Genomic DNA, 144,179 nt, shown 5'->3' with positions numbered 1-144,179 from the left:
ACATCTTCACCAAAATTTGTTATTTGTGTTCTTTTTGATTATAGCCTTTATGACAGGTGTGAAGTGATATCTCACTGTGGCTTTGAATTGTGCTTCCCTGATGATTAGTGATGTTGAGCATCTTTTAATGTGCCTGTTGGCCATCTGCATTTCCTCTTCGGAAAAATGTCTACTCAGTTCTTCTGCCTTTTTTTTAATCAGGTATTTGTTTTCTTTTTTTTTTTTTTTTGATGTTGAGTTCTATGAGCTGTTTATATATGTTGGATATTAACTCCTTATTGGTCATATCATTTGCAAACATATTTTCCCATTCAGTATGTTGTCTTTTTGTTTTGTTGATGGTTTTCTTTGCTGTGCAAAGATTTTAAGTTTAATTAGGCTCTGTTTGTTTATTTTTGTTTTTATTTCCTTTGCTTTAGGAGACAGATTCAAAAAGATCTGTTGCAATCTATGTCAAAGAGTGTTCTGCTTATGTTTTCCTCTAGGTATTTTATGGTTTCCAGTCTTACATTTAGGTCTTTAATCCATTTTGAGTTTATTTTTGTATATGATGTTAGAGAATGTTCTAATTTCATTGTTTTACATGTAGCTGTCCAGTTTTTCCAGCACCACTTATTGAAGGGACTTTCTTTTCTCCATTGAATATTCTTGTCTCCTTTGTTGTAAATTAATTGATTATAAGGGTTTATCTGTGGGCTCTGTATTCTTTCTATATATCTATGTGTCTGTTTTCAGGCCAGTATCATACTGTTTTTCTATTGAAATATATACACACACACACACACACACACACACACACACACACACATATATATAAATATATATATATTCTTTTCCAGTATAAGTTATTACAACATATTGAATACAGTTCCCTGTGCTATACAGCTATACAGTAGGTTCTTGTTGTTTATCTGTTTTATATATAGTAGGATGTATCTGTTAATCCCAAACTCCTAATTTATCCCTCCCTCCCATTTCCCTTTGGTAACCATAAGTTTGTTTTCTATGTCTGTCAGTCTATTTCTGTTTTTTAAATAAGTTCATTTGCACCATTGTTTTTTAGATTCCACATATAAGTCAAATTATATGATATTTGTCTTTTTCTATCTGACTTACTTCACTTAGTATGATAATCTCTAGGTCCATCCACATTGCTGCAAATGTTATTATTTCATTCATTTTTATGGCTGAGTGATATATATATATATATGTGTGTATATATATATATACACACATATATATACATATATATACATATATATATATATACATATACATATATATATATATACATATATATATATATATACCACATCTTCTTTATCCATTCATCTGTCATTTAGGTTGCTTCTATGTCTTGGCTATTGTAAATAGTGTTTCTATGAACATTGGAGTGCATGTACCTTTTTGAATTAGAGTTTTTGTCTTTTCCAGATATATGCCCAGAAACTAAAATAGAGTACCATACTGTTTTAATTATTGTAGCTTCATAGTGTAGTATGAAGTCAACGCATGTGATATTTCTTTCTCTGTCCTTTTTTAAGTTTGTGTTGGTTATCTGGGTTATTTGTATTTCCATACAAATTTTAAAATTATTTTTTCTAGTTCTGTGAAAAATGTCAGTGGTATTTTGACAGGGATTGCATTGAATCTGTAGATTGCTTTGGGTAGTATGGTCATTTTAACAATGTTAATTCTTCCAATTCAAGAACATGGTATATCTTTCCATCTGTTTGTGTGGTTTTCAATTTCTTTTATCAGTGTCTTATAGTTTTCTGAGTAGAGGTCTTTTATATATTTAGATAGGTTTATTCCAAGGTATTTTATTCTTTTTATGATATGGTAAATGGGGTTGTTTCCTTAATTTCTCTTTCTGATAGTTCATTGCTAGTGTTTAGAAATGCAACAGACTACTGCATTTTAAGTTCGTATCCTGCAACTTTACTGAATTCATAGAACTACCTATATGACCCAGCAATTCTGCTCCTGGGTATATTTCTGAAAAAAAAAAAAAAAACACTAATTCAAAAAGATACATGCACCCCAATATTCGTAGGAACATTATTTACAATTGCTAACATAAGGAAGCAACCTAAGTTTCCATCAACAAATGCATGGATAAAAATGATGTGGTATATATATATATATATATATATATATATATATATATATATATATATATATATATATATATATATATACACACACACACAATGGGATACTAGTCAGCCATAAAAAAATAATGAAATGTTTCCATTTGCAGCAACATGGATGTACATGGAGGGTATTATGCTAAGTGAAATAAGTCAGACAGAGAAAGACAAATACTGTATGATACCACCTATATGTAGACTCTTAAAAACACAACAAACTAGTGAATATAACCAAAAAAAAAAAAAAAACAAATTCACAGATATAGAGAACAAACTAGTGGTTAAAAGTGGGAAGAGGGAAGGATGGAGGGGCAAGATAGAGGTAGGGGATTAAGAAATACAAACTATTATGTATCAAATAAGCTACAAGGATATGTTCTACACCACAGGGAATATAGCCAATATTTTATAATAACTGTAAATGGAGTATAACCTTTTAAAAATCATGAATCACAACATTGTACACCTATAACTAATATAATGTTACACATCAACTATAACTCAATAAAAAATATAAAAAATAAACCCAGCACTGGGATAAATAATATAACTTAGTGCAAATGTGTTTGGAAACACCTGTTTGCCTCTCTCTTCCATCCCCACCTCATCTGTATCAAATAGAACAAGAAAGAGCTCAATTTAATATTCTTCAATTAATCATAATCCCACTTATGTCAACAAAGTTTCTTAATATGGAGATATATTGGAGTAATAAATATTCCTAAATATTTTTAATAATACTAAATATAATATCTGATAGTATCTCAGAAAACACACACAGTCAGGACATATTCTATTACCTCTCCTTGGAAATATAAATTTAGTACTGATATAAGCTTAACCCATGCTTTATAAGGAAAAATATTATTAGTGTACTGGATATTATATCTATTATGCTAATTCCTATAAACCATTAGAAAACATTGAAGTCAAGATGGACTGGGAATTTTACACTGATGAGAAAAAAGAGAATGAGGAGTAGGGAAACAGAAATTCTGATAAATTCAGCCACAGCCCTTTTTAGTGAAAACTGGGGTTAATTTTGTATGGCGAGCAAGTCTTCTCAATCTATAAAGAAAGAGTCAATTTTCCTAGTTGGATACTTTTAAATATTTTGTCAGACTTCTCACCCAATATTCTCCAATAAATAGACATTACACAATTTCCAGACTTTGCCTATCCAAGTATACGTGAATTTAATAAGGCTTACAATGGTAGGTAGAGCTCATTTCTGACACATATCTTTATAAGAGACACTGTTCTGCAGAAGAGAAATGTGGAAAACACAACCTGCAGCTTTGCCATTATGACAGCCAACCTTGAATAATTACAGCAATGGAATATTTTAGTTATACATTTATAGATTTGTCCAATAACCAGTTTAATAACTTTTACAAATTGCTTCTCTAATAAAACAGCCTTGTATACCCCAATATGTGCAAGGAACTAAATGAAATAATCATATTGTTTCTTATATTTAGTCTGAGAATAGATGATTGAAGTGATTTAAAAAAAATTAAACTAAACTATTACCCACTGAAGGTAACTTTTGAAAAAATATATTGCTTTGATGTCTTGGATTAAGTCAATGGAAAGGTATCATTACTTTGTGATTTTTTCTTTAGGTAAATTAACCTTCATATTTCTCCTTCCTATGAGCTGTCAAAAATTCTTAGTAATAAATTTTCTAAGAATTAAGATACTAGCTATTGTGCTGGTGACCCATGAATTCTGTTTATGAATTTTGAAAGTATATTTCATAGTTGATCTTAATGAAATAAAAGATATTTGCTATATGTTTTCTTCATTCCAAAATCAATACGTGATATTTATAGTATATATATACATATATATATATATAATATATATATGTATATATATACAATGATAATAGAAATTAAATATTTTTCAAGAAACAAGTGAGTTTAATAATCTTTCAATTAAATGTATTGATATTTGTATCCTATTACCTGAACCTGAACTCAACTGAAAAGAAAAACAAAAACCTCTTAATGTCATCCAGGGTTTCCCAACCTTAGCACTATTGATATTTTGCCCTAGGGGTTGTTGTTGGGGCCGTCCTGTGCATTGTAAGGTGTTTATCAGCATACCTGACCTCTATCTTGTAATTGCCAGAAGCAACTCTTCACTATTTGTGGCTACTAAATGTGTTTACACTGTCAAATGTCCCTTTGATGGAGGACAATACTTCAATTGAGCACCACTTATTAAAATAACCTTAATAAAGTAAGAAATTGGGTCAAGATGATTGATGATGTTATATTAGAATGGCATTAATATCTTTAATCACTCATTCAACAAATATTTATAGATTTTTTAATATCCACAAGGCATTTTGATGAATGTTAGGGACACAATGATGAACAGAATAAACAGGGTCCCTTTAAATTAAAGTGGAGGTCCATTAAGCAAATAATTATATATTTATGTAATAACAATTTATGCTAAGTGTTATGAAGGAAAAATCCCATGTGTAAGAAGACCAGAAAAGTGAGCCTCCCATTGTCTATTGTGCTATGGATTGCTTCCCTGAAGAAGTGACACTGAAGTAGAAAACCAGAAAATTGGTAGACTTTAGCCAGGAATAGATAGATAAAACTTATTTTTGCTTTTAAAAAATGCATTTGTATTGATGGGACACTTTTCCTCCATCATTTAACTTGTATTACAATGCAATATCTAAATTTGTAGTAAATTCAATCATTTTTCTTTACATATTTTGCATTATACATTGGGGAGAGGTTAACACCAAGGCAAATGCAAGCCAATGATGAATTATTTTTTCATTAAGAAAATATTTTATCTCCTGGACACATACTTGGTTAATGAAAAATTAGATATTTGATTAAGTATAAATAACCCTTTTCAGATATAGTCACATATCTCTTAGAAATTATACATTTAATAAATTTCTATTGTTTAATTAGTTCACTGTTATTGGCAATTAAGTATAGCTTTACCATAGAAGTACATTAAGAGTTGGTAAAAATGATATTACTGTGTTGATCTTTTATCTTACTCAGCATCAGTTTTTAATCCATTATTATCATTTTGACATGGATCCCATTTAGAAAATACTAACTATCTTTGCACGTATATGACCACTGATTTAAATTAATTGAAGGAATTGTCAGCTAGTCTGGATATGTTATCAGGTATATAATATTTTTATTATTAGTTATATATGCACATTATAAATTTTTCAAATAGCGAAAAAGTGTATAAAGTCATAATTAAATGTCCCTCCCCTCATATACAGAAATATATTATTTTATACTAAGTAATGAAATTTTGTGACCAAAGTAGCAACTAAACAAATGCTACAACTTCTTCTATGTATATCAGTAACAAAGTGTTTTAAAAGGATGAAAGAATCATATTAGACATAATGAAGATGAATAAAAATGAGCTTAATCAACTGGTGACTGACAGAGCCCAGAGTAGTTATAGATAATATAATTTTCCCAAGTAGTTTTTACGTTTATACACCTGAACTCAGTACAGATTGCTTATATTACTCAATTAATAAAATTTTTAAATTACTGGAAAGAGAAATATGACTTTAGAGAGTAAAGCTTAAGATAAAAAAATATATTTTAGAAACTTTAAAAGTCTTTATAAATCATTTAATTTTGTATAGTCAGCATCAAAGAAGAAATCAAGCTTATTAAATAAGTTTAATTTTATAGGCTCCTTGGTGATTCACTTAGAATTTTAGTGGTTTATTAACATGATCCTTAGGATTCAGTCTTCCCCAAATAATGTGCCACAGTTTTAGTTTCATGTCCTTTGGTTTTCTTGCTTATTCTCAAAAAGCCTATAAAACTTTTTTTATATTTTATACTGTAATACACAATTTGTGAATTGTGGAAACAACTATTTCTCTCTTCTTCTTATGTTTGTTCATCCAAATGAAATAATCTTACAAGCTTCAACTTTATAAAAATGATAGGAAATATGGCGAAACTAGATAATAAGTATGTTATTGGGATTAAAGAAAGTTGTGATGTTCTATTATCATTCTGTAAATATTCACAAGTGAGAGTAACTAATGGAACAAAACAGCCAGTTACCTAAAAGATACCCAATCTTTGTGGAGTTACACCTCCCCTTGATATTTAATTGACCTTGCTCTATCCCTCATTCAATATTTAGTGGGAAAAAAAGCCTGTTTCACCTTCTTCCCCAATATTATGGGCTGAATTGTGTCCTCCCCAATTTATATGTTGAAGTCCTAAACCTCTGTACCTCAGAATGTGACTGTGTTTAGAGATAAGGTCATTAAAGAGGTAATTAAATTAAAACGAGGCCATTAAGGTGGGTCCTAATCTAATCTGGCTGGTGTCTCTATAAGAAGAGAAAATTTGGACACAAGACACCAGGGATGCACACACCAAAGGCCATGAGAAGACACAACAAGAAGGTGTTCATCTGGAAGCCAAGAAGAGAGGATTCAGAAGTTAAACCTGCTGACAACTCGATCTTGGACTTCTTGCCTCTAGAGCTATGAGAAAATATAATTCTGTTGTTTAAGGCACCCAATCCGTGGTATTTTGTTATAGAACCCTTAGCAAAACAATATATCCTGTATTACTAGGGTCATCAATTTGCAGCACAGCAGAAAAATTTAGAGTGTTATACATCACTTCTTAAAATCCCTTGTCCATTGCCATCACTGGAAATTTCTAACTGCCCATTTCTTCCACTGTTGAGATGAATCCTATCTCTTTGTCTACCTCATCTCATTTTTCACATTTCTTCTTTCCACTTTTCTGACACCTCATTCTCACTCAGGGCATGCCAAAAATTCAGAACCTTCCTTATAAATTTATTATTCAAAGTGATTCACCTCTCCAACACTCTCCTGTCCTTATCTCTCTCTATGGGCTTCTGCTCCAGGATGAAAACTCATTTAAGTTGCTACAATAAACAAAGAACAGAAGGTTTCAGATATAAACTCTCTACTAAAAAATAAAGTTCCTGACCTCATAGAGTATCAAATAAGTATATAATTATAACTAACTCATGATAAACTGATATAGAAGAATATTAAACAGTATGACAAGAGAGTTATGTGACTCATTAAAGAGATTATAACAGACTGATCTGATCTGATTTAGTATGGTACATCTTAGACGCTTTCTTTTATGAAGTGACTTCTAAACTGAAACCTGAAAGATACTTAGGATTGCCAAGTGAAAATTGCCAATAGGGTTGTCCAAGAAGAAGAAACCAAATTTGTGAAAGCTCTGAGACAGGAAAGCATTTGGTTTATTTAAGGGGATGAAGCCATGTGGCTGAAATTCAGTGAGTTAGAGGTAGAGTCAATCAAGATGATGCTACAAAGTAACATACATCAGGCAGGGCAACTGAGGGTGCACATTACTTCTCTTTTCTGAGCATGATTAGAGTCAGTTTCAAAATTTCTGTCTTTAGTGATATGCCTATGAAAGATTATCTTGAATGGCCCTTCACTGGTTGAGTTGTTCCATGGATGCATTTCTAGGTTTGGCCTTGATAGGTATGAACCATATCAGGTAGGACTTTGTAGGCCATAGTCAATTTTTATATTTTTAAAATTTTATCCTGCATTCAATGGAGAGCCTTTGAAATATGATGATAAATATTCCCAGGTACCTCACTTAGCATAGTTTCTGTTTTTTTTACCATATAATCCATTCCCTCTGGACAAGCTCCAGTTCATCACGTTCTTAAGAGAAATGTGCTCAAGTGTGGTCTGACCATCACAGAGTAAATTTGGAGTATCATGCTCCTTTTCTGTACTTCAAACTCTTATTAATTCACCTAAAATGACATTGGTTATTTTTGCGGTGATATTCAACTACTGATGTGAAAAATCATAGAAATTTAGAATCTTATGGAAGCACCAAAATATCTTAATCTAATCACCTCAGTTTGCAGATAAAGAAACCAAAACTAGGTTAAGGAATTTATAATAAAATCCTGAAATAATTTTCATACTGCTACAAATATCTCACTGTATTTTGTACTTATTTGATTAGAAGTATATATTAAATTTCTTCTTGGTAGATCTGGCCATTTTTTTCCAGACTGTTAAGAGAGTTTTGCATGTTAAATATATCAAACAATGTATTTGACCATCCTCTGAGCTTCACTGCATATCTGAATAACCGTCTCTGCCCCCAGTCAAGTCTTTCACAATAACTATAAAGCAGAATAGGGCAGAAGGCAGCATTGCCACACCATAGAAGATATTCCTTTAGTAACACCTCGATAAATTAATTATTTTTCTAGTTATTCAACTAGTTTCAGATACTTACCTGTCTCATTAGCTTGCTTATGCATGCTGCTCCATCAAGCAGGCTAATCTCTTCACTGTATTCTACAAGACAGTACCTACAACTCAGTGTGATTGCACATTTTATTTTCTTAGCTTGGAATGACTTCACTCATCTATTAAGGTTTCTTTATCTTTTAATGCCCAGACATTCTCCATGTAGATTTCCTGGATGACTGCAATCCCCAGTGACTTCTTTTTTAAGTGAAGTCCCTCTCCATTTCTGCTTCTAATGCTCACTATACTATGTAATACATGTTTATATTTTATTTTGTATTTTCTAGTCATTTTGTGTGTGAATATTGTACAACTAACATTTTTCATGACACTGAGTTGACTAGCCTAGAATTCCAAATTATTATCTCACAACTAAAACCTACAGCTAACTTCATACTCAATGATGAAATGCTGAAAGCATTTACTCTAAGATCAGGAACAAGACAAGACAGTCCACTCTCACCACTTTTATTCAACACAGTATTGGAAGTCCTAGTGACAGCAATCAGACAAGAAAAATAAATAAAAGGAATACAAACTAGAAAGGAAAAAGTAAAACTGTCACTGTTTGTAAATGGCATGATACTATATATAGAAAATCCTAAAGACACCACCAAAAAACTACTGTAATTCATCAATGACTTTGGTAAAGTGGCAGGATATGAAATTAATGTACAAAATTCTGTTGTGTTTCTATATATTATCAAAAAACTATCATAAAGAGAAAGGAAGATAAAGAATCCCATATACAGTTGCATCAAAAAGAATAACATACCTAAGAATAAACTGAATCAAGGAGGTAAAAGAAAACTATAAGACACTGATGAAAGAAATTGAAAATGACACAAGCAAATGGAAAGTTACACCATGCTCATCTATTGGAAGAAGTAATATTGTTAAAATGAACATATCCCTCAAGTAAATCTACAGATTCAATGTAATCCCTATCAAAATAGTAATGGCATTTTTCACAGAACTAGAACAAATAATTCTAGTTTGTATGGAAACCCCAAATTATTTTACTAATCATTTAAATGTAACTCTTCTGACATAACCTCATGTCCTTGTCAATTCTTGGTATTTTAAGACTTAAATTTGTGCCAAATAGATGGACATGAAATATGATTTCACTTTTATTTTTCATTTGCACTTTTCTGATCACACATGATTCTGAGCTTTCCTTCACATTTTTGGGGGATATGAAGTTTTTTCCTTCACTTCTGAAGGAAGTTGGCTGTTCACATACATTGCCCTCTTTCTATATTTTTTGGCTAAATTTAACATATTTTTGCAAAATAGTTGTGGATAGTATGAATTTCCTACACAGGAAACAGTGTGTGTATGTGTGTGTGTTTTTGTGTGTGTATGTGTGTGTGTGTACAAACAGCAGTTTTATGAGAACAGAGTTTACATACTAAAACAAAATTCAGTAAAATGCTTTGGCAGAACATAGCTTTTTTGTAATGTAAGCTAACAGAGGTTTTAAAATCAAGACTAAAATGTTAGCTTTCATATATTTTGTACTGAAAGAGGCTAGCATTTTTTCTCTCTCTGTCTCTCTTGGACAGCACAAATAATGCACTTCTCCACATTTCCTTATTACTTTGCTTTGATCAATCAAAACTGACAGCCATGTTTATAAGCTTATTAGAAGAAATAAATGGTATCATTAAAGTGAACTGTTAACTCTAAGAAGAATACTTCATTTACCTTCTTTATGAGATAACAGTAACTCCTTTTACTTTTACAACTCTTAACCACACTTCCAATCATCCCAATATATTCTGCCCATCCCATTAGCTAGCAATTTATGCAGTATTGAGGGCTATGAATTTTCTTTATTTTTTATGAAATTCCATAAAACATAGGGATGTGCTCAAATAATTTTTTCCAACAGTAAAATCCTCTGAAATAATGGTTTTATAATGAGAAATTTTATTTTTACTTTGACTGTTATTAGATGACTATTAACACCTTATATATTAAATTGCTCTTCTTATCCTCATAATATCTCACAAGCTAGGGAAAGGGCATGTTGTTCTTTACTTTCTTTTACAAAAACGACCTGAGTCACAAGGCAGTTTTTATGATTTTGTTCACAGAACACGTAAGTAAGGGAACTGAAAATAGGATCAGTTCAAAGATTTCTCTGTAAAATTTTTAGTTATATCTCTCTAGTTATCTCTTGATGACTATGCTACATCCATTTTATGTCTCTATTTAATCCACAGATGTCTTTGAAGCCACATGCCCTGATAAACCTAGGCCATTCTTTTCAAATGGCATTTTGTTCAAAACATTTTAACTGTAAACTAAGTATAACCTTTTCATGGAACTCATCATTTCTGCATGACCAAGGAGACATTAATAAGATTTTAAAGAAATACAACTGTTAAATGGAGCCCTTAAATTATTATTAACTTCAATGTATAAATGCTAACTCAGGCTTGATATTAATTGAGATTTCCAATTACCTACGGAAAGCTTCAGATAAGATTTTACATTTGTGTACACAGTTTCATCTGTTCTCATAATTCATACCTCCAAGACAGCTAGAAATATGGTTTACATAATGTATATTATTTGAAATTCTTCAGCCTGCACTGCAGTATTCTAATAAGTAGTTAATATAAAATAATGACACATAAAAGTTGCTCTACAGTTACTGTTTAGGTGAAACATTGTAATATCTAAGCAGATACCAAGCACAGAGTCATCCTTAAAATTTCTGACCTTGTGAACATGAGCTCTCTTTTCTATTCTATATTATATAACAGTATAACTTAAAGTGCATTGAAATTACTTTGAGTCTTGTTTATTATGCCTAATTCACTTAGGTTTTGGTGTAACAATTTTAGTCTACTTTCTTTCTAATTCTGCATTTCTTTAGAATATTGAGAACCTTGGGTTCTCACTAAAAACATTTCCTAAATTGTTTCCTCTGTCTTTTCCTTTTTCATGCCCTCCACCCTCACAGACATCTCTGTGTGAACTGATCCACTCATAAGCTTTTAATAATCAACTCTTAGGTGGAAAATTCCTAAATCTTCATCTCCACCCTAGAGCTCTGTATTGAGCTCCAGATCTGAATTTCCAAATACAAACTGAACAGATGCATGCCAGTGGGATATCAAACTCAACCTACATCATTCTGCATCTTGTACTTTCACATTCCACCTGAGAAGCTGTTCCTATTTAGTTTTTTTTTTTTAGTTTCTGCTTTATAACAAAGTGAATCAGTCATACATATATATCTGTTCCCACATCCCTTCCCTCATGCATCTCCCTCCCTCCAACCCTCCCCATCCCACCCCTCCAGGCGGTCACAAAGCACCGGGCTGATCGCCCTGTGCTCTGCGGCTGCTTCCCACTATCTATCTACCTTACGTTTGGTAGTGTATATATGTCCATGCCGCTCTTTCGCTTTGTCACAGCTTACCCTTCCCCCTCCCCATATCCTCAAGTCCATTCTCAAGTAGGTCTGTGTCTTTATTCCCGTTTTACCCCTAGGTTCTTCATGACATTTTTTTTAAAATTCCGTATATATGTGTTAGCATACAGTATTTGCCTTTCTCTTTCTGACTTACTTCACTCTGTATGACAGACTCTAGGTCTATCCACCTCATTACAAATAGCTCAGTTTTTTTTCTTTTTATGGCTGAGTAATATTCCATTGTATATATGTGCCACATCTTCTTTATCCATTCATCCGATGATGGACACTTAGGTTGTTTCCAGCTCCGGGCTATTGTGAATAGAGCTGCAATGAACATTTTGGTACATGTCTCTTTTTGAATTATGGTTTTCTCAGGGTATATGCCTAGTAGTGGGATTGCTGGGTCATATGGTAGTTCTATTTTTAGTTTTTTTAAGGAACCTCCATACTGTTCTCCATAGTGGCTGTACCAATTCACATTCCCACCAGCAGTGCAAGAGGGTTCCCTTTTCTCCACACCCTCTCCAGCATTTATTGTTTCTAGATTTCTTGATGATGGCCATTCTGACTGGTGTGAGTTGATATCTCATTGTAGTTTTGATTTCCATTTCCCTAATGATTAATGATGTTGAGCATTCTTTCATGTGTTTGTTGGCAGTCTGTATATCTTCTTTGGAGAAATGCCTATTTAAGTCTTCTGCCCATTTTTGGATTGGGTTGTTTGTTTTTTTGCTATTGAGCTGCATGGGCTGTTTATAAATTTTGGAGATTAATCCTTTGTCAGTTGCTTCATTTGCAAATATTTTCTCCCATTCTGAGGGTTGCCTTTTGGTCTTGTTTATGGTTTCCTTTGCTGTGCAAAAGCTTTGAAGTTTCATTAGGTCCCATTTGTTTATTTTTGTTTTTATTTCCATTTCTCTAGGAGGTGGGTCCAAAAGGATCTTTCTGTGGTTTATGTTATAGAGTGTTCTACCTATGTTTTCCTCTAAGAGCTTGATAGTTTCTGGCCTTACATTTAAGTCTTTAATCCATTTTGAGCTTATTTTTGTGTATGGTGTTAGGGAATGATCTAATCTCAAACTTTTACATATCCCTGTCCAGTTTTCCCAGCACCACTTATTGAAGAGGCTGTCCTTTCTCCACTGTACATTCCTGCCTCCTTTATCAAAGATAAGTTGGCCATATGTGCGTGGGTTTATCTCTGGGCTTTCTATCCTGATCCACTGATCTATCTTTCTGTTTTTATGCCAGTACCACACTGTCTTAATTACTGTAGCTTTGTAGTATAATCTGAAGTCAGGGAGCCTGATTCCTCCAGCTCCGTTTTTCGTTCTCAAGATTGCTTTGGCTATTCGGGGTCTTTTGTTTTTCCAAACAAATTTTGGAATTTTTTGTTCTAGTTCTGTGAAAACTGCCAGTGGTAGCTTGATAGGGATTGCATTGAATCTGTAGATCAATGGGTAGTAGAGTCATTTTCACAATATTAATTCTTCCAATCCAGGAGCATGGTATATCTCTCCACCTATTTGTATCATCTTTAATTTCTTTCATCAGTGTCTTATAATTTTCTGCATACAGGTCTTTTGTCTCCTTAGGTAGGTTTATTCCTAGATATTTTATTCTTTTTGTTGCAATGGTAAATGGGAGTGTTTTCTTGATTTCATTTTCAGACATTTCATCATTAGTGTACAGGAATGCCAGAGATTTCTGTACATTAATTTTGTATCCTGCTACTTTACCAAATTCATTGATTAGCTCTAGTAGTTTTTCGGTAGCATCTTTAGGATTCTCTATGTATAGTATCATGTCATCTGCAAACAGTGACAACTTTACTTCTTCTTTTCCAATTTGGATTCCTTTTATTTCCTTTTCTTCTCTGATTGCTGTCGCTAAAACTTCCAAAACTATGTTGAATAAGAGTGGTGAGACTGGGCAGCCTTGTCTTGTTCCTGATCTTAGTGGAAGTGGTTTCAGTTTTTCACCATTGAGGACAATGTTGGCTGTGGGTTTGTCATATATGGCCTTTATTATGTTGAGGAAAGTTCCCTCTATGCCTACTTTCTGCAGGGTTTTTATCATAAATGGGTGTTGAATTTTGTCGAAAGCTTTCTCTGCATCTATTGAGATGATCATATGTTTTTTCTCCTTCAACTTGTTAATATGGTGTATCACATTGATTGATTTGCGTATATTGAAGAATCCTTGCATTCCTGGGATAAATCCCACTTGATCATGGTGTATGATCCTTTTAATGTGCTGTTGGATTCTGTTTGCTAGTATTTTGTTGAGGATTTTTGCATCTATGTTCATCAGTGATATTGGCCTGTAGTTTTCTTTCTTTGTAACATCCTTGCCTGGATTTGGCATCATGGTGATGGTGGCCTCGTAGAATGAGTTTGGGAGTGTTCCTTCCTCTGATATTGTTTGGAAGAGTTTGAGAAGGATGGGTGTTAGCTCTTCTCTGAATGTTTGATAGAATTCGCCTGTGAAGCCATCTGGTCCTGGGCTTTTGTTTGTTGGAAGATTTTTAATCAGTTTCAATTTCTGTGCTTGTGATTGGTCTATTCATATTTTCTATTTCTTCCTGAGTCAATCTTGGCAGGTTGTGCATTTCTAAGAATTTGTCCATTTCTTCCAGGTTGTCTATTTTATTGGCATAGGGTTGCTTATAGTAATCTCTCATGATCTTTTGTATTTCTGCAGTGTCAGTTGTTACTTCTCCTTTTTCATTTCTAATTCTATTGATTTGAGTCTTCTCCCTTCTTTTCTTGATGAGTCTGGTTAATGGTTTGTCAATTTTGTTTATCTTCTCAAAGGACCAGCTTTTAGTTTGGTTGATCTTTGCTATCATTTCCTTCATTGATTTTTCATTTATTTCTGATCTGATCTTTATTATTTCTTTCCTTCTGCTAATTTTGGGGGTATTTTGCTCTTCTTTCTCTAATTGCTTTAGGTGCAGGGTCAGGTTGTTTCCTCGAAATATTTCCTGTTTCTTAAGGTGGGATTGTATTGCTATAAACTTCCCCCTTAGAACTGCTTTTGCTGAGTCCCATAGGTTTTGGGGCCTCGTTTCTCCATTGTCATTTGTTTCTAGGTATTTTTTAATTTCCTCTTTGATTTCTTCAGTGATCACTTCGTTATTGAGTAGTGTATTGTTTAGCCTCCATGTGTTTTTATTTTTTGCAGATCTTTTCCTGTAATTGATGTCTAGTCTCATAGCATTGTGGTCCGAAAAGATACTTGATACAATTTCAATTTTCTTAAATTTACCAAGGCTTGATTTGTGACCCAAGATACGATCTATCCTGGAGAATGGTCCATGAGCACTTGAGAAAAATGTGTATTCTGTTGTTTTTGGATGGCATGTCCTATAAATATCAACTAAGTTCATCTTGTTTAATGTATCATTTAAAGCTTGTGTTTCCTTATTTATTTTCATTTTGGATGATCTGTCCATTGGTGAAAGTGGGGTGTTAAAGTCCCCTACTATGATTGTGTTACTGTCCATTTCCCCTTTTATGGCTGTTAGTATTTGCCTTTTGTATTGAGGTGCTCCTATGTTGGGTGCATAAATATTTACAATTGTTATATCTTCTTCTTGGATTGATCCCTTTATTGTTATGTAGTGTCCTTCTTTGTCTCTTCTAATAGTCTTTATTTTAAAGTCTATTTTGTCTGATATAAGAATTGCTACTCCAGCTTTCTTTTGACTTCCCTTTGCATGGAATAACTTTTTCCATCCTCTTACTTTCAGTCTGTATGTGTCTCTAGGTCTGAAGTGGGTCTCTTGTAGACAGCATATATATGGGTCTTGTTTTTGTATCCATTCAGCCACTCTGTGTCTTTTGGTGGGAGCATTTAGTCCATTTACATTTAAGGTAATTATTGATATGTATGTTCCTATTCCCATTTCCTTAATTGCTTTGGGTTCGTTATTGTAGGTATATTCCTTCTGCTGTGTTTCTTGCCTAGAGGAGTTCCTTTAGCATTTGTTGTAAAGCTGGTTTGGTGGTGCTGAACTCTCTCAGCTTTTGCTTGTCTGTAAAGTTTTTAATTTCTCCATCAAATCTGAATGAGATCCTTGCTGAGTAGAGTAATCTTGGTTGCAGGTTTCTCTCCTTCATCACTTTAATCATGTCCTGCCACTCCCTTCTGGCTTGTAGAGCTTCTGCTGAGAGATCAGCTGTTAACCTGATGGAGATTCCCTTGTGTGTTATTTGTTGTTTTTCCCTTGCTGCTTTTAATATGATTTCTTTGTGTTTAATTTTTGACAGTTTGATTAATATGTGTCTTGGCGTATTTCTCCTTGGATTTATTCTGTATGGGACTCTCTGTGCCTCCTGGACTTGATTAAGTATTTCCTTTCCCATATTAGGGAAGTTTTCAACTATAATCTCTTCAAATATTTTCTCAGTCCCTTTCTTTTTCTCTTCTTCTTCTGGAACCCCTACAATTCGAATGTTGGTGCATTTAATGTTGTCCCAGAGGTCTCTGAGACTGTCCTCTGTTCTTTTCATTCTTTTTTTTTCTTTATTTTGCTCTGCATCAGTTATTTCCACTATTTTGTCTTCCACCTCACTTATCCGTTCTTCTGCCTCAGTTATTCTGCTATTGATCCCATCTAGAGTATTTTTCATTTCATTTATTGTGTTTTTAATCAATGCTTGATTCATCTTTAGTTCTTCTAGGTCCTTGTTAACTGTTTCTTGAATTTTGTCTATTCTATTTCCAAGATTATGGATCTTGGAAATAGAATATTGGATCAACTTTACTATCATTATTCTGAATTCTTTTTCAGGTAGACTGCCTATTACCTCTTCATTTTTTATGTCTGGTAGGTTTTTATCTTGCTCCTTCACCTGCTGTGTGTTTTGCTGTCTTCTCATTTTGCTTATGTTACTGTGTTTGGTGTCTCCTTTTTGCAGGCTGCAGATTCGTAGTTCCCGTTGTTTTTGTTGTCTGTCCCCAGTGGCTAAGGTTGTTTCAGTAGGTTTTGTAGGCTTCCTGGTGGGGGGGACTAGTGCCTGTGTTCTGTTGGTTGAGGCTCGATCTTGTCTTTCTGGTGGACAGGTCCACGTCTGGTGGTGTGTTTTGGGGTGCCTATGTCCTTTTTATGTTTTTAGGTAGCCTCTCTGCTAATGGGTGGGGTTGTGTTCCTGCCTTGCTAGTTGCTTGGCATAGGGTGACCAGCACTGTAGCTTGCTGGTCGTTGACTGAAGCTGGGTGCTGGTGTTTAGATGGAGATCTCTGGGAGATTTTCGCTGCTTGATATTATGTGGAGCTGGGAGGTCTCTTGTGGACCCATGTCCTGAAGTTGGCTCCCCCACTTCAGAGGCCCAGCACTGACTCCTGGCTGCAGCACCAAGAGCCTTTCATCCACTTGGCTCAGAATAATAGGGAGAAAAAGTAGAAAGTAAGAATTAGTAGAAGAAAGAAAGAGAGAGGGAAAGAAAGAAAGAAGGGAAGAAAGGAAGGAAGGAAGGAAGAAAGAAAGAAAGGAGGGAGGGATGGAGGAAGGATGGAAAGAAAGAAGGAAAGAAAGGAGGGAGGGAGGGAGGAATGAAAGCAAAAGGAAGAGTGAATGGAAGAAGGGAGGGAGGGAGGGAGGAAGGAAAGAAAGACAGGAGGGAGGGAGGGAGGAAGGAAAGGAAAATAAAGTGGAAAGAAGAAGGGTGGGAGGGAGGGAGGGAGGAAAGAAAAAGAAAGAAGGAAAGGAGGAGCGGAGGGAGGGATGGAGGAAGGGATGGTAGGAAAAAAAGAGCAGGTAAAGTAAAATAGAATATAGTATGAAATATAGTAGCGTTATTAAAATTAAAAAGTAATTATTGAAAAAAAAAACGGACCGATAGAACCCTGGGACATATGGTGGAAGCAAAGCTATACAGAGAGAATCTTACACAGAAGATTACACATACATATTCACAAAAAGAGAGCAGAGGGAAAAATCAAAAATCTTGCTCTCCAAGTCCACCTCCTCAATTTGGGATAATTCGTTGTAAAAAAAGGAAAAGGGCGAGAAGTCTGAAATCTTGCTCTCTAAGTCCACCTCCTTAATTTGGGATAGTTCATTGTAAAAAGAGGAAAAGGGGGGAAAGTCTTAAATCTTGTCCTCAAAGTCCACTTCCTCAATTTGGGATGATTCACTGTCCATTCATGCACTCCACAGACGCAGGGCACATCAAATGGACCATGGAGCTTTAATCCGCTGCCTCCGAGGCTGCACAGAGAGATTTCCCTGTCTCTGCTCTCACAGCTCCCGGGTCTCAGCCTTGGACCTGGCCCCGCCTCTGCGCGTAGGTCGCCGGAGGGCGTCCGTTCTTTGCTCAGACAGGACGGGTTTAAAGGAGCTGCTGATTCGGGGGCTCTGGCTCACTCAGGCAGAGGGGAGGGAGGGGCGCGCAGTGTGGGGCGGGCCTGCGGCGGCGGCGGCGGTGGCGGCGGTGGCGGCAGCAGCCCCAGCGTCCCACGCCCGTCTCCGAGGTCCGCGCCTTACCCGCGGCTTGCGCCTGTCTCCGGCGCTTCCCCAAGCAGCCGTCTTAATGCCCTCTCCTCGCGCATCAGGAAACAAAAGGGAAAAAAGTCTCTTGCCTCTCCGGCAGCTCCAGACCCTTTCTCCGGACTCCCTCCAGGCTAGCCGTGGTGCACTAACCCCTTCAGGCTCTCTTCCTGCCACCAGCCCCAGTCCTCTCCCTGCGCTCCAACTGAAAGCCGATACCCAAGCCTCAGCTCCCAGCCCCGCCTGCCCCCGCGGCCGAGCAGACAAGCCTCTCGGGCTGGTGTGTGCCTGAGGGCACCGGTCCTCTGTGCCAGAATCTCTCCGCTTTGCCCTCCACACCCCTGTTGCTGTGCTTTCCTCTGCTACTCCGAAGCTTCCCCCCTCCGTCACCTGCAGTCTCCGCCCGCGAAGGGGCTTGTAGTGTGTGGAAACCTTTCCTCCTTCACGGCTCCCTCCCACTGGTGCAGGTCCCGTCCCTATCCTATTGTCTCTGTTTATTCTTTTTTTCTTTTGCCCTACCCAGGTATGTGGGGAGTTTCTTGCCTTTTCGGGGGTCTGAGGTCTTCTGTCAGCGTTCTGTAGGTGTTCTGTAGGAGTTGTTCCAAGTGTAGATGAATTTCTGATGTATCTGTGGGGAGGAAGGTGATCTCCGCGTCTTACTCTTCCGCCATCTTCCTCCGGGCCCCCTATTTACTTTTTATTTCCTGTTGCATCACCCACCTTTAAGTTACCAAAGGCAGAAGCTAAATAGTTATTTGTGATCCATGTCTTCATATCAACATCCATGTATAATCAGTCATCAGATGTTGTTCATGCTACTTCATGATATCATTCATGATTTTCCCCAACTTCCCATTTCAATCATTATGATCCAGGCTCTTTTAATCTGTTATCTATGCTGTGGCAGTAGCCTTCTGATTTTCAGTTTCCCTCTCTTTTTGCTGTAATCCATCCTTCACAATATTGCTGTATTTATCTTCCTAAAATTCTTATTTTTTACTGGACTGTAAATATCTCCCATTACCTAGCAATGCTTTGTTCATAATAAGTAGTTAGTAAATAGTGGCTGAATTGAATTATCAGTACAACCCTCGATATAGGAACTTACTTCTCATAATCCATTGAATGCAAATATCTATAGTGAATATATTTATACCACAAATATATACTCAATAATTTTCTGGAACTACAGTTAATTTTTATACTTCAACTGTCAAGTCTAAATGAGGTATTGATAATCAACATATAGAGGAATTATTTGTGAAAGACAGGCTACCAAGATGAAGTGACATTATATTAATATAAATTTCTTCTCTATGTAATGACTATGAGAATGTACATAATACATATGCATGTATGTGTATTATTTTGAAAGAATTTCTTAAAGTCAAAGTGTGTTGCTAACCAGATAACTGTGATTTTGTAGGCTTGACTTGTATGTTCATACAATTGAGTTTGAATTTAGTAGAGATTAAAGTTCTTTACTTTCTTAAATTTCTAACTACCTGAATTCAATGAATGTTTGCATATATGTGTGCTTATCAGCATATAACTATACCTGTGTGCCTTTGACAGGGGCTGTTTGCCTATCTGTGTACTTGTGTAGTGATTGAAGAAGAAAAATTGTATTATTGACCTTTTGACATAGAATGTACTGCTTGAAGTTTGGTTTTTTGTTTTTGTTTTTGTTTTTGTTTGTTTGTTTTATAATCTACAGGACATGATTTGGTTCATGTTAAGTCTATCTGTCTATCTATTTTTTCTGTGTTTTTACAAACACACATACACATCACATGAAGGCTGCATTGCAGGATTTGTATTTATGAAATATTATACTTCTGTACACAGAAATTTGGGGGAGGTTGTTATGTTGAAATTTCTAAATTCTCTTTCAAGTTTCTCCCAGAAGCTCTTTTCTCATTTTACAACATGTTTGGAAAACAAATATAATTAAAATCCTTGTGGAATTTAGATTTTGACTTCATCTATAACTGTAGACTTACTAATACAAGGTATTATAGGTAATTCAGATTCATCCTTTGCCTGTTTCAGTTGTATCATATGCTGTTTCTTCATTATATACGAGATATCTGGCATGAGACTTCTAAAAAGGCCAAAAACAGCCTCCAAAATAAAAGGCTCTATTAAATGCACACATACATGTACAGTTTCAAAAAAAAAACTCTGTTCTGCCATTGTATATTACTTTACTCTTTTCAAGTTTCCATTCTGAAATGAGGAAAAGGGCTTCAGTTTAAAATAGTAAAATTGGTCTTATTTTTATAACTCATGGTTAAATATAATGTATACAATTAGTCTTTTAATGGATTCCATCATAATGGTAAGCAATTTGGGGTAATTTACATATTCTTTCCTCCCTAGTATGTTTGGTAGTGTAATATTTCTGAATTATGTTCTCAATTTCCCACTTCTCATGGTCTTGGAAATGAATCTAAATAGTTGTAATGTGAAAATTTATGATTTTAATTTGTCTCAACAAATCATATTTTCATTTCATTTCTTCATGACTGAAGGTAAACAATGAATAAGAATAAATTTTCATCTATTTAATAAAATTAAAAATAAAGGATTGTATTTTACTAAATATTAAAATAGGTTATGACTACATCTGAACATATTTGTGATATTGAACGTGTATTTATTTATGGTAGGTAACATTAAATATATATCATAATTTCATATAATTAAAGACCAATGTCCATGTTTATATTTACAGTCAGGTTCACATTGCTTAGTGCCAAGATAATTAAAAAAAATATTTTAGAGTAAAATCTTGTTTCTAAAACCACTTCTGTTTAATCCAAAGTCAGTAAAATTTTAATCCAAGGAAATCACCCTATGGAATAACTGATATTCATTTTCTGTTATACACTGTTACCTCAGCATACAGATTCTTGAGGGTTCAATAGTCATGAAATAGAGGTAAACACATTTTTATATAGTAGGTTCTTTTAGGCAGCTAGAGAACTGGATCCAAAATATAGATCATAGTGCATCTTAAAAGAAAGATTTAGGAATCACTGACATAGAGATCATAGCTCAAATCTGAAGGTGAATACACTTTACAAAACCGTTAGTGTAAATTAGTAAAAGCAGTGATACAAACCTGAAATTTAGGACTTGCTCACTGATAGATGTTGGGGAAGAGGAAAGAATAATGAAAACCAGGGCACAGGGGGTAGGGAAAGACAGTATATTAAGAAAGATAAGATGTTCATTGCATCTCTATTTACAATAGCCAGGAGATGGAAGCAACTTAAGTGTCCATCAACAGATGAATGGATAAAGAAGATGTGGCACATATATACAATGGAATATTACTCAGCCATAAAAAGAAACGAAATTGAGTTATTTGTAGTGAGGTGGATGGACCTAGAGTCTGTCATACAGAGTGAAGTAAGTCAGAAAGAGAAAAACAAATACCATATGCTGACACATATATATGGAATCTAAGGAAAAAAAAAAAGCTCATGAAGAACCTAGGGGTAAGACGGGAATAAAGACACAGACCTACTAGAGAATGGACTTGAGGATATGGGGAGGGGGAAGGGTAAGCTGTGACAAAGTGAGAGAGAGTGGCATGGACATATATAAACTACCAAAGGTAAAATAGATAGCTAGTGGGAAGCAGCCGCATATCACAGGGAGATCAGCTCCGTGCATTGTGACCACCTAGAGGGGTGGGATAGGGAGGGTGGGAGGGAGCGAGACGAAAGAGGGAAGAGATATGGGAACATATGTATATGTATAACTGATTCACTTTGTTATTAAGCAGAAACTAACACACTATTATAAAGCAATTATACTCCAATAAAGATGTTAAAAAAATTAAAAAGTAATATAAGGAGGAGGAGGCTTCAAAAAATATGGGATGATCAGTAGTACAAAAGGTAAGTTCTTGTGAGCAAGAACAATGCAATCGTATTTGCATCCTCAAAGCCTGGCTTATAGTATGCACTCAGTAAGTTTCTGTTGGATGAATGAATGAATGAAGTCATAATTTTTTTTAAAAAAGCCATTAAGGAAATAAGCAATGAGAATAGCTGTATTCAACTAGGGACATATCATTGGTTACTTCTTTTTTGTTTTTTTGACCACCATTTTATGGGTAGCATAAAAAGGAGATAGGGACTGAGAGAGCAGGTGGCATAACTAGCAATCCAAGATGAAGATAATGCAAGTCTTCCCAGAACAGGGATGCCCTTCCACAGGGTTTAATGAGGCATTAATTCAATATTTGGTGGGGTTCTCAATGGCTATATCCTTATATAGTATCTCCCACTTGCTCTGGCTGCTCTCTTTTGATCTCAACCAGCTTTATCCCTAAACTTCTGCTGTCAACCTCCTCCAACTTGAATGTTCCTTCTCGACTTCTTGTTTCTCCATCACTTGTTTGTTGCATGAATGAATGAATGAATGAGAGTTAATCAGTTTGCTCATCATCACAGTACTACTAAATGATAGAACTCACTTGTTTCTCTGTTCAGCCCTCTGCTACCCACTGTAGGTAATAAAGAAGAAACACAAAACACCTCTCTTCCTTTTACGCTATTACCTATCTGGGGCCAAGTCAATTATAGTCATGAGGCTGGAAAATTGTCACGTTTATATTCCTATAGATGTGTATATATTGCTTTTTATAGGTGACTTAATTACTGTTGATTTGGTAACTCAGCAGTGAGTGATTTTAGCTTCCAATACAAAATATTAAAAATAAAATATTTGTACACAGCTTGAAGTTTATCTTCAGACATTAAACTGAGGCTCCAAATGAATAAAAACATGTTAAAGTGTATGAGTTGTTATGGTGAACAAAGGTGATACGTTGGTTGTGACCAAAGCACAAGTTTATTTTTAACTCCCACTGTTCTTTGAACATTATTTAATGAAGATAATCATCCCTGTCTTACAATTCCCATTGATTACTTTAAAACACTATTTCTTAAATTGTGATCTGTGGGCCATCTACAAAGGGAATCATCTAGAGTGATTGTTGAAAAGACAGATTGCTGTGCCCTACCTCAAAACTAATCAGAATCTGTAGTTTTAATAAATAACATATGTAAAGTCTTGACTCACTAAAGTCTGAGAACAGTTGCATTGGAATGAACAGTTTCAATATAGAAAAAGGAGCAGCAGTCAAATTTCAAGGGAACAAAGTAAGGGATAAATGGGGAGCATTTGTAGAAAGCTACTGTAGAACATCCCTAATTAACTTACCTATGAAATGGAACAAAAAGGTGATTAAAATCAAGTTATGATCTTCCGAATTTGGGTTAGCCTTGAGCAAATGTTAGCATTTAGTAAAATGTTGTCTTCAAACATTTTCGCTCCACATAACCCCTACAAAAAGTTTGAAAAACATTGTACAGCTTGATACATTACAAAGCTCACATTTAAAATATTGTATCATACATTTAAATAGCTGCAAGGAGTGTAATTTCCAGCATATTTGAAAATATTGGTATTTCAACATAAATCTTTTAAATCACTCTTTCAAATATATCGAATGGAATTTAATAAATACTGTGGTGATTTGATACCTCTATCATTAATTTAATAATACATGGAAAAACTTTCTTTAGAAGCAGAAATTTTAAATAGTTCACTTTCTCCTTGAACCTATATTTTCATTCCACTTCCCTAAAATAATCATTTCCTAACATAATATATTTTATCAAAAAGTATTTTATTGATTATCTTATAATTCCTGCAACAAAATATATACATAAATTGATTTTTTCCTTTTAATTTCCTTTGACTCTACGTATATACTTTTTTTCCTTTAAGGAGCATTATAACTATTAGTCTAATAATTAAACAAAACAACATAGGTACATTTTATATTTATAAAAGATATTAAACACATATTAAAATTTTACTGGGAATGTACTGTTAGTAAGGACAAATGACCTTGCTTTTGTGCTAAGTTCAAGTAACAACAGTGGATATTACTTTTTGCTGGAATGAGACAGGTGTGAGCAAAAGTTATTTTTGTTTATTTGTTTGGTTTTACAGATATGAGCACTGAAAAAAAGTTAATTCACCGAAATAAGTGGATACAAATTGAGGAAGTTTTGTTATAGTAGTATCATTCAGTTATTTGATCTCCTTTTGCAGGGTCAGGAAACTGACAGGGACTATGAGTCAATGTTAATGTTTTTTTAGCCTCCTTCAACATTTTGTAGTGATTTTGGGTGCAGTAACTTAAGACAGGATTGGTTAAGAGCCAAGTGTTTAGCATCCAAGCTTTCTTAATGTGATGTTGCTTTTCTTTTCACCATAGCACTACTTGTTGTGGTTTGTGCCAAGTGAATAGTTCTGCATCAGGACCGTGATAATTTGTTATGTACAGCCCTTTGTTACACAGAAATCTATAACCATGTTATTTTTCTTTAAGTTGTATAATCATATAATTATGGGAAAGAAATAAAACTAAGTATTCCTAAGTACATTTGAATAATGTTAACTTCTGAAGTGTCCTAGCAGCTGACTAATTTAATTTACTGGCCAGGATTTTACTCAGAATGCAACATCAAGAGAATGTATGGCTGCTAAGTTGCTGGGAGATTTCAATTGGTTTCAATTGGTTTGCAGGCTTGTCCCCTACTTGTATAATCATTATTTAGAAGGGTATTTTAGCCCATAACCATTTTGGCATTTTCATTTTAAAATTCCAGCACTTATTGAGACAGTAAGTTCTGTGATAATAAAATCATTTAGAATTTGTCATTCATTAATTCTACCTATATTAAATAGTTACTAGACACCAAGTAGATAGTAAGGCAATGGGTAGGAGATGATTAATAAAATATGGTTCCTATCCTCACGGACATCTTTATTTTTGTTTTAATATGCTTAAATCTTTCCTTTATAAAAACTCTTATGTTTCATAAAATATTATTCTCTTTATTTTCTAGACAATACTTTCTTAGTCATTCTACAATTCTGTGTCCAAGATCTAAGAAAATGGCCATAATCTGCATACTTTAATAAAGCACATTCTTGGTAGGATCATATAGAAGAGTACTGTACTATCAGTGTTTAGATTTTGACAGGTATTAGTTACTATTCATCTTATAAAAGGTACACAGGGAAAGACACAATTATATCTGAATCATTAACAAGCTCAGGGAACATATTAGGAAAATAATGCTGTAGATTCTTAGTATCAAAGAAGGTATTATTTAGAGCTACTTAGATGGCCAAATCAGTAATTCTTCTTGTGCCTACCACATATTATTTACACTTCTATTATAATGTTTTATTCATTCTGCCTGGTATTTACAGTTCGCTTACTCTAGGTCCAACACTGTGTTTTAGGCAGAGTGGGGAATACAAAGGCCTAAAATACAAATCTTGACTAGGCATTTACTTGGAATATTATCTACCCAGATAACAGAAACGTAATTCATGTTTAATTGTCAGGACTCACTGTGTCTGGGGCTCGTCAAAAGAACTATTTGAGATTATCTTCAATTATTTATATGCTAAGTTACAGCAGCAGACAACACATTCACCAAAGAGAAAGGATGATACATGCGAACACTGAGGCTTAAGGAGCCTATTGGAAAATAGTTTGGAAAATTGAAGATGGGAGTAACCTGCTTGTAATTGGTATAAAAATCAACTATATATCTATCAGTGTGTATTTATTAATTGCTTAGTATTAGAAAAATATTGATAGAGAGACAGAGATGTAGATAGGTAGATAGACAGAAATTGATTTATTATAAGGAATTGGCTTACATAATTATGGAGGCTGACAAGTCCCAAGATCTGTAGTCAGCAAGTTGGAGACCCAGGAGGGCTGATGGTATAGTTTTAATCCAAAGGCAAGCAGGCTTGAGATCCAAGAAAAGTCAATATTTCAGTTTGAGCCTGAAGTCAGGAAAACAAAAAAAAGAAAAAAAGAAAAATGAGGTCCCAGCTTGATGGCTGTCAGGCCGGAGAAATTTCCTCTTATTTGGGGAAGTATCAGTATTCTGCTTATTCAGGCTTTCAACTGATTAGAAGAGGCCCACCCACACTAAGGAAGACAATCTATTAGTCTGTTGATTTAAATGTTAAACTCATCCTAAAACACCTTCACAGAAACACCCAAAACAATGTTTGACCAAATATCTGGGTACCCTGTAGCCCTTTTATGTTGACACATAAATTTCCCGTTACACCTACAAAAACAAGAGGGGAAAGGAAAAGGTATAATTAGATTTATACATAATTGCAGGTAAAATATCTACTAAAACTTACAAAAAGATATTCATTTTATTCTCTATTTCCAAATTTTAAAAAATCCATTGCAAGTATAAACTTGGAAATTTGTTCAGCCTCCATATCAGTTCTTCATAACTGATATAAAGAAGTAAAATGACTTGTCCAAGATAATACAGCTCATTAACTGTAAAGCCAGAACTAAAATCAAAGCCTTACAATTTCAATATTCTTTCTAAGGATCCACTAGTACAATTCCCTCTTATCACATGTATGCATGACACGGAAGTTATAAAGTTCAAACTAAATTTCAAAATGGCATTGGTGAATACATTTCTGATACAATACTGTTATAGAAACATTTATCCCTGTACACAGTAGTGATTCTGATTCATACCTCAAAGTACTTTGTGCACAGTTATTACTGAGTTATGTGACAATTTCGAGTTATTTCAAAACATGCTTTTGCATCCTCTCATACGGACTTTTGAACAAAGAAAATAGACCTTTAACACTGCCTGTGAAAGTAAAGAGCATGATAAGGAAGTGTTTATACTGGCATGGAGCCAGGATGAACTATTCGTTTTCAAGTTTTTGTTCCTGAGAGAAGACATGTCTTCTAACCTAATGAGCTTAGAAAAACACTGCTCTCTTCCTTCAACTGTAGACTTAAAATACTGTTACTACATTCCCTAGTGGAGTGTGTGTTTTTAGTCATGGGTAAAAAACAGTTTCTTATGTTTCTGAAATTGTTCAGGTTTTCAAGCAAATATTTCTATAAAGACATCACATTTTCAGATATTTTGTAAAAATAACTACAAACGTGCATGAGGGGACTGATGACAAGATGTTTTCCCTTAATGAACCACCATTAAATTTTCCATAAGAACCCCAAAATGGATCATAATGAATTCCCTGTTACAAATTCTCCTAGGACAAAGTAGCACATTTTTAAAAGTGGGTTGCCAGGAAATGAAATCTGGCAGGGGATGGGGTAAGTGGGATCTAGAAGGAAGTGAGTTTAAACACTTTGCTTTTGCTCACTTGCTTGGATTTAAAGGCTGAAGCTACTGTACTTGAGTTAGGAAGGATCTGGGTTAGATATTTGCAAGCCCAGGCGGGAGGGCTGGGAGCGTGCAAATCTAGCAGCTGGAGTGTGTTGTGGTAGCTGCTTTCCTGTGCTAAGCTGATTTACTTGTTTAAGGTCTGACCTCATCATCCTGTCAGTATGGGTTCCCACCTACACTGTTAGCTGCAGCTTTCTGCTTCAGATGGAAAGCTAGAAGTATTCACAGTGTACCACAGACAGCGGGGGAGGGGAGAGCAAGAAAGACTGCTCTCGGCACTTGTGCTTTTGTTAGTCCTACAGAAGAGGCAGAGAAACAAGAGATAACAAAGGCTGTTTCCTTTCTGTGAGAGAAGGCTTTTGTCTTTCCTCCTGCAACGATGTCAGTGTCTGGCAAGAAAGAGTTTGATGTGAAACAGATCCTAAGGCTACGCTGGAGGTGGTTTAGTCATCCTTCTCAAGGTTCGCCCAACACTGGAAACTGCCTTCAGCAGGAAGGATATGAGCATAGAGGGACCCCGGTTCAGGGCAGGTTGAAGAACCACTCTCGGGACAGAAATGGACTGAAGAAAAGCAATAGTCCTGTCCACCACAACATACTGACACCATTGCCAGGATCGGCCCCTGCCCATCAAAGAGTCCTTCAGAATTGGCACTCACAAAACCTGATAGAACATCTTCGAGCAAATGAAGATACTCCTAAAGCAGTTCCAGAGGAGAATTTGTTCAAAGAAGCTTGTGAGAAACAATCACAAGATTTGGAGATGATGGCTGATGACAATACAGAAGATTCTACAGCAAGGTAGGAGTTTTCGAAAATGTAACAACAAAGTCATAGCTTAGGTTAACTTATCCTCTAAAACTCTCATTTAATGTTTAAATAAAAGTGTTATAATAATCTCTGAATTTGTATGCAGCCAATCAGGGTCTCCAAGTAACCCCCTCCTCTAAGTCTATAAAGGAAAATATTAATAATACATTCATTTTGATAATTAATGGGATATATGCTTTAGAGTTGTGAGTTTACTTTTCCTATTCCATTCCGATCCCATTAAGAATACTGTTTCAGTTCTAAGAGATGTTTATTATAATTGCTAATTTTCTGTATATATCCTCTATGGCTTGAATGTTCAAATAGTTATGATGTTTTGTACAAGTGTGATGAATTATGTAGAACTATTTCTGACTTTGTCAGGCCAACTCTGACAAAATAAAAGCTCTGACTGCTCAGCACATCCTGATCTATTCCTTAGTACGTGGTTGCTATACTGACACTTGATAAATGTTATCTTTATGTGAGAGTACAGAACAGTTTCCTTTGGCATTTGAGATTTCTTTCAGGTTGTGTTAGTTTCATAGCCAGTTTGCAATTATGAAAATATTTTGCATAACGCAAATAACGAAATGTTGCTTACAGCAGTGAGATCTTAAAGTAGGAAATGGAACATGTCGGGTGTTTCAGAATATAAAAATTGAATAAGAAGTGATAATAAAGTATAGTTTAAGTATAGCTCATAAAATATTTGACTTTATTTTTCTGTCCACCAGAATTATTTGAGTGGAAGTAAATTATATTCCCTCCTCTAATATTGTCTAACATAACTTAATCTAGTAGATCTTTACTTTTTTTTTTCTTTTTTCATTATCAGATTTTATTTCCCCAACATATTGTAGACACAATTAACGATTTTGGTAATTAATTAAAGTGTAAAAGAGCTACAGAAAAAGGTATTTTTGAAATGTCTTAAATTTTATATCAGTTCAACATGAAGGTATGCTAACTTATTTAGAAATCTGGATATTTGGTATAGTGTGTCTCTACATAAGTTTAGAGGAGAAGGACTGGCAAATTTGCTTCTAGATATGTTTTTGCAATATATCTACCTGACAGTTCCTTGCTTCCATAATTTCAAAACATAATCAATAGAAAAAACAGCATAACAACATTATGGTAAAAGACAAAGCAACTGTGCAAAATGATACCTTTATATAAACTCAGTCTTTCTGTATGAAATGTAAATAATGAAATTATTTTTTGAAATGAATTTAAGTATAATAATAGATGGTGATACAGATGTCTTAAGAAATAAAATGTGTATGTAAGAATTTTCCTAAATATTTTTGTGATTACTCCAGAAAATGCTATATAACTTTTGGGATTGCCGGTTGTATTTAGTACAAATACTTGGATTTCAGAGTAATATATAATCAATGTTTTAGATTCAGCAGGTTTTCAAATTATTTCCCCTCACCATGAACAACAATTTTAAAAACTGCTGAATTTAGAAGTTAATATTAAACACATTTGACTCTGTTGTAGAGTAATTTAAATTATCCACTGTGACTTTCTGACAAAATTCTTTGAGGATCCCTAAACTGATTTTCCAGCATGAGAATGTATTTACAATAAATTAGTTGCTGAATGAAAATTCCAGATAAAATGTCAAATATAAAGTGTCACCAAGAAATATTTTTAAAATATATTTCTCTTTTTATTTTATTCTTGGTAGTGTTCATGTTCTAAAACATTTTCTGTTAAATATCATATGGTTACAGTGGAAAGTTAATATTTTCTTAAAAGAAATACAGGAAGTGGTTTTATAGATGTGTCAAGGATATTTTAAGCAGGAGAGAAGGGGTAAATTGAGGACCTTATTAATTGAAATATGATGGTTTATTAATCTATCATTACCCATTCTGAATTGTTTCATCTTGGGTAAAGAGAGTTTGATAAGGAACTCTCTTATGCCCCGTTTTTCTAATGCCTCTCTTTTTCAACAAAATTGAGAAGCAGGAGGAAAAAATCCTGCGAAGTTGGCAGCAACCTGTTATTCCCCTCAATAAAACTCTTGTGGTTACAAAACAAACAAACAAACAAACAAACAAAAACGGCAGTCAGTGTGGAGAACACGAGAAGGGCTCTAACACTTGGGGCAAAATAAAGGTCTTTAAGCCATCCTGCTTCCTACAAATATTGCAGGGCATTAATAGAGAATGGACTAAATTACTAACATGTAATATAGTTGAATAAACTACCATTATTACTAAAACAGATAGTAAAGTCAAGGTATTAAAGTTATATTAATATGTTTTTATGAGATTTAGAAACCCCCATACATTCCTATGTAATTGAAGTATAGTATGTACTTCATTTATGAGCAACTCTGCATCATGATCCCACACTGTGAGTATGCACATATCAGTATGCCTGTCATCAGAGACCTGGGCTCAGTTATCATTTTCTTTTTGTCCTAGTTATCTACTAACTCTGCATCTTTGCTTCCCAATAATGACCTTGCTCAATGTCCTTTTTTTTTCTTTATTTCATCCCTAGAATTCCAAAAATCAGAATATTTTAAGTGTATTATGATTATGCCTTTATATTACATAATATTTAGTTATAAGATTATATATCTATATATATAGATAGATAGATATAGATATATATAGATATATATTAACTGCTTATAAAGAGATGATTGCCTAAGTACCCAGGTGTATAAAGTGGTAAACTGCATTTGCCAAGACAAATGCGGTTATCTCCTCATTGTGCTTGAGAACATTGAATAAAATGCTGATGATCTGTGTATGGGCCTAGAACAACATGCCCCAGTGCAAAGCTGAAGATTCACAGGGGTGTTTAGTTTTAAGGAATTAGCAGGAATGGGGATAATACCCTCATACTACCTATTGGGCCTTTTGGTTTTTGCATAAATTACTAATTGTATGATATATGATTTTGTATATCTTTGCCAGTATTGCACCATTAGACAAGACTCCAAATTCCCCCCATTTGAGACCTTTTCAATTTTCAAGTGAGCTTGCCTAGAAAAAAAAAAGAGCAGCTGGCACTATATACTTTGATATCCCGAAGAAGGGGGGAATGGATGAATAAGACTTAGAATTAATTAATAATTCATTCCACAAATATTGAGCACCATTGGGTGTCAGGCACACTTCTAGGTACTGGGGATGAAACAGGATCAAAACAGAGAACCTGTTTTCATAAAGTATACATTCTAATGGGGAGAGAGATATAATAAAAATAACCCAAAATATAGTACTTAAATGGTGATAAGTAGTATAAAGAAATAATAATTAGAGGGAATTGAGTGAAAAAGGGATACTCCTTCAGATAGGGAAGGCCTTTCTGATGAGGTAACATTTGAGCAGAGATCTAAATGAAGTGAAGCCATCTAAATGAAGAGGCAGCCATGAGGATGTCTGACTCAAAAATTCAAACAAATGAAAGGTTACTACTGCTGTGCTACAGGGGAACCCCTAACCTCCATCCATATTTCTTCTATTCACATCAATGTCACATGTCCCCACACAGTCCATTGATAAATGTTCTAAACACCCTTAACTAGTGAATTCAAAAGTATGTCCTGACTTGTTGTTTACTATAGTGACTTTAAGATCACATGCATATTCCATGGTCACAGAGGAGACTTTCCAGCCATTCTGTTAACCATGGTGCCATTTTGTCCTCTGAGGTTCTGGCTATTCAGCCAGCAGACCATATGCCTCATGTACAGTGGCCCCTGTGTCCTTTGTGAAAATGGACACATGATGGTGTATTTGCTTTCTTAACAAAACAATTCAGATAAGGCCAAATGTATTGTGCGTCTTCATCCTCAACACAGATCCATCTGTGATATGGAATATGCTTGGGAAATATTTATGCATGAGAAATCTTAAATAATGAAGCTTATTGTAATATATTTTCTCATAAAGTAGGAAGTAAGGTACCTGGGTATTTACAGGGAGCACTTTCCAGGAAGACAGAACAGAAATTTCAAGAGCCCTGAGATGATAGTGTGCTTGATATGTTTAAACACAAGGAGGCTAGTGCAGCTCGAGTAGGGTTTTCAAAGGGGAGAGTGGTAGCAGATGATTTTGGAAAGTGGTAGCAGATGATTTTGGAAAAGTAACAATAATAATACAACATTAAAAATAATAAGTACATTTTGTAGACCTTTACTATGTTCCAGGCACTAAATATTTTACATATATTTTCTCATGTTCCCAAGGAAAATTTTTGAATATAAATGTAACATTCACATCTTTCTCTGGGTATTATTTTGTTGGATATCTGTTGTTGTTGCTTATCTTCTTACAAGGCAAAAATAATGTGGTCTTCTAAAGTTCAGAACTAGGCCTGTGTTACTTAATTTTACACTGCATTATTCAGTAGAAACTGTTACTTCAAAGGAAAGAATAAGGAGCTAACTACAGTTTTATTGTTGTTTATAGAAAATTTAAGGTTAAATCCTTTTGTTAATGGGTTAAAATGTACCATATAAAACTACATAAGTTATTCAATTGCTTTACTAAATTTAGAATATTTTAACATATAATTTAAACTTAGTGCAATGATTCCTAACATTCCTAATTCCTAATGGAACTTATGTTGATTGATTTTAAATCCTTGCTACTCACAGCCTTTTTCCTGAGAGTGAGGTACCATGGTCCTCACAACTCACTCTTAACATTGCAGTATTGCATATATATTTAAGCTAACATTAATTAAAGTATATTTAATATTTGAGAAAATTTGGACTCCTTTCCATCTAGGCATCTGGCAATATATTAGGGCCATGTTTCTTTAAGTATTATGATTAAGCACCTATAGTTATTTCTGATATTTGAAAGACAAAAATCATTTTTCTTATGAATTTGGAAATATAAATAAAGAACTTAAAGTATGTGGTACTACTTAATATGTGACTTCAGAAGCAGCATATTAATTGCATTGACCTGTTACACATTGCTTAAACACTCAATCACTTAGTACTTTAAAGTTTATTTTTTAAACTTGTATATCTCCTTTCTGATTTTTGTAAGACATCTGCCCCTTAATACTAACCTTTTTGATTTCTTTCCTATGACCTTATAAGTAAAAACTAGTTTCAATGCTATATATATGCACATATACACACATGCCCATACATACACACATATGTATACATGTATATGTGTGTATGTATATATGTATATCAGTGTGGAATTCTTATATTTGAAGGAGATGAAGAACTAAAATTGAGGTGGAGGACTGGGGAACACTGGATCCTTAATAAAGAAACATAAGTCAATATTCTTCAAGATGAATCTGGAATATCTTGTGCCATAAAGTAGAAAGTCCTCAAAAAAGTAATCATGGGGGTATGTCAAAGGGACACAGGAGCCAACTGAAAAAGCTCCTAATGGCCAAAGCTGGAAAAATATTAGCAAACAAACAAAAAAAAGTATTATAAACCTAAGTAAAAAAAAAACATTTAATTCTGTATTGATATAAATCAATGATTAAATAAATAAGACAGAAAAAACAAATCTCTGGTGCAGAAGAATTCCAAATAATTTATGTACATACTCTGTCCTCAAAGAGGTGGAGCTGAACACTGTACCTTAAGTGTGGGCTGCACATAGTGACTTCTTTTCAAAGAGTGAGTATAGCATGGAAGCGTGGTGGGGGAAGAGTATATTTACAGAGGAGAAACCTGAAGAATACTCTCTCAGCCAGGTAATCAAGGCTAACATCAAAACTGCTCTGTAGTGTTGACAGTATATATACTTGGTATGGTGTGATGAGAATGGCACTTTATTTCTGTCTTCTACCTCCATAAAACCCATCGCCCCCATGCCAATCTAATCATGAGAAAACCATCAGACAAATCCAAATAGGAGGACATTTTTCAAAATGTCTGGTGTTTAATCTTCAAGCTGTAAATGTCATCAAAAACAATGAAAATCTGAGAAACTCTCACAACCAAGAAGTGCCTAAGAAGACATGATGAATAAATGCGATATGGAAAAGAAAAAGGACTTTAGGTAAAGACTGAGGACATCTGAATAAAGAATGGATTTAATTAATAATGATGTATCAAAATTGGTTAATTAATGGTAACAAATGTGCCAGACTAGTGTAAGATATTGATAATAGGGGAAATTGGATGTGGGGTTTAGAGGAAATCCCTATACTATCATTATACTATCACAATTTTTCTTTAAAAATATACAATATTTTAGCAAAGGCTATCTTAGTAAATAGATTTAGTAAATCAATACTAGAAGACCACCCAATTTTAAGAATTGAGTACATGTTGTTATTTGTTAGTTTTGCTTATTTTTGTTCTTTGGCAACTGAATAGAAGGATACCAAATCAAAATCAGTGGGCTGTTACCTCCTCCATGCAAACATTTTATACATTAGCAACAAGATTTTATCCTAAGGGCAATCTTAGGGAAAGCAGTTAAAGTTCTGTTAACAACTAAAAACTACATGCAATTTCAATTCCTATCCCCATGATATTGATTCTATCATTTGGTTTGGACCGACTTTTAAGGGCATAACAATTAATAATGTCATAGTTGGGTATAAATAAACTCATTTTTATTTAATCACTCCAGAACACTGTGGTTACTAATGAAGTGGTATATATTTATTGGAGCTTTCAAATGAAAATATGGCCTGCCACTTTTTTTCTATTTCTTCATATTACTGTCTGTGGTTTATCTCTTAGGACGCAAACAATGGCACATATAAAATGAGCTTCTTTATATAAAAATCTTTATTACTCCATGCTAAAATGAAAAATTCAGCCATTGAGTATATTTTATTCGTGGTGATTCCATTCCATTAAGATTAAAATTTCACTAAAGAGATTGGAAAATGTGTATCCCAGTGGTTGAGAAATAAGATTTTGTAAATAGACTTAAAAAGAACTATCTAAGAAAATGTAACTAAAAGTGAGAAAATCAAAACCAAATAGTTTTCATTATCTGATGTTTTAGGATAGAAAAAGTATTACTGAAATTTTATTCAACATAAGGTTTTACTCTGAAAACACTGTAAAATAATTATTTCCCAAATCAATATATAGATATAATGCTAACATATCACTAGCATTTGCACTGGAGGAGAGCAATACCAGCAATCATGTTTATTGAAACTATCAAAAGTTAATGCTTTTTTACTCCTGGTTAACTTTTCTTAGCCAGTTACTGTTAGTCAAAGTGCCTTATCCTTTTCATGCTTTAAAATGCTATTGTACAGAATGTAGACCTGTTGCCCTTCTTACACACTGTGTATTGCTATTGCTTCTTCAGGAGCCATACTATACACCTTGCAAGTGTTTTCGGCAGGTCTTTAACATGTGATTGGTTCTTGGTCATTCCACTTTCAACTCATTCAATAGAAGTGAACTGTTGAGTCTTTTGTCCACACTTTCCCTGTATAACTAGATTGCTTCAACACAGTGACATTTAGATGTCCTTTTTTGGCTAATGTTGATTACATTGTCTATAACAATACTAATAAACAATTGCATGTGTAACAGACTGTCACATAACACTTTAGGCAGCTCTTTAATTTAGTCTGAATTCTGTTGTAACATTCAACGAGCCAATTGCTTAAATAAGATGTTGATATTCGTTTCTGCCATTCAACAAGTGTTTATTGGATCCCAATTGTATGCATTATGTTTTCTTAGGCACTTTAAAGATGAAAGATAAATAATAGATGTTGATTCCCACTTGAGACTTAAAATACTGTTGGGGAGATAAAGTGCATCCACTTGCAATGTTTATGGCAATAAAAAAAGACTGCATTGGAAAAACAGTTTAAGTTGCTTAGTCATTGAAACTGCTAGGCATTCAAAGACAAGAAATAATTCTGACCAGAGCAATCTTAGAATGCTTCATGGAGGAGCATGATTTGAGATCAATCTTAAGGATGGATAGCGTTTTGATACAGATATGGGGAAGAATGAATTCTAGGTAGGAGGACAAATACAGTACCTTGAAAAAGGCACTGAAACATAGAAATTAAAGGTGTGCTTAAACGGAAGATTTCAGTTTGACTGAAGTGAATGATATACATTGGAGAATAGTACAAAGTTAAGCAAGAAAAGAAGGTCAGGCATAGATTATGGAAGATCTTAAAAGACAGATAAGGACTATCTGGACTTTATCTTAGAGGTCTGGGTTTTTTAACCTCCAAGAATTTATTAAAATATTTTGTGTCTATGGGCTTCCCTGGTGGCGCAGTGGTTGAGAGGCCACCTGCCGATGAAGGGGACACGGGTTCGTGCCCTGGTCCGGGAAGATCCCACATGCTGAAGAGCGGCTGGGCCCATGAGCCATGGCCACTGAGCCTGCGTGTCCGGAGCCTGGGCTCCACAATGGGAGAGGCCACAACAGTGAGAGGCCCGTGCACCAAAAACAAAAAAACAAAAAACCAAAAAAACAAAATTGTGTCTGTCAATAATTTTAGGGAGAAGTTCCACTTGCTTTCCTCAGATTCTCCAACATTCCATTACACAAGAAAAACAAAGTAATAAATGGTAGCAAAGAAAGCATGTTAATAGATATAATGCTTTAAGGGAAAAAATGTGGTGAGAAAAAATAGAAAATATAGGACTTGACATGTGGAATATCCATTTAGGATGTTTAGATTTTAAAAATTATGAGTGCTTTTTTTTTTAGGTCATGGTCTAGTTGAATGGGATTCCAGGACTCTGAAGAGTTCACTAAACATATGAATAAGTGATTTTTAATTTTCAAAAATATCTTTTTAGCTTTATTTTTATTGTGGCAAGAACACTTAAATTGAGTTCTATCCTCTCAACAAAATTTTAAGTACACAATAGAGTATAGACACAAAGTTGTAGAGCAGATCTCTAGAACCTATTCAAGTTGTATAATTGAAACTCCATCCATTCAACAACAACTCTCCATTTCCCACTCACCCCCAGTCCCCAGAAACCACAATTCTACTCTCTGTTTTTATGAGTTGGATTATTTTATGTACTTTATATAAATGAAATAATACAGCTTTTGTCCTTCTGTGACTGGATTATTTCACTTAGCATGATGTTCTCCAGGTTCACCGATGTTGTTGTATAAAGGCAGGATTTCTGTAAGGTGAATAATACTCTATTGTATGTATATACCACATTGTCTTTATGCATCCATCTGTTAATGGAAACTTAGGCTGTTTCCATGTCTTGGATATTGTGACTAATGATGCAATGAACATGGCAGTGAAAATATCTCCTCAAGAAACTGATTTCATTTTTTTTTTAAAGATATATACCCAGAAGTGTGATTGCTGAATCCTGTGGTAGTTCCATTTTTAATTTTTGGGGGATGTTCCAAACTGATTTCCTTCACAGCGGCACCATTTTACATTCCCATCAACATTGTACAAAGGTTCTGATTTCTCCACATCCTCGCCAACACTTGTTGTCATTTTTTTTTGTTGTAGTTGTTGTTGTGCTTATAATAGTGTTTTTAACAGATTTGAGATGATATCTCACTGTGGGTTTGATTTGTATTTCCCTGATGATTAGTGATGTTGAGCACCTTTTTATATACCTGTTGGCCATTTGTATGTCTTCTTTGAAGAAATGTCTATTTCTTTGCCCATTTTTAAATCAGTTTATTTGTTTCTTTACTATTGAATCGTGTGAGCCCCTTACATATTTTAGATATTAACCCTTATCTGATAGATGATTTATAAATATTTTCTTCCATTCCATATGTTGCCTTTTGAGTATTGATTGTTTCCTTTGCTATTTTATGTACTTTTAGTTTGATGTATTCCCATGAGTCTATTTTCATTTTTGTTGCTTGTGCTTTGGTATTATATCCAATAAATTATTGCCAAGACCAGTGTCTTGAAGCTTTTTCCCCGTGTTTTCTGCTAGGAATTTTATGGTTTCAGGTTTGCATTAAAATCTTTAATCCATTGTGAGTTGATTTTTGTATATGCCATAAGGTCCAATTTCATTATTCCTAAGTATTTTATTCTTCTTGACACTTCGGTAAATGGAATAGTTTTCTTAATTTCCTTTTTAGGTAGGTCGTTGTTGGTGTAGAAACAGAAAGGACCTTAAATGTTGATTTTGTATCCTGCAACTTTACTGAATTTGTTGATTAGTTCTACCAACTTTTTTGAGGAGTCTTTAGGGTTATCTACATAAAAGAGCATGTCGTCTGCAAACATAGATAATTTTTTTTCATCCCTTCTGAGTGGGATAACTTTTATTTCTTTTTCTTCATAAATGCTCTGGTTAGGACTTCCAGTATTATGTTGGTTGTAATAGTGTGTGGGAGGCAGATCATTTTCAGAGATGTTCGTTTAATGAGCTATACCTGGGGCAATTCTCTTTCTTGTTAGTGCAAATAGGATCTTGGACTTCACTGTGCCCAAGAATCATCTGGGGAGCTTGTTAAAAATGTAGTTACTCAGTATCCACTACCAGAGAATTTAAACTTATTAGTTTTGAGGTGAGATTTTGGAATCTGAATTTTCAACAAACTTCTGAACCAAACTTTAAAAAAAAAACACTTTGTCAGCTCTTGCAAGCCTAATTTGTCAGGATTCCTATAGGATCCCAATACTTGATATATTTGTAAACATGCAATAAATAAAGGCCTCATATAAAGTATAATAGGTTATAAAGCATAATAATTGATTCTACTTTATATACAGAATTGTAGATACACTTGAATCTATGATTTACATTAAGTTCTCAAATATTGACCAAGAAAATGGTTTAAAAATAGTCAGCAGCATTAATTTAGCCTTTCATTCTTCTGTGTGTAATGAACTTTATTAAGTTCTGTGAAAGGATGACAAAGGAATAAAAACATATATCCTACCCTTATGGACTTTCCAGTTGGAATGGAAAAGCACACCCTCGCAATAAAAGTTTTAAAAGCAGTTACAAGGTAGCAACTCAGTTCAGATCTCCTAGTGTTTAATATAGAAGCTACCCAGGATAATTAAGATGGAAGTAGGGTTAATGACTCAAGACGTGTTGAAATGCAAACATAGAAAGTTTAATCCAAGTATAGCAACAAATTTCAACCACATGGAAATTTTTTATTATTGTTAATTTTTCAACTCAGAAACAAAATAACCAATGACACTTTACCATCATTGTGGTCCCTCAACTCTCAGGTGAGGTATTTTGAAGGTTGGACAACGATTACTAATATAATGCTATATATACTATAGATACCTATTGAAAATACTGATTATATATTGGTAAACTGCCTGCAGACCTGTCTTCCCCCCTCAGTTCTCATAATTAATTTGCTGTTCTTCTCTTACTTTCTCCTTACTTTTCTTTAGTAATTGAGAGTTGCTCTCTTCACCTTCTATGTTTTCTTTGCTCTCCATATGAGGTAATACATTCAAAGTACATAAGTATAAAATTGTAACCCGCCCCCCCCAAAAAAAAGTAAAAAGGAAAAATTGTTTTTGTCATTCTAAGTGAGCTAGAAAATGAGATGAAAAATTAAGCCTTTCTCTACAAATTATGAATCTGATTAAGATAATTAATATGTTAAGTAATCACCTTCCAGAAGCATTTGGCTGATCTAAATATCTTGTCTTGCTTAAGGATAAAGCAAGTTTGATAGCAATTAGCGTACATCTTACTAATGTATCAAGATCGAGATGATTTTTATTTCTATATTAAAGAAATAAAAGTACATACATTTGAACTTGCCACATGTGATCAAAGCAAGTATATATGCTATAATTATTTTCATAACTACTATATATATGAAGAAAAAGTAAATTTATGCTCTGAATTTTTTATCCCTTTTCATTTGACTGAAGTTTATAAAAATTGCACATTTACAAATATCTTAGGATTTTGGTTAGAAAGGACTTTTAAAGAAATGGACAGGTGTGGGAAAAGCTTAAAACATAAAATGACTATAGCTAATTAGTGGCAACGCTGTAACTATAAGCCAAATTTCCTAACTCCTGGACTTTAACCATGCTCTTCTCTTAATAACATATTCAGCTACTTCCTTTTGATAAATTTATGAGTGTGCAATCATCATTATAACTGATGTCTAAAAGTGCCTATGTTAGCCTGTTTACAGAATTTCTTACAAGTAAATACATGAAATAATTTTTACACTTCACATCAGATAACTGTCACATAAAACACATAAACTAGGACATTTTACATACTTTTTTTACCATAAAATATAGTTAAATCATCTTGTTCATTCTACTGTTTGCAGAAAATATCTAAAATACTCAGTGATTTTTGAGAATAGATGTATGCTTTGTAAATTGTCTGTCACCACACAGGGGCTTCTCCATACATTCAGGAGTTCAAGAACAACACAAAGACTGTCTCTGGTCAAGGAATCATCTACTCTTTTGGGTTCTGCCCATTAGTAGTATGGGTAATCAAGAACTGAATGAGATCATATTTATGCTGTTATTCTTAAGTAGATCAATGTTACAAGTTATTCAAAGATGAGGAGGTAATTCAAATAACACTGACAGTTTCTCTGTAAGCTAACCAACAAATATACTAAAACAATTAGGCCCTATTCTCTAATTTTCTCTCAGCAATGTAAAACTGGTGATAAATATATCTATGTAAAACATTTAAGATAACTTTTAGTTATCCAGCAACTTTTTCTTCTTCAAGCCCCAAAAGTCTTAAAATCCCCTTTCTTCCATCTAGATAATTTAGTTAGTCTTCTGTTGACAGCTATATAACTAGTAAGGGTCTGACTATAACAGAATTTTTTTTTACTTTTGTGTTGAAAGAGACTTGTAAAAATAAATGGATAAAACTGCTGGTGGTACTCAAAGTTCTTTGCCATTAAAATGGGAAGAAAAGGGACTTCCCTGGTGGCGCAGTGGTTAAGAGTCTGTCTGCCGATGCAGGGGACACAGGTTCATGCCCTGGTCTGGGAAGGTCCCACATGCCACATAGCGGCTGGACCAGTGAGCCATGGCTGCTGAGCCTGCACGTCCGGAGCCTGTGCTCCACAACGGGAGAGGCCACAACAGTGAGAGGCCCATGTACCACAAAAAAAAAAAAGGAAGAAAATACTGGCAAAAACATGAAAATTCATGAAACATCTGTTATTGCTTCCAGTCAAGCTTAAATAATAGTTATTTCCCCTTGCATAAAATTATTTCTTTTTATCCTTCCAGCATAGCATAGATTTTTACAGTTGCATGAGAATTCTAGTCATTATTCAGCTAAAACAGCAATCTGCCAAAAAGTGTGGAAAAGGCTTATGTGGGGGATATACTTGGCAAAATTAATAAGTAGTGTTTCATTGTCTTTCATTTTGAATGAATAAACTGATAGTCTTTCTAAGGTTCTATTAAAGTAAAACAGTAGAGGATAGCTAATTAAGTCATTCATAAATAGCATGATCATCACATACTGTTAAAATATAATTTAAAGTTATTTGCATTTGTATTTTTTTAATTTTGCACTAAATCACATATATTAATTTACAGGTAAATAGAAACAGAATTTCTTTTGTTTGTTGAATGATGATTGCTTAATTCTGAAAAATGTATCTAAGAAGCACTTATAAGCTAATGGACTATTAAGCATTTTTAATGATTAAACCATTTGCATCTTTAGTATTTTTAAGGTTTTTCTTATTTTTTACTGATGTATGCAGTACCATTAGTGAAATACAATGAAGGCTTTAAATCACAGGATACATGAAATGGTTTATTCATAGTAGTGAGAATGGTATACACTGTGACATCAGAAAGCACTCTATTGAATTCAAGCCTGTTATTTAATTTTGTTGATTTGTAAATTATCTTTGTGTTGAGAAACATCTTAATCACTCATCTATGCTACCATTGTTACAGTGCTATTTCCCAGAAGGCTTGCTTTAACCTTTGTGTGTAATCAAAAGAAATAAAACTCATTATATCTAATACAATAATATCTCTTCTCCTCCGTACCTCCATCACCCTAGAAAGAAGAATGGCTCTTGAATTTATAATAAGTGTTCAGATCACTAAGACAGCCATTAAGGTCAAGGTCATACCTATACTGCTGAAAGATAATCAAGTGAATATGTGTGTAAAAGAGTAAACTAAAGATTTCTAGACATTTTCCCAGCTTTTTTGCTTTAGCTGATATGTTGAAACCAAGAGATCAATGACTTGGTGCAAGTTGTCCTTTAAAAACACATCTCTTTGACTACGTCAAGAAGATGTAAAAAAAGACAGATAATTTTTGTTTATAATATTAATTTGAATTCCAAATAATATGTTCTCCAATGATTTTATTTTTTATATTTTTATATTTTATTTTAGTTTTCTAGTTTTTCAACTTTAAATGGAAATTCTGGAATGACTCTGTGACTTTCATCTCAGAGGTCCCAAAATAGTATCCAAGCTACACACACACACACACACACACACACACACACACAATCTCTCTCTCTCTCTCTCTCTCACACACACACACACACACACACTTCCTAGAAAAGATCAAGTGTTCAAAAACCATGCCCTCTTCTCAAGGTACAATTAAATAAATATGATTAGTTTTACTCATGAAATGCTTAAATAAATCTTAACTAGCTTCAATATCATGCATGACCTTCAGATTTTACTCAAGTATTTTTTAAAAATTGTTCAATATCTATTTAATTATTTTTGTCAATAGCTATAAGTTCACTCTTCTCATTTAATGGAAACTAGGAGCACATGGTCAGAAAAGTGGGGACATGGGGAACTTTTATAATTATTTGGTTCTTATAATTAATTCAGGTATTCTAAGAAGGGACTACAGAGTGCTATTCAGGTATTCTAAGAAGGGACTACAGAGTGCAACAGAAGTCAACATGAATTAGGAGATTCTAATTTGAGCCTAAAACATGTTCTGGGGGATTATGTCAGGGTTGCATCAGGAACCAACCATCTCAAAAGATCATGCCTAAATAACTGGGTATGACCCATGAGTATTATTGATATTTATTTCTGGAAACTACTATATCCCACTAAAGGTTTCTTGGTATGGTAATTTAATTGGCAGAGCAAAAACATAAGTTAAAGTGACAGAATTGGCATTGAAAAAAAGTGACAATTAAACTTTTGGAGGACTATTACTATAGTTAGAACATTTAACTAAAAGAGAAAATGATTTTTAGAAAATTTTACTTAGTAAATTCTACTCATACTGATCACTTTGGTAATTAATAATCTGAACTCACTTAATTTTATTTCTTTAGATGTTTATTTTGTGGACACTTTCCAGAGTCTCAGGGTGAAATAGAAGGGAAAGCCTTAAATTCTGCCACAGTATATCACTCATGCGGTTTTGAGTATGAGCTTCACCTAGCTCTACATCCTTCATCTTCATTCGTTTGTCTTTCTCTTCTTAAATTACAAGGAGTTATGTGAGAAAACTTGGAAAGAAGAGAGGTAACACTACGGATCACAAAGTTGCACCTAATCTTGTATTTGAGTTGCTTCTCTTGCTGAACATTGTTTCCCAAACCTTTGACATTCTCAGGTTTCATTAAAGAGCAGAGACTCTTTAAGTACTAAGATAAAACAAATCACATGAGATGTTCATTTTACTTCCCTATTTTATAAATAATTATGGCTAAAATATGCATTAACATTTAAGAAGAGAGTACTGCACAGTAAATACAAGAATTTGTCATTTTTATGAGATTAGACAATTCAAAAAGGACCAAGAATTTGTAGGATATATTCTGCATATCATATATGCAGCATAATATACAGTATATATATATATATATATATATATATATATATATATGTGTGTGTGTGTGTGTGTATATATACATATACATATATATATGTATATTCAAAGATTCTTAGAAGTGTTAAAAGTTTGAGTCATTTTTGGTTTAGACTGTTTTCATGCTGGTTTCTCTGGAATCACCTATTGAGAACTTATCATTATTCAGTATCTGCTGCATTTAATAGAAGGTAATAAGGAGGACATAAAACTATTTTTTCTCAATTAAAACTTGTGTCATAATTTTTATTTAAAAATAAATTTCTCCCCAGTATTTCTAGTTCCCTTTATGTCTCCTGCCTATCTGAAAAGTAGCTTGCTCCCTTCTGCTAAAACATCATATTCATGGCAATTTATGTTTTGCTTGAAGTGTCTGTTTTTTACACTCAATGATTTTTTTTTACAACTTTATTGGAGTATAATTGCTTCACAATGGTGTACTAGTCTCTGCTTTATAACAAAGTGAATCAGTTATACATGAACATGTGTTCCTATATCCCTTCCCTCTTGCGTCTCCCTCCTTCCCACCCTCCCTATCCCACCCTTCCAGGCGGTCACAAAGCAGCGAGCTGATCTCCCTGTGCTATGTGGCTGCTTCCCACTAGCTATCTACCTTAAATTTGGTAGAGTATATATGTCCATGTCTCTCTCTCACTTTGTCACAGCTTACCCTTTCCCCTCCCCATATCTTCAAGTCCATTCTCAAGTAGGTCTGTGTCTTTATTCCTGTTTTACCACTAGGTTCTTCATGACATTTTTCCCCCTAAATTCCATATATATGTGTTAGCATATGGTATTTGTCTTTCTCTTTCTGACTTACTTCACTCTGTATGACAGACTCTAGGTCTATCCACCTCATTACAAATAGCTCAATTTTGGTTTTTTTATGGCTGAGTAATATTCCATTGTATATATGTGCCACGTCTTCTTTATCCATTCACCTGTCTATGGACACTTAGGTTGCTTCCACGTCCTGGCTATTGTAAATAGAGCTGCAATGAACATTTTGGTACATGACTCTTTTTGAATTATGGTTTTCTCAGGATATATGCCCAGTTGTGGGATTGCTGGGTCATATGGTAGTTCTCTTTGTAGTTTTTAAAGGAACCTCCATACTTTTCTCCATAGTGGCTGTACCAATACACATTCCCACCAGCAGTGCAAGAGTGTTCCTTTTTCTCCACACCCTCTACAGCATTTATTGTTTCTAGGTTTTTAGATGATGGCCATTCTGACTGGTGTGAGATATCTCACTGTATTTTTAGATTTGTATTTCTCTAATGATTAATTATGTTGAGCATTTTTTTCATGTGTTTGTTGGCAGTCTGTATATCTTCTTTGGAGAAATGTCTGTTTAGGTCTTCTGCCCATTTTTGGATTGGGTTGTTTGGTTTTTTTTGCTATTGAGCTGCATGAGCTGTTTATAAATTTTGCAGATTAATCCTTTGTCAGTTGCTTCAATTGCAAATATTTTCTCACATTCTGAGTGTTGTCTTTTTGTCTTCTTTATGGTTTCCTTTGCTTTGAAAAAGCTTTGAAGTTTCACTAGGTCACATTTTTTTTTGGTTTTATTTCCATTTCTCTAGGAGGTGGGTCAAAAAGGAACTTGCTGTGATTTATGTCATAGAGTGTTCTGCTTATGTTTTCCTCTAAGAGTTTGATAGTTTCTGGCCTTACATTTAGGTCTTTAATCCATTTTGAGCTTACTTTGTGTATGGGGTTAGGTCGTGATCTAATCTCCTACTTTTACATGTATCTGTCCAGTTTTCCCAGCAACACTTATTGAAGAGGCTGTCCTTTCTCCACTGTATATTCCTGCCTCCTTTATCAAAGATATGTTGACCATAAGTTCGTGAGTTTATCTCTGGGCTTTCTATCCTGTTCCATTGATCTATCTTTCTGTTTTTGTGCCAGTACCATACTGTCTTGATTACTGGAGCTTTGTAGTATAGTCTGAAGTCAGGGTGCCTGATTCCTCCAGCTCCGTTTTTTGTTCTCAAGACTGCTTTGTCTATTCGGGTTCTTTTGTGTTTCCATATAAATTGTTTAATTTTTTTGTTCTACTTCTGTGAAAAATGACAATGGTAGTTTGATAGGGATTGCATTGAATCTGTAGATTGCTTTGGGTAGTAGAGTCAATTTCACAATATTGATTCTTCCAATCCAGGAATATGGTATATCTCTCCATCTACTTGTATCATCTTTAATTTCTTTTACCAGTGTCTTATAATTTTCTGCATAAAGGTCTTTGTTTCCTTAGGTAGGTTTATTCCTAGCTATTTTATTCTTTTTGTTGCAATGGTAAATTGGAGTGTTTTCTTGATTTCACTTTCAGATTTTTCATCATTAGTGTACAGGAATGCCAGAGATTTCTGTGCAATAAGACTGTATCCTGCTACTTTACCAAATTCATTGATTAGCTCTAGTAGTTTTCTGGTAGCATCTTTAGGATTCTCTATGTATAGTATCATGTCATCTGCAAACAGTGACAACTTTACTTCTTCTTTTCCAATTTAGATTCCTTTTATTTCCTTTTCTTCTCTGATTGCTGTGGCTAAAACTTCCAAAGCTATGTGGAATAAGAGTGGTGAGAGTGGGCAGACCTGTCTTGTTCCTCATCTTAGTGGAAATGGTTTCAGTTTTTCAACATTGAGGACGATGTTGGCTGTGGGTTTGTCATATATGGCCTTTATTATGTTGAGGAAAGTTCCCTCTATGCTTACTTTCTGCAGGGTTTTTATCATAAATGGGTGTTGAATTTTGTCAAAAGCTTTCTATGCATCTATTGAGATGATCATATGTTTTTTCTTCTTCAATTTGTTAATATGGTGTATCACATTGATTGATTTGCGTATATTGAAGAATCCTTGCATTCCTGTAATAAACCCCACTTGATCATGGTATATGATCCTTTTAATGTGCTATTGGATTCTGTTTGCTAGTATTTTGTTGAGTTATTTTGCACCTATATTCATCAGTGATATTGGCCTGTAGTTTTTTTTTCTTTGTGACATCCTTGCCTGGTTTTGGTGTCAAGGTGATGGTGGCCTCGTAGAATGAGTTTGGGAGTGTTTCTCCCTCTGCTATATTTTGGAAGAGTTTGAGAAAGATAGGTGTTAGCTCTTCTCTAAATGTTTGATAGAATTCGCCTGTGAAGCCATCTGCTCCTGGGCTTTTGTTTGTTGGAAGATTTTTAATCACAATTTCAATTTCAGTTCTTGGGTTTGGTCTCTTCATATTTTCTATTACTTCCTGATTCAGTCTTGGCAGGTTGTGCATTTCTAAGAATTTGTCCATTTCTTCCAGTTTGTCCATTTTATTGGCATAGAGTTGCTTGTAATAATCTCTCATTATCTTTTGTATTTCTTCATACACTCAGTGATTTTTTTCTGGGATTCAGCAGTACTAAATGCCCTGTGTTTATGATTTTTTCATAATTTACCATTTCTCTACAAAACATCTAAAATAATATGCAATTATAAAATATATACCTAGTTGATTTTCAAAGTGAACTGTAACTGAAAATCACCAATGTAAATTTGCAAATATTAGTTTCTTTAATCAATATCTATGAATTTTAAGCAGGCATAATTGAAAGGTCAGACCTGAGCTTGTACATAATAATACTCTCTCGCTGCTGTGCCAAATGCAAATCAATTTTCCTCCTGTCTCTTGATATTCTCTATGCTGCTGGCTGCAAACATAGAGAATAATTGTTAATTGTTATGGACAGCAGACAAAGTGTGACTTTGTAGTTTATTGTTTGTTCTCCTTAGAAGAATCATTATTTTTGTAGTCTGCCACAGTTTTTATTTGACTTGCTCAAAATATCAGGCATCTCTTTTTTGTAAAACCAATAGAAATGAATAAGCACACTAACAAAATGGCTAATATGGTGAAGAAAATGTTAATTGTTATGAGCAATGGAATTTATCTTCAACTCATGCTAACAAACCTACAAAGCTCATTGTTTTATTAAAAAAATATATATGGCTCCATAACCAACCCAAGTTTGCTTGTGTCTAGGGACATTTTCCTTTCACATCCTATATAGAAAAGCATGATCAGATTCACCCTGGAGTTAAAGTATCAAAATTCAAAGGCTAGCACTGAAACTTTTTTGTGTTATGACCTCAAGTAAATTATTTAACCTCTCAGTTTCTCTTTGTTTTTAAAATGAGGAAAGTATATGCACCTATTTCATATGGCTGTGTGGAAGATTAATTGAGGCAATAAATATAAAGTCATTAAACAGTGTCTTACATATAAGTATTCAATTAATGTTAACATTATCATTTTACATTTTGAACAATTTTCATCATGTCTCATTCATCTTATGTTATAATGCTAATTGTTAAGCATACTATAGTTTCTTATAGGTGATAGAAACTGCCTCCTAATTATTTAGTCATTGCTTAATCATTCACTTAATTATTTTATAATAGGAATAAAAAGTCATTGCTATTTTACCAATTCTTTCATTTAATTTCTCATTTGAGGAGATTTCCACATATAATCTAGTCAATTACAAACATCCTTCTCGCATTCACTAAAGTGGATATCTGGAATGGTAAGGTTTAGCAGGTAACATTATCTAGTAATCCAAGCAGTGGATGGAATTAAAGACATTAAAAATACACTTTAATGCATCATTGTGTTATTTGGATTGTGATAAAATCAAACTAAAAATATTGCATATAAGATAATAAAAACTTTTATGTCTGTTGATATTCTAGAAACACATTGTGAGAAATGAAAGCAATGAATGTTTTACAAGCGTAGGTAAACTCTATGTAAAGAAACAGAGGGTAAATATTTTGGATTTTGCAGGCCATCCAGACTCTGTTTCTACCACTTAACTCTGACTTTAGCTCAAAACAGCCTTAGATAATATGTAAATGAATGAGTGCAACAGTGTTCCAATAAGAACATATTTATGAACATTGAAATTGGAATTGCATACAATTTTCTTGCATCCTTTTGATTCTGTTAACCAGTAAGAAAATGTAAAATCAAATTTTAGCTCACAGACCATACAAAACAGATGGCTGGTTGGATTTGGTACTACGGGCTATAGTCTGTCAACCCTTGTTCTAGAAGCACTTTGTGAGACATGAAGGGAATATTTTCCACAACAGATAACCATGAAAATTCTGTCATGTTGACAACCTTAGTTGAGATACTTTAAGCCTTGGACCTTCCCACTAACTGAGTCTTGCTCTTTTTTCAGAAGTGTTTTGAGTTGACATTCTATTTAGATTCAGTTTTGTATGTCAAGATGCTCTCACTACTATTAAACAAGCTAAAATGATCCAGACTGCATGTTTTTTACACTGATACAAAATGGTAAATGAAACTCAAGGAGGTGTATTTACTGTAAATTCCTCTTATGTCTAGAAAACAAAAATCACATGAAAATAAAACTTCTCTTTAAACTACTACTTCATTCATATGTCAATAAACATTTAGAATGCATAATGTATCCAAGTACCTTGACAGAGAAAATGAGGCATAAAACAACCGCTTTCCAGTTGCTTACTTTCTAGTAGAGAACATAAATATGTATACCAATAACTGTAATTCAAGACAAAATGTAATAAGTGCTATAATAGTAGCATATCCAATAAGCCATAGGTAATGTTAGTATTTTGTGAAATAAATAAGAAAAAAATGTCCTTACAAAGCTACCCTTAGTATTAAAAAAAAACAACAGCTATATCCTAAGCCCTGGTATGTTAACTATTGATGCATTGTGTGTGGTGTGTGTTAGTGACATATTTATCCCTTTGGACAATAATTAGGTGCCTAGTAGTTTCATAAAAAGCAGGCTATTTCTCTACATTGGGAAAATGTTTGTGTTAAGGTAAAGCCAGATACCTAAATGGAGTGTTGCTGACAATTTTAAGAGCCCAGTGACAATAATGCTTCAGTCTTGCTTCTGGACGCCTAATGGAAGTCTCATAAGTAGGAACTGTGCAATTTGAGGAGTACTAGAAAAATACCTTAAGCTTGAAATATTCTGCCCTAATCCATCTTGCTAATTGCCACATTTTGGGGGAGATTATTTCCTCTATTTCAAGGCAGTCATTGTAAATAGCTCTGGCTTTTCTGCTACTGGTTTTATAAGGATCATATTTATTTGCAGGCCTCTGATCCTGTTTTCCATATGTTGTTAGGTTAATTTTATGATAATCCAAATAAGTCAATCATGTATCAAAATGTATCCTTAAATTTATCATATTCCATCCACTGCTTAAATTACTAGAACATGTTACTTGTAAACAATATCATCCCAGAAATCCACTTTAGCAACTAAGGGAATATTTTAATTTAATTTAAACCTTAGATAGGGATATATTTGGAAATACAATCCAAAAGACAGAAAAGAAACTTAATCAAGAAGAACAAATTCTAGAAATGACCACTACATTTTGAAAATTAGAAGCCTGCTTTAAGAAACACTTAACATGCTGCTGGTATTGAAATGTGGATATTGTGCCTAGCTATCCTGACAAAGTTATTTAGCTATAATGCACTGACAACCAAATTACAGAGACATGACTATGCATTTTTGTAGGATTTTTCTAACATAATTTTTTATAATCACACCATCAGAGTAAGATCAATTGGGATTTGAATCAAGATCCATGTAAATCTTATGTAATACTACTGTTAATGTAGTGTTCACTTGTTTAAAAGAAAGCCTTTATTTACATTTAAAAACGTACAGGAAACAGCAAAAAGAAAAAAAAATCAACAAAATGAAAAATCAACCTATGGAAGATGGTGGAAGAGTAAGACATGGAGATCACCTTCCTCTCCACAAATACATCAGAAATACATCTACTTGTGGAACAGCCTCTACAGAACACCTACTGAACACTGGAAGAAGACCTCAGACCTCTCAAAAGGCAAGAAACTCCCCCACGTACCTGGGTAGGGCAAAAGAAAAAAGGAAAAATAGAGACAAAAGAATAGGGATGGGACCTGCACCAGTGGGAGGGAGCTGTGAAGGAGGAAAGCTTTCCACACACTGGGAAACCCCTCGTGGGCTGAGACTGTGGGTGGTGGAGGCAGGGAAGCTTCAGACCCACAGAAGAGAGTGCAGCAACAGGGGTGCGGAGGACAAAGCGGAGAGATGCCAGCACAAAGGATCGGTTCAGACCAGCACTCACCAGCCCGAGCAGCTTGTCTGCTCACCTGCTGGGGCGGGCAGGCCTGGAAGCTGAGACTCAGGCTTCAGCTGGAGTGCAGGGAGAGGACTAGGGTTGGTGGCCTGTACACAGCCTGCAGGGTGTTAGTGCACCACAGCTAGCCGGGAGGGAGTCCGGGGAAAAGACTTGACCTGCCGAAGTGGCAAGACACTTTTTCTTCCCTGTTTGTTTCCTGGTGTGTGAGGAGAGGGGATTAAGAGTGCTGTTTAAAGGAACACCAGAGAAGGGCGTGAGCTGCAGCTAACAGCGTGGACCCCAGAGATGGGCATGAGATGCCAAGACTGCTGCTGCCACCACAAAGAAGCCTGTGTGCGAGCACAGGTCACTATCCACACCACAGCTCCCAGGAGCCTGTGTAGCCCGCCACTGTCAGGGTGCTGTGATCCAGAAACAACTTCCCCGGGAGAACACACAGCACCCCTCAGGCTGGTACAACGTCTTGCTGGCCTCTAGCGCCACAGGCTTGCCTCGAATCCGTACCCATCCTTCCCCTTGGCCTGAGTGAGCCAGAGCCTCCGATTCAGCCACTGCTTTAACCCCATCCTGTCTCAGTGAAGAACACACGCCCTCAGGCGACCTACACGCAGAGGAGGTGCCAAATCCAAAGCTGAAATCCAGGAGCTGTACTAAAAAAGAAGAGAAAGGGAAATCTCTCTCAGCAGCTTCAAGACCAAAGGAATAAATCCCCACAAACAACTTGATGTACACTGCATCTGTGGAATACCTGAGTAGACAACAAATCATCCCATATTGAGGAGGTGGACTTTGAGAGCAAAGATATATTTTTTTCCCCTTTTTCTCTTTTTGTGTGTATGTGTAGGCTTCTGTGTGTGATTTTTTCTGTATAGCTTTGCTTTTACTATTTGTCCTTGGGTTCTGTCTGTCCGTTTTTTGTATTTGTTTTTGTTTTATATTACTTAATTTTTTCTTAATATTTACTTTTTATTTTAATAAAATTATTTTATTTTATTTTATTTTATCTTCTTTCTTTCTTTATAATGTTTTCCCTTTTATTCTCAGCCATGTGGATGAAAGGCTCCTGGTTCTCGAGCCAGGTGTAAGTGCTGTGTCGCTGAGTTGGGAGAGCCAAGTTCAAGCGTCTGGGCTGTGCCTCCGTGTAATACAAAATGGTGTAAGTCTCCCAGAGATCTCCATTTCAATGCCAAGACACAGCTTCACTCAATGACCAGCAAGCTAGAGTACAGGACACCCTATGCCAAACAACTAGCAAGACAGTAGCACAACCCCATCAATTAGCAGACAGGGTGCATAAAATCATAATAAGGCCACAGACACCCCAAAACACACCACCAGACTTGGACCTGCCAACCAGAAAAACAAGATCCATCCTCATCCAACAGAACACAGGCACTAGTCCCCTCCACCAGGAAGCCTACACAACCCAATGAACCAACCTTAGCCACTGGGGATAGGACACCAGAAACACCAGGAAGTATGAACTTGCAGCCTATGAAAGGAGACCACAAACATAGTAAGTTAAGCAAAATGAGAAGACAGAAAAACACACATCAGATGAAGGAGCAAGACAAAAACCCACCAGACTTAACAAATGAAGAGGAAATAGGCAGTCTACCTGAAAAAGAATTCAGAATAATGATAGTAAAGATGATACAAAATCTTGGAAATAGAATAGACGAAATGCAAGAAACAGTTAACAAGGACCTAGAAGAACTAAAGAGAAAACAAACTGTGATGAACAACACAATAAATGAGATTAAAAATTTTCTAGAAGGGATCAATAGCAGAATAACTGAGAGAGAAGGATAACTGACCTGGAAGATAAAATAGTGTAAATAACTACTGCAGAGCAGAATAAAGAAAAAAGAATGAAAAGAACTGAGTACAGTGTCAGAGACCTCTGGGACAACATTAAACACACCAACATTCGAATTATAGTAGTCCCAGAAGAAGAAGAGCAAAAGAAAGGGACTGAGAACATATTTGAAGAGATTATAGTTGAAAACTTCCCTAATATGGGAAAGGAAATAGTTAATCAAGTCCAGGAAGCACAAAGAGTCCCATACAGGAAAAATCCAAGGAGAAATACACCAAGACACATACTAATCAAACTATCAAAAATTAAATACAAAGAACATGTATTAAAAGCAGCAAGGAAAAAAACAACTAACACAAAACAGAATCCCCATAAGGTTAACAGCTGAGCTTTCAGCAGAAACTCTACAAGCCAGAAGGAAGTGGCAGGACATATTTAAAGTGATGAAGGAGAAGAACCTACAACCAAGATTATTCTACCCAGAAGGATCTCATTCAGATTTGATGGAGAAATTAAAATATTTACAGACAAACAAAAGCTAAGAGAATACAGCACTACCAAACCAGCTTTACAACAAATGTTAAGGACACTTCTCTAGGCAGGAAACACAAGAGAAGGAAAAGACCTACAATAACAAATGTAAAATAATTAAGAAAATGATAATAGGAAAATACATATCAATAATTACCTTAAATGTAAATGGATTAAATGCTCCCACCAAAAGACATAGACTGGCTGAATGGACACAAAAACAAGACCCATATAAATGCTGTCTAGAAGAGACCCATTTCAGACCTAGGGACACATAGAGTCTGAAAGGGAAGGGATGGAAAAATATATTCCATGCAAATGGAAATTAAAAGAAAGCTGGAGCAGCAATTCTCATATCAGACAAAATAGACTTTAAAATAAAAAGTATTACAAGAGACAAAGAAGGACACTACATAATGATCAAGGGATCGATTGAAGAAGAAGATATAACAACTGTTAATATTTATGCACCCAAGATAGTAGAACCTCAATACATAAGGCAAATACTAACAGCCATAAAAGGGGAAATCGACAGTAACACATTCATAGTAGGGGACTTTAACACCCCACATTCACCAATGGACAGATCATCCAAAATGAAAGTAAATAAGGAAACACAAGCTTTTAATGATACATTAAACAAGATGGACTTAATTGATATTTATTGGACATACCATCCAAAGACAACAGAATACACATTCTTCTCAAGGGCTCATAGCACATTCTCCAGGATAGATCATATCTTGGATCACAAATGAAACCTTGGTAAATTTAAGAAAATTGAAAATGTATCAAGTATCTTTTCCAACCACAAGGCTATGAGACTAGGTATCAATTACAGGAAAAAATCTGTAAAAAATACAAACACATGGAGACCAAACAATGCACTACTAACTAACCAAGAGATCACAGAAGAAATCAAAGAGGAAATCAAAAAATAAATAGAAACAAATGACAATGAAAACACAATGACCCAAAACCTATGGGATGCAGCAAAATCAGTTCTAAAAGGGAAGCTTATAGCAATACAATCCTACTTTAAGAAACAAGAAACATCTCAAAAAAACAACCCAACCTTACACCTAAAGCAATTACAGAAAGAACTAGAAAAAATCCCCAAAGTTAGCAGAAGGAAAGCAGTCATAAATATCAGATCAGAAGTAAATGAAAAAGAAGTGAAGGAAATGATAGCAAAGATCAATAAAATTAAGAGCTGGTTCTTTGAGAAGATAAACAAAATTGATAAACCATTAGCCAGACTCATCAAGAATAAAAAGGGAAAAGACTCAAATAAATAGAATTAGGAATGAAAAAGTAGAAGTAACAACTGACACTGAAGAAATACAAAGGTTCATGGGAGATTACTACAAGCAACTCTAGGCCAAAAGAATGGACAACCTGGAAAAAATGCACAAATACTTAAAAATTCACAACCTTCCGAGAGTGAACCAGGAACAAATAGAAAATATGAACAGACCAAGCACAAGCACTGAATTTTAAACTGTGATTAAAAATCTTCCAACAAACAGAAGCCCAGGACCAGATGGCTTCACAGGCTAATTCTATCAAACATTTAGAGAAGAGTTAACACCTATCCTTCTCAAACTCTTCCAAAATATAGCAGAGGGAGGAACACTGTCAAATTCATTCTATGAGGTCACCATCACCCTGAAACCAAAACCAGACAAGGATGTCACAAAGAAACAAACAGCAGGCCAATATCAATGATGAACATAGATGCAAAAATCATCAGCAAAATATTAGCAAAAAGAATCTAGCAGGGCATGAAAAGGATCACAAACCATGATCAAGTGGGGTTTATCCCAGGTATGCAAGGATTCATCAGTATATGCAAGTCAATCAATGTGATAAACCATATTAACAAATTGGAGCAGTAAAAACAAATAAACAACTCAATAGATTCAGAGAACCATTTGACAAAATTCAACAACAATTTATGATAAAAACCCTCCAGAATGTAGCCATAGAGGGAACTTTCTTCAACATAATAAAGGCCATATATGACAATCCCACAGCCAACATCGTCCTCAATGGTGAAAAAAATGGAAAACATTTCCACTAAGATCAGGAAAAAGACAAGGTTGCCCACTTTCACCACTATTATCCAACATAGTTTTGGAAGTTTTAGCCACCACATTTAGAGAAGAAAATGAAATAAAAGGAATCCAAATCGGAAAAGAAGAAGTAAAGCTCTCACTGTCTGCAGATGATATGATACTCTACATAGAGAATCCTAAAGATGTACCAGGAAACTACTACAGCTAATCAATGAATTTGGTAAAGTAGCAGGATACAGTCTTATTGCACAGAAATCTCTAGCATTCCTATATACTAATGATGAAAAATCTGAAAGTGAAATTAAGAAAACACTCCCATTTACCATTGCAACAAAAAGAATGAAATATCTAGGAATAAACCTACCTAAGGAGACAAAAGACCTGTATGCAGAAAATTATAAGACACTGATGAAAGAAATTAAAGATGATACAAATAGATGGAGAGTTATACCATGTTCTTGGATTGGAAGAGTCAACATTGTGAAAATGATTGTTCTCCCAAAGCAATCTACAGATTCAATGCAATCCCTATCAAATTACCACTGGCATTTTTCACAGAAATAGAACAAAAATTTTCTCAATTTGTATGGAAACACAAAAGACTCCTAATAGCCAGCATAATCTTGAGAAAGAAAAACGGAGCTGGAGGAATCACCCTCCCTGATTTCTGACTATACCACAGTAACCAAATCAGCATGGTACTGGCACAAAAAACAGAAATATAGATCAATGGATCAGGATAGAAAGCCCAAAGATAAACCCACGAAAATATGGTCAACTTATATTTGATAAAGGAGGCAAGAATATACAGTGGAAAAAAAGACAAACTCTTCAGTAAATGGTGCAGGGAAAACTGGACAGGTACATGTAAAAGTATGAAATCAGAACACTCCCTAACACCATACGCAAAAATAAACTCAACATGGATTAAAGACCTAAATGTAAGGACAGACACTATCAAACACTTAGCGGAAAACATAGGCAGAACACTCTAATAAATCACAGCAAGATACTTTTTGACCCACCTCCTAGAGAAATGGAAATAAAAACAAAAATAAACAAATGTGACCTAATGAAACTTCAAAGCTTTTGCACAGCGAAGGAAACCATAAAGAAGACGAAAAGACAACCCTCAGAATGGGAGAAAATATTTGAAAATGAAGCAACTGACAAAGGATTAATCTCCAAAATTTACAAGCAGGTCATGCAGCTCAATGCCAAAATAACAAACAACCCAATCCAAAAATGGGCAGAAGAGCTAAATAGACATTTTTTCAAAGAAGGTATACAGATTTCCAACAAATTCATGAAAGAATGCTCAACAACATTTAGCATTAGAAAATTGCACATCAAAATTAAAATGAGATAACGTCTCACACCTTTCAGAATGGACATGATGAAAAAATCTACAAACAGTAAATGCTGGAGAGGGTGTAGAGAAAAGGGAACCCTCTTGCACTGTTGGTTGGAATGTCAATTGATACAGCCACTATGGAGAACAGTATGGAGGTTCCTTAAAAACGACAAATAGAACTACCATTTGACCCAGCAATCCCAGTACTGGGCATATACCCTGAGAAAACCATAATTCAAAAATAATCATGTATGAAAATGTTCATTGCAGCCCTGTTTACAATAACCAGGACATGGAAGAAACATAAGTGTCCATCAACACATGAATGGATACAGATGTGGCACATATATGCAATGGAATATTACTCAGCCATAAAAAAACGAATTTCAGTTATTTGTAGTGAGGTGGATGGACCTAGAGTCTGTCATACAGAGTGAAGTATGTCAGAAAGAGAAAAACAAATACCGTATGCTAACACATATATATGGAATTCAAAAAAAAATGGTCATGAAGAACCTAAGGGCAAGATGGGAATAAAGGCACAGACCTACTATAGAATGAACTTGAGGATATGTGGAGGGGGAAGGGTAAGCTGTGACAAAGTGAGAGAGTGGCATGGACATATATACACTACCAAACATAAAATAGATAGCTAGTGGGAAGGAGCCGCATAGCACAGGGAGATCAACTTGGTGCTTTGTGACCACCTAGAGGGGTGGGATAGGGAGGGTGGGAGGGAAGGAGACACAAGAGAGAAGAGATATGGGAACATATGTATATGTATAACTGATTAACTTTGTTATAAAACTGAAACTAACACACCATTGTAAAGCAATTATACTCCAATAAAGATGTTAAAAATTAAAAAAAATAAATAAAAAGTAAAGCAATGAAATCTAGAAAAACACAATAAATTTTATTGTATGTTTAAAAGAATTAAAACTGAAAAGCAAAATTAAAAATAAAATCAACTACAGAATGGCAGAAGACATTTGCAAACCGTTTATCTGATAAAAGATTTGTATCCAAAATATATAAAGAGCTCAATAGTAAAATATTATTTATTATTAGATTTAAAAATTGGCAGAGGAATTGAATAGTGTTTTTCCAAGAACACTTAAAAATGGCCAACATGTTCATGAAAATGTGCTCTACATCACTAATCATCAGGGAAATGCAAATCAAAATCATAAGGAGATATCACCTCACACTTGTTGGAATGTCTTTTATTAAAAAATACAAGAAATATCAAGTTTTTTGTGAAGATGTTGAGAAAAGGGAACCCTTGTACACTCTTGGTAGAAATGTAAAATTGTGCATCTGCTATAGAACTGAGATTGGAGCTTCCTCAAAAAATTAGAAATAGAACTATCATGTGATCTAGCAATTCCACTTCTAGATATATATACTAAGGAAATGAAATCTGTATCTTGAAGACATATCTTCACTCCCATGTTCATAGCAGTGTTAGTCACATAAGCCAAGGCATGGAAGTAACCTAAGAGTCCGTTGAGGGATGAATGAATGTGATATGTATGCATGTATATGTGTGTGTGTGCATGTGTATACATATACATAGTTTTATACACTGTCTAAATCTATATATGTATATACATAAACATACACAGTGGAATATTATTCAACCATGAAAAAGAAAGAAATCTGCCATTTGAAACAGCAATGAACCTTGACGTTATTGTGCTAAGTGAAATAAGTCAGTCAGGGAATGAAAAATACTGTATGATCTCACTTATATGCAGAATCTAAAAAAAGCTAAATTCATAGAAACAGAGAGTGGATTGGTGTTTGCCAGGGGCTGAGGAGTGGTGGAAATAGGGAGATTGTGGGTACAAATTTCCAGTTATAAGATTAATAAGTTCTGGGGAATCTAATGTACAGCATGGTGACTATAGTTAACAATACTGTATTATATACCTAAAAGTTGCTAAGAGAGTAGAACGTAAATGATCTCATCACAAAAAATAAGTGAAAATTGCCTGAGGTGATAGAGGTGGTAACTAACCTTACTGTGGTAATCATTTTGCAATATATATGATATATGAATATTACACCATCATATTGTACACCTTAAACTCTCACAATGTTACATATCAATTATATCTCAATATAGCTGGAGGAAAAGGTGCAAAAAAGTATAAAATATAAAGATATAGGCTAAAATGAAGAAGGAAGTTGTACAATGAAGCAAGGTATAACTCTGTTATTCAAAAATAGCTAGAGTTGTTGAGTGTACAGTTTTTAAAAAAAGAATAGAGACAGAATAGAAAAGTGGTTGACAGAGGCTGGGATATGGAGGAAATAGGGAGAGGTTGTTAAAAGCGTACAAACTTTCCACTATAAGATGAATACGGTCTAAGGATCTAATTTAATGTGGTGACTATAGTTGATAACACCATATTGTATAATTGAAATTTGCCAAGATAGTAGAACTTAAATGTTCTCATGAAAAGTTAATTAATCAATTAAGTTTGAAGTGATGGTTGTGCTAATCAACTAGATGGGGTAAATCCTTTTACAATGTATAAGTATTTCAAATCATCATATGTGTACTTTAATATCTTACAATATTATTTATCCATTATACTTCAATAAAGCTGAAAAAAGGAATGGTAAATTTATTTAATGTTTTAGCATACCCTGTACATTTTAGCATTTTAGCATACACCTACCTGTAGTAATCTAATGCAGTACAGCTGAAAGTCCCTAGTGTATAACTTTATAACACTATTTAATGGGTGCATTAATTAAGAAGATGATATTTAAAAAGCTTTTCATTTCACATGAGGATTCAATCAATATCATACTTAAAGGCCAGTTATTATTGTTTTCTCATGAACTACATTTACTGTTTTGTTATTTTAATGAAAATGCATTGTTAAATATATGAGCTTTTATTTCAAACTGTAGTGTTGAACTAATTGGTATCTACATATTTGGTGAACATTTTACATATATATATATATATATATGTATATATACACACACACACACACACACACACACACACACACACACACACACACATATATATATGGAGAGAGTGAGAGAGAGAGAGAAAGACTACATAGGAAATATTTACTTATTTACTTAAGAGGTCCTGAATGTTACTGCCATGCAGTTGATCAATGTTATATATTTACTAGTAGAGGATTATATAAAATTATCACAACTCTAATGATTTCATGACAGATGATAACCATTTCACAAGAACCATGGTTTAGGTTACTTTAGAAATACATCTAAGAAAATATTTTTATAATGGAATAGATTTCCCATAAATAATCAATTATAGTTTATTTTATTTTAAATAATATTTTATTTAAAGTAAACTGTTTAAGGTTATTTTGTTTTTAAAACTCTCTTACCTGGCATGAACGTTTTTTTATATTTGTTTCTTCTCCTTTATTATTATTAATTTAAAACACAGATACATAAACATTTTATTTCAGTTTCCACTTTTTACCTCAAATACCCAAAACTCCAGCAAGTAACACTATACAATCTCTCATTTTTGCCATCAGGGGTAAAGTGTGAGAGTGGTCACCAACCTCATCATAAAGGTTAGCTCTCAGCTGTCATTGTTTCTATGAAAACAAAAGATTCCAGTTACTTTGTAATATCACAGAATTGTAGAAATCTCACTTAAAGTGCAGACCCTGATGATTATCATTATGGCATATATCACCTTCCACCTTTATTAATGAATGTTTCTGTGTTGAGAAATTGTTTTCTAAATTTTCGTGTGAACTTTTTAACCCATGAACTTGTCTGGGAAGAAATTTCTCCTTTTCCCTATTGCTGGAGCAAGTGTTTTCAATAGTTTATATTGACTCAGCTTTGTATTTGCTTTTCAGTCCTTCAAATTCAGTTTAATAGAAGTGAAATCCAAGATTTGCTGACTATATAATTAGCTTTCACCAGTACACACTTATTTTTCAAATTCCATTTTCATACCAAATTAGATTCTACCTGTCACCTAAAGCTTTCCCTGACCATTCCAACCACGATGGTCTCTTCCTTTTCTGCAACTATAGAACATACTATATATATCTTACTTTCTTCAACTGTTCCTCTTCATATCACCTATTTTTCCAGGGTCGTGACTATCTTAGATATTCTCTTCTGGATATACTTCAATTTCAATATACCTCATTTAGAGAATGATAACTATAATTAGACCTAAAACTGCATATGTAATCTGACCAATGAGTCCGATAAGTCTGCTATCACCTGTACCCTGCCCCCACCCACCCCTGTATGAAGAAACTTCTGTAGGAAAGTATCCAAAGACTGTATTGGCCTATTTTGTCAGCTATATTACACTCTATTGGTTCATAATGTGATGTGGTCAGCTAATCCAGTAGGGCTTTTTAACTTTAAACTGCTAATGGCAAGCCAATTCTCTTGTTTCATTTATTTTGGACCTAAACCTCAGGCTTTATATCAATTCCTTTTATATCACATTTTCCTGGTCCTGACATAACATTCTAGATTATAAATAATTTCAGGTGATAATTGTTTCTCCATGTATGGGAGTGCTTTACAGTTTACAGAACAGTGGCACACGTTTATTTCATTTGATCTCAACACTGTGAAGTAGGTTGTGATTGTTACCCCTTTTAAGTTAATGAGTTAATGACAAATGACAGGTCTGATATTCTCACTGAATTCTTCTGATATTAAATCCAATATTCTCTGCCTGAGCCATGCAACCTCTCCAGCTGATGCCTACCACTTTACAAACACACACAGACAGATTAATTATCCAATCTTATTTTTGTGCTTGCCACAAATGTAAATTTATTTATTTATGAATTTATTTAGTTATATCATGTCTTACTCCAAAACAGGGTTGAAATAAATTTAAATGTGCACACTGAACTGCATGCACACTTTAAATAGGTGACTTTTATGGCATGTGAATTATAATTCAATACAGATTTTTAGGAAAACCTTATTGCCTGTTTTCTTCTTAAGAAATTGGATCTCTTAATATAATATATATTTGGAAAACAACTATTCGTTAGACATCACTGCTATTTTATTTTACATGGAAAGATTATTAATAGCAACATTTGATTTTTTAAAGCATGGTTTGAACTCTTGTTGGCCTTGGATTCTATAGTCCAGATTTATTCGTGGACCAATTGTATATTTTCCGTGTACATGAGTATTACTAGTTCTTAAAAGTCTATACAATAAAATAAGACTTCTAGAATCATTATCACTTAGGTTATTAGTTGGACCAAAAATATTTCTCTTTTAAGGAGTTGTTTTAATATATCGTAAAATTTCTAATTGTATTCAATGAACTGGATATATACACAAGTAAGAGTTAAGTATTAACTTCCATGATGATAATGAATTTTTTTAAATTGTGAATTAGGCTTGACTTTAAGAATCAGATTAATTTGCTAGTTATCTGTTGTCACAAAGAGCATCTTACATTAACTATTTTTTAATGATATTGTTGCATTTAGAGTACATTCTTCAGTACTTTAATAGATAATATTAAATGACCCCCATCTAATTGCTCAAATCATTCAGTCCCTTGAGGTTGTTAGCTTACCATGTTATTTCCATGAATACAGAGACATGTGAGATTCTTTTAGGACTTTACAATATTTAGACCCAAAATATTTTTATGACTTAGTACTCTGGGGTCTCAGCCAAGGATGTATTAAAATTATCAGGTATATTGAAGGATTTTTATTGAGCCCAAATTTTTACAAAACCTGCAGGTGTTTATGCAGTCCATTTCTGTACAGATTATGATTGGTCTCACACTAAACAAAAATAAAATATCAGTCATTCAGTCTTCACTACAGAAATTAAATCCAATACCGGTCTTTATAATTTAATCAACAGTAAACACTATTAGTACTTTAGGTACTTATCTTCCCTCCATCAACTAATCAATTCCCATCTTTTCACTAATTGTCTATCTTACATTGCCTTGTTCTATTTTCTTCATAACACTACTCATTGTTGAAATTATCTTATTCATTGATAACCTCCCTCACTCCAGAATACCAGTTCTACAAGAGGTGAAATTCTATCATGCTCACCGAGGTATCCGAGTGCTTGGTACATAGAAGGTGCTCAATTAATATTTGTTGAATTGTACTTTATCAGGGAATTCAATTATTAATTAATTATCTTTACATGTTCAATTGAAACCAGTGATATTTGAGAGAGACAATATAAAGCTTCAAAATCATCTAAGTACCATTTTGAAAAATCGGATACCTGGGCTTTGCACCATGCATACTGAATCAGAATCTGTGGGAGGCATGCCTCAAGGACCTATATTGTGTGACCTAAATGTCACCAAGTGATACTGAGGTAACAACTCTACTGAATACATCTGATTGGTGTTTGAGAACCATTGGACTAGATCACATGCTAACTTTCCATTCATCAGATTTTGTAAATGATCTCTATTATGTTAGCTCATCCAAAAGCAACAATCATGAATGCTATGATATGGTAAAACAAACCCAAAGTTTGGATATACCCAACTTTTCTGAATTTATAATGGAATGCCTTCAGTTTTTACAGAAAGGCATTAAGAGGAAACTTGGCTTGTGAAATCTTTCGGTGTCTTTGAGTAACAAAATGTTCATTATTTAATGTCAACAAAAAGGTTTCTTTTTAGCTTTATGTCAAGAAAAAGAAGTCTGTTTCTCCCAATTAACTTGAATGCTTCTGTTTCTCAAAAAATTATATGACAGAACATGGCTTCCTTTCGATTTGGCTTACAGAAAACACAGGAAAAACTTTACTGCTCAACTATAATAACTAATTTACACTAGATGCTAGGTAATTTGCTGTTAGTTTGAGTTGTTTGCTTGTTTTGAAAGCTATCTTTTATAATTTATGTCTGATTGCAATGGTTCTTTAGTATATATTTTAAAGTTTCTAGGCACCAAAATCCTTTCTGGGAAAAGCTGAATATAAATGATAAGTACAGAACTTTTGATGTAGAAATATTAAACTCATATTTCCTCATGTCCCTTTGTAAGTATGCATGTGCCTGTGTATTAGCTCAATGAAAAGAAACAATTTCTTTGTAGAGAGAGAGAGATAGCCACCAAACACTTTGCATAGAGCCTTCAATATAGGTACTGAATTTTTAGTGCTGAGTTGTATGAAATCTTTGTATATTTTGGATAGTAACCCATTATGGATATATTGTTTACAAATATTTTCTCCCATTCAGTAGGCTGACTTTTTGTCTTCTTGATAGTTTCTTCCACTATGCAAAAACTTTACTTTGATGTAGTCTCATTTGTTTATTGTTGCTTTTATTTCCACTGTTTGAGGAGATATATACAAAAAAAAATAATGCAAAGACCAATGTCAAAGACCATACTGGCTCTTTTCTTCTAGGAGTTTTATGGTTTCAGGTGTTACATTTAAGCCTTTAATACATTTTTAATTTACTTTTGTATACGGTGTGAAAAAGTATTCCAGTTTGATTCTTTCACATGGCACTGTCCAGTTTTCTCAGCACCATTTATTGAAAATGCTGTCTTTTTCACATTGTATATTCATGCCTCCTTTGTCATAGATTAATTGACCATATAAGTGTGGCTTTATTTCTGGCTCTCTATCTTGTTCTAGTGATCTATGTATCTGTTTTTTACCAGTTCCATACTGTTTTGATTACTGTGGCATTGTATTGGGTTGACCAAAAAGTTCATTTGTTTTTCTCCATAAGATGTTACAGAAAAACCTGAATGAATTTTTGGCAACCTCAATAGTATAGTCTGAAGTCTGGGAGGGTGATAATTCCAGCCTCTTTTTTCTCAAGATGTCTTTGTCAATTTTGGTTATTTTGTGGTACCATATGAATTTTAGGATTACTTTTTAGTTCTGTGAAAAATATCACGGGTATTTTTATAGGGATCACATTAAATCTGTAGATTGCTTTGAGTATTATTGCCATTTTATTGATATTAATTATTCTAATTCAAGATCATGTGATATCTTCCCATTTATGTGTATCCTTATCAAATTCCATCATCACTGTCTTATAGTTTTCACAGTATATATCTTTCACCACCTTGGTTAAGGTTATTCTTTTCATGGTGATCATTTCATAATGTATGCAAATGTTATATCATTATGTAGTACATCTGAAATTAACACAATATTATACATAAACTATATTTCAATAAATATATAAGAAATTAGAAATATGATGCAGATTAGTGTCCAATTAGATTGCTGTAGAATAATAGTAATGAAAATATAATAATGCAAACTAATTATATTAAATATAGATATAAAGTACAATGTTATACTATGTTTTTTAAAAATATTTTTACAGAAACTATAATGTTGTGAATCTAAAATTACTGGTTACTCATGAAAATATGGATTTTGTTCCTTTTTCCCAGTTTAGTTACACAGTACATAATAATTCCTCTCATGAAGCCATGAATGGAGAAGGCCCTCCATGTATTCCTTCCTTTTTGAGTAGGCATTCAATAAATATTTAAGTGGATGAATAAACTCTTGTACTCTTTTTAGAAAATATTTCAGTTAGCTAGGGACTAAATAGCCTTCAATAACAAAATTAACTAAATGTTTCTCAAAGGTGTTTAGAAAAATCAATTATATAAGAGTGGAAGGGGTAGTTTACCTCCAAATATAGTATAGATACAATATATAGTAAGGATGCTACCAATTTCTTCACAGCTATGAGTTAAAATATGGCTGTGAGGATGTTACCTGAAAAGTGGTTTCACCTCTTGGTGGGTGTCTAGCCAATAGACATGACCAAGCCAAAGATCTGGAGAAGGAAGTATTTATTATTACCTGTAGCATGTAAGAACACCAGGAGTCTTTCCCGAAGTAGTGTCTCCCTGAATAGCAAAAATTGGGGAAGTTTTAAGCTAAGGGTACATGCATATTCATGAAGAGGCTTAAGCAGAGGAGAATTCAGCATAGAATTGGGGCAAAGGTCTACAGAGTCCAAGCTTTAGTTGATTGAAGTAAGGAGAGTCAACATCTTCATTCCATCCTCCACCTGGTTGGAGGCCTTAGCTCCTGCAGAACTCCAAGATATATTATGTATATCACTTGAGGAGGAACTAGGACGCTGCTTTATCACTGCACTATCGTCTGACTACCTTTTCTCTGTTCCTGCATTCCTTTGTTCCCTTAAGGTCATAAGTTACTGGAACTTCCTTGGCGGTCCACTGGAGGGGGCACAGGTTCAATCCTTGGTCAGTGAACTAAGATCCCGCATGCCCTACACACACCCCTCCCCCCCAAAAATTATCATTAATTATTAAGACATGTTCAAGGGCAAGCACTGTGGTTGTGGCTAGGCTTAGATCACAAAATGTCTTAGACAAAAATGGCTTCTTTATGTCAAGAAAGCCATTCCTACTTCTCATTCTCTGGGAAACCCCCTAACGTATCTGCTCACAGGGAGACAAAGCAGAACCCAGTGGGGCTTTTGAAGTTTTACTTATCTCTTAAGTCTCTGCAACTATTATTTCATATATATATATATATATATATATATATATATATATATATATATATATATATATATATATATATATATATGAATATTGGACCCACAAACTATCTCTTTTGGGTAACCTTCCAAATTCTGAAATGCCTGAAAAATTCTGATGTATTACAGCTGTTATAATTAACCAGATCCTGATAAGATTTAATATATGGTTAGACATTATTAGTCTGCATTTAATCTCCAAAATTAATCACAAAAGAGACAAATGAGACAAGATGCTTTAGAAAGAGAGGTGATGTTATTTAGTAGTTAATATTCTGGATCTTTAAGGAAAGACTGTCTTGATTCAAATTCTGATTGTGTTGTTTAGCAGCTTTATGACCAGCAGTTTACTTTACCAATCTGCACAACCTATTTCCTTATCAATGTAATTAGTATAAGAATAGAGTTGTTGAGAGTATGAAATGAGTTACTTTACATGAGTTATGAGAAATACCTGTCATATAGAAAGTGATTATTCAGTGTTATCTATGATTGTTATTGATATTGACACTGTAACTTGAATTCATTTCAGAACATAAAGATTGCTTTAACATAAGGAATTGAAATTTTTTTACCTTCTCCTCACATTTCTATAAATAGGAAGAATAATAAAATCAAGATTTGTCTAAGTCTGCTTATATTTCTAGGTGTTACAGATATTAGCACAGACCTTCTGGTATAAAACCTGTTCAAAGATGCCATGACAATTCCAAGCTTAGGCTTTATCTAACCTTATTCCGATTGAATTTCTTCTCAATATTCAAAGTTAGTTTAACTGAATTTCAGTGAAGAAAATGAATTATGGTAAGCTTTAGGCATACAGAATACATGTGGAGGAGGATAAGGTAATGGTTACTTCAAGTCAACAGTATTCCCTTTTGGTTCATATTTGCTTTAATGTATGTAGAAACATAGGACAACACTAGGCTGTAAATATTGTTTCTTGAGAATCGGACCAAAAAGCCTTCTAAAGAAAGTGGTACGCTATTCAGAAGTGTTACACAGCATGATTTATCAGCACTTGTACATAGTAGGATCTCAATAAAACTTGCTGAATTGAATGAATCGGCATTATACATATTATTTTACACAAGAATTGAGAAAGTGCCATCTTCTCATCATTTGACATTAGGTAAACAGGAATCGTTCTGAATACTTCTGTGTAGAAAAGTCTGTTCATTCAAATTTGATTTATTTTCACTAATCACTCTTAGCTTGTAGGGTATGATACAAATGAGATACAGATTCTGTTTGGAAAAGGAATAAAATTGTTTTAAATGCATATGCCCTCTTAGGACTATTAATTATATATCTATTCAAAAATTATCTGTAATGAGTACATCAAAAACCAAATGGTTCTTCTCTGTTTATATTAGGGTTATATTTTTGGATTGCATTAATAAATGATTGTTTCTCATATATCTTAAGAGTATGTCTTCTCTTTAAATTATATATATTTGTGTTTGGCTTGGTAAACTTTTTTCATCAGTATCAGTCTACCATTTGTTTTTGTTTTGTTTTAACATCTTCACTGGAGTAGAATTGCTTTACAATGTGGTGTTAGTTCCTGCTGTATAACAAAGTCAATCAGCCATATGTATACATGTATCCCCATATCCCCTTCTTCTTGTGTCTCCCTCCCACCCTCCATATCCCACCCATATAAGTGGTCACAAAGCACCGAGCTGATCTCCCTGTGCTATGCAGCTGCTTCCCAGTAGCTACCTGTTTTACATTTGGTAGTGAATACATGTCAATTGCTACTCTCTCACTTCATCCCAGCTTACACTTCCCCCTCCTCATGTCCTCAAGCAGATTCTCTACATCTGCGTCTTTATTCCTGTCCTGATCCTAGGATCATTAGAACAATTTTATTCTATTTTAGATTCCATATATATGTGTTAGCATACAGTATTTGTTTTTCTCATTCTGACTTGCTTCACTCTGTATGGCAGTCTCTAGGTCCACCCAGCTCACTACAAATAACTCAATTTTGTTTCTTTTTATGACTGAGTAAACGGCTTTTAGTTTTATTGATCTTTGCTACTGTTTCCTTCATTTCTTTTTCATTTATTTTTGATCTGATATTTATGATTTCTTTCCTTCTGCTAACTTTGGGGTTTTCATCGTTCTTTTTTCACTAATTGCATTAGGTGTAAGGTTAGGTTGTTTATTTGAGATGTTTCTGGTTTCATGAGGTAAGATTGTATTGCCATAAACTTCCCTTTTAGAATTGCTTTTGCTGCACCCCATAAGTTTTGGGCCATCTTGTTTTCCTTGTCATTTGTTTCTAGGTATTTTTAACTTCCTCTTTGATTTCTTCAGTGATCACTTCGTTATTTTGTAGTGTATTGTTTAGCCTCCATGTGTTTGTGTTTTTTACAGATTTTTTCCTGTAATTGATATCTAGTCTCATAGCGTTGTAGTCGGAAAAGGTACTTGGTAGGTTTCAATTTTCTTAAATTTACCAAGGCTTGATTTGTGACCCAAAATATGATCTATGCTGGAGAATGTTCCATGAGTACTTGGGAAGAAAGTGTATTCTGTTGTTTTTGGATGGAATGTCCTATAAATATCAATTAAGTCCATCTTGCTTAATGTGTCATTTAAAGCTTCTGTCTCCTTATTTATTTTCATTTTGGATGATCTGTCCATTGGTGAAAATGGGATGTTAAAAAAAGTCCTGCACTATAATTGTGTTACTGTTGATTTGCCCTTTTATGGCTGTTAGCATTTCCCTTATGTATGGAGGTGCTCCTACGCTGGATGCATAAATATTTACAATTGTTGTATCTTCTTCTTGGATTGATCCCTTGATCATTATGTAGTGGCCTTCTTTGTCTCTTGTAATACTCTTTATTTTAATGTCTATTTTGTCTGATATTAGAATTGCTATTCAAACTTTCTTTTGCTTTCCATTAGCATGGAATATCTTTTTCCATGCCTTCACTTTCAGTCTGTATTTGTCCCTAGGTCTGAAGTAGGTCTCTTGTAGACAGCATATATATGGGTCTTGTTTTTGTATCCATTCAGCCAGTCTATGTCTTTTGGTTGGAGTATTTAATCCATTTACATTAAAGGTAATTATTGATATGTATGTTCCTATTACCATTTTCTTAATTGTTTTGGGTTTGTTTTTGTAGGTCTTTTCCTTCTTTTGTGTATCCTGCCTACAGAAGTTCCTTTAGCATTTGTTGTAATGCTGGTTTGGTGCTGCTGAATTCTCTTAGCTTTTGCTTGTCTGTAAAGGTATTAACTTTGTGTCGAATCTGAATGAGATCCTTGCTGGTTATAGTAATCTTAGTTGTAAGTTTTTCCCTTTCATCACTTTAAATATGTTTTGTCACTCCTTTCTGGCTTGCAGAGTTTCCACTGAAAGATCAGCTGTTAACCTTATAGGGAATCACTTATATGTTATTTGTTGCTTTTCCCTTGCTGCTTTTAATATTTTTTCTTTGTATTTAATTTTTGGTGGTTTGATTAATATGTGTCTTGGTGTGTTTCTCCTTGGATTTATCCTGTATGGAACTATCTGCACTTCCTGGACTTGATTGACTATTTCCTTTCCCATGCTAAGGAAGTTTTCAACTATAATATTTTCTCAGACCATTTCTTTTTCTCTTCTTCTTCTGGGAGCCCTATAATTTAAATGTTGGTGTGTTTAATATTTTCCCACAGGTCTCTGAGACTGTCCTCAATTATTTTTATTCTTTTTTCCTTATTCTGCTCTGCTATAGTTTTTTCCACTCTTTTATACTCCAGCTCAGTTATCCAGTCTCTGCCTCAGTTATTCTGCTATTTATTCCCTCTAGAGAATTTTTAATTTCATTTATTGTGTTGTTCATCATTATTTGTTTGCTTTTTAGTTCTTCTAGGTCCTTGTTAAATGTTTCTTGTACTTTCTGCATTCTATTTACAAGATTTAGATCATATTTCCTCTCATTACTCTGAATTCTTTTTCAGGTAGACTGCCTATTTCCTCTTCATTTGTTTGGTCTGGTGGGTTTTTACCTTGATCCTTCATGTGCTGTATATTTTTCTGTCTTTTCATTTTGCTTAACTTACTGTGGAGGTCTCATTTTTGCAGGCTGCAGGTTCATAGTTCCCATTGTTTTTGGTGTCTGTCACCAGTGGGTAAGGTTGGTTCAGTGGCTTGTGTAGCCTTCCTGGTGGAGGGGACTGGTGCCTGTGTTCTGGTGGGTGGGGCTGGATCTTGTCTTTCTGGGGGGCAGGGCTGCTTCTGGTGGTGTGTTTTGGGGTGTCTCTGAACTTAGTATGATTTTAGGCAGCCTCTCTGCTAATGGGTGTGATTGTGATCCTTTCTTGCTAGTTGTTTAGGATTGGGCCTCCAGCAGTGGAGCTTGCTGGCTGTTGGGTAGGGCTGGGTGTTAGTGTTGAGACAGAAATCTCTGGGAGAGCTTTCGCCATTTGATATTACTTGGGACCAGGAGGTCTCTGGTGGTCCAATGTCCTGGACTCGGCTTTCCCACCTCAGAGGCTCAGGCCTGACACCAGGCCAGAGCACCAAGACCCTGAGGTGCCCAGAAATATCATGGGAAAATGCCTATGACTCCTAAACTCCATGATGAGTGAGGATTTGCCACAGGCTTCACCACTACATCTTACCATTTGTTTAAATTGTTACAAATTTTGAATTAGTGAAGTCCAAATTAAGAATTTCTAAAGGACCATTATAATAGTTAATGAGAATATAGAATATATTGATACTGTAGAATTCCATTTAGTAAAACAAATGGTGATATGTCCATGAATTAATCATTAATAGTTTAATTATGTAAAGCAATCCTACAATCTAATGGAAAGAATAGAATAATTTATTTTCTACTTCATTAAAATTCAGTGCATTTAATTTCCACAAATTATTAGAAAGGGGATAATTTACTAATCTAGGGGAAAGACAGAAGTGCATAAAATCACTAATCATATTAGAAAAATTAGATGTCATTTTGAGGATTAACTAAACTTTGAGCTTAGTTTATAACCCAATCAAATGAGGGGTGACAAAATTTAAATTCCCACTCTTATGGAAATATTAAAACATGTATGATCCCTACAGATGTAAAAAAACAAACTTATGGTTACCAAGTGGTAAGGGGAGGATATATTAATTGGGAGATTGAGATTGACATATACACATTGCTATATATAAAATAAGTAACTAATAAGGACCTACTGTATAGCACAGGGAACTCTACTCAGTACTCTGTAATGGCCTATATGGGAAAATAATCTACAAAAGAATTGATATATGTATATGTATAAAGATTCACTTTGCTGTATACCTGAAACTAAGACAACATTATAAAGCAACTATACTGCAATATATTTTTTTAAATATACGATCCTAACATAATAGATTCTGATACTTTAATTTTGATTTTTTTTTCCATCCAAAGACTAGTAAAATTCTAGATCATTCTATACTTCCCTGCTGACCACTAAGGGGCCTTGAGATATTTTATGCATAGTAAAAATGGAAAATTAAAACCTCCAAAAAATGTATATGTAGAATAGAATATTTTATAACCTGCATGGGAACCAGAAATAATAACCTTGTTATGGCTAAATCATGGGAAATAAGACTCCCATATTTTGAATAAGACAGCCATATTTCATCATTACGTTTTTAGGTGGTTTCATTTGTTCTAATGATTATTGCAATTAAGATAATTTATAATATGATATGGTATATAATGTTTTTATTGTGACTTTTTTCTTTTCCATTGGTTCCTCCTGAATGTAATTCATACTTTTTATCCTGTACCTTGTCTTTCCATAATTCTCAGCCCACTTCATCCTCATCTGTCTGCCTGTATTGCTGGCTTTTTGCTTTCTGAGACTTGCATTTCATTTGTTCTCCAGTAGTTCCTAATGACTGACTAGATCCTGACAAATTTCCTTACCTAGACATCTAGGTGCCAAATTCACAAGTACTATGAAAGACAAAACAAACAAACAAAAAAAACAAAATATAAATGTTTCCCAGAAACATTGAACTCGGTCTAAAAAATATATTTTGCTTTTTACATTCAAATTTAATCAAGCTTTGAAAACTGAACATCCTATTATAATGTTTTTTCAAGAACTTATGTACCATGTGTGAATTATATTTATCTTTTAATTCTGTTCTTACAACAACACTCTGAAAAATACCACTGTGTTCTTTTTCTATTAATACAATCACAGGCCCTGAATACTTTGAACATCTGATGTAAACATATGATCAGATTCATTTGATCCTATGAATGGTTTAGAAATAAGAAAAATATAAGTAGCAAACAAAACAGTGATGCTATTCTCAGAGAATGCCAAACATGGGTTTAGAGGATTGTACTGTGCTGCTTTTAATAGAGTATTCTTAAATCACTAAGAGGGAGTGATTATTTCAGTTCACCATTTCTACTTTTGTCACTATGTCATCAGCAGCTCTACTTTGGGTTTGGGAATAGCATCACTCTGAAAAAAGAACCAAGAACACTGTGTGTGGCCTAAGTATTCAGATAAAACATATATGTGAATTGCCATAAAGCCATCCAACTCTATTAGATTAAGATGCAACCCATTATTCTGCTTTTGTTTCTTCTTGTATTTCTTGTTTTCCAAGTATGCTACAAATCAAATATTTGGTAAAAGAATCTAAAAAATATAAATCAAAATCAAAACACTTCATTTTCAACCTGGAAATATTTTTTCAAAGAGAAATACCATTCCCTTTTTCATGTGTCTCCTCTAAAATCTGGTAGTGAAGAACATAGTTTTTATCTTTTAAAGTATCCATAGATAAGATTTTTTTTAGAGGACAATAAATGACACAGCTTCAAGAACCCTGTCTTTCTGAAACAAGTTCTAAAAGTAAAGACTCTAAAATGCTGAAGTTAGTAGGTCAGCCCAGGTAATTAACACAGTTCTCAAATTACTTCTAAGCCAAGCAATCCCCAGATCCCTTATCTTCCTACCTTAAAATATCTTGAGTTAAAAATGTGATTTACAGGTCACTAATTTGTAATCTTTACATTTGATCAGTATCATAAATTATTTAAGAAGCTTTCAGAAGTTATTATAATTTCTGAATTTTTAGTTCATAAATTATAAAACTGCTGTCAACAAATGTATCCTTTCTGAGATTTCCTTTAGAATAAATGTGTACTTTGTCTGTACCAACTATTTAAAATACAATACAAAGACTCCAACCTTCTGTAAGTTAAATGTGCAATGTAATGTAAGTAGTTAAATTGTATTGTGGAATACTAGAAATAAATCAGCCTTAGGATCAGACAGATCTTGGTTTGGCTTGAAACCCAACTCTTCATTTAATAGCTTACATAATATTAGGAATTTTTTAAATCTTTCTGAGCCTGAGTTTCCATATCTTAAAGATAGAGATAAATTTTAACTTACAGACAGTGAATACTAAAAGACTTAATATATAAGAAAATATATAGCATATTGCCTGGCTCATAACTGACACTCATTAGTCTGTAATTATGATTATGATTACCATTATACTGTTAATGTGTGAAGATATGTAAGTCTTCCTTTTCTGATAGTGAAGACCAACATAAAAGACTGTTTTATATTTATGTGGGAATTTTCACAATAGTTAAAATTATAAAGTACATACTTCATTTAAAAATTAATTTAGGTATATTGTTGTTCAAACTGTGTCTCCTACTATATAGCAACTCTGAAGGGAAATAGGTCATAACAGGTATCCCATAAGGCAAGTGTCAATTTTGTCAGCTCCCACTTCAGCCTCATGAAGAAGTTTTGTTGTTATTTTCACAAAAGCTCTTTTGGATCTAAAAGAGCTAAAGTTATTTTTATAAATAAATATTTTCACTTGGTTAGCACGTTAATATTTATTTTACTCTGTTTGAAGAATGCATATTTGGAAGACATTTGAACATTACCCACAGTAAATACATCAGCATGATAGCCTCTCCTTTTACTAATTTAATTATAGTTCACTTAGGCATGTAAAATGGATAGAAATTCTTTAACTGTATTTTAGAATGAAGAGAGGAAGGTCACAAGTACAACAAGTAAAACAATTATTTAAGAGCTAACATTTTTCTATAATAATTATCATTAAAATTCACTACCATTAGTTTTATTTACTTTGTCCTTTGGAATATTTCTCTCTTTCATTAAAGCTTATTTCAAAACTAAGAAAGACAACAGCAAAATCAAATAACATTTGGAGTATAGGGCACTCTAAGTACTTACACTTCAGTTTACAGCATTCTCCTGAGAATATCTTTTAAAATATATTCTTTTGTCTTTATATGATGATATGCAAAGCCTTAGTTTTACATTCCACATATTTATGTATATTACAGTCTCTAATTTTCGTTTGGTGTATAGGTGAAAATATACATTTTTCTTTTTAATCTAGGTCTAGAACTTGATCTTGATATTGACTTATACTAGGTAGCACATTTTCACTAAGGTGAGTAGAACTGTGATGTGTATATCTGCACAGACATAAATTCAGACTTTTTTTGTAAAACGACATTAAGGTCTTACCAAGAAAGCTTGGAAAAGGAGGGTGTTAATGAGTTTTTTAAATATATATAACAAATAGCCTTACATGATGATTCCAAAAAGGAAAAATCTACATGCACTCCTGGAAGACTTATAAACATATTGGAAACAAGTATAGCTCTTCACATTAAAAACACTGTGACATGTTTTATTTTCAACTCTAGCAGCTTTTTGCTTATGTCAAAGGAAACACTTGATAGACATCACAAATTCAATATACTATGGAAAATGTGCCTTAATTACAATAACTTATCCAAAAGGAATCTTGAGTCAACATGTATCAATACTTAGTGAGTGATTTGGCTGCTTTACTTGCAAATGATTATACCAGATTTCATAACTTATTATTCAGCATTCTATAATTCATTTTCCATTAGAAGATTGAAATTATTTTGAATAGAAATATATTAATTTACAATATAAAAAATCACTTAGGTAGGATTACAAATGTAATTCTTATTTGAAAATTAATATATTTTCTAATATAGGCTCATTCATGATAAAATATTTTTATATTTAAAAAAATACGACTTATTAAAATAATTCTATCATTGATGCAGAAATCTGACCTCTGTATTTAACATAAGTCACTCACAAATTTCATGAATCTTATAAAGCAAATGAAGAATAGTAATGTTACTAAGTTCAAGCTTGTACTGCTCCCTCACAACAAGCCAGTAAATCAAGAGATGAAGTTTTGGGGCAAGGAATAGTGACTTTATTCAGTAAGCCAGCAGACTGAAAATATGGTGGACTAGTGTCCCAAAGAACCATCTTCCCCAAGTTAAAACTCAGACTTCTTTATTAATACGGAAAGGGGTGGGGCGGAGGTGACTGGTTGTTGCAAACTTCTTGGTGCTGGAATCCTTTGTTCTTGCAGCTATCCATGTAGGTCAGGTCACAATGTTCCTATAAACCTCCAACAAGACAAATGTTATTCTCTGTTCCACAACTTTTTGCCTCTATATGAATGAAATGTGTTATAAATTTAAAGGTCAAGCCTGGAAGGCAGAGGCTTGAGAATGGGCTATTATATATATTTCAGGTTTTTTCTTCTCTGTTACAGTAACATTGTAACAAAATACTATCAACAGTCTTTAGGAAACCATATTACAACAATAAATAATCAAACTTTTTAATACCATATTAAAAACTGGTTGGGAGACTGTCTACTTTCCCTTGCCTCACCCACTGTTCCCATTGGAAACCCCAAAGCATTAGCAATTGCTACGTAAAAGTCTTTCACCAGCCTCAAACAAACTTCACATATTAATCTTCACATCTAAGGGAATATCATGTATGCATAGATTGTGTGAATATCTCATCATTCTGGTTTGTCAACCTCTTTTCAGATACTTTTTGTCCAGCATGGTGTAACCAAAAAAATATAAATTAAAAAAGCATTAGGTTCCCTTCAGTTAAATAACTTTTCCCCAAATAACACACAACAAAGAAGCAAAAAGACCACCAACTTCTCTTGATCCTGCTGCTGTTTAAATAACAATTCTATATTAATTCTCTTTCTTGTCTATGCTGTAGTTCATTAAATCTGTGAATGCTACTTATTGCTTTCACTTTTGTTCCACATGTAATCTGTATACCACAATGAAGATAGTCAAATGCAGGTGCTGAACATGTTGTGTACTTTTCTGTTGCCAGGAATCTGGCTCAGAATTACCATTATTTCACTCAGGGAAGACCTTCAAATGGTGTCTCACTGCCACCAAATGCTAAATACTTTCACACTCCTTGCTCCTTTGTCAAGTCACTATCAGGTGTAATCTAGAACTGCCCTTCAGACTAACTCATTCAGAGCAACTCCTTCTTATTGACTCAGTTCCTGACTGCAGATTTCCCTTTTCTCAGTTTTCACTGCCCACACCAGGTTTCATAAAAGATTTATGATTTTCCTGGTGTTTAACCTCTGTTCCTAGTCTAAATTTTACTTTTCTACTTCTACATTCTTTCTAACATGTTATGAGAAATCTAGCTGGGGAAAAATAACAGCAGTTACAACAATTACAAACTTTTGCTCACCTTGTTCTCCATTCTTCAAATACCCTTTTCACTCTTTTCTGCTCATCCAGGCCATGTCCATCCTTCAAAGCTAAGCTCACCTGCATTATTTTTGTATACTTCTAAGGCTACCCTGTATTATTTCTGCCAATTTCACTGATTGTGGCAACCCTAAATGGTGATTATGATGTTGAAATTACAATGATGACTGGTGTTTGTGCTGGTGCTTTTAGTGACTAGGATAGCTAATATTTAATGAGTATTTCCTGTTGTGTTCAGAAAATCCTCTTTGGAATTGGCATTAGTTTACTGATGAGAGGAGTTAAGCATTAGGGAAGAGAAGCAAATATTTTAAAGTCACTTAATTAAGCGTCAGAATTGAAATTAAACATTTGAGTAAAAAGCTTAAGTTCTTAATAACTACACCACACTGTCCCCTCTCAAATTTTATTAATTTTTAAAATGCAATTAATGCAATGTTTAATAAGTTTTGACATCTCGAGATTTTGTCATTTATTATTGTTAAATACATATAGTTGCTTTCAGTAAATGTTTATAAGCTAATGGAAAAAATTACCTGACCTTATCATATTTAATTTTATATATAGCTTACATTAGTTTTCTAGGACTGCCATAATGAAATAGCACAGACTTGATTACTTAAACAACATAAATGTACTTCCTAACAATTCTGGAGGCTAAAATTACAAGAGCAAATAAATTTTAGAGTTCCAGATGAAAGTGATTTCAACTTTGATGTCATCTTTATTTATCATAATTAAGTAACAACAAAATTTTAAAATATATTATCCCCAATATTAATAACTGATAAGCCTTCATAAATGGCAAAATGTTTTGGTTTTAATGGAAACATTGCAGGCATTTGCTTTATATTATCCATATATAATATTTCCTTTCAACTAACAATTTGTCATTTACAACAGATGATATCTTAAAATATAATCACATATGATATATTAAAATATTTATTTCACACAAAAGAATACATTATTTCTTCAGAGAAAAATCTCTACCTACTATAGGTTTAGAATGTTTGCTTAATTTATGCCACTCAAGTCATTATATTATCTGTATGATTGTAAGTTTATATTATCTGCATAGGTATCTTAGCAAGAAGAAGCTTTAAGTTTGTGATTTGCTTTTGAGATTTAATTCATACACTTCCAAGACTCCAAATGTAGTAAAGTTCAAGCTACAATAGCATTAAAAATGTGCATAAATTAATATCTTAATCAGATATTTACTGAGTGCCTTCTATTTGCCAGGAAAAACACATGGATGAAGCTTTAACAGCTCTCCAAAGGAGAGTCAGTACAAAAATATTATTTAAGCAATAAGCTTGTCCCTTGGATTGAAGAGAGCAATTTTTCATATGGTCCAGCATCACCATATACAAAAAAATAAATATTAATTTTCTGTGTAGTTTTACATTCCCTCAGTAAGAAAATGCTCTTCTCTATAATGAGTTTTTGGAACTAAGTTAGCACCATTAGAAGAAGTCTAAGTTTCCATTTAATCTCCATGGTTCACTTGAAAAAATGGAATTTACAAAAGAAAAACAGATAAAAATATGAAGCTATTTGAGAAATGCCTAAATATGAAGTTATGCTCTTTATATTAACAGCATGAGGTTCTGTGTCTTTACAACATTTTAACTAGGTTAAAAGGCACATTCTCTAAAATAACTGCATTCAGACTTTCAACTTCAGACTCAGAGGCTTGCCAAGAATGTCTTTACAAAGTATCTATATTTTAATTTTTTAAAGTTTATTTCCAAATTGCCTTCCAAAGTGACCTCCAAAATTAACGACACCAATTTTTTAAGATAATGCCTTCCGTTTTTTTCTCAAAGTAAATTTTTTACAAAAGAGTTTTACATCAAAAGCAATCTCAAAGGCTTATTGTTCTGATATCTGTTTCAATGCTACTCAGAAAAACATAAGAAACTCAAGTATTCTCCTTAAAATTAAATAAAATAAGACTGCAGTAACTTCTGTGATTTCAGCACAATGGTGGATTAAGAAGCCCCAGACCCTTGTCCTTTATGGAAATATCAAGTAAGCAACTACAGATTGATTTAAAAAGCTTCGTGGGTGCTCTGGAAGCAAATTAAGGATATACAGCAGCCAAGTAAATGTCTGATCAAGAAAAAGTCACATTCAAATCACTAGCAATTTCATGGCATTTATGCTTGCTCTTATACCAGGGTAACACAGCATAATTGGAGGAAGGCAACTTATTTCTTGATTTCCCCCTCAAGATACAAGAAATGAGTTGAATTTTTGGCCACATTCTGGTCTATCTGTAGGCTATGCAACAAACTAATTTCAGTATTGCCTAACTCAATGCTCAGATTAGAATAGCAGTATGGTTTGGATGCCAAGTTGGAAGCCATAAAAAGTAGGGGCAGGTACAATAGCACATGAAAATTGCAGGACTACAGACCCATGGATACTTTGGGGCAAGTGATTATAGTCAAAGGTATACAAAAGAATATCTAAGGTCTGACAAATAAGCAGAAGTGAGACTTAGAGAAATTATGATATGTATAAGCAAGTGTGTATATGTGAGATTGGAATAAAAAAAGCACACATGCAAGTCCACAGAGATTCATTCTCAGAAAAGTCCTGAGAACTCAACTTTCATGTTGGGCCGATTAGTGAAATACTTCCCCCACACAGAGCCATTATGCAAAGATTAGGGAAAGTGGCTGTTTTTCCAAATACCCAATTTTAACAAAAGATCACAAGGAAACATGGCTCATTCAAAAGGGACAAAATAAATATCAGGAAACTGACCATAAAGAACAACAGATTTTAAAAATTCTAGACAAATAACTTAAACAACTTTCTTAAATATCCTCAAAGAGCTAAAGGAAAACACAGAAAAAAGAACTAAAAGAAATCAGGAAAGCAACATATGAACAAAATAAGAATATCAAGAAAGAGATAGAGATTACAAAAAAAGATGCAAACAGAAATTCTGGACATGAAAATTACAATACTGAATTGAAGAATTTACTAGAGGGCTTCAATAGCAGACTTGAACCAGCAGGATAAAAACTGTGAATTTGAAGACAAGTTATATGAAATTTTCAAATCTAGAACACAAAGAAAAAAGATTGAAAAACAGTGAATGGAGTCTTAGAGACTTAAGAGCCATCACCAAACAGACCAATATATGCATACCTGAAATCCCAGAGAGAGAAGAGAGAGAAAAGGAGCAGAGACCTACTTTGAAGAAATCATGATAAAGAATTCCCCAAATTTGAGGAGGGATATAGATTTAAAATACAGGTAGCTAAATGAACTTCAAATAGGATAAACCCAAAGAGACCCAAACACATTGTAATGAAACTGTTGAAAGTAAAAGACAGATCAGTTTTGAAAGCAGCAGAAAAGAAGTGACTCAACACATACAAGGAATCATCAATAAAATTATCAATAATTTTCTCATCAGAAACCTTGCAAGACAGAAGGCAGAGGGATGATATACATTTGCCCTTCAGTATCCATGGGGAATTCATTCCAGGACCCACCACAGATACAAAAATCTGTGGATGTGTTCAACATGTGGAACCCAGGGATATGGACGGCTGACTCTATTTAAAGTACTGAAAGAGGGCTTCCCTGGTAGTGCAGTGGTTAAGAGTCCGCCTGCTGATGCAGGGGACACAGGTTCATGCCCTGGTCCTGGCAGAACACACATGCCGTGGAGCAGCTGGGCCCATGAGCCATGGCCACTGAGCCTGCACATCCAGAGCCTGTGCTCCACAACGGGAGAGGCCACAATAGTGAGAGACCCACATGCAAAAAAAAAAAAAAAAAAAAACTACTGAAAGAAAAGAAAAATATCAAATGAGAATTCTATATCTGTAAAAATGGTCCTTCAGAAATGAGGGGTAAATTAAGATATTCCCAGATAAGCAAATATTGAGAAAATTTATTACAACTAGACCTTCACAACAAGATATGTTAAAGGGAGTCCTTCAAGTTGAAATGAAAATATCCTATACAGTAACTCAAAGCCAAAAAGTAATACATAAATTTCTCAGATAAAGGAAGATGCATGACTAATATAAAAACCATTATTATTAATATTGATTCATAACACCACTTTTTATTTTTCTACAGGATTTAAAAGTCAAAACCACAAAAAAGTGATTATAAATCTATGATAATGAGTACACAATACACAATAATGTAATCTGTGATGTCTATAGCAAAAAAGGTGGGGCATAGTTGTAAAGGAGTAGAGTTTTTCTATGTGATTGAAGTTAAGTTGAAATCGCATTAAAATAGATTGTTATAACTTTAGGACATTATATGTAATCTCCATGGTAATTACAAAGAAAATATATAATACTGACAAATGGAAATGAGGAGAAAATCAAAATGTTTCACTACAAAAAAAATATCAACTAAACAGAAAGAAAAGCAGTGATATGGAGTAAGGTACAGAAAAGCTATTATAAGACATACAGAAAACAAAGAACATAATGACAATTTTGTCCTTCCTCATAAGTAATTACTTTAAGTATAAATGAATTAAACTCCTCAATCAAAAGACATGGATTGACAGATTTTTTTAAAGGATTGGACTATATGCTGTCTAAAAGAAACTCACTTCAGAGTAAGTACATTCCAGAATGGAAAAAGATATTTCATGTAAATAGCAACCAAAAGAGAGCAGGGCTAGCTATATTATATCAAACAAAATAGACTTTAAGTAAAAAAACTTTTACAAAAGACAAAGGAGGTTTTACTGATAAAAGGGTCATTTCACCCATAAGATATAATAATTATAAAGATAGAAGAAACAAATATCAACACTCCTAAATATATGAAGCAAACATTGACAGAGTTGAAGCAAAAATTATGTGGATCTACAATAATACTAGGAGACTTCAATACACCAATATCAATAACCCATAGAACAACTGGCCATAAGTTCAATATGGAAATAGAGGATTTCATCAACTCTGTAGAATAATTGGACTTAACCTATATAGAAAAAACAAACAAACAAACAAACAAAAAAGCACCATACAATGGAAAAATAAGATTTTTTCTCAAATGCATGTGGAATATTACCAAGGTCAGACCATATCTTAGACTGCAAAATGTCTTAATAAATTTTAAAGATTGAAATCATATGAAGTGCTCTTTCTGATCACAGTGGCATGAAAATAGCTATCAACAGTGGAAGGAAAATTAGAAAACCCACAAATGTGTGGAAATTACAATACACTTTTTTTCACTTAAATTTTTTCTTATGATTTGGGTTGGGGTTCTAAGATAAGCAGATTTTTTTTATTGAAGTATAACTGATTTACAATAATATTAGTTTCAGGTGTACAGCATAGTGATTCAAAATTTTTATAGATTATGCTCTGTTTATAGTTATTATGAAATATTGGCTATATTCCCTTTGCTGTACAATATATCCTTGTAGCTTATTTATACAATGCACTCTTAAACAACCAATAGGGAAAAATGAAATCACAATGATAACTAGAAAATATCTTGAGCCAATGAAAAGATGTATCAAAATACCAAAACTTATCATAAGCAGCAAAAGCAGTGCTAAGCAGGTAATTTTTAGCTGTAGATGCTTACATTAAAAAAGAGAAAGGATGTCAAATCAAAAAGCTAACTTTATTCCTCAGCCACTATGGAGAACAGTATGGAGGTTCTTTAAAAAACTAAAAATAGAGTTACCATATGATCCAGCAATCCCACTCCTGGGCATATATCTGGAGAAAACCATAATTTGAAAATATACATGCACCCCAGTGCTCATTGCTGAACTATTTATAATAGCCAGGACATAGAAGCAACCTAAATGTCCATCAACAGAAGAATGGATAAAGAAGTAGTGGTACATATATACAATGGAATATTACTCAGCCATAAAAAAGAACAAAATAATGTCATTTGCAGCAACATGGATGGACCTAGAAATTGTCATACTGAGTGAAGTAAGTCAGACATAGAAAGATAAATATCATATGATATCACTTATATGTGGAATCTAAAAAAAAAATAGGTACAATTGAACTTATCTACAAAACAGAAATAGTCACAGATGTAGAAAACAAACTTATGGTTACCAAGTGAGAAAGGTGGGGGATAGGATAAATTGGGAGATTGGGATTGACATATTCACACTAATGTACATAAAATAGATAATAAGAATCTACTGTATAGCAAAAAGAAAAAGAAAAAGAAAACTAAATTGAAACAGAAGGAAGGGAATAAGAAATATTGACACAGAAATAAACAAAATCAAGAATTAAAAAATAGAGAAAACCAATGAAACCAATAGTTGGTTCTTTGAAGGCATCAACAAAATTGGCAAACCTTAAGCTGCATGAAGAGGAAAATTGAGAAGACTCAAGTAGCTAAAATCAGAAATTTTAAAAAAATTGTAATTACTATGAGCAACTGTATGCCAGCTTTGGGATAACTAAATGAATTGGACAAGTTCCTGGAAACACACAACCTCACAAGAATGAATCATGAAGGAAAATAAAATATGAACCAACTTGTAACTAGTAAAAAGTGATTGAATCAGTAATCAAAAAACCTCCCAACAAAGAAGAGGCCTGGACCAACATGGCTTCACTGGTGAATTCTACAAAATATTTGAAGGGGAATTAATAACAATCCTCCTCAAACTCTTTCAAAATATTGAAGAGGTGGGAGCACTTCCAAACTCATTCCATGAGGTCACCATTACCGTGATTCCAAAACTAGACAGACACTACAAGAAAAGAAATCTGCAGACCAATATTTCTTATGAATATAGATGCAAAATCTTCAACAGAACACTAGCAAATAGAATTCAGTAGCACATTAAATGGACTATAAGCCATGATAAAGTGGGATTTATTCCTGCAATGTGAGGTTGTTTCAACATATGAAAATCAATCGATGCAATATCCTATAATTAGCATAACATAGGAAAAAACAATCATCTCAATTGATGCAGAGAAACATTTTACAAAATTAAATACCCTTTCATTATTTAAAAAAAATCAACAAACTAGAAAAAAGAGAGAAGCTACCACAACATAATAAAGGCCATTGTAAAAATCACCGTATCAGTGGTTACTGAAAGGTTTTTCTAGAAGATGAGGAACAAGACAAGCATTCCCACTTTTGCCACTTCTACTCAATATAGTACTGGAAGTCCTTGCCAGGGAAATCTCTCTCTCTCTCTCTCTCTCTCTCTCTCTCTCTCACACACACACACACACACACACACTCACACACACACACACACACACACACAGGCATCCACATAGGAAATGAAAAACAAATATTTCCCAGTAAGAACTTCTCAAAGCATATTCCTCCTTTAGAATATGCCCATCTCCAATACATGCTGGAGTATACACAAGGACAGCTAAGATAATTAGATAATTAGATACTGAATGTTTGATTGACTCAATGTGAATCAAACCATTTATTGAACAGAGGAAAGATTAGGATAAGTGAGTTCAGTGAAACCTGAATGCCTTCCATTCTATGGTGCCAAGGGATTGTTCCTTTCTAAAAATATAAAATAAAAAATAAGCAATTTTTAAGGATATTCATATCCTATTACCCTAATTGTCCATAGAGTATTGTGACAGAATGTCCAAAAGAATCCTTAAAGGTTAAGAAGATTTGCAGATGGATCATTTATTTGAATTGCACAGACAAAAAGACAGTAATGTCACCCTGGGCCAATTGTCTTCAAAGAAACACAGCCTAAATTGTGTGTGGGGGGACCTAAAACTAATTTTAACTGGTGGGTGGAAAATGATGCTTGGAAGCTAGAATCATAACAAGAAAAGTATGTTCATCTTACCATCAAATTTTTAAGCTTCTACTCACTGTAATCCTCTATGTGCTTGTGTTAGTACTTAAATTCCACCATTGTATGAGGTTGAAAAGACATGTAAAGAGCTTTCATTATTGCAAATTCAACAGTCATCATCTTTGCCTAAACAGTCAAAGGGTACAAACTTCCAGTCAGAAGATGAATGAGTTCTGAGGATCTAATATACAACATGGTGACTATAGTTAACAATACTATGTTGTATACTTGAAAATTGCTAAGAGGGTAGATCTTAAATATTCTCACCACACACACACAAAATGGTAACTATGTAAGATGATGGATATTTTAACTAACCTTATTGTGGTAATCCTTTCACAATATATATGTATATCAACTCATCACATTGTACATCTAAAACTTAATGTAGTATGTCAATTATATCTCAGTAAAGCTGGAAAAATGATAAAAGATAGAAATATGTTTATTTTATTGATGGGAATGACATATTGTAAACAATGTTGTGGAAGTCTCGGCCTTGAGATTCTTCAAGAAATATCTCTGATGTGTAATGAGTACTCCATGGAGAAGCTTCAGAACATAATCAAATTTGAAAAGTATTTTGAATCATGCCTACAATTTCATGCCAAATGGCATAATTGTGATGCCAATAAAAATCAAAGAAAGAGGCTTGTATCTTGAAGTTTATGTTTGTGAATATAAAAATTAGCACTAGCCCTACCATTGAACCATGCATAGTCACATCCACGGTTACATTCCAGACATCAGTAGTAATCATGACACTTCACTTTAATAGAGGTTAGGGAGCAATAACAGTGAAATATTTAGGATTGGTGGGTAAATTTTAAGTTTACTTTAATTCTATTTATTTATTTTAGAAGTAGATGTGCCCAAATTTCTACTGGATTTTTGCACACCCACTAGGAGAAAATAATATCTTCTCACACTTATCCCCCTTTTAGATTAGATATGCAGCATCCTGAAGAAATGAATGTTAGCAGATCTGAGGAGCACTTCCATGCTGTAAACCATGCGGAACAAACACTTCATAAAATGGAGAACTACCTGAAAGAGAAACAATTGTGTGATGTGCTACTCATTGCCGGACACCTCCGAATCCCAGCCCATCGGTAAGTATCCTTATGCAGACAGATCATTTAATAACTATAGCTAGCATGAATGAGAAAGAATCAGTCAATTGATTACGAATTGGAGCATTGAGGAAAATAGATTTTTATGTTTTTATATTGAAAAAGCACTAGCCTATATGATCTGTTTCCCTGTGTGATATTTAGAAGAGCCAAACTTTAGAGAAATCGATGAAGAGAAACAGCCCAAATTGTCTAAGCAAAATCAACTTACTTAATTTACCGTTCTAATTTCACTACACTTTACTGAACTATGAAAGATTTATGCAGTAAACATACTCATCAGTGTTAAAAACTTACTGACTATATTTCATGTCTTTTTCAGTGAGATTATGGACTGATTTAACTTCCTATGAAACATTCCTAATTCCAGGTTGGTTCTCAGTGCAGTGTCTGATTATTTTGCTGCAATGTTTACTAATGATGTGCTTGAAGCCAAACAAGAAGAGGTCAGGATGGAAGGAGTCGATCCTAATGCACTTAATTCCCTGGTGCAGTATGCTTACACAGGTAAGTGCTTGGCGTGTATTAACTCATTCAGTCCTCACAATAACTCTATATTATATAGCCCACATTATTATTATTCTGACTCTGCAAGTGAGAAAATTGAAGGATAAACCAGTTAAGTAAATTTCCTAAAGTAGTAAGTGGCAGAATCAGTATTTAAATACAGTAATACGAAAGAGCAAGAGGTAAATAATATGCTATAAAATTTTTGACCATGAGAAAATAGAGCTATTTTAACACAAAGCTACAAGAGCATGTCTCTCTTTCTCTCTTGAGAGGTGTGGGTACATTCTTGTTTGGAAAAATGAGAGTGGAAGTGGGATATTCTAACTCTATAGATTTAGTCTCTTCTTTTGAAATAATAAAGTCATATTTAATCAAACTATGTAACAAAGGTAACAGGATGAGTTTGTGGGCCAAGAAATATTTATTTATTTATTTATTCATTCATTCCAACTTTATTAAGGAATAATTGACAAATATAATTGTAGATACTTAAAGTATACAACTTGATGATTATATATATATATATAATGTATATACACATATATATGTGTGTGTATATATATACACACACACGGTTTTATATATATATATATATATATATATATATATATATATATATATGTATATATATAGGAATGATTACCAAGATCAAGGTAATTAATTCACACATCATCTCACATAGATGACTCTTTTTTTTGGTGAGACTGCATAAGATACACTCTCAGCAACTTTCAAGTATGCAGTACCCAATACTGTATTATTAACTAGAGTCACCATGCTGTACTTCTTACCCTGAGAACTTCTTACAACTGAAAGTTTTCACCCTTCAATCTACATTTCTCCATCTTCCCTTTCCCGCCCCTATTCCACATACAAGTGATCCCATACAGTATTTGTCTTTCTCTGTCTACCTTATTTCAGTTAGCATAATGCCCTCCAGGTTCACCCATGTTGTCACAAATGGCAGGATTTCCATCTTTCTCATGGTTGAATAGTATTCCACTGTGTGTGTGTATATCACATTTTATTTATCCATTCATGTGTCAAAGAACATTTAAATTGTTTCCATATCATGTGAATAATGCTGCAATAAACAAGGGAGAGGAGCTATCACTTTAAGATCTTGTTTACATTTCCTTTGGAGTGGGATTGCTGGATCACATGGTAATTATATATATATATATATATATATATATATATATATATATATTTTATTTTTTAGGTGCCTTCATACTGCTTTTCTTAATGGCTGAACCAATTTACATTTTCACCAAAAGTGCACAAAAGTTCCATTTTCTCCAAAGCCTCACTAAGATTGACTATCTCTTCTCTTTTTTATAATAGCCATCCTAACAAGTATGAGATACTATCTCATTGTGGTTTTGATATGCATTTCCCTGATGAGTAGTGCTGTTGAGCACCTTTTAACATACCCATTGGTCATTTGTATGTCTTCTTTGGAAAAAAATTTCTATACACGTTATTTGCCCATTTTTAACTGGATTATTTGTTTTTGTGATATTATGTTGTATGAGTCCTTTACATATTTTGTATATTAAACCCTTAACATATATATGGTTTGCAGATATTTTCTCTCATTCTGTAGGTTTCCATCTCAATTTTTTGCTTCCATTGCTGTGGAGAAGATCTTTAGTTTGATGTAGTCCCACTTGTTTACTTTAGCTTTTGTTCACTGTGCTTTTCGTGTCTTACTCATGAACTTATTGCCAAGACCCAAGGAGCTTTTATGCTATGTTTTCTTCTATGAGTTGTATTGTTTCATTCATTGATAAATAAATATTATTCCTAATAACCAGGCCAAGTTTCAATGTCTACAGAAGGTGAATCTGAGAATAGTTCATACTTCTCTGAGTTTCATAAAATATAGGCAGGGCTCTCCCTTCAAAATCCAGGATAAGAAACAACACAAGAAAGTTTGCCAATGGGCTGGATCCCTTTACAACACATTTTATAGGTTGAACCGAATACATAGCAGCTTACAGTTTTTATTATTCTTTTTTATGGTTATGCAATCAGATAGAATTCATATTAAGGTATTTTACAAAGCAAAATTATAAAATAATACTTTATAGTTTATATAATCCATATAATATCATTCTTTATAACTTCCCTAAGCTTGGCTAAAACAGAAATATAGGAATATATCTTATCAAAATAACTTACAACATTTGCAATAATTCATCAATAACTCTTGCTTCAAAAATAATACAGATATATCAATATAAAGGAAACAGCTTAAATTGCTCTGATCTTGGTTTTTAAAAATCTTTATAGATATTTTTAAACAGAATCTGTTTTTTATACCTAAAAAATAATCATATAGGCAATTATTTAGCTGAGGACTCTTGGCAACAATGTATTTCTTTTAAGAGAGTGCTGGACATTAAGTCCAGGTGTAATATTTGAGCAAAGTCATCCTTATCAGCTAATAAATACAGATTAAAAAAAATGGACATATAAGCTTAATGTTATTTACCCAGACATTTTTCCACACAAACGACAGGTGCCTGTATTGCCCATTGTATGATCCTTATAAAATGTGACATAGTGCTTCTTGAGTCATAATGTAGACAGCTTTTAATATTAGATTTAAATGCAGGTCTAAGATGATAAAGAAAGAAGAAATTGCTTTTTGTTGCAATGGTGGTACTCACTGTTCATTTGTTCCAGTTGTTTTTGATAATCTAGTATGGCTCCCTTCAGCCATCTTATTAGTGTTTGTACATACTCGCTTGCATATATTCACCTCAAAAGATATTCCCTGAATAGTTACTGTACACTAGAAAAAATAGCCCTATTAATGAAAGGAATTGAAAATTTTAACTATCTAGCATATTTATGTCTTACTTTACAGAATATAAAATCATTCTTTACTTTTTCAAACCATTTAGGTGTCCTGCAATTGAAAGAAGACACTATTGAAAATTTGCTGGCTGCAGCTTGTCTCCTGCAGCTGACTCAAGTCATTGAAGTCTGCTCCAATTTTCTTATAAAACAGCTCCACCCTTCAAACTGCTTAGGGATTCGATCATTTGGAGATGCCCAGGGCTGTACAGAGCTCCTGAGTGTGGCACATAAATACACAATGGTAAAATCAATTGCTTCATGTTAACTTGTAGTGATAATATATTAACACAATGTCTAAACTAATTATATGTTTACTGATATGTATTTGTGTGTGTGTGTGTGTGTGTGTGTGTGTGTGTATGTAGAACCATTCCAAGGTAAAGATTATAATGTTGGGATAAAATTAAACAGCAATATAAATTTACATAATTTTCAAATGACTTGCACAAAATAGATATTAGATAAAAATATTTGTCTGGTTGAGCTGTACACAAGCAAGTTTCACATTTTCAAACTAAAAAGATTTAATTAAATCTCAGAGCTTGGAGAAATGAAAATACTGCCAACAATTAAACTGGACAAATGCATATTTCAAGTAGAATCCACAGTAACAAGAAAACATAATTTCCCTGATGTTTTTGTACTATTAAAACTTTACTTCATAAAGTTGTACAAATTATTTCTAATGAAATTTATTGGGTTAGCCAAAAGGTTTGTTCAGGTTTTTCATACGATGTTATGGAAAAATCTGAACAAACTTTTTGGCTAACCCAATAGGTATCATTCAATAAGTAAAAAGGTAATATTATTGAATCACTATTAACTGGAAGAGCTTAAAAACTATCAAAATTAGTAAATCAGACAATTCTATTGAATGGACTTTTTATTTCTTAAAGAAAACATGTTATTTCTGTTAAAACAACTTGCAGTTCAATTCTTTAATTAACTTAAAATCCCTCTCAATTCTATTAGTAATTATAATAAATTAAATGAACATGTTTGATGTGTTAATTCTTTAAAAGTTCCATGGGGTAAGACTATCTTTATTCAGTCAAGTGGCAGTGACATGAAACATAGATTGTAGAGAGGCAAGTAAAAGTAGACAGAGGATATTAAATAAATCTTTACCATTCATGCTAATAATTCCCTTATGCAAAGAAGAAAGTGAACTTTTTAACCTCTGAAGCAGGGAACAACACAAGAGATGGATCTTTCTGTGAAACCAAATTAAAAGATAAATTTTCAAGCTAAGAAAATAGCTACATTTATTTAAGATTCAAAATTAAAGGCAAGTACATAAAAATGAACAATAGAGAATCACAACTAAAAACATTAAAATTAACAGTACAGTTTTAGAATTCAGATGCATATAATTAAAAAGTATTTCTAGAGTTTCATACAGACCTTAAATTTTTCAAACTTGTAATATTTGAATTCTCTAAAAAATTCTTGTAAAACTTCCCCTCTCTTGTTCCCACCCTTGGTCATTGTTCAAAATTTGAAGTTTTAATCATATTTCTGAAACAATACCATTATATGGAGAATCATATTATAATAGATTGACATTTTAACATGTCATTTAATTATGCTATTTATATTCCTATGTCCTAAATATAGATGCTATATAATCTATAGGAACAGCAGTTCAAACTTTAATCCTACCACAAATGCCAAACATGAAAACTTCCTGTTAAATTACTTAAATTCTTGAACTAACTATTAACAGTTTCCTGTCTGGTATCTTACTCTTGCAGACAAAACACATTCTGATAAACAGCTTGAGTTATTTTTGTTGCTCAAAATGAACTTGTCTTCCTTTTCCTATTATGTGACTGAAACTGAGTGTTAAAGCAGGATGTGCAAAAAAATGTAATACCGTTATCTCCTTTAATCCCTCTTTAGTTATTTTAGTATCTATTATAAATGCAGCAAAAGATGTCAAGATCTTGCTAAAATAATGCTTTTATAATACTGTATTGATAGTATAAAAATTCAAATAATTTTAATCTCTAAGAATAATGCTAAACTCTAAGGATTCAGTTACAGTCATTTGAATCATAAACTGAGTAAAACAGATTGCCCTTTCCAATCAATGTGATTGGGCCTCATCCAGAAATACCCTCACAGACACACTCAGAATAATGTTTGGCCAAAAGTATGGACGTTCCATGGCTCAGTCAAGTTGACATAAAATTAACCATCACAATCATATAAGTAGTCTGCATCGATGAAACATTCAGCAAATATTCTATATTCATTGAATACATTTTGCAACAATGTAAGTGTGGATTTTAAAAATGAATACCAGGGCCTCCCTGGTGGCGCAAGTGGTTGAGAGTCCGCCTGCCGATGCAGGGGATACGGGTTCGTGCCCCGGTCTGGGAGGATCCCATATGCCGCGGAGCGGCTGGGCCCGTGAGCCATGGCCGCTGAGCCTGCGCGTCCGGAGCCTGCGCGTCCGGAGCCTGTGCTCCGCAACGGGGGAGGCCACAACAGTGAGAGGCCCGCATACCGCAAAAAAAAAAAAAAAAAAAAAAAAAAAAAAAGAAATAAAAATGAATACCAAACCAAGGGCACTCTCTCTCACACTCTTGTTGTTTTTTTTTTTTTTTCTTTTCTTTCGTTGGAGAGTGGATAGAAAGAAGAATGAGAGATGGGGTCTTCCATAATATTTACACAGTTTCAAAGTTTACATACACTACCAGTAATGGGTAACCGTAAGTTTTAGTGTTTTATCTTTTTCTTAACCCTTTCATAAAAATCACATCATTTATGAAAGGCAGTTGCAGTATCGAACAAAATGAAGTAGACCTAAAGGCATAGGTGTGAGTGCATACTTAGTCATTTACTGCACAAAGATCAAACAATTCACATAGCCAGTTTTCTCATCAGAATAATTCCACCTCCCACAAGATTGCATTGGTGATGACTTAATGTTTGTGAAAGAAATCTGTAAAGTGTGAAGTGCTGTACAAGTGTAATGTATTTTTAGTTTTAGTACTAGCTCCACCATTTTGCTATAGATGAGAGGGTTTTCAACCAGGAACCTCTGCTATAGTAAAATCAGCAGTTCTCTCTCAATTACTTGCATTAGTCACAAGAGGGCTCTTTGTCTAAACAGGCAAGTTAACTTGGAATTTATGGTATCAGAGCTTCCTGATGGGTTTATCAAACTTGATGATTCCTGTATGGATAATTTTGCTATTAGGTTAACTCAGTCCCACAATGACTAAACTCAAGGGCACTGGTGGTTCATTAGCAGAAGTCTTGCCTCCTACAATGACTAAACAGAGTGGAGCTGAGGGAGTGATTTGATTTATCTGGATCCTCCAGTTATTCAGAGGCTGTCTTAAGCTGCTTCCAGAATATCTATTTATTGGGCAACATAAATTACCAACTAGACTTGCTTATATCAATTTCAGAAGTATATTTTATTGCATTTAAAACTTAAGATCTTTAATATGAAAAATGTTGGAAATGATAACTGTGTTATCAAAGAAAAATATATAACATTATAAATAGGAAAAATATAGTGGTGTTTTGATGAAAAAAATTGAAACACAGCTGCCTGAAATTTGATACTTGACAAAAATACAACACAAATGACAGAAGAGAGAATCAAGTTATAAAATATAAAAATTAAGAGATAGCCCCACTCCCCCTCAAAAAATAACTCCAAAGGAGTCACTTTTAGATTAACCTGACTCTGTAGAAGTTTATCCATAGTAAAATAACTTTGCCTTGGTTAATAGAAGATCATGCTTTTTTACAAGAGAAAGGAGTTTTTAATCAGTCTCTTTTTCTCATCTCAAATGAATTCAGTATATTGCCCCATCAAATGCACAGACAAAGCTGCCTCTACCGGACCTTCAAGATAGCCTCCACCTTGAAAATTTTTAGCATTTCTCTTTAGGTTTTTGGCTAAAGGCCAACTTGACATCAGTCAGTTCTGGAGTCATAAACTGCTGTCACCTACAAAATCTGAGAGAGAAAAGCACTGGCATCAACTCAGACACTATCCATGTGGCCTGTGAAGTAGTTAAGGCCTTTCCTTTCCTTGCATTTAATAAATAATTCCCAGGGGAAGCATTTTGTTCCTCAGCTTCAGAGGCTCCTCCAATCCCCTGTCACGGGCAGCAATAACATCTATTTTCTATGAATGCATATATCTGTCTCTCTGGCTTTTTCTGAAGTTTAACAAAAAGAAATGCTTTGGTAAGCTTATTTTGTTAAGAAGTTTCTAAAGTACAAAGTTTCAGTAGAAAATTTCTCTTTTCTAGGAACACTTCATCGAGGTAATAAAGAACCAAGAATTCCTCCTGCTTCCAGCTAATGAGATTTCAAAACTTTTATGCAGTGATGACATTAATGTTCCTGATGAAGAAACTATTTTCCATGCTCTAATGCAGTGGGTAAGGCATGATGTGCAGGCTAGGCAACAAGACCTAGCAATGCTGCTTTCTTACATCAGACTGCCATTACTTCCACCACAGGTATGGAAACTTACCCAGGTAATGCAAATTATAGTTCTAAACAACAACTAGGCATTAAGCCATTCTTTTTTCTTTTAATTGTATACAGAGAATTTCTGGTACGTGATTTGTTTCACAGAAGGACATGTACAGCCTTCAATTAACAATATTAGTAATGACGACGAGTGAGGAAAAAAAGGTTTAAGGAAAAAATCTACAAATGATCCCCGAACTTCAGAATACTCATTAGATTCAGTTTCCTCTCTCACCAAACAGCACTTGTAACAAGCAGGGAAAATGACTAACATAACTCTTTTTCTTTTCCTGCCACCTTCTAGGCAAGGTGATAATAATCATTACAGAAGCATACCAGAGGAGAACCTAGGAAGGAGTTAGATTCTGGACAATACGTACTAACTAACATGAGTAATTAGCTACTATGATTGAAACCATATTATAATTGCTTCAGATGCATTGGAGCATCATTATAATGGCATCCTCACCATGCATGCCAAAGGACTGTACTAAAAATGATCCTAAAAACAAACGCCCTTGGATAAAACTCAGGATTGACCCACCTTATACTGAATTTTAGTATGTGAAGTTTAGTGAGGTTGGAGTGAAGTCTCATTATATAATTCTAACATTGGTGATAACCACAATTATTTCTCTGTAGCCAACTGATCAGTAGTATATATCATTTATATATATATATATATATATATATATATATATATATGAATATAAGGCACATATGTACACTTCATATGGTATATAACTTGTAGCTAAAGTCCTCAAACATCATTCACATTGGAAGGAAGGACTTTTCTGGACCTAATGGATCAGTAGCTTCATAAATGTTAAAATTCATCAATTTGCAAAAAAATTCTAATTAAATGTTAACATTGAAAAATAGATTTTAATTTGCTGATGATTTCTCTGCTTTTTTTTTTTTACTTTTAGCTGTTAATTAAATCCCATGGAAGTACATATTTACTCTTATTTTTAGTTGAGGTACAGTTGATTTACAATATTATATTAGTTTCAGGTGCACAACATAGTAATTCAAAATTTTTATAGATTATATGCCATTTATATTTATTATAAAATATTGGCTATATTCCCTGTGCTGTACAATATATCCTTATAGCTTATTTATTTCATACATAGTGGTTTGCATCTCTTAATCTTCTACCCCTAACTTGTCTCTCACCCCCTTTCCTCTCCCCACTAGTAAACACTAGTTCTCTATATTTGTTATTCTGTTTCTTTTTTTTTAATTGAAGTATAGTTGATTTACAGTGTTATGTTAGTTTCAGATGTATAGCAGAGTGTTCCAGTTATGTATACATACATATATATATATATATATATATATATATATATGTCTGTGTATATATATATATATATATACATATATATATATATTCTATTTCAGGTTCTTTTCCATTATGGATTATTACAAGATATTGCATATAGTTCCCTGTGCTATATAGTAGGTCCTTGTTGTTTATCTATTTTATATTTAGTAGCATGTATCTGTTAATCCCAAACTCCTGTATTATCCCTCCACCCCTTCCCCTTTGATAACCATAAGTTTGTTTTCTACATCTCCGAGTCTGTTTCTGTTTTGTAAATTAGTTCATTTGTACCATTATTTTTAGATTTGCATATAAGTAATATCATACGATATTTGTTTTTCTCTGATTAACCTCACTTAGTATGATAATCTCTAGGTCCATCCATGTTGCTGCAAATGGCATTATTTCATTCTTTTTCATGGCTGAGTAATATTCCATTGTATACATATATCACATCTTCTTTATCCATTCATCTGTCCATGGACACTTAGATTGCTTCTATGTCTTGGCTATTGTAAACAGTGCTACTATGAACATTGGGGTGCATGTAACTTTACAAATTAAAGTTTTCTTCTTTTCCAGATATATGCCCAGGAGTAAGATCGCTGGATCATATAACACTATTTTTAGTTTTCTAAGGAACCTCCTTATTGTTCTCCATAGTGACTGCACAAATTTACATTCCCAACAATGTAGGAGGGTTCTCTTTGCTCCACACCCTCTCCTGTATTTATTTTTTTGTAGTCTGTTTCTTTTTTGCTGTGCTCACTAGTTTGTATCACTTTTTTTAGATTCCACATATAAGTGATACCATACAGTCTTTGTCATTGTCTGCTTTATTTTGCTGAGGATAATACCCTCCAGGACCTTCCTTGTGGTTGTAAATGGCAAATTTTCATTCTTTTTTATGGCTGAGTAGTATTCCATTGTATACAGTGTGTGTGTGTGTGTATACATATATATATGTGTATATATATGTGTATATATATATATATATATATATATATATATATATATATATACACCACATCTTCTGGTGAGTGGGGCTATGTCCCTGCTCAGTTAATTACTTCACCTGAGGCATGTCAGTACTGGTGCCTATAGGCTGTTCGGTGGGGGCAGGTCTGGGTCCTAAGGCTAATAAGCTAGAAGGAAGATTCCAAAAAGGCCCTTACCAGGACCAGTGTCCACACGACAGAATGAGCTCCCACAAATGGCTGCTGCCAGTGTCTGACACCAGGGTGAGCTCTGATTGCCTTTTGCCTTTCCTATTGACTCTCTAAGATCAGCAGGAAGATCTGACACAGTCTCCTTTCAAGTTACTGCTTCTGCCCTGGATCTCAGAGCATGTGAGATTTTGTGTGCACCCTTTAAATATGGAGTCTCCATTTTCCACAGCCCTCTGAGCCTCCTGAATGTAAGCCCTGCTGGCCTTTGAAGCCAAATAGTCTGGTTTCTTGTCTTCCTGGTGCAGAACTCTTAGGCTAGGGAGCCCAATGTGGGGCTTGGATCCCAATGTGGGGCTTAGGCCCCTCGCTTTTTGGGGAGAACTTCTGAAGTTGTAATTATTCTCCTGTTTGTGGGTCAGCCACACTGGGATTATGGGTCTTGACTATATTGTGACTCTACCCCTCCTACCCAACTTGTGGTTCGTTCTTTACATCTTTAGTTGTAGATGATCTTTTGTGGTAGGTTCTGGTCTTTTTCATCAATAGTTATCCTATAAATAGTTGTAATTTTTGTGTGCCTAGGAGAGGAGTTGAGCTCAGAGTCTTTATTCTCTGCCATCTTTGGAACCCCCGGGACATATTTACTCTTAAGCCAGGGGTTTCTTTGAAACTCAGTTTCTCAGGCCCCCACCACAGACCAAGGGAAACGAGTTATTGGGTTGAGGCCAAGGAATCTGTATTTTAACAATTTCTCCAGATGATTCTTAGATATGCAAAAATTTGAAATACACTGGTGTAAAGGATCAGAAGCCCTTAACTTTATACTGCTATTAAGTCTACATGACATTTTTTTCAGCAAAGGGTTTAGTTGGACTTTTCTTAATTTATTGGAATAACAGTAAATATCCAGCTGAAACACACAACCAGTGGTACCTTGGCTTCCCACTCCTGAATATGCCTAGAATGTGGGATTGTGTGAATTTTTCCTGATGATGATAGTAGTGGGTAATCTTACACAACTATTCTAGAAATGAAATATATGAAGAGACTGGTGATAAATGTCTGAAGAATATTTTTGAAAGAAAAAAAATTGCATAGCCTAGTTTTCAAACCTATTTGCTACAGTGTATGCATTAAGGAAATACATGGGGTCTCACCAGTCAAGTCAAAACAGTAATCCATCAGGGATAAAAAGTGGGGTGAGAGCAGGGTTGAGGTTAATCAGTGAAGAACAGGAAACTTCAGGGGGAAGTTTTATGGGGTAAAATTAGCACCTCCATTCCAACAACCTTCTTGCTGTTCCTGTCAATTCCTATGATACTGTGGACTGCAGACTCCAAGGAAACAATCTAAATGACCCTTGGAAAATTCTGAACAATACTCTTCACTTCTCCTCAACTCATCTCAGGAAGAATATTTTACCTAGCTTTTATCCCATTCATTTAGGGTCATATTAGCTGCTGGGCAATAATTGTTAGAAAGGATTGATCTCATGTACTATTGGTGATGAATTACCTAGTTACTAATACATGTACTTTACTGGTGTACACATGTACATGTACAGATAAAAAGCACCTGCTTCATGCTTTGATTTGATGATAAAGATGCAGCCCCTATGGTGATATAAATTTTTTAATATATTTATTTATTTATTTAGGGCTGCATTGGTTCTTCATTGCTGTTCATGGGCTTTCTCTAGTTGTGGCAAATGGGGGCTATTCTTCACTGTGGTGCACGGGTTTCTCAATGCGGTGGCTTCCCCTTGTTGAGGAGCTCATGCTCAGTAGTCGTGGCAAACAGGCTCCTCGGCATGTGGGATCCTTCTGCACCAGGACTCGAACCCGTGTCCCCTGCATTGGCAGATGGATTCTTAACCACTGCGCCACCAGTGAAGTCTGGATATTATTTTAATTGTGCATGTTTGTGCCATATCCCCTAAATCAACCGAAAAGATGGCTGCTTCTCTAGCGGGGCAGGAGGTGCTTGCTCTGTGCAGACACAGCCATTCACTTTGCTTTCAGTAACACATTTTATGAGTGCTTTTTCACTTTCACTCCTGGAGATTACATGTACATACTCAAAAGAGGAAAAATATGTCAAATAAATGTGCATTAATAAATTAGCTACTACCATGAGGCTTTTCATCATAAAATATGTTACTGAGTAACTTAACATATTAAATAATAACACATATATTAGAATTAGCTTGAGTTTTCTCCAAATTTATATAAATGAAAATGCTATTTCTAATGTTTGCTCTTCACTTCATATACATGCATCATTACTTTTCAGTTACTGGCAGATCTTGAAAACAGTTCCATGTTTACTGGTGATCTTGAGTGTCAGAAGCTCCTGATGGAAGCTATGAAGTATCATCTCTTACCTGAGAGAAGACCCATGATGCAAAGCCCTCGGACGAAGCCTAGAAAATCAACTGTGGGAGCACTTTATGCTGTGGGAGGCATGGATGCTATGAAAGGTAACAGGAACAAATTAATTACTTTAGAAAGTATCATTCAAAAAAGATGTATTCTCCACACACACCAAACTATGAGGGCAGTATTAAAGCTACATATAAATGTGTGCATCTAAAGCTATTTCTTATAAAAAAGGTAATATAAATATTGTGACCTCCTTTTTTATTCTTACATTATGGGACATAACCCTTTCATTAGTGTTTCCTCAACTCTTAAGAGGTACTTTTCCCTTATGAAAGCAATATTTATTTATTTATTTATTTATTTATTTATTGCTCTCAGGATACAATTAATTTCTTTTTATTGAAGTATAGACTTACAATATTATATTACTTTCAGGTAAGCTGCATAGTGACTCAGTATTTTTGCAGATGATACTCCATTATAGGTTATTACAAGAAAATGGCTTTAATTTCCTGTACTATACAGTATATCCTCACTGCTTACCTATTTTATACATAGTAGTTTGCATCTGTTAATCCCATACCCTTAATTTGTCCCTCCCTCCTTCTCTCTCACCTTTGGTAACCACTGGTTTGTTTTCTATATTTGTGTGTCTCTTTCTGTTTTGGATATACATTCATTTGTATTATTTTAGATTTCACATATAAATGATATACAGTATTTGTCACTCTGACATTTCACTAACCATAATATATTTTTATTAGTTTCTGCTTTATAACAAAGTGAATCAGTCATACATATACATCTGTTCCCATAACTCTTCCCTCTTGTGTCTCCCTCCCTAACACCCTCCCTATCCCACCCCTCCAGGCGGTCACAAAGCACCGAGCTGATCTCCCTGTGATATGTGGCTGCTTCCTGCTACCTATCTACCTTACATTTGGTAGTGTATATATGTCCATGCCTCTCTCTTCTTTGTCACAGCTTACCCTTCCCCCTCCCCATATCCTCAAGTCCATTCTCAAGTAGGTCTGTGTCTTTATTCCTGTTTTACCCCTAGGTTCTTCATGACATTTTTTTTCTTAAATTCCATATATATGTGTTAGCATACAGTACTTGTCTTTCTTTTTCTGACTTACTTCACTCTGTGTGACAGACTCTAGGTCTATCCACCTCATTACAAATAGCTCAATTTCATTTCTTTTTATGGCTGTGTAGTATTCCATTGTATATATGTGCCACATCTTCTTTATCCATTCATCGAATGATGGGCACTTAGGTTGTTTCCATCTCCAGGCTACTGTGAATAGAGCTGTGATGAACATTTTGGTACATTAATCTTTGAATTATGGTTTTCTCAGGGTATATGCCTAGTAGTGGGATTGCTGGGTCATATGGTAGTTCTATTTTTAGTTTTTTAAGGAACCTCCATACTGTTCCCCATAGTGGCTGTACCAATTCACATTCCCATCAGTAGTGCAAGAGTATTCTCTTTTCACCACAACTTCCTCAGCATTTATTGTTTCTAGATTTTTTGATGATGGCCATTCTGACTGGTGGGAGATGATATCCCATTGTAGTTTTGATTTGCATTTCTCTAATGATTAATGATGTTGAGCATTCTTTCATGTGTCTGCTGGCAGTCTGTATATCTTCTTTGGAGAAATGTCTATTTAGGTCTTCTGCCCATTTTTGGACTGGGTTGTTTGTTTTTCAGATATTGAGCTGCATGATGTGCTTATAAATTTTGGATATTAATCCTTTGTCAGTTGCTTCATTTGCAAATATTTTCTCGCTTTCTGGGGGTTGTCTTTTTGTTTTGTTTATGGTTTCCTTTGCTGTGCAAAAGCTTTTTAGTTTCATTAGGTCCCATTTGTTTATTTTTGTTTTTATTTCCATTTCTCTAGGAGGTGGGTCCAAAAGGATCTTGCTGTGATTTATGTCATAAAGTGTACTGCCTATGTTTTCCTCTAAGAGTTTGATAGTTTTTGCCCTTATATTTAGGTCTTTAATCCATTTTGAGCTTATTTTTTTGTATGGTGTTAGGGAGTGATCTAATATCATACTTTTACATGTCCCTGTCTAATTTTCCCAGCACCATTTTTTAAAGAGGCTGTCCTTTCTCCACTGTACATTCCTGCCTCCTTTATCAAAGAAAAGTTGACCATATGTGTGTGGGTTTGTCTCTGGGCTTTCTATCCTGTTCCATTTAGCTATCTTTCTGTTTTTCTGCCAGTACCACACTGTCTTGATTACTGTAGCTTTGTAGTATAGTCTGAAGTCAGGGAGCCTGATTCCTCTAGCTCCGTTTTTTGTTCTCAAGATTGCTTTGGCTACTCAGGGTCTTTTGTTTTTCCAAGCAAATTTTGAAATTTTCTGTTCCAGTTCTCTGAAAAATGCCAGTGGTTTTTTGATAGGGATTGTATTGAATCTGTAGATTGCTTTGGGTAGTAGACTCATTTTCACAATATTGATTCTTCCAATCCAGGAACATGGTATATCTCTCCATCTATTTGTATCATCTTTAATTTCTTTCACCAGTGTCTTATTATTTTCTCCATACAGGTCTTTTGTCTCCTTAGGTAGGTTTATTCCTAGATATTTTATTCTTTTTGTTGCAATGGTTAATGGGAGTGTTTTCTTGATTTCATTTTCAGATTTTTCATCATTAGTGTACAGGAATGCCAGAGATTTCTGTGCATTAATTTTGTATCCTGCTACTTTACCAAATTCATTGATTAGCTCTAGTCGTGTTCTGGAAGCATCTTTAGGATGCTCTATGTATAGTATCATGTCATCTGCAAACAGTGACAGCTTTACTTCTTCTTTTCCAATTTGGATTCCTTTTATTTCCTTTTCTTCTCTGATTGCTGTCGCTAAAACTTCCAAAACTATGTTGAATAAGAGTGGTGAGAGTGAGCAGCTTTATCTTGTTCCTTATCTTAGTGGAAATGTTTTCAATTTTTCACCATTGAGGACGATGTTGGCTGAGGGTTTGTCATATATGGCCTTTAATATGTTGAGGAAAGTACCCTCTATGCCTGCTTTCTGCAGGGTTTTTATCATAAATGGGTTTTGAGTTTTGTCGAAAGCTTTCTCTGCATCGATAGGGATGATCATATGGTTTTCTCCTTCAATTTGTTAACCTGGTTTATCACACTGATTGATTTGCATATATTGAAGAATCCTTGCATTCCTGGAATAAACTCCACTTGATCATGGTGTATGATCCTTTTAATGTGCTGTTGGATTCTGTTTGCTAGTATTTTGTGGAGGATTTTTGCATCTCTATTCATCAGTGACATTGGCCTGTAGTTTTCTTTCTTTGTGACATCCTTGTCTGGTTTTGGTATCAAGGTGATGGTGGCCTCATAGAATGAGTTTGGGAGTGTTTCTCCCTCTGCTATATGTTGGAAGAGTTTGGGAAAGATAGGCATTAGCTCTTCTCTAAATGTTTGATAGAATTTGCCTGTGAAGCCATCTGGTCCTGGGCTTTTGTTTGTTGGAAGATTTTTTATCACAGTTTCAATTTCAGTGCTTGTGATTGTTCTCTTCATATTTTCTATTTCTTCCTGATTCAGTCTTGGCAAGTTGTGCTTTTCTAAGAAGTTTTCCGTTTCTTCCAGGTTGTCCATTTTATTGGCATAGAGTTGCTTGTAGTAATCTCTCATGATCTTTTGTATTTCTGCAGTGTCAGTTGTTACTTCTCCTTTTTCATTTCTAATTTTATAGATGTGAGTCTTCTCCCTTTTTTTCTTGATGTGTCTGGCTAATGGTTTATCAATTTTGTTTATCTTCTCAAAGAACCAGCTTTTAGTTGTATTGATCTTTGCTATCATTTCCTTCATTTCCTTTTCATTTATTTCTTATCTGATCTTTATGATTTCTTTCCTTCTGCTAACTTTGGGGGTTTTTGGTCTTCTTTCTCTAATTGCTTTAGGTACAGGGTCAGGTTGTTTACTCGAGATGTTTCCTGTTTCTTAAGGTGGGATTTTATTGCTATAAACCTCCCCCTTAGAACTACTTTTGCTGAGTCCCATAGGTATTGTGTCGTCGTGTCTCCATTGTCATCTGTTTCTAGGTATTTTTTAATTTCCTCTTTGATTTCTTCAGTGATCACTTCATTATTAAGTAGTGTATTGTTTAGCCTCCATGTGTTTTTATTTTTTGCAGATCTTTTCCTGTAATTGATGTCTAGTCTCATAGCATTGTGGTCAGAAAAAATACTTGATACAATTTCAATTTTCTTAAATTTACCAAGGCTTGATTTGTGACCCAAGATATGATCTATCCTGGAGAATGTTCCATGAGCACTTGAGAAAAATGTGTATTCTGTTGTTTTTGGATGGAATGTCCTATAAATATCAGTTAAGTCTTTTTGACCAGTGTCCTGAAGTTGGCTCTCCCACCTCAGAGGCACAGCACAGACTCCTGGCTGTAGCACCAAGGGCCTTTCATCCACCTGGCTCAGAATAAAAGGGATAAAAATTAGAAAGAAAGAATTAGTAGAAGAAAGAAAGAAAGAAAGAAAGAAAGAAAGGAGGGAATGGGGAGGTATGGAGGGAGCAAGGAGGGAAGGTATGAAAAAGAAAAAAAGAGAAGATAAAATAAAATAGAATAATGTATGATAAAATATTATAGCATTATTAAAATAAAAAAATAATTATAAAAAAATAAAAATTAAAAACAGAAAAAAACAAACAAAAAAACAAGAAAAAAAGAAAAACGGATGGATAGAACCCTGGGACAAATGGTGGAAGCAAAGCTATATAGACAAAATCTCACACAGAAGCATACACATACACATACACTTTCACAAAAAGAGAACAAGGGGAAAAAAATCGTAAATCTTGCTCTGAAAATCCACCTCCTCAATTTGGAATGATTTGTTGTCTATTCATGTATTCCACAGATGCAGGGTACATCACGTTGATTGTGGAGCATTAATCCACTGCTTCTCAGGCTGCTGGGAGAGATTTCCCTTTCTCTTCTTTATTCTCACAGCTCCCGGGTCTCAGCTTTGGATTTCGCCCCGCCTCTGCATGTACGTCTCCGGGCGGTGTCTGTTATTTGCTCAGACATGACGGGGTTAAAGGAGCAGCTGCTTCGGGGCTCTGGCTCACTCAGGCCCGGGGGAGGAAGGGGTATGGTGTGCAGGGCGAGCCTTTGGCAGCAGAGGCCAGCGTGAGGTTGCACCAGCCTTAGGCATGCCATGCGCTCTCCCGGGGAAGCCATCCCTGGATCCTGGGACCCCGGCAGTGGTCAGCTGCAAAGGCTCCCCGCAAAGGGGGCATGGACAGTGACCTGCGCTCGCACACAGGCCTCTTGGCGGCGGCAGCAGCAGCCCCAGCATCCCACGCCCATCTCCGGGGTCCATGCTATTAGCCGCGGTTCTCGCCCGTCTCTGGAGCTCCTTTAAGCAGCGCTCTTAATCCCATCTCCTTGTGCACCAGGAAACAAAGAGGGAAGAAAAAGTCTCTTGCCTCTTTGGCAGCTCCAGACTTTTTCCCGGACTCCCTCCGGGCTAGCCGTGGTGCACTATCCCCTTTAGGCTGTGTTAACGCCGCCAACCCCTGTCCTCTCCCTGCACTCCAACTGAAACCCGAAACCCGACCCTCAGCTCCCAGCTCCACCCGCCCCGGTGGCCGAGCAGACAAGCCTCTCGGGCTGGTGAGTGCTGGTTAGCACCGATCCTCTGTGCGGGAATCTCCCCGCTTTGCCCTCCGCACCCCTGTTGCTGTGCTCTCCTCCACTACTCCAAAGATTTCCCCCTCGACCCCCCGCAGTCTCCACCTGCGAAGGGGCTTCCTAGTGTGTGGAAACCTTTCCTCCTTCACGGCTCCCTCCCGCTGGTGCAGGTTCCGTCCCTATTCTTTTGTCTCTGTTTATTCTTGTTTCTTTTGCCCTACCCAGGTACGTGGGGAGTTTCTTGCCTTTTGGGGGGTCTGAGGTCTTCTGTCAACCTTCAATAGGTATTCTGTAGGAGTTTTTCCACGTGTAGATGAATTTCTGATGTATCTGTGGGGAGGAAGGTGATCTCCGTGTCTTACTCTTCCGCCATCTTCCCCCAGCTCCTCCCTCTGCTCCTCACTAAGCATAATATTTTCTAGGTCCTTCAATGTTACTTCAAATGGCAGAATTTCCCCCTTTTTGTGGCTGAATCCTATTCCATTGTATATATACCTCATCTTTTTTATCCATGTATCTGTTGATGACAGTCAGGTTGCTTCTATACCTTGGCTATTGTATATTATTCTGCTGTGAACATTGGAGTGCATATATCTTTTTGAATTAGTGTTTTCATTTTTTCTGGATATATTCCCAGGAGTGTAATTTCTGTATCATATGGTAGTTCTATTTTTAGTTTTTTGAGGAAACTTCATACTCTTTTCCATAGCGGTTATACCACTTTACATTCCTAGCAACAGTGTACAAGGGTTCCCTTTCATCCGCATCCTCTCCAACATTTGTTATTTGGAGACTTTTTGATGATAGTCATCTGGTATGTGTGAGGTAATATCTCATTTCAGTTTTGATTGCTTTTCTCTAATAATTAGCAATGCTAAGCATCTTTTCATGTGCCAGTTAGCCATCTGTATGTCTTCTTTCGATAAATGCCTATTGTTCTGCAATTTTTTGATTGTTTTTTTGATATTGAGTTGTATGAGCTATTTATATATTTTAGATATTAACCTGTTGTAAGCCACGTCATTTTCAAATATTTTCTCCCATTACAGAGGTTGCCTTTTCATTTTGTTGGTGGTTTCCTTTGCTGTGCAAAAGCATTTATGCTTAATTAGGACCCACTTGCTTATTTTTGCTTTTATTTCTTTTGCCTTAGGAGACAGAACCAAAAAAATATTGCTATGATTTATGTCAAATAGTGTTCTGCCTGTGTTTTTTTCTAGGAGTTTTATGGTTTCAGGTTTTACAGTTAGGTATTTAAACCATTTTGATTTTATTTTTGTATATGGTGTGAGGGAGTATTCTAATCTCATTGTCCAGTTTTCCCAGAACCATTTGTTGAAGAGTGTCTTTTCTCCATTGTATATTCTTGCCTCCTTTGCCATAGATTAATTGACCATAGGTGTGTGGGCTTATTTCTGGGCTTTCTATTCTGTACCATTGATCTATGTGTCTGTTTTGGTGCCAGTACAATGTTGTTTTGATGACTTTAGCTTTGTAGTATAGTCTGAAGTCTGGGATGGTGATACCTTCAGCTTTGTTCTTTTTTCTCAAGGTTGCATTGGCAATTTGGGGTCTTTTGTGGTTCTTATGGGAACAATTTTTAAATTTGAGTATTTGCTTTGAAAAATAAGATCTTTTCAGGGAAAACTTAAAGATTTATCATAATTGGAAGGAATGGGGTCCTCTAAATTTGTTTTTTGACAGAAATAGGATAGTGGTCTCTAACTTCTTGCTTTCAATTTCCAGATAGGTGCTCAAAGACCAGTTACAAATAAACTTGAAGTGCTGATAACAAGATCAGCAATTCCATCCTGGAATAAAATAATGATTTTACAGAAGAATTTCAACAAATAAGAATAGGGAAAAAATTCTGAAGCCATCATGTCAAGCTTGAATACTTCTTAGAACTTGTTTTTCTATAGTTCTGTCTTTTTACACCTGATTTCTCAGTCTGTAGACCCATGTTGCCAAAACAATGAGGCAAGGACTTTGTAATTAAGAATTGGCTGTGTAGGAAATAAGATCAACCACTTAAAATTTGCCAAGTCATACATAGAAATGTTTTGACATCTTGTAGAAAATGTTGCAAAAGTCAAAGTTCTGTGCTTCTGGAAACTGATTCTTTTTTTTGGTATGTGTAACTGGAAATTGGAAGACCATATAGGAGACATGTCAATTAATAATAAACCTATTAAACAAAAGCTTGCCAATGCAGTTATTTCCAAAGTAGTAGAGAAACCTCACAGAACTAGTGTTCTTCAGAAAATAACAAATACAATGAAATCCTATAACTAATTTCAAGTCTAATAATGATATTTTATTGCATTTTGTTGAATAGAATGAACATTAACATAATTTAAAGGTGTCTTATTTGATATTTATATCAAAAGGGTACTAAGTACAAAATGCAAGCACAACTATGCTTAGTTTCTGATTAAAAAAAAAAAAAAGCCTAACCTGCAGAGTGAGAAATGGAAAACTTTGTGTTTATTGGTTTGTTTTTTTCTGTTTGTTACTGTTTTTGTTATTTTTTCAGGTTCCTGTTTTTTAAGTTAATATTACACAAATGAATGTGTTTCACAAGATGGTAATAAGTGTCTACAACTCCTTATTAACTTACAGAAATGAGTGTGAAATGTGAGCCTATGATCCCTTGATTCTACTACCACAGTTTGATATGGAAGGAAGTAAAACAATCATTTTGAGACTCTTGGAATACCTAGTGTATGGAAATATAAAAATCTCTATGGGAAGTTGCAGACAACTACAATAATAGTAAAAAACTATTATTTTTGTGTACCTGATCCTTGTTTGGCATTTTGCAAACATCATTTCTAATCCTCACAATAATGTTACAAGATAGATTTTATTACCTTAATTTTGCAGATGAGGAAACTAAGGTCTTTAAGGTTAGATAGCCAAGCCAAGGGCAAACATCTAGAACTAAGGGAAAGGGAATTATTACTCAAATTTTGTGTTCCTTTTTGCTATACTGACACTATTTTAGATGAAAGAACAACAACAACAACAAAATTGACCCCTCTCTTTGAGGGTTTTAGAATCTATTTAAAAATCAGGGTGAACACTAAGGAGCAAAAAAGGAAAGAAAGAAAGAAAGAAAAAATAAGTAAAGCAAAACATTAAAGTGGTAGCATTTATCTATATAAATATTACATTTAAAAATATATCAATTTACATTCTTTAAAAATTTCTATATGCATGCCTTTTCTTACAGTGTGTTGTTTCAATTATCTTTTTTTAAGATACTTTTTGAACTTTCACATTTGATGTTTAGGAAATACAGTACTTCCTCAGTCTTTAATTACCTTTCTGACTCATACAATTAACTGGAATTAGTTGCTAAATATAGATATCAGACAAGTGGCTGGAGTTAACTATAACTCCTACCATGTATATTAAAAGAGTCATCAAAAAATTGTAAGTATGATCACAGAGTCAAACATTTTAAGTGGTCAAATGGTAAACTGTGGGCTTTTGTGAATACAAGGTATTCACTAACCTTTCATTTATTAAAAACAATGAATTCCGAGAGACAATATGGCAGGGGACAAATTAAAAGCTAATATAGTGATTTTTATTTCATTTTAAAAATAGATGGAGGAAATTACCAAACCAGATATATTCACAGCAGGAACTATCATGTTCCAAACAATACTATAAAGTTTGGCTGGTTTTGTTCCCTCTTGAATAGATCATAAGTGAGGGTTGAATAGGAGCTCTGAAATGAAATAAGAAACAATATTTGCAACGTTTAAGTGCAGAAGGCTGATATACACAGAAAAATTATGAAGTGAGTCCTAAAGAGAGAGATTAGTTAAAAAATAATCTAAGTTTTCCCATCAATATAGAGCTTCCATAATAAGCTAGCTAGAGGATTTACATTTTGATTAGTTGGAGCAATTGTGGAAATAGGCAAATGGGCTAAAGAAATTTTCAGAATTCAAGATACAGAACTACAAGTCATATATGTTCATAGATGCAAATAGTAGATATGGGGTAAATTTATCTTTTATATTTTATCTAATGTCTGGAAAAAATAACTTGGCATGAAGCAGACTACATCATTTCAATGTAAATCTTCAACATACAGCTGATTTATGTAACCTTCTACAATTTCCTAATTACTTCACCATTAATAACTCCATAATCTCAATAATTAGTGTACCCTAGCCTTCATTTCCTAATCTAAATTGGCTTTTTGGTAAATTCCACTAATGAAAAGAGTTCAAAATGAAAAATTAAAATAGAAAAGAGTGGATAGGAGGACAGATGTGGGAAGATTGGAATGAAGAAGTGGAAAGATATGAAAACAGACAGAGAAAATTGACTGCTTCACAGAGTGAAAGTAGATGTTGAGTTAGTTTGCAGGTATTCCATGTGTAACAGTATCATCCAGAGACATTTATTATAGAAAAGCTAAGTGGTGTTATTTGACCTCTCAGCAATAAATATAGTCAATAGAGGGATTGCTATCTGTAAATCAGCATTCACACAAATCCACATTGTCATTGAAACATGCAGGGATTAAAGAGAAAGAGTAAATGTGTGCCTGTGTATTCACATGTTTTTATTGTGAAAATCCAAACTCTTGAGACAAAAATACTTATAGTGCACTCTTCACCAGAAAAGACCTAAAAAGATATAAACACTGTTTCCATTAGTCCAATATAAAAAGAAAAACTATCAGAAGCAGCCATAGACATAATATATACTCAGCCTAAATCCCTATACTGTAGCCTTATAATTCGCCAGTGAAAAGGCTTCAGATGTTAACTGTTTTCATCTGAACTAATGGATTATATTTTCTCCACAAATCTCCCAGTAGAACAACAGAAAAGTGTTTTTGCTTATTCCTATGGTTGGCATTGTGAAATTTGGTTGAAATTCCCTAAATCTCTCACAAGCTGTCTTAGGTGTGCTATGCATGTGAATCGTCTAATTCTTTCATATCTTACTTCGGTTATTAGAAACTTTCCTGTTGTGCAGAATCAATTTTTATTAAAAAAAATAGCAGCAGCTATTGTTGATGACTGGTAAAAAGCATTGCCTTCATGGGTAATGATTTATTATGAAGTAGTGACAATTTGCTGTGGCAGTAGTGACAGTATACTATGGTAGTAAACTTGGTATTTCAGTAATTGAGTAGAAAATTGAACTTTTATTAACACGTAAAAAGATAATACATCAGAATTGTATTATTAATTATAATACATAAATAATATAAATATAAATAATTATATTATTAATTATAATCCTTTGTGTTACCATCATGGAACATTATGTGAATCAACACTGAAGTTCCATTTAAAAGTAATTTTCATTTCTTTTCTTTTAGTCGTTTGTATTTTAAATCAACCCCCACACACACCAAACTGAATAAAATAAAAGGGCATAAATTAGTATATTGAATGGTCATAGGTAATTAAAACCATAAGGGATATGTAAACAGTCAGTAATAGATTCCGAAGTAATTTTTGGTGGTACAATATGGTGTTTGACACCTGTGTTAGTACTACCAATAGCTTATTATAGCCAAAGAAGCCATTATAAGCTTGTAAACTATATATATTAAATAAACTATTTTATTTTGACTCCTCCATTTGGATTCAGAAGTGGCGAAATATTATCCTTACCTTGCCTCCCAGGTTTGAGAATCATCTGGACTACTTATTTTAATTTGAGTTGCAATCACTGATTCTATGCTATAAATGATAGATACAGAAATATAATATGAATGATGCCAATTAAAATTTTTATACAAGCAGTTTTTACCATTGTTCAACATTTCTTTAACAGGTACCACTACAATCGAAAAATATGACCTCAGGACCAACAGCTGGCTACATATTGGCACCATGAGTGGCCGTAGGCTTCAGTTTGGAGTTGCTGTTATTGATAATAAGCTCTACGTCGTGGGAGGAAGAGATGGTTTAAAAACTTTGAATACTGTGGAATGCTTTAATCCAGTTGGCAAAATCTGGACGGTGATGCCTCCCATGTCAACACACAGGCATGGCTTAGGTAAGAGCTTAATGTTACATAGTTTCTAAAGAATGTACCGTTAGTAGAGCTTTTTAAAAATTAAATTAAGCTGGAATACACTAACTAATATGTATAAAATAGATAACTAATGAGAACCTGCTGTATAGCACAGGGAACTCTGCTGTAGAGTAGAAACTAACACAACGTTGTAAAACAACTATACCCCAATTAAAAATAAATGATAAAGGTCATCCATCTGAAAAAAAAATTAATTAAAATTAAATTAAGCTGCACATCACTGATATTTAGCCAAACGCTTAGTGAAAATGTTTCCAAAATGCTGAAAAGCTTAAGCAAATGATAAAAGACTGTGAAAGTTTTTTCTTGTTTCAGATGTCATACTTGTTGTAATCCTATCTCCATTCTACTGGTATTTTAAAGGGGTCCCACTTCAGGAAGGATAAAAACTTTTAGAAGGAATACATTGTTGAAGAGCACGAAACTACAACAGAGAGGTTTTTTTTTTTTGTAAACTTAATTTAGAGAAAGAACACTTGATAATGGAGAGACATTGTTTCTTTATTTCAATGTTTCAAGGGACTAGTGTCTAGTGTCCCTTCACAGGGACATATAGAAGCAAATATAGAAGCAAATCTATATTTAGGCAAAAGCTTTAGGATACAGTTTGAAGGCAGAAATATTTAGAAAAAACACTTTGGTTGAGAGTAGCTCTAAATTATACTTAATCCAGAGGTTCCAAAAATGTTTAAGAAGGAATGGAGACTTCTGGAACAGTGGGGAACTTTGATTTTCCTGTGCATTTTTCAAGGTATATCCTTCTTCGTGCTAGACGGCATACGATTCAATAACATAGAGTATCTTAAAAAAAAAAAAGCCGAATAATTGCATTGTTCTTTAAGAACTGACTTTTACACAGATTAAGCATGCCATATCCAGGACTGGTATTATTTGCCCCAAAATATCTGATAAATTATCTATATCAAATGATAGACTATGTAATTATTCAGCTCAGTTCTGTCAGTGTGATTTTTAGAAAACATATCTTACAGAGAAATCAGAGCAAATTGTTAAATTCTAATTGATATTACTAAAGCGATAGGAGAGGTGATGAGGGTATAACTCTGAGAGGCGGATTGAGATGGTGAAGAAGGTAAGGTCGGGAGGAACAAGATACGTGAATTCACAGAGCAGATGAGAAACAGAAAGGGGTTATTTATTGTATCTACTGGAACAAATTTCTAACTAAACCTCAAAAATCCCTGTCTACTGAGTTATCTCATGGGAATCATTTTTTTATCCCTATAATAAAAATCAGGGATTAGAAAGGCTTATCACAGTTAGCCTACAATTCTAAGATTTATCTAAGATTCAATATCATACCTCATTTATCACTTACATTCGAAAAATAACATTGAAATTATGCCAGAAAAGAAATCAGCTTCCCTTTTCTATTAATCCTGAGAAAAGGTTGTCCCACTACTTCCTTTGACTTCAGCATTACAACCATGATACCCTAACTATGCCTGAAAATTTCCTAGGGTTAAAAGACTATATTTACTTTTATATCAAGATCAGTAAATTATTCATTAAATGATTATTTACAAAACCATTTAAGAGATACAAACAAATTGTTAAGCAGTCAGTTCCTTAAAAAATGAATAAAAAAGCATCCATTGTGTGTGGCCTACCTAGGTGAGCTCTCATGCTATTTTTACACTTTAGGCGTAGCCACACTTGAAGGACCAATGTACGCTGTTGGTGGCCATGATGGATGGAGTTATCTAAACACTGTAGAAAGATGGGACCCTGAGGGACGTCAGTGGAATTATGTGGCCAGTATGTCAACACCTAGAAGCACCGTTGGTGTTGTCGCATTAAACAACAAGTGAGTAAACCCAAGCATTCATGTTTTTGCTCCCATTTCATGTGGTACAGCACTTCAGTGATGTGATCCACCAATCAATAAGCATTCCCAGTGACCAGGACATCCTAGTTATCGATAGTAGAAGGCCTTTGTTGGAACTCTCCCTTCATTATGATGGAAAATACTTGTCTAAAATGAATATTTAATTAAATATTCTGTAGCCCTTTGCTACTCCAGTCTGGTCCTGAGATCAGTAGCATCAGCATTACCTGAGATCTATTTAGAAAAGCTGAATCTTAGCCCCAACCTAGACCCCCTGAATCAGGATAGACATTTTAACAAGATCCTCAAGTGACTTGTGTGTACATTAAATTTGAGAAGCAAACCAGTTCCAAACTTACCCTCAATAAACTACCATTTTTTTACATTATAACTTATTCTTGACTTATCAAAATTTTGGTAAGTCTTTGTTATAGACCAAGTCTTTTTGTTCTTTACCATTCACTCTCCTGAGCATTTTAGAACTACAACTAGTACCATCTTTCTGAATCTTTCCTTCTTCCTGATCGTTTGCCTATAAGAGAAGCTAATATATTGAAACCCAATGATGTTAGAGGTTTCTACGAGCTTGAATTGTTCTTCTTGCAGGTAATTATGTACTTTCTGACAAGGAACCTTTGGAGATAATGACCAGCATATAGGAGAGACTTGAATGATGAAAAATTCAGACACCAGGATGGGTCAGTGGCAGGAGACAGCCTTGTGTGTCTGTATTGACTATGCATATACATAAAGCCAATATCTAATCACATAATTAGGTTCTGTAGAAATTTCAATACAATTTCAATTAAAATTCAATTTCAATTCAACACCTTGTGAAAGGAGTAAGAAATGTCTATAGTTAAGAGGAGACCCAGACTTACAGTGTCTTAGAGCTTAAAATTCTCCTAAATCTGATTATCTCTTGCCTAACCTGAATGATATCAGATGACTCAGTAGCAATCTCCTACCTATTACAGAAGAAGCTGAAATCATAGAATCTGACTAATTTAATTTTATCTTTCTGACTTGCTATTGTTCACAATTGAGCATGAAGGGTAATTATAGACATATAGTTTAATAAATGGTTATCTTCTTTATTGATGCAGGATTAAATTTAAATTAGATTAAAAATACTGCTCATCAAAAGAATTGGCATTTAAAATTTATGAGAGAAATGTCATAGCCAATATATCTTTCTAGGAAAAAAAATCTGGTTTCTAGGTTTTATTCTATTCCCTTAGTTACTTATTAAATTAATATCTTCTTAGTTACATTTTTTACACTAAATAAAATCGTTAATAGAAAACAACAGGGATTCTAATGCTAAGCAATTAAACCTAGCTAAAATTGTATGGTTGCCATAGTTGGGTTTTGGAAGCATCTTACCTTTCTTTAAAAATGTTTAGATTTATTGAGGTTTAACTGACAAATACTACCAACAATTTTGATACCTCCCTTCTTTCTCTGTACTTCATTTCCAATGGGATCCTTTAATCTATTATATTATGTCACAGTAACTTTCAAAAAAATGATGAAACAGAGGTTTAGGGTAAGGTAGACCTTAAAAAATGCCTTTAGGTAACTATCCATTCACAAATTCAGGCCATTCACTGTAAAATACTAAGGGAGTAGAATACACAGTTCAATGCTTTGCACAAGGTTCTGTCACTTTCATTCTATGCACAAATTTACACACACACACACACACACACACACACACACACACTTCTGTCTTTTTTCTAGGCTATATGCTATTGGTGGACGTGATGGAAGTTCCTGCCTCAAATCTATGGAATACTTTGACCCACATACTAACAAATGGAGTCTGTGTGCTCCAATGTCCAAAAGACGTGGAGGTGTGGGAGTTGCAACATACAATGGATTCGTATATGTTGTTGGGGGTCATGATGCCCCTGCTTCTAACCATTGCTCCAGACTTTCTGACTGTGTGGAACGGTAAAATATTCCTTTTTATTCATGTATTTATTTGGTTATGTGTTTTATTCAGAAATGAGAAGGATTTTTAAGTAGTCTTCCAAATAAGTATTAATTCTTACAGAGGTATAATCCTCTGTAAAGTTGTACACTTACTCCTAGGCTTGAAATATTGTGAAGAAATCCTCCTTATGCGTTCCAGATTCATCATAAGAAACGTATAAAAAGAATGCATTATTTTATCATTTGATAGTCACCCTATAAAATGAGACAAAAGAAATGAAAGAATAAATAAATTTTATTACAAGCTATATCATTCAACTATTCACCAGCTCAAATCAAAATAACTTTACTGTTTTGAAAACAAAATCAATCCTCAAAGGATGAAGGCTTATCACTACAAAATAAACTTAAAGAATTCCCAAAGAGAAGTGTTAATAATGTTCTGAACAATGACTGTATTGCATTAAGTATTTAATTTCCAAAGGTAACTTCTTTGAATGGAAGACATTCATCTGTACAAAGTGCACTGTGTTTTTTAAAATGTCAGTCATATTACTTTGTTGTTTTACTATTCATATTCCCTTTCAAGATAGAAAAATATATATCTATATGCACAAACATAACAGTTGATAATATTAACCACAGTCCAGTGGCAAATTTACTGTCAGTCAGGTTATCAGAATTCAGAAGACAGAGATCAATATGAATGGAGTCCTCAAGGGAAATTCATGAACTAGATAGAATTTGTACTTTGTAGGCATAAAAAGAATGGAGGGAATTTCAGGTCTAGGAAAAAGCACAGCCAAAACGTGAATATAAAGGAGAAATCTTCATAGATATTAGCAGAGACTTTAGGTTGAAACAATTTGGAAGAGCAATTCAAAAACACAATTAAGCACCAGATTTTTTGATAGCCTGAAATGTCAAGGTGGAAACTTTTGGATTTCATCTTGTAGGCAAAAGGATAATTAAATTTGAAGAAATGGAATATCACAAAGAAAATAATTTGGGGGAAATTGATTTAACAGTGATATGTAGGATATAATGTAAGGAAAAAAGACTAAAGGAAAGAATACGAATATTATTTTTCTTCTGAAAAGCATAATTGATGATGCTAATACTTCATTTCTTATAAGGAATAATTGATTTATGATAGACTTTTTCCTTTTTTTTCTGTTTTTTAAAGTTTAATCATAAGTGACGAGCTCCCTGCTACTCAGTGTATATCTGGAATACTTTTCCTGAGATTGGATCTTAAGAGATGCAAACAAATTTTACTTTAACATTATGCAAAACATAAAACAGTTCAATTACTGTCTCAATATATAATATATTATAGTCAAATATATGTGACACTGAGATTATCCATATCAGTTTTCCCCAAAGTTAGGAAAGTAGTAGTTGATCACCTCTTCATTATGCTAGATATTTTTAGTGTGGCAAAATATACATCACATAAAATTTACACTTTTAACCATTTTTAACTGCACAACTCAGTGGCATTAAATACATTTACATTGGTGTGAAAACATTACCAACATCCATCTCCAGAAATATTTTTCATTTCCTCAAGCAGAAACTCCATCCTTATTAAAAAAATAAATTCCCATTCTTCCCTCACCTCAGTCACTGGCAGCCACCATTTTACTTTCAATTTCTATGAATTTCATAATTCTAGGTACCTCATAAAAGTGGAATAATAAATGATCCTTTGGCGTCTGGCTTATTTTATTTAGCCTAGCAATAATTATTCAAGGCTCACCTATGTTATAGCATTTATCCAAGCTTCCTTTCCTTTTTTTTTTTTTTTTTTTTTGCGGTATGCAGGCCTCTCACTGTTGTGGCCTCTCCCGTTGCGGAGCACAGGCTCCGGATGCGCAGGCCTAGCGGCCATGGCTCACGGGCCCAGCCGCTCCGCGGCATATGGGATCCTCCCAGACCGGGGCACGAACCCGTATCCCCTGCATCGGCAGGCGGACTCTCAACCACTGCGCCACCAGGGAGGCCCTCCTTTCCTTTTAAAGTTGAAAAAATATTATATTATATGTGCATACAACATCATTTTCTTTATCCATTCATTTGTCAATGCACAAATGTGTTGCTCCCCCTTTTGTCTACTGTGAATAATGCTGCTAGGATATAGGTGTACAAATATCTGGTTGAGCCTTTGCTTTCAATTCTTTCGGGTATATACACAGAAGTAGAGTTGCTTTATCATATGGCAATTCTATTTTTAAATGTTTTATTTTTAACATCTTTATTGGAGTATAACCATTTTGCAATGGTGTGTTAGTTCCTGCTGTATAACAAAGTGAATCAGCTATATGTATACATATATCCCCATACCCCTTCCCTCTTTCATCTCCCTCCCACGATCCCTAGATCCCTCCAGGGGGTCACAAAACACCAAGCTGATCTCCCAGTGCTATGTAGCTCCTTGCCACTAGCTATTTTACATTTGGTAGTGTATATATGTCCATGCCACACTCTCACTGTATCTCAGCTTACTCTTCTACCCCCATGTCCTCAACTTTATTCTCTACATCTGCATCTTTATTCCTGTCCTGACCCTAGGTTCTTCAGAACCATTTTTTTTAGATTCTATGTATATGTGTTAGCATATGGTATTGGTTTTTCTCTTTATGACTTACTTCACTCTGTATGACAGACTCTAGGTCCATCCACCTCACTACAAATAACTCAGTTTCATTTCTTTTTATGGCTGAGTAATATTCCATTGTATATGTGTACCACATTTTCTTCATCCATTCATCTGTCGGTGGACACTTAGGTTGCTTCCATCTCCTGGCTATTGTAAATAGTGCTGCAATGAACATTGTGATACATGACCCTTTTAATTATGGATTTCTTAGGGTATATGCCCAGTAGTGGGATTGGTTGGTTATATGGTAGTCCTATTTTTAGATTTGTAAGGAATATTCATATTGTTCTCCGTAGTGACTTTATCAATTTACATTCCCACCAACAGTGCAAGAGGGTACCCTTTTCTCCACACCCTCTCCAGCATTTATTGCTTGTAGATTTTTTGATGGCCATTCTGACTGGTGTGAGGTGATAACTCATTACAGTTTTGATTTGCATTTCTCTAATGATCAGTGATGTTGAGCATCCTTTCATGTGTTTGTCGGCAATCTGTATAACTTCTTTGGAGAAATGTCTATTTGGGTCTTCTACCCATTTTTGGATTGGGTTATTTGTTTTTTTGACATTGAGTTGCATGAGCTGTTTGTATATTTTGGAAATTAATCTTTTGTCAGTTGCTTCATTTCCAAATATTTTCTCCCATTCAGAGGGTTGTCTTTTCATCTGATTTATGGTTTCCTTTGCTGTGCAAAAGCTTTTAAGTTTCATTAGATCCCATTTGCTTCTTTTTCTTTTTATTTCCATTTATCTAAGAGGTGGGTCAAAAATGATATTGCTGTGATTTATGTCATAGAGTGCTCTGCTTATGTTTTCCTCTAAGAGTTTTATAGTGTCTGGCATATAAACATTTAGGTCTTTGATCCATTTTGTGTTAACTATTGTGTATGGTGTTAGGGAGTGTTCTAATTTCATTCTTTTATGAGTAGCTGTCCAATTTTCCCAGCAACAATTATTGAAGAGGCTGTCTTTTCTCCTTTGTATATTGTTGCCTCTTTTATCAAAGATACAGTGTCCATATGTGTGTAGGTCTATCTCTGGGCTTTCTATCCTGTTCCATTGATCTATATTTCTGTTTTTGTGCCAGTACCATACTCTCTTGATTATTGTAACTTTGCAGTGTAGTCTAAAGTCAGGGAGCCTGAGTATACAGCTCCATTTTTCTTTCTCAAGATTGCTTTGGCTATTTGGGAACTTTTGTGTTTCCATACAAATTGTGAAAATTTTTGTTCTACTTCTGTGAAAAATGCCATTGGTGGCTGGATAGGGATTGCATTGAATCTGTAGATTGCTTTGGGAGTAGAATCATTTTCACGGTATTGATTCTTCCAATCCAAAAACATGTTATGTCTCTCCATCTGTCTGTATCATCTTTAATTTCTTTCAGTAGCGTCTTATAGTTTTCTGCATACAGGTCTTTTGTCTCCTTAGGTAGGTTTATTGCTAGGTATTTTATTCTTTTTGTTGCAATGGTAAATGGGAGTGTTTCTTTAAATTCTCTTTAAGAGTGTTCATCATTAGTGTATAGGGATGCAAAAAATTTCTGTGCATAAATTTTGTATCCTGTTACTTTACCAAATTCATTAATTAGTTCTAATAGTTTTGTGGTAGCATCTTTAGGATTTTCTATGTATTGTATCATGTCATCTGCAAACAGTGACAGTTTTACTTCTTCTTTTCACATTTGGATTCTTTCTATTTCTTTTTCTTCTCTGATTGTTGTGGCTAAAACTTTGAAAACTATGTTGAATAATAATGGTGAGAGTGGGCAACCTTGTCTTCTTTCAGATCTTCGTGGAAATATTTTCTGGTTTTCACCATTGAGAATGATGTTGGCTGTGGGTTTGCCATATATAACCTTTATTATGTTGGGGTAAGTTCCCTCTATGGCTACTTTCTGGAGATTTTTATCATGAATGGGTGTTGAATTTTGTCAAAAACTTTTTCTGCATCTATTGAGATGACCATATGGTTTTTATCCTTCAATTTGTTAATATGGGTATCACATTGATTGATTTGTGTATATTGAAGAATCCTTGCATTCCTGGAGTAAACCACACTTAATCATGGTGTATGATCTTTTTAATGTGTTGTTGGATTCTGTTTGCTCGTACTTTGTTGATGATTTTTGCATCTATGTTCATCAGTGATATTGGCCTGTAAATTCCTTTTTTTGTGAAATCTTTTTCTGGTTTTGGTATCAGGATAATGGTGGCTTCATAGAATGAGTTTGGGAGTGTTCTTCCCCCTGCTATATTTTGGAAGAGTTTGAGAAGGATAAGTGTTAGCTCTTCCCTAAATATTTGATAGAATTCGTCTGTGAAGCCATCTGGTACTGGGCTTTTGTTTGTTTGAAGATTTTTATTCAGAGTTTCCATTTCAGTGCTTGTAATTGATTTGTTTATATTTTCTATTTCTTCCTGGTTCAGTTTCGGAAAGTTGTGCTTTTCAAAAATTTGTCCATTTCTTCCAGCTTGTCCATTTTATTGGCATATAGTTGCGTGTAGTGATTTCTCTTTAGCCTTTGTATTTCTCCAGTGTCAGTTGTTACTTCTCCTTTTTCATTTCTAATTCTGTTGATTTGAGTCTTCTCCCTTATTTTCTTGATGAGTCTGGCTAATGGTTTTTCAATTTTATTTATCTTCTCAAAGAATCAGCTTTTAATCTTATTAAACTTTGCTATTGTTTCTTTCATTTCATTTTCATTTGTTTCTGTTCTGATTTGTATGATTTCTCTCCTTCTGCTAAGTTTGGGTTTTCTTTGTTCTTTATCTAATTGCTTGGGTGTATGGTTAGGTTGTTTTTTGCGATTTTTTTTTGTTTGTTAATGTAGGATTTTATTGTGATAAACTTCCATCTTAGAACAGCTTTTGCTGTGTCCTGTAGGTTTGTGGTCATTGTGTTTTCATTGTCATTTGTTTCTAGGTAGCTTTAGATTTCCTCTTTGATTTCTTCAGTGATCTCTTGATTATTTATCAGTGTATTATTTAGTCTCCATGTGTTTGCCATTTTAGTTTTTTTTTTCTCCTGTAACTGATATCTATTCTTATAGCGTTGTGGTCAGAAAAGATGCCTGATAAGATTTAAATGTTCTTAAATTTACCAAGGCTTAATTTGTGACCTAAGATATGATCTATCCTGGGGAATGTTTCATGAGCACTTGAAAAGAAAGTGTATTCTGTTGGTTTTGTATGGAATGTCCTATAAATATCAATTAAGTCCACCTTATTTAATGTGTCATTTAAAGTGTTTCCTTATTTATTTCCTTTTTGTATTATCTGTCCATTGATGCAAGTGGGGTGTTAAAATCCTGTACTGTAATTGTGTTACTGTTCATTTCCCCTTTTATGGCTATTAACTTTGGGCTTATGTATTGAGGTGTTCCTATGTTTGTTGCATTTTTACAATTGTTATACCTTCTTCTTGGATTTATCCCTTGATCATTATTTAGTGGCCTTCTTTGTCTCTTGTAGCAGTCTTTATTTTAAAGTCTATTTTGTTGGATATAAGAATTCCTACTCCAGCTTTTTTTTTTGCTTTCCATTTGCATGGAATAACTTTTTCCATCCCCTCTCATTCAGTCTGTATGTGTCCCTAGGTCTGAAGTGGGTCTCTTGTAGACAGCATATATACGGGTCTGGTTTTTGTATCCCTTTAGCCAGTCTGTCTTTTAGTATGAGTATTTAATCCATTTACATTTAAGGTAATTATTGATATGTATGTTCCTATTACCATTTTCTTAATTGTTTTGGGTTTGTTATTGTAGGTCTTTTCCTTCTCTTGTGTTTCCTACCTAGAGAATTTCCTTTAGCATTTGTTGTAAAGCTGGTTTGGTGATGCTGAATTCTCTTTGCTTTAGCTTATCTGTAAAGTTTTAATTTTTCCATTGAATCTGAATGAGATCCTTGCTGGGTAGAGAAATATTGGTTGTAGTTTTTTTTTTTTTTTTTTTTTTCCTTTCATCACTTTGAATATATCCTGCCACTGCTTTCTGGCTTGCAGAGTTTCTGCTGATGTTCAGCTGTTAACCTTATGGGTAATCCCTTGTATGTTATTTGTTGATTTTCCCTTGCTGCTTTTAATATTTTTTGTATTTAATTTTTGATAGTTAGATTAATATGTGTCTTGGCGTGTTTCTCCTTGGATTTTTCCTATATGGGTCTCTCTAACCTTCCTGGACTTTATTAACTATTTCCTTTCCCATATAAGGGAAGATTTCAACTATAATCTCTTCAAATATTTTCTCATTCCCTTTTTTTGTCTCTTCTTCTTCTGGGACCCCTAGACTTTGAATATTGGTGTGTTTAATGTTGTCCCAGCAGTCTCTGCGACGTCCTCAATTATTTTCATTCTTTTTTCTTTATTCTGCTCTGCGATAGTTATTTTCACTCTTTTAACTTCCAGTCACTTTTACTTTCTTCTGCCTCAGTTATTCTCCTTCTAGTGAATTTTTAATTTCATTTATTGTGTGGTTTCTCATTTTTTGTTTGCTCTTTAGTTCTTCTATGTCCTTGTTAAATGTTTCTTGTGTTTTCTCCATTCTATTTCCAAGATTTTGCATCATCTTTACTATCATTACTCTAAATTCTTTTTCAGGTAGACTGCCTATTTCTTCTTCATTTGTTTGGTCTAGTGGGTTTTTATCTTGCTCCTTCATCTGTTGTGTGTTTTTCTGTCTTCTCATTTTGCTTATCTTACGGTGTTTGGGGTCTCCTTTTTTTCTGGCTGCAGGTTCATAGTTCTCATTGTTTTTGGTGTCTGCCCATTATGGGTAAGGTTGGTTCTGTGGCTTGTGTTGACTTCCTGCTGGTTGGGGCTGGTACTTGTTTTCTGGTGGGCCAGCCTGGACCTTGTCTTTCTGGTGGGCAGGGCTATGTCTGGTGGTGTGTTTTGTGGTATCTGTGAAATTAGTATGATTTTAGGCAGACTTTCTGCAAATGGGTGGTGTTGTGTTCCTGTCTTGCTAGTTGTTTGGCATGGTGTGTCTAGCACTGGAGCTTACTGGTCGTTGACTGGAGCTGGGTCTTAGTGTTGAGATGGAGATCTCTGGGAGAGCTTTCACCATTTGATATTACATGGGGTCAAGAGGTTTCTGGTGGACCAATGTCCTGAACTCGGCTCTCCCACCTCAGACTCTCAGGCCTGACACCTGGCCAGAGCACCAAGACCCTGTCAGCCACACGACTCAGAAGAACATGTAGAAAAAAAAGAAAGAAAGAAAAATAAATAAAGTTATTAAAATAAAAAAATTAAAATAAAAATAATAAAAACAGTTTAATAGAAAAATATGAGAGTAACCAAACCAATCAACAGATCCACCAATGATTACAAGCACTAAAAATTATACCAATATAAACATGAAATCACAAACTAGTCAGTCCCATACAGCAAACCCAAAGTCAAAAGTTGCTCCCAAAGTCCACTGCCTCAATTTTGAGATGATTCACTTTTTATTCAGGTTTTCAACAGATGCAGGGTACGTCAATTTGATTGTGGAGATATAATCCGCTACTACTGAGGCTGCACAGAGAAATTTCCCTTTCACTTTTTTGTTTGCACAGCTGCTGGTGTTCAGGTTTGGATTTTGTCCCACCTCTGCATGTAAGTCGCCCTTGGTCATCTGTTTTTCACGAAGAGAGGAGGGAGTTAAAGGGAGCAGCTGATTAAGGGACTCTGACTCACTCAGGCAGGGGGAGTGAGGGGTACAGAATGCAAGGTGAGCCTGCAGTGGCAAAGGCCAGCAAGATATTGCAACAGACTGGGGCATGCCATGTGTTCTCCTGGGGAAGTTGTCCCTGGATCATGGGACTTTGGCAGTGGTGGGCTGCACAGGCTCCTGGGAGGGGAGGTGTGGATAGTGACCTATGCTTGCACAGTGGCTTCTTGTTGGCTGCAGCAGAAACCTTAGAATTTCATGTCTGTCTCTGCTGTCGATGTTGATAGCCGTAGCTCGTGCCTGTCTCTGAAGCTTGTTTAGGCAGTGTTCTGAACCTCCTCTCCCCGTGCACCCCAGAGAAATTGTCTCCTGAATCTTAGGCATTTCCAGACTTTTTCCCGGACTCCTTCCCAGCTAGCTCTGGCGCACTAGCCCCCTTCAGGCTGTGTTCATGCAGTGAACCCCAGTCATTTTCCTGGGATCTGACCTCCGAATCCCGAGTCTCAGCTCCCAGTCCCCACCCGCCCCAGCAAGTGAGCAGACAAGCCTCTCAGACTGCTGAGTGCTGGTCAGCACTGATCCTCTGTGCAGAAATCTCTCTGCTTTGCCCTTTGCACACTTTTTGCTGTGCTCTCCTCTGTGGCTCTGATGCTTCCCCCTCCAACCCACACCCCATTTCCACCAGTGAAAGGGCTTCCTAGTGTGTGAAAACTTTTCCTCCTTCCCTCCTCCCTCTCAGAGGTGCATGCCCCATCCATATTCTTTTTTTTTCAGACATAATATACTTTTATTTTTATTTATTTATTTATTTTTTACATCTTTATTGGAGTATAATAGCTTTACAATGGTGTGTTAGTTTCTGCTTTATAACAAAGTGAATCAGTTATATGTATACATATGTTCCCATAACTCTTCCCTCTTGTGTCTCCGTCCCTCCCACCCTCCCTATCCCACCCCTATAGGTAGTCAGAAAGCACCAGGCTGATCTCCCTGTGCTATGCGGCTGCTTCCCACTAACTATTTATTTTACATTTGGTAGTGTATATATGTCCATGCCACTCTCTCGCTTTGTCACAACTTACCTTTCCCCCTCCCCATATCCTCAAGTCCATTCTCTAGTAGGTCTGTGTCTTTATTCCTATCTTACCCCTAGTCTCTTCATGACATTTTTTTCTTAAATTCCATATATATGTGTTAGCATATGGTATTTGTCTTTCTCTTTCTGACTTACTTCACTCTGTATGACAGACTCTAGGTCCATCCACCTCATTACAAATAGCTCAATTCATTTCTGTTTATGGCTGAGTAATATTCCATTGTATAAATGTGCCACATCTTCTTTATCCATTCATCCAATGATGGACACTTAGGTTGTTTCCATCTCTGGGCATATTCTTTTGTCTCTTTTTTTTCTTTTTTCTTTTGCCCTACCCAGGTATGTGGGGAGTTTCTTGACTTTTGTGAAGTTGGAGGCTTTCTGCCAGTGTTCAGTAGGTGTTCTGTAGAAGTTGTTCCACATGTAGGTGTATTTTTGATGTATTTGTGGAGAGGAAGGTGATCTTTATGTCTTACTCCTCTGCCATCTTGAAGGTCCCCCCATTTTTAAATGTTTGTTGGACCACCATACCGTTTTCCATTGCAGCTGCACCATTTTCTATTCCCAAAAACAAAGCAGAAGGATTCCAAGTTCTGTACATCTTCACCAACATTGTTTTCATTTGTTTTTCATGGCTATCGCAATGGATTTGAAGTGGTACCATTTTGTGGTTGCAATTTGAGTTTCTCTAATGATTATATATGTTGCGCATCTTAACAGGTGCTATTGGCCATTTGTATATCTTCTTTATAGAATGGTATATTCCAGTCCTTTGCCCATCTTTTAATCAGGTTGTTTTTCTTTTTGCTGTTGAATTATAGGAATTCTTCATATATTCTCTATATTAACCCCTCGTCAGATATGTGATTTGCAAATTGTTTCTTTCACTGCATCGGTTGCTTTTTCATTCTGATGATAGCACCCTATGATGTGCAAATATTTTATATTAAATCCTATTTTTTTTTTCATAATTTGTACTTTTAGAGTCATATCTAAAAGATCATTGCCAAATCCAATGTTATAAATAATTTCTCCTATGTATTGGTATAAGAGTTTTACTGTTTTAGGTCTTATGTTCAGGCCTTTGATCTGTTTGAGTAAATTTTTTTTATATATGGAGTAGGGTAATGATCCAACTTCATTATTTTATATATGTATATCCCGTTTTCCCATCAGCATTTGAAGCAGTTGGAACAATAGTCCTTTCCCCATTCAGTCGTCTTGGCCCCAATGTCAAAAATTATTTGAACATGTATGTGAGGGTTTATTTCTGGACTCTGTATTCTATTTCATTGATAATTACATGTGTTATCATGCCAGTACCACACTCTTTATTACTGTAGCTTTCTAGTAAGTTTTGTAATCAAGAAGTGTGATATCTCAATCTTTGTTCATCTTTTTTTCAAAATTATTTTGGCTACTCTGGGTACCTGAGAGTCCATATGGGTTTATAATGGATATTTCTATCCCTGCAAAAAAGGTTATTGGGGTTTTGATAGATGTTGCATTGAATCTGTAATCACTTGGGTGATACTGACATTTTAACAACACTGAGTCTTCTAATCCAGGAACATGAGGTATCTTTCCACTTATAGGTGTCTTCTTTAATTTCTTCCTTTCTAGTGTGGATGCATTTTATTTCTCTTCCAACTCTAACTACTAGTTCAGCATTATGTTGAATAGAAGTAGTGAAAATTCTCATTATTGTCTTGTTTTTGATCTTAGAGAGAAAGCCTTCAGTCTTTCCCCATTGAATACGATAGATCTGGGTTTTCCACATATGGCCGTTATTATGTTGAATTAGTTTCTTTCTATTCCTGATTTGGATAGGGTTTTTATCATTAAAGGGTGATGAATTTTGTCACATAATTTTTCTGCATCAGTTGAAATAATCATGTGTTTTTCCCCCTTCATTCTGTCAGTGTAGTGTGTTGCATTGATTGATTTTCATATGATAACCCGTTGTTGCATTCCAGGAATAAATCCCACATTATTATGATGAATAATCATACTAATAATGCTGGTGAATTCAATTTGCTAGTTTTATGTTGAAATTTTTTGCATCAGTATTTATTAGGAATATTGGTATGTAGTTTTCTTATAGTGTCTGGCTTTGGTATCAGTGCAATGCTGGCCTTATAGAATAAGTGCAAACTCTTCTCTAACTTTTTGGAAGATTTTGAGAAAAATTGGTGTTAATTCTTTTCTAAATCTAAAGTAAAATTCACCAGTAAAGCCATCTGCACCTAGGCTTTTCTTTTTTGGGAGATTTTTGAATAGAGGTGATCTGTGAACAACATGGGTTTGAACTGCACATGTCTACTTAGATGTGGATTTTTTTTCAATAAATATGTACTACAGTACTGTACAATCCTTGGTTAGTTAAATCCAAAAATGTGGAACCATGGATATGGAGGGATGACTGTAAAGCTATACACGAATTTTTGACTGTACAGGGAGTTGGTGCCCCTAACACTCACATTGTTTGAGGATGAACTGTACTTTGTTGGGAGATTTTTGATCTCCTTACCATTAGAAGCCTATTCAGATTTTCCATTTCATCTTGAAAATAGAAATTTTCTATTGGTTCAATCTTGATAGGTTGTGTGTTTCTAGAAAAATATCCATTTCATGATGGTTAATCAAATTGTTAGTGAACAATTCTTAATAGTACTTTTATAATACTTCCTTTCTGTAAAATCAGTACTACTTGCTGCCTCTTTAATTTGATTTTATGTGAGTTTTGTCTTTTTATCATACTAAATCTAGCTAAAGGTTTATGAATTTTGATGTTTTGCAGAACCAACTCTTAATTTCATTGATTTTCTCTATTGTTTTGCTATTCTCTATATTATTTATCTACGATCTAATCTCTATTATTTCCTACCATATACTAGCTATGAGTTTAGTTACTCTTCTTTTTCTAGTTTCTTAAGGTGTAAAGTTAGGGGTTTGCTTTTTTTTTTTAGTATTTTGATTTTTTTTTACATCTTTATTGGAGTATAATTGCTTTACAATGGTGTGTTATTTTCTGCTTTATAACAAAGAGAATCAGTTATACATATATATATATGTATATATATATATATATATATATATATATATACATATATATATATATGTTCCCATATCTCCTTCCTCTTGTGTCTCCCTCCCTCCAACACTCCCTATCCCACCCCTCTAGGTGGTCACAAAGCACAGAGCTGATCTCCCTGTGCTATGCGGCTGATTCTCACTAGCTATCTATTTTATGTTTGGTAGTGTATATATGTCCATGCCACTCACTTTGTCACACCTTTCCCTTCCCCCTCCCCATATCCTCCAGTCCATTCTCTAATAGGTCTGTGACTTTATTCTCATCTTACCCCTAGGTTCTTCATGACATTTTTTAAACTTAGATTCCATATATATGTGTTAGAATACAGTATTTGTCCTTCCCTTTCTGACTTACTTCACTCTGTATGACAGACTCTACGTCGATCCACCTCACTACAAATAACTCAATTTCATTTCTTTTTATGGCTGAGTAATATTCAATTGTATATATATGCCACATCTTCTTTATCCATTCATCCAATGATTGGCACTTAGGTTGTTTCCATCTCCTAGATATTGTAAATAGAGCTGCAATGAACATTTTGGTAAAAGACTGTTTTGAATTATGGTTTTCTGAGGGTATATGCCCAGTAGTGGGATTGCTGGGTCATATGGTAGTTCTATGTGTAGTGTTTTAAAAAACCTCCATACTGTTCTCCATAGTGGCTGTACCAATTCACATTCCCATGAGCAATGCAAGAGTGTTCCCTTTTCTCCACACCCTCTCCAGCATTTATTGTTTCCGGATTTTTTGATGACAGCCATTCTGACCGGTGTGAGATGATATCTCATTGTAGTTTTGATTTGCATTTCTCTAATGATTAATGATGTTGAGCATTATTTCATGTGTTTGTTGGCAATCTGTATATCTTCTTTGGAGAAATGTTTATTGAGGTCTTCTGCCCATTTTTGGATCAGGTTGTTTGTTTTTTTGTTATTGAGCTGCAAGAGTTGCTTGTAAAGTTTGGAGATTAATCCTTTGTCATTTGATTCATTTGCAAATATTTTCTCCCATTCTAAGGGTTGTCTTTTGGTCTTGTTTATAATTTACTTTGCTGTGAAAAAGCTTTGAAGTTTCATTAGGTCCCAATTGTGTATTTTTGTTTTTATTTCCATTTATTTAGGAGATGGGTCAAAAAGGATCTTGCTGTGATTTATGTCATAGAGTGTTCTGCCTATGTTTGCCTCTAAGAATTTCATACTTTCTGGCCTTACATTTAGGTCTTTAATCCATTTTGAGCTTATTTTTGTGTATGGTGTTAAGGAGTGATCTAATGTCATACTTTTACATGTATCTGTCCAGTTTCCCCAGCAACACTTATTCAAGAGGCTATCATTTCTTAATTGAATATTGTTGCCTCCTTTATCAAAGATAAGGTCACCATATGTGTGTAGGTTTTTCTGTGGATTTCTATCCTGTTCCATTGATCTATCTTTCCGTTTTTGTGCCAGTAGCATACTTTCTTGATTACGGTAGCTTTGTAGTATAGTCTGAAGTAAGGGAGCCTGATTCCTCCAGCTCCGTTTTTCATTCTCAAGTTTGCTATGGCTATTCGGAGTCTTCTGTGTTTCCATACAAATTGTGAAATTTTTTGTTCAACTTCTGTGAAAAATGACAGTGGTAGTTTGATAAGGATTGCATTGATTCTGTAGATTGCTTTGGGTAGTAGAGTCATTTTCACAATGTTGATTCTTCCAATCCAAGAACATGATATATCTCTCCATTTATTTGTATCATCTTTAATTTCTTTCATCAGTGTCTTATAATTTTCTGCATACAGCACTTTTGTCTCTGTAGGTAGGTTTATTCCTATGTATTTTATTCTTTGTGTTGCAGTGGTAAATGGGAGTGTTTTCTTGATTTCCTTTTCAGATTTTTCATCATTAGTGTATAGAATTGCCAGAGATTTCTGTGCATTAATTTTGTATCCTGCTACTTTACCAAATTCATTGACTAGCTCTAGTTGTTTTCTCGTAGCATCTTTAGAATTCTCTGTGTATAGTATGTCATCTGCAAACAGTGACAGCTTTACTTCTTCTTTTCCAATTTGGATTCCTTTTATTTCCTTTTCTTCTCTGATTGCTGTGGCTAAAACTTCCAAAACTATGTTGAATAAGAGTCGTGAGAGTGGGCAACCTTGTCTTGTTCCTTATCTTAGTGAAAATGCTTTCACTTTTTCACCATTGAGGATGATGTTGGCTGTGAGTTTGCCATATATGACCTTTATTATGTTGAGGAAAGTTCCCTCTATGCCTACATTCTGCAAGGTTTTTATCATAAATTGGTTGAATTTTGTCGAAAACTTTTTCTGCATCTATTGAGATGATCATATTGTTTTCCTCATTCAATTAGTTAATATGGTGTATCACTTTGATTGATTTGCATATATTGAAAAATCCTTGTATTCCTGAAATAAACCTCACTTGATCATGGTGTATGATCTTTTTAAAGTGCTATTGGATTCTGTTTGCTAGTATTGTGTTGAGGATTTTTGCATCTATGTTCATCAGTGATATTGGCCTGTAGTTTTCTTTCTTCATGACATCCTTGTCTGGTTTTGGCATCAGCGTGATGGTGGCCTCATAGAATGAGTTTGGAGTGTTTCTCCCTCGGTTATATTTTGGAAGAGTTTGAGAAGGATAGTGTTAGCTCTTCTCTAAATGTTTGATAAAATTCGCCTGGGAATCCATCTGGTCCTGAGCTTTTGTTTGTTGGAAGATTTTTAATCACAGTTTCAATTTCAGTGCTTGTGATTGGTCTGTACTTATTTTCTATTTCTTCCTGATTCAAGCAAGGTAGGTTGTGCATTTCTAAGAATTTATCCATTTCCTCCAGGTTGTCCATTTTATTGGCATAACATTGCTTGTAGTAATCTCTCATGATCCTTTGTATTTCTGCAGTGTCAGTTGTTACTTCTCCTTTTTCATTTCTAATTCTATTGATTTGAGTCTTCTCCCTTTTTTTTTTTTTTGATGAGTCTGGCTAATGGTTTATCAATTTTGTTTATCTTCTCAAGGAACCAGCTTTTAGTTTTATTGATCTTTGCTATCGTTTCCTTCATTTCTTTTTCATTTATTTCTGATCTGACCTTTATGATTTCTTTCCTTCTGCTAACTTTGTGGTTTTTTTGTTCTTCTTTCTCTAATTGATTTAGGTGCAATGTTCGGTTTTCTATTCAAGATGTTTCCTGTTTCTTAAGGTAGGATTTTATTGTTATTAACTTCCCTCTTAGAACTGCTTTTCCTGCATCCCATAAGTTTTGAGTCATTTTGTCTCCATTGTCATTTGTTTCTAAGTATTTGTTGTTTCATCTTTGATTTCTTCAGTGATCACTTCGTTATTAAGTTGTGTATTGTTTAGCATCCATGTGTTTGTAATTTTTAAAGGCCTTTTCCTTTAATTGATATCTAGTCTCATAGTGTTGTGGTCAGAAAAGATACATGATACAACTTCAATTTTCTTAAATTTACCAAGGCATGATTTGTGACCCACGATATGATCTATCCTGGAGAATGTTCCATGAGCACTTGAGAAAAATGTGTATTCTGTTGTTTTTGGATGGAATGTCCTATAAATATCAATTAAGTCCATCTTCTAAACTGTATCATTTAAAGCTTGTGTTTCCTTGTTTATTTTCTTTTTGAATGATCTGTCCCATGGAGAAAGTGGGGTGGTAGAATCCCCTACTATGAATGTGTTACTGTTGATTTTCCCTTTTATGGCTGTTAGTATTTGCCTTATGTATTGAGGTGCTCATATTCTGCATGCATAAATATTTACAATTGTTATATCTTCTTCTTGAATGGATCCCTTTATCATTATGTAGTGTCCTTGTTTGTCTCTTCTAATAGTCTTTACTTTAAAGTCTATATTGTCTGATATGAGAATTGCTACTTCAGCTTTCTCTTGGTTTCCATTTGCATGGAATATCTTTTTCCATCCCCTTACTTTCAGTCTGTATGTTTCTCTATGTCTGAAGTGGGTCTCTTGTAGACAGCATATACCTGGGTCGTGTTTTTGTATCCATTCAGCCAGTCTGTGTCTTATGGTGGGAACTTTTAATCCATTTACATTTAAGTTAATTATCGATATGTATGTTCCTATTCCCATTTTCTTAATTGTTTTGGGTTTGTTATTGTAGGTCTTTTCCTTCTCTTGTTTTCCTTGGCTAGAGAAGTTTATTTAGCATTTGTTGTGAAGCTGGTTTGGTGGTTCTGAACTCTCAGCTTTTGTTTGTCTGTAAAGGTTTTAATTTCTCCATCAAATCTGAATGAGATTCTTGCTGGGTAGAGTAATTTTAGTTGTAAGTATTCCTCCTTCATCACTTTAAATATGTCCTGCCACTCCCTGCTGGCTTGCAGAATTTCTGCTGAAATATCAGCTGTTAACCTTATGGGGATTCCCTTGTGTGTTATTTGTTATTTTACCCTTACTGCTTTTAATATTTTTTTCTTTGTATTTAATTTTTGATAGTTTGATTAATATGTGTCTTGGCATGTTTCTGCTTGGATTTATCCTGTATGGGACTCTCTGTGCTTCCTGAACTTGATTAACTATTTCCTTTCCCATATTAGGTAATTTTTCGACTATAATCTTTTCAAATATTTTTCAGTTCCTTTCTTTTTCTCTTCTGGGACCTGTATAATTTGAATGTTGGTGCATTTAATGTTGTCCCAGAGGTATCTGAGACTGTCTTCAGTTCTTTTCATTCTTTTTTCTTTATTTTGTTCTTCAGTACTTATTTCCACTATTTTATCTTTCAGGTCACTTATCCGTTCTGCTTCAGTTATTCTGCTATTGATCCCATCTAGAGTATTTTTAATTTCATTTATTGTGTTGTTCATTATTGCTTGTTTCATATTTTGTTCTTCTAGGTCCTGGTTAAATGTTTCTTGCATTTTCTCTATTCTATTTCCAAGATCTTGGATCATCTTTACTGTCATTATTCTGAATTCTTTTTCAGGTAGACTGCCTATTTCCTCTTCATTTGTTAGGTCTGGTGGGTTTTTATCTTGCTCCTTCATCTGCTCTGTGTTATTCTGTTGTCTCATTTTGCTTATCTTACTGTATTTGGGGTCTCCTTTTTGCAGGCTGCACATTCGTAATTCCTATTGTTTTTGGTGTCTCTCCCCAGTTGCTAAAGCTGGTTCAGTGGGATGTGTAGGCTTCCTGGTGGAGGGGACTAGTGCCTGCGTTCTGGTGGATGAGGCTGGATCTTGTCTTTTTGTTATGTAGGTCCATGTCTGGTGGTGTGATTCTGGGTGTCTGTGGACTTATTATGCTTTTATGCAACCTCTCTGCTAATGGGTTGAGTTGTGTTCCCATCTTGCTATTTGTTTGGCATACGGTGTCCAGCACTGTAGCTTGCTGGTCGTTGAGTGAAGCTGGGTGCTGGTGTTGAGATGGAGATCTCTGGGAGATTTTTGCCATTTGATATTTTGTGGAGCTGAGAGGTCTCTTGTGGACTAGTGTCCAGTAGTTGTTTCTCCCACCTCAGAGACCCAGCACTGACTCCTGGCTGCAACACCAAGAGCCTTTCATCCACACGGCTCAGAGTAAAAGGGAGAAAATTTAGAAAGAAGGAAAGAGGATAAAATAAAATAAAGTAAGATAAAATAAAATAGTTATTAAAATATAAAATAATTATTAAGAAAATATATTTTAACAACAACAACAAAAAAACAAAGACGGATAGAACCCTAGGACAAATGGTGAAAGCAAAGCTCTACAGAAAAAATCTCCCACAGAAGAATACACATACACACTTACAAAAAGAGGAAAATGTAATAAATTTTGCTCTCAAAGTCCACCTCCTCAATTTGGGATGAGTTGTTGTCTATTCATGTTTTCCCCAGATGCAGGTACATCAAGTTGATTTTGGAAATTTAAAACACTGCTCCTGAAGCTGCTGGGAGAAATTTCCCTTTCTCTTCTTCGTTTGCACAGCTCCTGGAGCTCAGCTTTGGATTTGGCCCCACCTCTGTGTGTAGGTCACCGGAGGGCATCTGTTCTTCACTCAGACTGGAAAGGGTTAAAAGAGCAGCTGTCTCCGGGGCTCTGGCTCATTCAGGCCGGAGGGAGGAAGGGGTGTGAATATGGGGTGAGCCTTCTGCCACAGAGGCTGGTGGGACTTTGCACTAGCCTGAGGAGCGCCATGTGTTCTCCTGGGGAAGTTGACCCTGAATCACTGGACCCTGGCAGTGGCGGGCTGCACAGGCTCCTGAGAGGGGTGGTGTGGATAGTGACCTGTGCTCGCACACAGGCTTCTTTGTGATGGCAGCAGCATTCATGGCATCTCATTCCCGTCTCTGGGGTCCACGCTGTTAGCCACGGCTCACGCCCTTCTCTGGTGTTCCTGTAAACAGTGCTCTTAATCCCTTCTCCTCGCACACCAGGAAACAAAGAGGGAAGAAAAAGTCTCTTGCTTCTTTGGCAGTTCCAGACTTTTCCCCGGACTCCCTCCTGGCTAGCCGTTGTGCACTAACCCCCTGCAGGCTGTGTTCAGGCCGCAAACCCTAGTCCTCTCCCTGCGCTCTGACCGAAGCCTGAGCCTCAGCCCCCAGACCTGCCTGCCCCAGCAGGTGAGCAGAAAAACCGCTCGGGCTGGTGAGTGCTGGTTGGCACCGATCCTCTGTGTGGGAATATCTCCGTTTTGCCCTCTGCACCCCTGTTGCTGTGCTCTCCCCTGTGGCTCCTAAGCTTCCCCCCTCCACTACCTGCAGTCTCCACCTGCGAAGGGGCTTCCTAGTGTGTGGAAACCTTTCCTCCTTCACAGCTCTCTCCCACTGGTGCTGGTCCCATCCCTTAATTTGTCTCTGTTTATTCTTTTTTCTTTTGCCCTATCCAGGTACATGGGGAGTTTTTTGCCTTTTGGGAGGTCTGAGGACTTCTGCCAGTGTTCAGTAGGTGTTCTGTAGGAGTTGTTCCATGTGTAGATGTATTTCTTGTGTATCTGTGGGGAGGAAGATGATGTCCACGTCTTACTCTTCTGCCATCTTTCCCCTCTCCTAATGTTAGGTTTTTGTCTTGCAATTTTTCTTCCTTTTAATGTAAGCCTTTACAGTTATTGATTCCCCATATCACATCATGGCTTTCTTTGCATTCCAGAAGACACTGTATGAGTCATGTTTTCATTTTCACTTGTCTCAAGATGTTTTCTAATTTCCCTTACAACATATTCTTTGACTCATTGGTTAAATGTATGTACTTTCATTTCCATATATGTGTGGACATATCAATTTCCTTCTGTTGTTGATTTATAGTTTCATTCCACTGTGAAAAGACCTTGCATGTTTTCAGCCTTTTTAAATTTATTAAGACTTGTTTTATGTCCTAACGTATGGTCTATCTTAGATAATGTTCCATGCTTACCCGTGAAAAATATTTCTTCTGAGTTTTGGAGGAGCAAAAATTTTTATATATGTTTGTTAGATCCAATTGGTCTATAATGTTGTTCATCTTTCATGTACTTACTGATTGTCTGTCTGGTTTATTTTATCCATTATTGATAATGGAAAGTCAAATCCTCCTACTATTACTGTAGAACTATTTCTTCTTACTCTTCCCCCACCTCCTTCTCCTCCCTTTCTTCTTCTTCTTCTTCTTCTTCTTCTTCTTCTTCTTCTTCTTCTTCTTCTTCTTCTTCTTCTTCTTCTTCTTCTTCTTCTTCTTCTTCTTCTTCTTCTTCTTCTTCTTCTTCTTCTTCTTCTTCTTCTTCTTCTTCTTCTTCTTCTTCTTCTTCTTCTTCTTCTTCTTCTTCTTCTTCTTCTTCCTCTTCCTCTTCCTCCTCCTCTACCTCCTCCTCCTCCTCTTCTTCTTCTGCTTCTGCTTCTGCTTCTTCTGCTTCTTTTTCACCCAAAATGTATATATTGACCCACTTTATGCTGTCTCAGAGGTCCCTTAAACTCTGTTGACTTTTCTTCATTCTTTTCACAGACTTGATAATTAAAAAAAAAAAAACTTGTCTCAAGTTCACTTATTCTTTCTTCTGCCTGCTTGAGTCTCCAATGGAAAATTCTAGTGAGTTTTTAAATTCAGTCATTTTATATTTCAGCACCAGAATTTCTATTTTTTCTTCTTTATAATTTATTTCCTTTGTTGACCTTCTAATTTTGTTCATTTATTATTTTCCTGATTTCTTTTAGTTTTTTACCTGTTTTTCTTTTCACTCTTTGAGAATATATAAGTCAGTCGCTTAAATATATTTTTCTTGTAACACAGATGATTGTGATTCTACAGGGATGGTTTTGGAGGTTTATTTTGTTCTTTTGAGTGAAATTCATTTTCTCATTTATCTGTATGCTTTGTGGTCTTTTGTTGAAAACTGGTCATTTGAAATAACAGATACCTTTCTCAGTCCTTGCAGATTGATTCCATGCATAGGAAGACTATCGTTATTTAATCACTAATTATGTTCTATGCTTGGGATAAGCCCAGCTTGAAGGATTGAGGTCTTCTCAAACCTTTTCTGGGTTTGTCTACTTCCTGGGCCTGTGTGTGTGTATGTGTGTTTGTGTGTGTGTGTGTGTGTGTGTGCGTGCATTGATTCTCTGTATACATGGCTGCTTTTAAATGCCTTAACTTCCTTAAGGTCCTCAGCCCTGTTGCCTTTCAGAGCCTTAGCCATTCTATTGGACTAATCAGTAATCTCTTGTAGTATCAATAACCTCTTGTCCCAGTTGGCTATGTATCTGTAATCTCCCGACAGCTTTCATGAATCATGTGCAGTATTTTCCATGGCTTTTCCTAGCCTGAAATCTGAGCTGTACCACTTTTGACTGTCTGAGCTCTGAGTTAAGTAACACAGAAGATAATCCCTTTGGCAACAACTGAGACAGGTTGGATTGTTGCATATTAGCTCTGCTCTTTTCTCTCTGGTTCAAGGAAAGGAACTGGGGTTGGGCCACTGCTTTCTCCAATCCATGCCATGCCTTTCTAGGAGGGAGTGTGGCTACAGAAAGTAAAATAATTCACAAAATTGCCTACATCTTTTTCTTGACTGAGCAGGTATTTGGTTGCTGTGGGTCTTTGACTGATTTCCAGAACTACTACAAAGTTATTTTTGCCAGTTTCTATTTGTTTATTTAATATTTTTGTGACAGAATAAGATCCTAGATCTTCCTTGTCTACCATCTTGCTGACGTCACTCCTTAGTAATGCAGCATTGAATAAAAGATAAAAACTACATGAAAATCACCTTGACTTGCCTGTATATTTAAAAGATAAAGCTGAATTTGCTCTGCCCTTTATTTATATCCAGAAGCACAATAATGAAATTATATGTAATTACAAATGGAAAAGATCTTGAAAATCTAGTATATCCCTGTCACCCTACAGAAGTGGCAGTTGAACCCCTCTATTGTTAAATGACAAATAGTAGCTAAAGGATTTTTTTCATATAACTGGAGTTATTAAAAGTTTGGAAACCAGTCATATTTGACTTTCCATTTCATTATAAAACTAAAAGTTCACTATTCTACACTCAGTACTATTGATAGAATTAAACATCAAGCCACAATTTTCTACTTTTATTGATACAGAATTTCATCATGTGTACAAAAGTTTAAGCATTTACTCTGTGCTTGTGTGTGTATAACTGATGGGAATCATGTTTCCATTTTAGAAAGGCCAAAAGAATACAATAGACTCAATACTTGTTAAAGTTCACTGTAAGAAGTTGAAAAAGGATAGATTCTACTGAAATTTCGAATTGCTTAGATAATTTATTGATGCCTTCCATAGACCACAAAAAAATTACCAACAACATACAGTTCACAAAAGTTTAGGCCCGCCTGTCTAATGAATGTATACATACTCTCAAAAAACTGATACTTGTATTCAAAAAAGGTAAGTGTAGCTTTCATTTTAAGAAAGGGTATCTAAACATTGAATTCTATTTTTATGCTTGTAAAAATATGCATATTTCTATACCTAAGAATAACTGTAACCACCTCTTTATATGAGTTGAGAGTGGAGAAGACTATATCACCTCCTATAAGCTAAACAGACAGCATCAGGAATTATTATATTTGGGAAAACTTGATCAAATGTACAAACAAATCCATGTAAAAATTATTATGCTTTCTCAAATTTCCATTAATGGCTAAACTATATTGGAGTGATAAATTCATGAGAAGCAGTGGTCAGAGTGTTATTGATATGGAAAATTTATGTCATTCATTACAGAAATATTAAAAGTTGTCTAGAAGGTTTTATACAAAATAATGCAATACTATACAAAATTATATCTAGTAAATAAAAGGTCATGAATATTTGATACTATGAAAATCAAACCTGACTTCACAAAAATTTCATCTGAATTAAAAGTTAAACCATATACATATATAGACAGTGAGACAGGTAATACGCTCAGCTCTTATAATAGTAATTTTCTTATAATAAATTCAAACTAGTAAGAGATTTTCTTTCTAGCATACTGAAGTCTATGCTTTTTTTTTTTTTCTATTTCAGTTTTGGACACTTTTTATTGTACCTTAGTGGTGTAAATTGTGTTGCATTTACTTGGTTCCTTGTATCTAAATGTATGGGATTAAGAAAGTAGGTTTGGTCCAAAAAGAATACATTTCATAAGGAAAAAGTCTAGAATACATAAAATATTTTAATTAAATCACCTTCTTCTCTCCCATTATTATGCCAGCATTTTCCTGGCTTTACCAAGAACCCCTGAAATTGGGAAATTCTATCTTAAGACCTGAAAGAGAGATGAATTGTGCTGCATTTTAGCACTGTAGAGTGATCACCATGAAATTAGCCTTACAATAGCTTGATGTGTCTAAAACAATTTCAATAGGTATTTACACACACAACTAGGAAAATATAAACTCAGTTCATATTTTATGATATAGAAAATTTCATAATACAGATTACAAAATTAAATGCTTACAAACATCCTAATAATTAAATGTTTAACTTTATTTAATGATATAATTATATTTCCAAATATACTATTTTTAATTTTAATGGGAGAAAGCACTTTATGCATACCAAAAAATGTATAGTATACTAGTTAAAACCACTAGATTTGGAGTCAGAGAGCTCTGAGTTCAAATCCCAGATCTGTTATTTACAAGTTATGTGACCTTGACCCAGTTACTTTACATCTCTAAACATCTGTTTCCTCATGTGAATAATGGGAATAATTTTAGTATCAACCACATAGGGTACAAAATAATAAATGTTAATGCACTTAGTGTCTTGCCTGGCACATATTATTACTTTGCTTGTATTATTTTTGTAATTAGTATTATTGTTATTACTAACTTTATCCCCTTATTGGCATTTTCCTTGTAAAGATCTTGAGAAAACAACTAGTGCTAAAGTACAGTTTTTGAAAATTATAACTTTCATACAAATATAATAGTAATGTGTCAAAGAATTTTGTGTGATTGATTAATTAATGAGGTAACCCATAAGATGTTAAAATTGCTTCAAAGAATCTTTGAAGAAAAGACATAAAAACAATTAGGAATGCTGAAAAAAAAGTTAATAGATGCAAAAGCAGTTAATAACCTATAGGGAAAAAATGTAATATTTGGGTGGGGTCATCGTTTGGGGTTAGACATTAATTCTATCTCTACCAGGTAAAATTTATTTTATGGTTATGTATAGGAATCACAAGAAAACTCAGTTTTCTACAGCTTAACTTCTACACCTATAGAGTTGTAAAATAGCCTTGTCAGTTAGAAATTCAATCAAAGATGCACACTCTGTGGAATCAGATAATCCTCATTTCCATGTCTTAGACAATATTCCTGACAATATTTTCTGGTAAAACATTGGTGGCCTACCCAGTACCTTAGAAGACTCATCCAATTAATTAAGATAATCATTTAAATTAAAGGTTTTCTAAAATACATAAACTTGTTTTGGCTTGGTAAGGGATTATTATTTCTATAATGTTGATGAGAAAATTGAGGCAAAGAAGTCAAGCAAATTGTCTGTAGTTACTCTAAATGGAGGAATAAGTCCATGACTAATTATCTTTACTTCAGTCTCCTTTTTATTTCCACTAGAATATATATATACTTATATCCAAAGTAAGGAGAAATAGAAAAGCAAAAGAGAAACAAAAGGGGAGAAATGCGGTGCTGTTTTAATTTGAAAGTGAGGTAGTGGCTAACATTTTCTTTCATAACATATCCTCTGTGTCATTACAGACAACAACCAAGCTGCCATTTTTTTTCTTCAAAAGATTCTACATTCCTCAAACCTCTCTAGTTAATAAAGCAGTGTCCAGATAATATTCAGATTTTTGAGCATTCATTATCATGCACATGCAGAAAAATCTTGGGTTTTGGATGCAAATCTATAGGGAATCCTTCTGCAAGCCCTGGTTCACCATTCATATATGTGTGTACTGTGTTAGCTGAGCACAACATCAATTAACAATAGCAATTGTGTTAAAGATTCAGATTAGCTAAAGCATACAGCTGTGGATTTTCTGGTTCTGCTTTTTAATATAACATCGGAAATTAAGGTGACATCCAACAATATATGGTGGATATTGAGGACATCTTAATTATTGCTGATTTCAGATATTATTAAAAATATTACTGGATGTGAGACTAAGTTCAAATGGAAGCTGGGATCAGATAATTTAGATTATGATTAAAGAGAGAAAAACAGAAATAAGACGAGTAATACGAATGTAAGGAAATTAGTAGATGGTAATAAATGAAATTTTGTAAAATAAATGTTTTTCATTGGGCTTTACAAATAGGCCAAAATAAAATCAGAGATAATTTCCACATATAATTATATAAGTATTTTCTTATTGTTCACCCCTTTTAGATCTTAGTATTCTATACTGGCTTCAAATTTTAGGAAATAATTCCTGGAGAAGATTTAAATTAATATTGCTTATTGAATTCTCTTTCATTTTGCTTACAGAATAGGCTTGGGGATAAGGAGTTAACTTCAAGTTAAAATGGAAAAACATCCCAGGGTCCTGTGAAGATAAATAAGAACTCTCATAGAGGAAAAAGAATACAACTGTGGTCATCGTAACTACAAAGAGTATTAAAACCAGGGTACTATAGTTTATAAAACAAAAAGGCAATTATATTCAGAATTATTAACATGTGAGCTCGCATATAAACAATATCAGGTATCTCAGATATAACTTGGATAAACAAAGAATAAGAAAAACCCATTCCAGCTAGCATATTAAATGACAGAGGGGACGTTTTCCACATAATGTTAAGTTGCCAATATGTGAAATTTCCTCATAGAGAATCTGAGTACTGTTCAAAGAAATGTGTGGTATTTTTAAACGGAAATTCATTTTCACTATGCTTTGAGTGACATCTGGTGGCTGAAGAGAATTCTGTCATTTAGTTACCCTTAACGTTTATTAGTCAGACTACACTTGGTATGTATAAGGTATTTTTAATTTCTTATATTACATAAGAGTACATTTTATTAATGTCTGTTATTTTTAATTTAGCACTGTTGAACTTTCTTCTCAATTGTCTTCCTAAACTTCTTAAAGGTATGATCCAAAAAATGATTCATGGTCAACTGTGGCACCTCTGAGGGTTCCTCGAGATGCTGTTGCTGTATGTCCCCTTGGAGACAAACTCTATGTAGTTGGAGGATATGATGGACATACTTATTTGAACACTGTTGAGTCCTATGATACACAGAAAGATGAATGGAAAGAGGTACTCTCATTTAAAGTATTCAAATTGATATATTTCAGGTTTTAATTTAAAAATTAAAATATGTGTTTGGAATTAATCCCATTCTCTTCCTCTCTAGGGCTGAACTAAATTATTTTAATGAAATTTATAGCATGTGCTTTATTTAGCTATAGTTAATTATTAACTGAGCTGTTTTATCATTAGCAGGATCCATCAGTACTTATATAAATTGGGGACAAGACATTCTCTTAATGATGGACTCATTCCTTTTACAGAAAAGTAAACCAGATTCAATAATCCAAGAGCTTTACTCTCTGACCAACTTTCTATGTATGTATTATGACTTGAGAAGCAAAGAATAATGTCCTCACCCACAAATGTCTGCTCCTTCTTATTGGCTGGTGCCCAGGAGGAAAATCTTTCAGTCCCCTCCTTATAGAGGTTCTACAAATTACAACACTCCTAAGTACTGATCAGTCATTCAAGGGACTTGGTGCACAGTAAGAGACTGGAATTAAACTCTCTCAAGAGTGCTGGGCATCTAACAGAAGAAATTCTAAGGAAAGTACAAGAAGGGGCACTGAAAGGACATCTTGGGGGTGTTAAAAGAAACTTGATGCTTCTGACAGCTTTTGAAGTTATATCTCTATATTTATTCCAAAGTATCTAATGGTGTTTTGTTGATTAATTGATGGATTAATAAAATATGAAGTATGATTAACTCTTTACCAGTTCCACAAACAAGCAAACCTTGTATTTGGTATCAAACCTCACCTTCCCTTATACTAACTTCATGGTGCTCTGTTTTCTACGTAGTAAGCTGGTTATTGTTCTAAATAAGTTATGTGTTAATATACTGACACCTGATAATGGGTTTCTAGCTCTTTCCTCCAAGAATATGATTCATGAAGACCCTCAGAAATATTAAAGTTCTGCCATGTAGGTTGCTCTTTACAATGGTTAGGACCAGTTAGAAATGGAGGAAAATATTTAGCAAACAAGGATGTAGGTCAAATACAAGAATCAAAATGTTTGTAATTTACTTTTCAGAAAATTATAGACCAGTAGCTAAGAGACCTAGATTCTATTCCAGACATTTCACAGTTTCATTGTGTGACCTTGAAAATGGTGAAAGAGAACAAATAGATAATGAGATCATAACTATTATATGTCTAATTATTTTCATTCATTATCTTCCTTAACCCTAACAAAAACTCATTGAAGAATGAGTATTATTAGCTGTAATTTTTAAAGTGAGAAAATTATCAGAGAGGTGAAATTTACCCAAGACCACCTGTTCTTCAAACTCAGGCCTACTTCATTTTAAAGACTATGCTCTTTCCACATTGGACTATTGTCTGGGCTGCATTTCCCCATATCTTTATACAATATGAAGGTTGGGACAGAATAGGTAAGGACTTTTTCAACACCAATATATTATGCTAAAGGCAGAGTTCATTCAAACGGCATTTCTTTCCTTGTTTTTGTTTTCTGTGTTAGGAAGTTCCTGTTAACATTGGAAGAGCTGGTGCATGTGTTGTGGTGGTGAAGCTACCATAAAGCTATCTTTATCAAAGGGAAGGAAACTGGATAATTTCAAGAAGTGGAGTAGGAAGAGGAGAGAAAGAAGAAATACGTTCTTTCCTTCAATTAGTAATCAAACATGAAAATTCTTGTGTCATTTTAATATGTAGTTATAAATACTCTCATTTGTGAAGCCAAAGCAAGTTTTCAAACATTAATTACATATAGGTATTTAGTGTATATGTTGTTGCAACTAATAATATAAATGAAAATCCAGTAGTCTAGGTTTAGCCCCGTTACTTTAAAATATTAAAATGTTTAAGGGAAATTGATAGTGACCAACGTATAAAAGGTTATAAAAGCATCGGTAATTTTGAGTTTGATAAGTTAAAAACATTTTCTATTTCAAAAACAAAAAATAGGTACCCTATCATTTGGAACATAACTAATATAAAAGAGAACATCTAAAGCTTAAATTATAAGGTTTGATTTTCAGTAAGACATCATTCTTTTATCTGAACAATATCCCAAATAGCTAAATAATACCTCACATTTACCAAGAAGAAAGCTTTTACTGTGGTGAGATAAAAAAAAAAAAAAAAACGCTCATTGACATAATTTGTTATGCTGATCACAGTAGGTTAAAATTTTCACAGACTTACTCTTTTACAGTACCATGTTCCAAAGCACACATATAGATTTGGTATTCCTTAACATGTTGTCTTGTTAGACAACATTTATTTTACCAGTAAAATATTACTGTAATTCCATATACACAATCTATACAATAAAATGGTGAATATTTATCATATTGATACAAACTGTGACCTCAGCTTTCGAGTGTCAGGGCCTCACTTGTATAGATAGTAACATTCTCCTCAAACATTTCTGTGAACTCTTAAAACACCTGCCATTAAGTTAAACCAGTTTTCAAAAACAAAGCAATTTTTCATCGGCAGTAAAATTGAGATGTTCTACAATATTAACACATGGAAGCACTAAAATGTTCAACATCCGTGGTTAATTCTATAATTATTTTTTATGTACCAGTACATGCTTTTCTGTCAATTTTATATTCATCCAGTAGAGAATGTTAAGGATATATGAACTACAGATATTTTTAAATTAAAAAGAACAACAAAAAAGACTAGCTGTGTAGTATTTTACCTTTAAATTCTCACTTCCGTGTCCAATTATTTAAAAAAAAGGGGGGGGGAGGTTGGCCAAAAATTTCGTTTGGGTTTTTCCATAAGATGTTATGGAAAAACCCAAATGAAATTTTTGGCCAACCCAATATTTAAAATAAAATGTTGGAAAACCTTCTTTATGAAAGTAACTTTTCAATTAAATTACGATTTTAGAATTTCTGCAATATGTCCTTTTGAATGGGCTTTGTATTGTAGTATGTGAAACCAACAAATAAAATCCAACGATGCTTATAAAACGTACTACTACCTTTTAAGTTTTTTAAAAAAGAGCAACATAAGTGGTACAAAGATATTTGTACTTTGACAAACTGAATTTAAATAAAATCTATTTCCTCTGGTTATAAAGTGTGGCTTTAGATTATGTCAAGTGCAGCTTGAATTGACCTTTTGATATTTATTTTTCCAACAGCTAAAGTATTTAAATACAAAAATAAAATACCCCTGCTTTGTTTCTTATTCCTACCATTGTCTTTAATTCTAAATAAAGGGTTATAGACATCTTCAGTTCTAGGGGTAGAGATGGAAAC

At 34.4% G+C, this 144,179-nt stretch overlaps 1 protein-coding gene across 1 annotated transcript; it reads left to right on the top strand.

Moving 5' to 3' along the window:
• The first annotated feature begins 28,103 nt into the window (after window positions 1–28,103).
• On the top strand, window positions 28,104–142,480 carry KLHL4 (kelch like family member 4). Its single transcript, XM_060087103.1, has 11 exons — window positions 28,104–28,525; window positions 86,244–86,411; window positions 86,803–86,939; window positions 89,855–90,051; window positions 94,091–94,303; window positions 99,105–99,291; window positions 110,699–110,923; window positions 112,628–112,790; window positions 114,555–114,767; window positions 140,770–140,941; window positions 142,421–142,480. The coding sequence occupies exons 1-11, from the start codon at window positions 28,104–28,106 to the stop codon at window positions 142,478–142,480; spliced, it is 2,157 nt and encodes a 718-aa protein (XP_059943086.1).
• Window positions 142,481–144,179: the final 1,699 nt, after the last annotated feature.

Source organism: Mesoplodon densirostris, chromosome X (assembly GCF_025265405.1).
Source record: "Mesoplodon densirostris isolate mMesDen1 chromosome X, mMesDen1 primary haplotype, whole genome shotgun sequence".
Taxonomy (NCBI): domain Eukaryota; kingdom Metazoa; phylum Chordata; class Mammalia; order Artiodactyla; family Ziphiidae; genus Mesoplodon; species Mesoplodon densirostris.
The sequence above is the reverse complement of the archived record's forward strand: the minus strand, read 5'-3'. Positions and strand labels throughout refer to the sequence as shown.

Coding starts and splice junctions, on each gene's coding strand:
- KLHL4 (XM_060087103.1), top strand. CDS start 28,104: ATGTCAGTGTCTGGCAAGAAAGAGTTTGATGTGAAACAGATCCTAAGG. Junction 90,052..94,090: donor TGGCACATAAATACACAATG/GTAAAATCAATT, acceptor TCTCTTTTCTAG/GAACACTTCATCGAGGTAAT. Junction 140,942..142,420: donor AGAAAGATGAATGGAAAGAG/GTACTCTCATTT, acceptor TTTCTGTGTTAG/GAAGTTCCTGTTAACATTGG.